Source organism: Coffea arabica, chromosome 5c (assembly GCF_036785885.1).
Source record: "Coffea arabica cultivar ET-39 chromosome 5c, Coffea Arabica ET-39 HiFi, whole genome shotgun sequence".
NCBI classification, from domain to species: Eukaryota; Viridiplantae; Streptophyta; class Magnoliopsida; order Gentianales; family Rubiaceae; genus Coffea; species Coffea arabica.
The window spans coordinates 43,240,212-43,353,088 of record NC_092319.1 but is presented as its reverse complement, the minus strand read 5'-3'; the positions used below and the strand labels follow the sequence as shown (position 1 = coordinate 43,353,088).

At 36.1% G+C, this 112,877-nt stretch overlaps 10 protein-coding genes, 1 non-coding gene and 2 pseudogenes across 14 annotated transcripts; 12 read left to right on the top strand and 1 right to left on the bottom strand.

Moving 5' to 3' along the window:
• The first annotated feature begins 4,604 nt into the window (after window positions 1–4,604).
• Window positions 4,605–17,714, top strand: LOC140007773 (uncharacterized). 2 transcript variants are annotated; one of them, XM_072051028.1, is made up of 19 exons: window positions 4,605–5,074; window positions 6,651–6,725; window positions 7,027–7,177; window positions 8,364–8,432; window positions 8,567–8,739; window positions 9,822–9,959; window positions 10,451–10,576; window positions 10,909–11,007; window positions 12,918–13,038; window positions 13,221–13,284; window positions 14,162–14,216; window positions 14,295–14,419; window positions 14,922–14,995; window positions 15,724–15,773; window positions 15,900–15,986; window positions 16,454–16,504; window positions 16,588–16,671; window positions 17,100–17,150; window positions 17,376–17,714. In XM_072051028.1, the coding sequence occupies exons 1-19, from the start codon at window positions 4,709–4,711 to the stop codon at window positions 17,457–17,459; spliced, it is 2,043 nt and encodes a 680-aa protein (XP_071907129.1). In that variant the 5' UTR covers window positions 4,605–4,708; the 3' UTR covers window positions 17,460–17,714. The 2 variants fall into 2 exon arrangements, with proteins under 2 accessions (XP_071907129.1, XP_071907130.1); XM_072051029.1 differs by lacking the exon at window positions 4,605–5,074 and adding an exon at window positions 5,664–5,732.
• Window positions 5,653–5,751, top strand: LOC140007915 (small nucleolar RNA snoR113). The gene has a single exon (XR_011815360.1). It is a non-coding gene; the product is annotated as a small nucleolar RNA snoR113 (small nucleolar RNA).
• A 1,656-nt stretch (window positions 17,715–19,370) lies between the features above and the next one.
• LOC113689020 (ras-related protein RABA1f) lies at window positions 19,371–22,138 on the top strand. The gene is made up of 2 exons (XM_027206852.2): window positions 19,371–19,811; window positions 21,343–22,138. Exons 1-2 carry the CDS (start codon window positions 19,591–19,593, stop codon window positions 21,773–21,775), a joined length of 654 nt encoding a protein of 217 aa, XP_027062653.1. The 5' UTR covers window positions 19,371–19,590; the 3' UTR covers window positions 21,776–22,138.
• A 13,960-nt stretch (window positions 22,139–36,098) lies between these two features.
• Window positions 36,099–41,853, top strand: LOC113689939 (acyl-coenzyme A oxidase 3, peroxisomal-like). Its single transcript, XM_027207759.2, has 13 exons — window positions 36,099–36,742; window positions 37,554–37,671; window positions 37,766–37,873; window positions 37,998–38,170; window positions 38,283–38,382; window positions 38,690–38,764; window positions 38,887–39,017; window positions 39,771–39,906; window positions 39,985–40,104; window positions 40,533–40,679; window positions 40,763–40,867; window positions 40,954–41,055; window positions 41,467–41,853. Exons 1-13 carry the CDS (start codon window positions 36,243–36,245, stop codon window positions 41,713–41,715), a joined length of 2,064 nt encoding a protein of 687 aa, XP_027063560.1. The 5' UTR covers window positions 36,099–36,242; the 3' UTR covers window positions 41,716–41,853.
• A 143-nt stretch (window positions 41,854–41,996) lies between these two features.
• On the top strand, window positions 41,997–46,576 carry LOC113689524 (putative disease resistance protein RGA3). The gene has a single exon (XM_027207289.2). It carries the CDS (start codon window positions 42,265–42,267, stop codon window positions 45,727–45,729), a length of 3,465 nt encoding a protein of 1,154 aa, XP_027063090.1. The 5' UTR covers window positions 41,997–42,264; the 3' UTR covers window positions 45,730–46,576.
• Window positions 46,577–48,316: 1,740 nt separating this feature from the next.
• On the bottom strand, window positions 48,317–79,276 carry LOC113689940 (uncharacterized). Of its 2 annotated transcripts, none has more exons than XM_072051027.1 (4): window positions 78,853–79,276; window positions 77,868–78,002; window positions 50,322–50,408; window positions 48,317–48,553 (listed from the first exon to the last, which is right to left on the bottom strand). In XM_072051027.1, the coding sequence occupies exons 1-4, from the start codon at window positions 78,979–78,981 to the stop codon at window positions 48,404–48,406; spliced, it is 501 nt and encodes a 166-aa protein (XP_071907128.1). In that variant the 5' UTR covers window positions 78,982–79,276; the 3' UTR covers window positions 48,317–48,403. The 2 variants fall into 2 exon arrangements, with proteins under 2 accessions (XP_071907128.1, XP_027063561.1); XM_027207760.2 differs by lacking the exons at window positions 48,317–48,553; window positions 50,322–50,408 and adding exons at window positions 74,217–74,567; window positions 76,315–76,401 and having other exon boundaries at window positions 78,853–79,257.
• Window positions 65,819–68,382, top strand: LOC113689941 (putative acyl-coenzyme A oxidase At3g06690; annotated as a pseudogene).
• Window positions 69,449–73,452, top strand: LOC113689523 (putative disease resistance protein RGA3). Its single transcript, XM_072051026.1, has one exon. The coding sequence runs from the start codon at window positions 69,619–69,621 to the stop codon at window positions 72,397–72,399; it is 2,781 nt and encodes a 926-aa protein (XP_071907127.1). The 5' UTR covers window positions 69,449–69,618; the 3' UTR covers window positions 72,400–73,452.
• A 5,914-nt stretch (window positions 79,277–85,190) lies between the features above and the next one.
• Window positions 85,191–87,106, top strand: LOC113690048 (trans-resveratrol di-O-methyltransferase-like). 2 transcript variants are annotated; one of them, XM_027207867.2, is made up of 3 exons: window positions 85,191–86,021; window positions 86,314–86,349; window positions 86,629–87,106. In XM_027207867.2, exons 1-3 carry the CDS (start codon window positions 85,248–85,250, stop codon window positions 86,941–86,943), a joined length of 1,125 nt encoding a protein of 374 aa, XP_027063668.1. In that variant the 5' UTR covers window positions 85,191–85,247; the 3' UTR covers window positions 86,944–87,106. The 2 variants fall into 2 exon arrangements, with proteins under 2 accessions (XP_027063668.1, XP_027063669.1); XM_027207868.2 differs by lacking the exon at window positions 86,314–86,349 and having other exon boundaries at window positions 85,194–86,021.
• Window positions 87,107–96,938: 9,832 nt separating this feature from the next.
• LOC113689971 (trans-resveratrol di-O-methyltransferase) lies at window positions 96,939–98,895 on the top strand. Its single transcript, XM_027207794.2, has 2 exons — window positions 96,939–97,766; window positions 98,363–98,895. The coding sequence occupies exons 1-2, from the start codon at window positions 96,993–96,995 to the stop codon at window positions 98,675–98,677; spliced, it is 1,089 nt and encodes a 362-aa protein (XP_027063595.1). The 5' UTR covers window positions 96,939–96,992; the 3' UTR covers window positions 98,678–98,895.
• A 2,921-nt stretch (window positions 98,896–101,816) lies between these two features.
• On the top strand, window positions 101,817–103,172 carry LOC140007369 (uncharacterized). The gene has a single exon (XM_072050119.1). It carries the CDS (start codon window positions 101,817–101,819, stop codon window positions 103,170–103,172), a length of 1,356 nt encoding a protein of 451 aa, XP_071906220.1.
• Window positions 103,173–107,589: 4,417 nt separating this feature from the next.
• On the top strand, window positions 107,590–109,281 carry LOC113690079 (trans-resveratrol di-O-methyltransferase-like). The gene is made up of 2 exons (XM_027207894.2): window positions 107,590–108,427; window positions 108,780–109,281. The coding sequence occupies exons 1-2, from the start codon at window positions 107,645–107,647 to the stop codon at window positions 109,092–109,094; spliced, it is 1,098 nt and encodes a 365-aa protein (XP_027063695.2). The 5' UTR covers window positions 107,590–107,644; the 3' UTR covers window positions 109,095–109,281.
• A 305-nt stretch (window positions 109,282–109,586) lies between these two features.
• On the top strand, window positions 109,587–111,107 carry LOC113689522 (trans-resveratrol di-O-methyltransferase-like; annotated as a pseudogene).
• The last annotated feature ends 1,770 nt before the right edge of the window (window positions 111,108–112,877 follow it).

The window sequence follows — 112,877 nt, the reverse complement described above, 5'->3', positions numbered from 1 at the left end:
TGTAGCATAAAATAACAGTTTGGCTAGTTTCTACCTTGGGGGCAATCGTGCCCATGATTCCTTAATCTAAACAATTCAAGATCCCAAGAATCAATCATCTACCTAGTGATATACACTGTGTATACTTTGCCATGAGCACCAATAAATCTGGTCAAAATAACAAAAATAATAAAAGGGCTTCTAGCAAAGGGATGACAGATAGATGTCAGCAACTGTGACTATGAGTTCCCATGCCACGGTGAACTTTCTGCTGTCTTGCCATTTACATCAGTTGAGGAATTGTATTGACCTGTAATATTGAAGAGACCAATAATAATTCAGATACATTTCTTGATACAAAATGAATGAATCTTGAAGTTGTTTTGATAAAATAGAGGTTAGTCATGTCTAGAACTTTATCTAGACATAGCTTATTATCACTTACAGATCGAATCAATGAACATAATTTAGATTTTAGATAAGGATCATGAATGATCTAGTGTTAACTTGTATCCCCTTAACATTGATGCAACGAACATAATCCAGAAAACTTTAGTGTTTGACCTGTAAATTTTCTGCAACTCGTAGAAGATCAAAAATTTGGTCAGCATACTTGCCCATGGCCCTTCAGCTCCTTTAACTCTTTGGTATTCCCAACTTGAATAATATACAATGAAAACACATCTAAGACTACACGAATAATTGATCAAAATAATTAAATAAATTTAAACTACTTTACCTGTGGGAATATAGTATTGCTGGTTGAAACCAGAAATTGTGTGATGCTGCTGGGGCAGCATAACAGCTGCAGTACCATTTTGATGCTCGAAACCTTGCAATACACCGTTACTGTTACCATTAGGATGCTGCTGGGAAAGAATAACAGCTGCAGAACCATTTTGATGCTCCATAGTTTGGACTACCAGATGATTACTATTAGCACCATAAGCAAACGGATTAGGTGAATGATCAATAATCGAATTTCCATTAGGATGATCATGAGCACCACCCAAACCACCACCATTGCTACTTAGCCCACCACGAATATTATTCATCATGGTACTAATCCCACCGTTAATATTAGCATTATTATTGCAAGCATTATTCCATGCTCCATTAACCAAAACTGGTGATGCCACGGCCGCGATAACTGCCGGTTTGTACCCCATACTTGTTGTGACCTGTGATGTTGGGGGCAATTGAGAAGCAATCTTTTGGTATTGAGTTTTGTAAAACTTGAGTTCTTCAACAACCCTTCTGAATTCTCCAGATGGCCCTTGGATTGGATCCCTTTGCCAAGCAAAAGCTTCCCAAATCAGTGAATCCGCAGCCCTTTTTCTTTCTTCTTCACTGTTGTGACTCCTGAGTATCTTCGCAACATTGCTGACTCCAAAGATTTTGTGAACAGCTTGAAATTCTCTGTTCTTTTCGACTGGAAAAAATGGTGCTAATATGCATTTGTCCGTGCACTTCTTGCGTTGATGTTTGCACGATGCACATGCAGGCAGCCCATTAGACCTTTGCATCGTCTTTGAATTCAAGGACTAAAACAATCAAGATTCATGAAAATTTCTCAAGAAAAAGAATCAAGAAAAGAAAACCCTTTTAAATTCAAGAAAATCAACACTGGTGCATATATCCTGGGCATGCAAATTATGTACGAATCTTGTGATAACAATTGACGAGGAAGAAGTAGCAATTATTAGAGGGAACATACCTATATATAATTGCTTTAAGTTGTCTCTTGAAAAGGGGTGATAAAGAGAGCCTAAATAAAGAATAGAAAGGTAGAAGAAATAGAAGATTGATGAAGAAAACTGCACTGAAGAACATGTAAAGATTGCAGGCAACTGTAAAATAATGGAGGTTTGCAATTGGTAGATTAAATTGTAGGTAGCTCATAGGAAGAGTCGGCTCTTGATAGATGATGGGTTGAAGTTAATTGCCATACACGTAGTCTTTTAATGTGCAGGAAATTAGAAATTTTATAGTATTTTGTCCACTATATAAGACTTTTCCATCAATATTAAGAAGACTTGCATGGTAATTACCTTACAGTTGTGCACAAAGTTTTGTGTGCAATTTTCAGAAATTATTTTCTTCCATAACTAAATCACCAGTCCTTAAGTAGAACCTAGTTATTGGATTGTAAAACACATTTTTCTTAATAAAGAAATTTATTCAGCAGATAACACAGGAAAACTCCCACGTATTATTACACAGAGCCTAAAACTTATTCTTGTCACAACCAAAAATCCAAAACATTAGCCAAACCATCAAGTAAAAAGTATATAGTCATACTCAGTGCTATATTTTGTTCTATTTTTAAAAACTTATAATACTGAAAGTATCGAAATGTAATTATTATTAAATAATGGCTGAACAAATACCTTTTAGATGAAAACATAAGAATGACTACATTATCAACATGTTTTTGATAAGGAAAAAAAACCAAGGAGAAAAATATTTATATTCATAACTGTTTGGATTATCACTTTTTGTGGAATTTTTTTTTTTTTTTGGAGCTTTTGAGAAATAAGCTCTTGTACATTTTGTATCTACCTTTTCACCTCACATAGATCACTTTTTTTAAAAACTTTATAATATATTATTTTACAAAAACTCCAAACCTTTTCACCCCACAACATATATCACGTTTTAAAAAAAAAAATTATAAGATATTTTTCTTCAAAAACTTTATAAAAAATCCAAATGAACCTATCAAAACTTGCAAAATAATCATTGGTTTTCAAATTAATTATAATGAAAGAATGAAAAGAAATTTAATTTCAAAATTTTCTATTTTTGGTGATGTAAAGTTGCCGAGCGAATAATGGACATCTCATAATTCTTGAAATTGAGGCTACAACAGACTTTTCTCAACTAATTTTTAGGACCTAACTTTAGATTTTGATTTTGATTTTGAAGAAGGTATTTTGTTGTGTTCTCAACTGATTTTTATATTCGGATTTTAGATTTTTTGAAATTGAAATAAGTTGAAAATCAACGGTATCTATTTTCATATTTTTTTAATTTTGATTTTCTAAAATTAATTTTCACACAATCAAAAGCAGTTGAGAACAAATACCAATATGAATTCACTCTCTAGAAACTACCAAGGATCCATGAGTTCTAACAACAAATCTCTTTTTAACCATGAGTTCCTTTTTAACAAGTAGTTCAGCACCTATATGCTGACATCCAACTTAATTTGTTACAATCATCACCTTCAAGTTTTAGTAAAAAACCATCATGTTTGAGTCACAACAAAAAAGGAGTTAGATATTCTTGATGGATTCTGTCATAAAAAAAAAACACATCTGAAAAGAATGAAATCTTTCCTTTTGTTCCTTTTCACAAAAGTTAATCAAATCCTATGATAGAAAAAAAAAAAAAAAAAAGGTTCAATGTGAGAACATATGGTTAAAACACATTATATCATTCATCAACCACATTTCTACATACAAAGAATTAAAGTTAAAACGACTTTTCTCTTACTTGAAGGTGGCTGTGCAGTTGAGGATCTTAACTTGATGATGATGGTCCTGCTTTGGACTGAAAAAATAAATGGATGTAGAGGTAAGCAAAATGACTTTATATGGTAGAAGGTTCTTTAACATTTCTGCTAGTGCTATTACACATTGTATCCAACCAGCAGTATTTTTTTTTTCCCAACTAAACAATTTTTTTTTTAAAAAAAAAAACGTATAATGCTATTTTGGGTGTGATTTTTGGGTAGTCAAGCACAATATAACATATTTAGAAGGTATTAAACTTTTTTCTTTATATGTAACCATTTCAAATTAGTATTCATAGCACATATTATTGAATGTGTCAGAGATGAGTTAAATAATAATGCAATTCATGGTATAATATCTAACTTTTAATCTACTTCAAATATCAGTAAGTATAGATGGACAGTGTTAAATAAATTATTGTCAAAACGTCTTCAAATTCAATGATTCTTACTCACATTTATATGATTCAAACGAGTGCACAAGATATTGCATTTAAAGATAATTAAAGATTTTTTCGACATCATTAGATTGGTGGATGTGCAAAGAAAAATCTAAACATTGATGCAATTCATGGGGTTAATGTTTAGATGTTAAATTGTTAATCGATTTTGGACTATAATAATTACAATTTGGTCAAGTACCAAACAAGTGTGTTGTTATTATTTGCTTCATATTTGATGGTCTAAACTCTAGTAGATTGACACACACATATTTTCCAACAAACATAATGTGAAATTTTTTTAATTTTTGTTTGCTCGAAAAATTTCTTACTCCTCTTTTTGCATGACAAAATTGCAAAAACAATAGCATGAGATTTGAGCAAGTTTATTGTACACTAGGATGTTCATATCATACAATTTAAATATAGAATTCAAATTATACTTTTATTTTAGAATTCATCAAGAAAATATTTGTTTCTTTTCATAAATAAATAAATAAACACTAGCAAAAGAGGGTATCTTAGAATCTATGTGGTAGATCCTTTTTCTTTTTGTTTTCCCTCTTAATCACTCCAATAAATACCTTCATTTTCCAATGGGCACATAATGATTATTCCTTTTTTTTTTTGGAGTAAAATAATAATAAAAATGCTCATTTTCGATATAGTGCTTAAACCCTAAACCGTATCACATGTTAAAGTAATTGTTCCTTTCATTTCTAAAACCCCCAAAACCTCTCCATCGCTCCTCCGGCGCCGGAGGTTACCGGAAATGGCTGGTCCACTGCTCCGTTCTCTATTATCTGCTGCCACTAAAAAATCCCTTTCCTCCTCAACTTCATATTTCCAACATAACCATCTCTCTATTAAAACCCACTTATTCACGCGCCACGCCGGCATTTCACGCGCCTTCTCGGCGGCAGCCACAGCTACGAGTGCAGCATCCGCAGCTTCGGCTCCAAGCGGCGCAATTGACCCCAGCAGGCTTAGGAATGTTGCCGTGATAGCTCACGTCGACCATGGCAAAACTACACTTATGGATCGGCTCCTCCGCCAGTGCGGCGCCGATATTCCCCATGAACGTGCAATGGATTCCATTAGCCTGGAGCGTGAGCGCGGTATCACTATTGCTTCCAAGGTTTACACTTCATTTTCTTTAGTTTAGCAACCTTTTTTAGTATTATCTCAGCTTTTTTTTTTTACTACTGTTTTTTATTTTTTGTACTGTCGTGTTATAATATACTAAGGGTATAAAGTTTCGATTTTGAGTTGGAAATTTTGGTTCTTGGCTTAGAATCTTCCCAGAAGTAAGATTTTTTTTTCCAGTTGAAATGAATTAGAGTGATAGAATAATGATGGGACACTTATCACGCATTGGAATTGGTCTTGTGGAGCGTAAAATTTATGTGTATAACAGATAAATGCACAGCTGAATCATGCATATCCAGTTGTTGATTGGGTGAAGTTGTTTCATTCGAATTGTTTTTCATTTTGCTTTAGAAATGCAACTGGGTGAAAGTTTGACAGTAGATAGTCAAAAGCAAAGGAATAGAAGAGGATTGTATACACTAGACACTAACAAAAGAAAATTAAGTCTATTTTCCAGGATAATATGAGGGTTGATTTTGACTTTCTGGTACCACTTTGCCAGTGAAGTTGCTTTAGTGAGATTTGAGTTATTTTCTGGTGTATTTTTTTGTCCTTCTTTCCAGTGACTGGCAATGATGAAAAAAAGGCCGGACTTACGGCTGCTACCTAGTCTGTTGTTGGTAGTAGATTGATGAATTTCAAGCAAGGTATTTTTCACTGAGCCAGTATGGAACTTAACAATTATTAGGATTCTTGGTAGTTGTTCCTTTATTTCTAGATAACAATATTTCCTAGACATGCATAGAAGATTACTTTAACTAGTGTCTGTGTCATTTTACCTAGACATGCATTCTTCTATGGAAAGTTACTTTTATCATAAAAGTGAATCATTTAAGTATAAATGAGCTTTGTATGATCTTTTTGGCTGTTAGTTACACCATTATTCATTTTTCTCTGCTGGGTGAATTAGGATGACATTGGGGTGGGATTTAACTCATAACCTTTGGGGTACTGAACTGTCAAATAGGCAAATGATTTTAACGTTCTAGTGACGGATTATCTATTAGATTTTGGTGTTCATTCTTTGATTTTTGAAAATAATGAACTATGTAATCCTTTTTGGTAATAATTTTATATTCTGTAATATTATATTGTGATGATCAGTACACTAGCTTGCTAGAATGGCACTAGAAATGTGAAAGAGAAATTATGAAAATACCTAAAGTAAAATGAAGATGTGACCTTCCAGAGTTATTCTGAGATGGAAAGAAGAGTATAGTTTGTTTGGTTAGCATGATGTTTATTTCACAGCATGTTTAGTTAGCCTTTCATGTATTGCTATGGTGTCATAGGAGGGGGATTACTTCATAAGACATTTCTGTTGTCCTTGCACCCTTATTTTTTCCGATGAAGCAGGACGCAATCAGGTATCCATAGGTGATCCAGAACACTTTATCTTTGGGTCCTATTGGTTGAATTACTGCAGTAAATGAACCAAATAAATCAACAATACTTTTAGGTCGTCATCTTTGGATATAGGGATCTTCAACTATCTTATATTCTTGGCAATGCGCTGCTTTAATTTAGTGGTTGTATATGTTTCATAATCTGCTCATCATTTGCAGGTCACTTCAATTTCGTGGAAGGAAAATGAGCTAAACATGGTTGACACTCCTGGACATGCAGATTTTGGTGGTGAAGTATGCACTTATGAGGGTTGTTTACATATTTAAACAGTTTTTACTTAAATGTGGTGTGAATGATGTAAATATTTATGAAACTGAGGCTGATGTTGTTGATAAGCCTCTGGTGACCATTTGTCAGACAAAACTCCTTTAACTTGGGGCTCAAGATAGTTGAAAAAAGAAAAGATTGAAGAATACTAGAAGGAAAGAAAAAGCTTCAGAGGAATATAGGCAATGCTTGAAGATTAATACCTGTTACTGATGTTATGTTTTCCATATGTGGTTATAATTTTCTTTCCTTTGTCTAATTTCATAGGTTGAGCGAGTAGTTGGCATGGTTGAGGGTGCAATTTTAGTTGTAGATGCTGGTGAGGGTCCACTTGCACAGACAAAATTTGTACTTGCTAAGGCCTTAAAATATGGGCTGAGACCTATTCTTCTTCTGAACAAAGTAGATCGACCGGCAGGTATAAGTTCTATGGGTATTCTTGTTTCCTCTCAGGAACTTGTGATACATGTTTTTGTTTTTCCTTTTTATGTTGTTTCTTATGATCTATTCTTCTAAAAAGAATTGGTTAACCTGCATTTATGAGTTCCATCACTCTTTCTGTATTTGAAGTGGTTATTGGTCAGATTTGCCTGTGCACTGGTACTAATGTTGGATATTTTGTTGCATAGTTCCTTTTTACCTTTTCCCTTTACAATCACTTATGTTTGCAAAATCTGTTGCACTTTCTTACACAAGTTCATTCTCCTAGTACTTTCTATATATTGGGCAGGGATATGTAGAATTGCATGTATCCTACCCTATCCTTGCTAAGCGAATTGAATTCAGTTTCATTTGGTAGCTGCTCACTAATACAATTGCTGGTATTCCTTACCTTATCCTTGTAAAGTGAATTGAATCCAGTTTCATTTGGTAGCTGCTCACTAATAGTGCAGTATCCAACTTTCCGCCTCGTGATTTTGTTCATAAAGAAACCATAATTAATAGTTTGTCTTCACAAGCAATTTTTTTTAAAGCCCCTACTTTCTCCAAATTACCGTGATGTTACTGAATGTATACCTGCACAAGTATTCTGTTGTGACGAGCTTCTTCCTAATCCTGTGTTTTTAGTTTGTCCTCCTGCTGATCAACATGATGAAACTTCTGGTGGTGAAACCTAGGATGATGGTTCATCATATTTGAGAAACATGCCAAAAATCAGAAGACTGAGACGTTGAAGTCTTGAAGACTGTGTAACTAATCACCCAGTCTTGTATTGCTTTGACAAGTAATTGCTAACAATATCTAGACAATCAAAGATCTCTTATGTGTGCATGTGTATACTGAACTAAAGTCTTTCATGGCCAAGATTTTCAAGAATGTTTGGTGCATTACCATTTAAATATTGAGGGGATTACCGCCCATAAGTAGATGACCGTCATGACTGTCTTGGCTTAGTGTGTCACATGGTCATTGTGTTTGACATTTGGTTTGTGAGAGGTGAAATATGAAATATCAAGATCACTGCCCTTTTTCTTTTTCTAATTTGCTCTTATTTCATCATATGAAGCAAGTGATGTCTACTTCAAATTGGCTCATCTTTTGTGGTGTAAATTGTTTATTTCATCTGGTAGATGGACCTCATTTATCTGATTGTGCATGTCCAGTTACTGAGGAAAGATGCAATGAAGTTGAGAGCCTCGTTTTTGACCTCTTTGCAAATCTTGGTGCTTCAGGTGCTGGAATTTGGTTCCGCAAATGATTGATTTCTTGTGTTTAATTTTTTTCATATTTCTTTTGTTTTTAAGCCTTGTGATATTATAGAAACAGAAATTGTTTCTGATTCTTGTTTCTTTTGGTTCTGTTGCAGAGGAACAACTTGATTTTCCTGTTCTTTATGCTTCAGCAAAAGAAGGATGGGCTTCATCCAACTATACAAAATGTCCTCCAGATGATGCTAAAAATATGTCTCAGCTGCTTGATGCGATCATAAGACATGTTCCTCCACCCACTGCTAGCCTTGATGCCCCTTTCCAAATGCTGGTTGGTTTTCAAATGTTTATTCCCTTTCTCGGAATTAATGCCCAAACAGTTCATAGAGCTTTGCCCCCTTTGTGCGTATACACTCAATAGAGTAATAGATGCAGCTTATGTTCACTAGTTCGAACAATGCTCATACTGTGCAAGGATTTTAATGGCTCTTTATCTGATTTTACTAAGCATTAGTGAGAGGTTGACATTAATCACCCATGGTGGTGGCAGGAGTGTATTCTACTATCATTTCTTGTCAAATTCTTAATTGATATGTTGAATCGCAAAATTGTCTAACTTCTAAACTAATGCAATTTGATTCTGGGAGCAGGGCAGGATAAGGTGCAAAAGTCTGTATTTTAGTTTGAATAAGTGAATTACTTCATCCATTAGAAGATTTGAAACCAATGTGAGAGGAAGCTTGTTAGTTTGGGGACAAAATCTGGTGACTCCATCACCGATAGTGAGTGAATGGGTTGCTATTGTTCTATAAGAGCAGGAGTTGGTGGTATGAGCTTTGGCCAGGCATTAGGCTTAAGTTGAATACATGAGTTATCAACCTGATTAAATGCGTCCAAAATGGGTCCATGCCCCATTTTGTTTTGGTTTTTTCTGTTAGATTGATGAAATGGTATACCTACAGCTGAATAAGTATTGTAAAATTTGATAGTGGGTTTATATGTACTAGCATTGCTTGATTTGAGATGAAATTACATGTAAGCATATATAACATAGCCTCACAAGACTGTAATGCCAGTGGATACCATCTCTCTAGTTTTCTATGCGTGAAATTTGTATGAAGGTTTTCTTCCATGTGAACTGGTGATTGGTGAGGAAATTGGACTAGTGCATTTTGAGAATAGTATTCTTGCAACTTGTGGGCATGATGCTTTTCTTTTGTATTTCTCCTAATTGTCCTGTTAGTAATACTTGGATCAGCCCATTAGCATATGCTTATGATTTTTTTGTTTGTCGGATTTCCTTTTTTCCCCTTTTGTTATTTCATCTATGTTTTTCTAAATTTTCTTGTTCCTTTTGATGCCTTCATTCTTTGCATGGAAACATTGAAAAAGATCCTTAACAGTTCTTTTCAGGTTTCCATGATGGAACGAGATTCATATCTTGGGAGAATTTTGACGGGGCGAATATATTCTGGAATTGTGCACATTGGTGATAAAATCCATGGACTTCGTGAATCAGATTCTGGAACTGTCAAAATTGAAGAAGGCAAGGTTTGTCATTGTCAATGGCTGTTGGAAGTTCTCATTAATCGTAGGTTCATTATTCAAACAAAAAATTTCTATATAAAAAGAACATTTTAATGTTAATCAACAGCCGAACACCTTCCACCCAACCCCCATTTCCCCAAAAAAAGGTGGAAAGTTATATCCGTGCCCACACATTGTATATGTTTCATAGATCCATGGGAGAATCTACTTTGCCCGAAGATTTAACTAGTTTCTCATGTCCTGTTGATGCATATGTGTAGGGCTCTGCAGGTTACACCATCTTAGTGTAGCTACTGATGGTTGTCCCTTGTTACTTCCTTTGTCCCTGAAATTAGAATAGGAATATAAAATTCCTGAGTTCAGATCGGGATCGATGTTTTCTGCAAGGAGAGGCCTCAATTCATGTTCCATTTGTAGTTATATGCTTAAAGTAATCTGTGCATTGTTTATCATAGTTTTGAACTTGATTAGCCTAATAAATTCATGCCATATAGATTGTGAAGCTGATGAAGAAGAAGGGTACTAGCATGGTGTTAGTTGATAGTGCTGGTGCTGGTGACATAGTGTCAATGGCTGGGTTGACAAGTCCAGCAATAGGTCACACAGTTGCAAATGTTGAGGTTTGTCGTTAATCAAATGCTTCAGCACTGTTTTTTCTTTTCTTATAGTAATGATTAGGCATTATGTGTTAAGATGATTATAGTCTCAGTATTCTGTATGCTTTTCTGTGTTCAACATTCATCTCTCAGGAAACTTGTTTACTTTCTTGGACCTGTCTTTGAAGTTAAATCTGTTATACTTGCTTTGACTTGTCTTAAGGTTGTCCAATTGCTTAGCAGCATGTTAAAATATATACTTCATCATCCGTATGACTACATTTTTCAGGAACATCTTTGAATATGTTTTTGATCATCCGTATGACTGATTATTTTTTAACCCTGATATATGGTAGGTTATGACTACATTGCCCACAGTTCAGCTTGATCCCCCAACCATTTCAATGACCTTCAGTGTGAATGACTCTCCTTTGGCTGGACGTGATGGTACCCATGTGAGTGGCCTGTGTGGGTTAGTTTTTTATTATTTTCTTTTCTACCCTCCCAATTGACACGTTCTCCTTGAACCAGCTTGTAGTTAACTATCGGCTATGACAAGTTGGAAATGCTTTGTGGAGAAATGCTTAGTTGTATATAATATAGGACAGCATCTGACTTTCCATTTTAGAAGCCATGAAAGTCCTAAGAGGTAGGAGCAGTGAACTGCAGGATAGAAAGCTGTGTTGATATATGCAGCATTGCCCTTTTATTTTATTTTTATCTTTTATGGTATTTTGTTTTTCTAATTTTATGTTTTGGGAAGAAGGTTAGGAAATGCTCAAGGGTAGCGTGAAGCAAAAGCCATGAATATATTCTATTTACTTTGTTTTCTTTCTAGACCACCTCCATGATGTCTTCCTGGCAATTGAACACAGACACTATAAACATGCACATACAGATGAAAAGATATGTTTAAACATTTATAATTTGAGAGAGCCACTCTCACTTTACGACCTTGCTAGGATTTCTTTTTTGGTTTTTCATCACTAATTTTCTGTTACTCTATTTTTGGTCGGATGGTCTATCCTCCCTGTTTATTCTGTCTAGTTTGCCTACATTGGGAAATGAGGGTGGAGAATTGGGGATTCCTTATGTTGTTTCTGTTTTAGGGGTATAAATGAACTAAGTGGAGCTCAAAAAATATGCAAGCTGGTCTTCTTTATGTTTGAAGGTGTTCTCAATCAATCAAGCTGAACTCATGTAGCTTGAGTTTGTTGTTTTTGTTGTTTTTCTATGTGTTCAAACCTATCATGTCACTTTAACCAAGTAAACATGTGCTTAGGGTTGAATTGATTGGCTGACACTCCAGTTGATCTCTGAGTAGCTCAATTCATTCTCAAACATATTTTAGTTCACAAAATAGGAGCATGGATTTTTGGAGGACAGTGCTGTAATAAGTTTCTTTGTTTTCGTATATTGAACGGGGTAAAAAACAAAAAAATCCCTTGTGGTAAACCTAATATACAGAAAAGCCCCCTGTGGTTTCAAAACGATACCTCATGCTTTGAACTAAATTGTAAAGGTGATGGAATCCGTTAAAATTAACGGAAATGACTTATTGAACCCTAAAAACAAATTTTTGTAAACCTAATTTTTAACAAATATACGTGTTCTACCCCTTAGCCCCCAATTCTCTCTCTCTAGAGAATGAAACAAATAATTTTGTTGAGCTGCCTTTTGCTTAGTTATATCAGGGCATTTTTGTCATTTCGTCCGTTCCTGTTAATTTTAACAGATTCTGTCACCTTTACAATTTAGTTCAAAGCATGAGGTGTCGTGTTGTACGTTTTGAAATCGCAGGGGGCTTTTCTGTATATTAGGTTTACCAAAGGGAGTTTTTTTGTTTTTTACCTAATTGGAAAAGATGAGGTTTATATTGTACTTCGTTAGTTGCAGGACTGATAAATAGGTCATTAGGGGCAATGAGAGGGCTCAAGTATGTTTACACTAAAGTATCTATGCCAATCATAAAGTCAACATTTTGAACAACACCAACCTTATAACTTTTTCCCAGTATCAAGTATCTGATCATGTGATGGGTTAATTCTTCATATCCACCACTTACAGCAAATACTCAAGTATATTCTACTATTTTAGCTCTAGTTTAAAGTCCTATCTTCCAGCTTCCTCTTGTCCTGTCTTCCACCCTGGACTATCCTTGATTTATTTTCATTTTTTTCTGTGTTTGAAAGACCAAAAGTAATTGATCATTGACTGATAAGCGACAAATGTTCACCCAGATTGAATCATGTCAATTGGATGTCTTAATGCTTCATATTTGGATCAGATATTTTAACCTCCTAATGGCAAAGTAAACTCTTCCCCATTGTATGAACAGCACAACATTTGGTGTTTATGTTTTCAGTTGACTGGCGGAAAAATTGGGGATCGGCTTATAGCCGAAGCAGAAACAAATCTTGCCATAAACGTTATACCAGGCCTGTCAGATTCATATGAAGTTCAAGGGAGGGGAGAACTTCAATTGGGCAAGTTTTATTTATTTATTTTTAATGAGATTAGTCTATCCAACTTATTCTTTGTTCTTCTTTCTCCAAGACGAAAGATTATGTTTGTCTTGTAGTTTCAGTAGAATGTGTTTTGAGTCCAGCCTTTTTGGACATGTCATGTTTAGTTAGTTAAGTGTACCGTCCTTCATTTGTTGATATAGGTATCTTGATTGAGAATATGAGGCGTGAAGGATTTGAATTATCCGTCTCACCACCTAAAGTCATGTAAGCTTTTTGTTCCGTTGCCCTGGTGCGTTGTCTCCCACTTTATGTTCCTTGCATAGCATAATAGCATACAGTAAATTATTTGCTAGCGATGCTATTGTAGTCTTTGCAGTTTGTTTTGTGGTCATTATGGTTACGATGGCACATAGTGATATATTTCCAGATTTAAGGCTGTGTAGAAAATACGAGAAAATGTATATGCTATTTAATCTCATTGGTTTCATTGTTCTCATAAATAGGGAAGAGAAATGATCACTATATATAAAGTCACTCACCCTTAAACAAGACACTTCCATTTTCTTTTCAAAAGTTTTTTAGCAGTTCCTCTTTACTTATCACATATCTCCTATTTCTTTTTTTTGTTTTTTGGCTTCTCTTGTACAAATATATGCTCAGTATACTGCCCTTCCTATTCATGTCTTATTGCTATCTACTTGAAGCGCAAAAGAAATCTGCTTATGCAGCCTAAAAGATCAAATCTAGAAATGAATGTTGACCTCTCGTTTCACTAGTTTTTACCTACAAATAAATCTTGATGTTCACGTGAACAATGTTATCAAATACTCTGCATTTTGACTACTACCTGCTTCTTGTTGCTGTCTGCAAGCTGTAATTGAATAAATTTTCTATTTCTGTTTCCTTCTGAGTTCCTGATAAATATCTTTGCAAAGTAAAGGGGATGATCATTTTTACTGCTATAAATAGTCATTAATGCTTCTTTGGTTTTGAACTTCCAACAGAACAGTTACTCACTACTTCTCTCTCTCTCTCCCCCCCCTCCCCTTCCATCCCTCTCTGTTCGCCCGCTCGCCCCCAAAAAAAAAACGCAAAATACAAATACATTCCCTTGGATCGAGCAAATTTTTTTCTGTTTCAGGTACAAAACAGAGATTGGTGAGAAGCTTGAACCAATTGAAGAAGTGACTATTGAGGTGAGGGAAATCGAATGTTGCATTGCTCCTCTTTGACTTGTGAAATCTGAACTTGAGAATTAAGGTTGCTTTCTGTAGGTCAATGAACAGCATGTTGGTTTAGTATTGGATGCACTTTCTCACAGAAAAGCTGAGGTTACAGACATGGGTCCTGTTCCAGGCCACGATGATCGGACTAAAATCTGTCTGACTTGTCCTTCAAGGTTTTTCTTATTTCTTAATCTGTTGTCTTTCTTGCTGCTCATGGCATTCTTACCTGAGATTTCTATATGTGGCATGACAATTCTTTGCTCGTGTGTGTATTTACAAATTAAATATGTTGAACTGGTTGATTGGTTTTGACTGTTGAATCTGAGGTTCCACTTTCACATGGATAACAGATCGGTGAACCTTGAACAAGTTTATTGTGGTCTGTGGTAATAGCAATGTGGTCGAGTTAAATATCATTAGAGTTATTTGTTTCCAAGCTATATGATAAATCTCCTTTAATGCAAATAATTTCTTCCTCCAATCAATGTGACATTTAAGACATTTACGTGTAACAAACGTACCAACTGACATTCTTATTGTGATTGGGTGTTCTAGGCTGGAAATTTCATTTGTAATGTCTAGTCGTTTTTTTCTTTTGTTGTTCTGAACTGTAAGTTGGGGTCAACTTAGGAAACTTGTGAGGAGTATCGATTCTCTTGTTTCCCATCATTACAGGGGCCTTGTCGGATACAGAAGTGTATTCAGCAGTGACACACGAGGAACTGGATTTATGCACCGTGCTTTCCTGAGTATGGTTTTCTGCTTTCTTCTGTAGTTCTTCACATTGCCTTCATGCTTTTCATTTGAGGTTATGTAATTTGGGACCTCTTTGTAGACATTTATGCTGCTCCATATGGTATTTAACGCTCTTTTCTCTTTCATTTATTTGCACTTTAATCTTATGAGTTCTTTTCAGAGTAATTTAAGTCATCTTCATTCATGTAGCAAACTGTATTTTAATCTTGCATACCTGTTGTTGAGCAATATGTGGTCTGCTCTCGACCCTGTAGCTCTGAAAAGCTCAATCTTTTTATTTGGTTGGGTTATTGGACTTTTGTTTAATACCATATTTCAGAAGGATTTGGATTAATAGGGTTGACATAAATAGATACAGAATGTCATGTTACTTTTCTCCTGATCCAAATTGGGACAACAAACCGGAGCCTTTGCTTTAAGTTGTACCATTACTGATATGTGATGTGACATGATAGAAGTAATCCCTTGGGATAGATGTTTTGATATGTAATTATGCACATGCATTTTATGTTCCAGTGCTTTTTGCTGATAATGTAATTGTATCTGTCTGGTAGTATTATACTCGTGGATGCTTGTTACCATCTGGCTAGAAATCATACTTATGATTGCTTGTTTCTTTTCATTTCCGTTTGTTAATAATTATAACCACTTGTTCCTTGCATTGCTGGTACTTTTCATTCATGAGTTTTCTCATTTATGGCCATCTCTCTTTCTTCTGCAGCTTATGCTAAATATAGAGGTCCTCTTGGAAATGTCAGAAAAGGAGTATTGGTACATCTGTGCTTCTTTTTCAATTTCAACTCTAAAAAATTTGATGTGTATCTAACGACCTTTGAGAGCTGTATTGGTCCATATATGTCCAGTCATGCATCTAATTGCTTGAACTTGGTTCAACAGGTTTCCATGGGCTATGGAACAACTACAGCTTATGCGCTAATAAGTCTAGAACCTCGTGGGATTCTCTTCGTCACACCTGGGATGGAGGTTGCCTAAATTAGCCGATCTTTTCTTATTTGTCTGTCTCGCTGCTAAATTAGTTTGCCTTCACATAATCTCCCTCTCTTTTCTTTTCTGTCTTTCCTGCTATTCTAATTTATACAATAACTTCATGCTTCATGTACCTATAGGTTATTCATCCGCACACACATAAATTTAGTTTTGGGCTTTACTGTATCTGGAACAGGTTCTTTTTTGAGTCATCATACGTGAATATATACTGCCAGTATGTATCTGATCTTCTGTAGAGTTTCTTGGTGGGTTGTGGGGCTGGTGTTTGATGCAAGTTCCCCTATATTTTTACTTGTGACATTTTATGTATTTCTCTGTGGTGCCTCCTCTCTTGTCAATGACATAAATTTAGAAAATAATTAAAATGCACCTTACCTAGATGTGCAACTCTAGGATAGGAGTTTTCTTAGGTTATATTTGTGATTATTTGTGCAATTGTACAGACATATGATGGCATGATTGTCGGTGAGCATTCTCGAGACACAGATCTTGATGTAAGGAAATACATCTCTTTAAACTGTTTGTTGGTCTCTATCCCCTTGACTGTGATGCAAATGATCGTTGTTGCTTATCACAGGTTAATCCAGTAAGGATGAAGGAACTAACAAATGTGCGGGCTGCTAGCAAGGATGAGAATGTTAAACTATCTCCACCTCGTCTTGTACGTATTTCTTTCAACACTTTTTAACTTGGTTCTACTTCTGAGGGGTATAAGCCATTGGTAGTGGAATTTTAAGTGGGACAATTGTTGATAAGATTGAATTACTGGTGTCCTTGCATATTGCTGTTGGTGATTTTCCCTTTTTAGAAGTGGACTATCCTTGGCCCTGATTTTAGATCCATGATTGCACCTAGAGTCAACAAGTCTTTCCTCAGATTATTATTTCTAGAATTTTACGCTGATTTTTGGTTTCAAGTGCATAGTTAATCACTTCCTTGTCAATGAAGCAACCTAATCATAAGATGCTGTGAATTAATTGCTCTCACCCGGATTAAACTTCAAAATATTCTCGACAAGTGTGCTTGTGCGTTGGTGATGCAGTTGTTATAAAGTATTCCTCATTTTTGGTCCGACTTTTTGGGTGGCAGATGACGCTAGAAGAAGCAATTGGGTATGTAGCCTCTGATGAGCTAATTGAGGTATGTCAATGTACTTCCCGTAAATTGAGAATGCATGAAAAAATGAGACAGGAAACAGAGGGTTGAATTGGTGAGTAGGTAATTGAAGTTGCTTTCAAAGATTTTGTCAGGGTCCCTTTTCTCTGTATTGAGAATGCTGTTTGTCACACTTCTTCAGCACTTATCTATCAGTTTTGTACTGCAGCCTAGCCTTCTATTGAACCTGCAACTCTTTGGATCATGCAGGTTACTCCAAAAGCAATCAGGTTAAGGAAAAGGTACCTTGATGTAAATAAGCGAAAAGCAATGAGAAACAGAACCAAGGAATAGACTCTGTCCTTGGACATTTTCTCTCCGGTTGCATTACTGTTCTGCTCCAGCAGTTATCCTGTAGCCCCTATTCAAATCTCACCTGTTATATAGGTTATAGATACCACATAGTTTAAAGTGCATTCTTTCAGCAACTTTGGGGAGTGATAATCAAATTTTTGTCCCAGCTTAGAAGATGTATTACAATTCAAAAGTAATATTTTGAGATACCAATGGCTATGATCCATCAATAATATAGCAATTGCTTTTCTCAAATACTCACAAGTCCAGCCAGAAGTCTACTTCAATTGGTTTTGGATGACAAGCAGCATTTTCTGAGTTCGTCCACATTTTCTTTTAAAAATGCATTCAATCTTGATTTGCAGCGAAAGAACTCTTTATTAGCAATAAGAGACATTTTTCGTGAGCCAATTATCGTTAGAGTATCAAATTGTTCATTAGTTCGACATAAATGAAAAGATAAATATGTTCAATAAATGTAATATATATAATACTTTAATAAAATTTTACGGTCATTTTAGAGAACCGTTTCTTCAATTTCTGCGTAATGATAGAAGATCAAATTATAATTTTACCATACAAAAATTTTATCTGAAGGTATAATATTCAAAAGGGACGGTAGAATCTTTCTAATACTTATTAATGACATTGTAGATTTTATTTTTGCCTTATTTTGTTCAGACAATCTCAGGAGGATTTTTGGGCTGTTGCAGAGCTAGTAGTAATTATTAGTTTCACGAAGAAGAAGAGGTTGGAAAGAAATCTTTGGTCTTTGGGCCGATCATTACCAGTCCACCTGTTCACGTGCCACATCAAGTTGAAGTAAATGCTGTTATTAGTAGTGCTAATTATCAATCATGCGCTTTCTTAAAGCCTTAACGATTAAGTAATTATCCTCTAAAAAACTGCTTAAAAATGGAAAAAGAACAAAGGAGAAAGTTTGAATGAAACTGTGAGATAGGCTGTAGAAAATTCAAAGAATTCACATTTGGTCGTGGTCAAAAGGTAATTTCCTTGTTTCCACCTCCTTCCCACTACCAACACACAGCCCACGTACATTCAACCATCATTATTGTTGTTACTTTTCAAAATTCAACATTGTACCACTCTTGGATAAATTGTAAATTATAATCAGCCTTTTTGCCTAATGAAAAATTTGAAATCTAAGCACAAAAGTAAACAAGAAAATTAAAAAAAAATGGTTTTTTGGATAAAAAATCTAACACCAAGTCAAGTAATTAAAAAAAAAAAAAGCTCCTTAATGCACTATTGATCGGGTTAAAAATTTTGGACAAAGTGACTTCATTTGGTTTGGAAAAAAAAAAGAAATCAAGTTTCAACATAAATTTCAAATATTTTAACATCATATCTATCAAGTTTAAAAATTGTAAATGTATTATAATTTACACCTTCTTAATGCTACTATTGCTTGGGTGAAAATTTTGAACAAAATGACTAAACACACTTGACTTGAGTTTGATTTGGGAAAAAAAAATTAGCTACATTAACTAATTAAATTGAACTTAAATGAGATTCAAAACATACTGAAATATTTCAATCTCGAACCAAGTTTAAAACCAGTAAATATATAATTACATACACAATATTAAGTAAAACACAAGTTTGAATATAAAAGTCAAGAACCATGAAAAAAAACTATTATATTTATGTTCATTTACAATTTAAAAAATAATAATTATTTATAAAGAGTGAAAATTTATAAAGGTCAATAATAGCAGTAGTATTTTGCGTTTGAATTGTTATTTTTTAAAATTTTTATAAAAAGATATAATATAAATACATGAATATAAGATAAAAATAATAATTAAAAAATGTGATCGGTCACAGACGTGAAAAGTTTCTCTCTGAAAACTTCAATCCATACCGTTTGCGGAAAGGAAAAGAAAAGAAAACAAGAGGAATATAGACCACTTGGGCGAAGTTTACTTATAAAAATTAAAATAAAATGCACTGAAGAGATCTCCCTCTTGCCTCCTTCAAAATCCCCCCCTTTTTCCATTTCCATTTTTCTGCTTTCCCATTCCTTTCTCTCTCTATATCTCCAAACAATCTACGCTAATAAAATAATAAAGTATTTAGTTAGAGATAGAGGATTAATTTTCTGGTGATAATGGGGGCGTATAGAGCGGACGACGATTACGATTACTTGTTCAAGGTGGTTCTGATCGGCGATTCCGGCGTCGGAAAATCCAATTTGCTGTCGAGATTTACTCGCAATGAGTTCAGTCTCGAGTCCAAATCCACCATCGGCGTCGAATTCGCCACCCGCAGCATCCGCGTCGATGATAAAGTCGTTAAGGCTCAGATTTGGGACACTGCTGGCCAAGAGAGGTATCCGATTTTTTTCCACCATTTTCCCTTATTTTTGCGCATAATGTCTTGTTTTCGCTTTGTTTATTAGCCTTAGTGATTTACTGGTGCGATTTTCCGGATTCTGCTCTGGGATGAGTACATTGTGCCTGTGAAGTTTTACGTTTGGTTCTTGGGTTTAGTTTTTTGGGGACTTTTGGGAAAAAGGTGGAGATCTGTGATGATGAATCTGGGATTTTGATGGATTGGAATTTGTGTTGATTTTTTTGTGATTTTTGAGATGGATTTAGGCTAGATCTGATGTATTTCTTTAGAATTGGCTAATTGAGGGTAAAAATCAATGGGAGAAACTTGGGTTTAAGCGAGAGTTCTGTGCAATCAGTTCATTACTGATAATAGTATGGTGGGTGGGTTTTTGGGGTTTTGGGACGGAGGCAGGCGGAGGAGGTCAAACCGTAAAATATTTTCTGCGAAAAATTCATTTCCATTCATAATTTGTCAGTAGTGGATAATTTACATCTGGCGATAAGAAAATTACTTTTCTGAAAGAAATTGAGGGCTAAAAGGATTGTTCCTTAGCTAGGGTGAGCTGATGAATAAGGGTTAAGGCTGGCCTTCTCCATTCAAATAATGAGGCCTTCTGGTTTAGAATCAAGCTAGTGTGAGGAAAGCCTATTTGAGACTTGGAATTCCTAAAAGGGGAGATCTATATGCTTGGGGAATTTGAATTGGTCTGAAGATAAATGTGCTAGAACCCAGTTAAGATACATGAAAGTTGCAACCTCTAATTGCAAGGTTATCGTGATTTATGAAGATCACTGTGACCGAGCGAGTATAGTAGAACAAGAGGATTGACAAGGGGTGGTAACCTCGGCAAGCAAACTGTAAAGCAAGAAATATTTGCATTTCTTAGAATTGTTTGCTGAACCTAGAGTATGGTGTTAGAATTTCTGGAGTGTTTGTTATTTCATGCTACAATTCTGTGAGTTTATGCTGGTGTATGTGGGAGGGTAGATCTTTATAGTTAATTCCTTTTGGTAGACTTTGTGATGCTTAGAAGATCTAGTTAGTTGTATTGCAATTCGATTAGAATTCAGCACCCTACTTTTTGACGTTTGAATGCTTGAATTGACATATACATCGTTTATGGATATTTTTAGATGAAGATACCTAAAACATGGTTTTCGTGCACAAGCTGATACGTTACACTATGGAAATGGTTAAGATCTTTGCAATTATAATAATTGTGTGAGGCATTTGCATTGTTTGTATGAAGTTGTTATGCAATGATCTGATGTTTTAAATTACTATCTAAGTTTTCTAAGCAGATATTGATTCCTTTAAAAAGTTGTTGAGTTTTCTGCATGTTAATCTTTTTTGTAAGACTAAGATACCCTTCCTATCTACTGGCCTTTTCTCCGTTTCAATTTGGATACAGTCATGATGAGATCTGGATAAGTTCTTTCTTTTGTATAATATATTTTTCCGCTCTCTTTTTTGTTGGTAAAATCATTCACTGACTTCTCTGTTTCAATATTTTCTTCTGTTAAAGGTATCGTGCAATCACAAGTGCCTACTATCGTGGTGCTGTTGGAGCATTGTTAGTCTACGATGTCACTCGTCATGTTACATTTGAAAATGTTGAGAGATGGTTAAAGGAGCTTCGGGATCACACAGATTCGAACATTGTCATTATGCTTGTGGGAAACAAGGCAGATTTGCGCCACCTAAGGGCTGTTTCCACGGAGGATGCGAAGGCATTTGCTGAAAGGGAAAACACGTTTTTTATGGAAACCTCTGCTCTGGAATCTATGAATGTGGAAAATGCCTTCACAGAGGTGCTAACTCAGATATATCGAGTTGTCAGCAGGAAAGCTCTTGAGGTTGGAGAGGATCCAGCAGCACTGCCTAAAGGACAGACAATTAATGTTGGCACTAAGGATGATGTTTCAGCTGTAAAAAAGGTTGGATGCTGCTCTGCTTAGATAGATAAATCTAGTGGAGGAAAATGGCGACATTTTTTAAGTTCTGATACCCATATGGCTAAGTAATATTTCCTCGACAAGTGTTGAATCACATAGATCTTTCATGGCAAAGATATTTTCTTCGGTACCATATGTTTTCTACTTAGCCTTTGTTAGCATATTATGTAAGAGAGTCTTCAGCTATCCCATGTTTGGCAGTACCACCAAGAGCTAGGGTCTCAGCGATTTCCTCGTTTTGTCGGCATTCCTCTCATTTATTGCTTTTCCACAATGTATCACTAATTAGCTTGAATATTTTAGGATTCCTTAGGTTGGAGTGTACTTTGATTGCTCAAGATTTGAATTAAGGTGCGGATTAAGACATGATTGTCTCTGCTTGTATCTTATTGTTTCATTATTTGTTCATTTTGGATGGATCAAAAGGAGTAATTATTTCCACAATGTTGATGAGAAATATATTGCAATAGTCGGATTTCATTATAGCATCTTTTCTAAATTTGTAGGTCTTGTAGCAACTCTTTTAAGTTCTTGGCATAATTTGTATGGGGAAACTCCGTTGGTTGTCGAAACCGTGCATAATTTGTCAGTTTGCTTAGGATCATCCAATTCAGGCAAATGGTTAAAGCTAAAGTCATAACGGCCCATTCATATGTTTTGAAATTGCTGTTGCAACATTGAATTCTATTTTTATCTTTCTTTCCAAGCTAAATATCTGAGTCTAAAATTAGAAAATTTAGTGTCTACCCAATTCTCGTACTGCAGTCAAAATTTGGAAGTGCCGTGCGCTTGCAGATTGGGCAAACGTTTCGCTTGATCAACCATCCCTTGATGCAGTTGGAATGGTACTCATGGCCGCATGCAAGAGTCGCCAATATCTCTTCGTTTTCGTACTCACTCTGGTACGCCACACAAATTTCAGCCTCTTCATGCTCAGCCTGTTTTACACCAGGTGTTGTATGATATCTTCTAGTCTTCGGATGCTGGGAGATGGTTTCTTCCAGCCAATCATCTCCAGGACCATCCGATTCTTCAACATCAGCATTCGAATCTTCATGCAGATCAAACACCATAGGCTCCCGCCCATGACTCAGTTCAACCAATGCAGTCTCTTCTTCTGGCTCAATCCTAATCCGCATGAAGATATTTGAAAACTGGTCATCAGATTCTTGAAACTAGCCACCAGTATTATTAGTGTTGTTCTCCTCGGACTCCCCAGTCGGAGGAGGAAGTACGAGGTTTGCTGGTTGACTGATGTGTTGATGATTATCAATGCCAGTTGCTGCTTGCACATAATTCCCTTGCATCAGCATTGCGGTGTTGTATGGCAGAGGGCTAGGAGTGAAACTGGAGGCAAGTGGCATTGGATAATGGAGGTAAGGAGGATATTCCAGGTTGCTGAAACCATAAATGGGCAGCGGAGAATGAGGGTACATCATACTCTGGTTGGGAAAGCAATTTGGGTAATACTGGTGGTTTTGCTGTTGTTGTTGGCCGCGGCGGCGGTGCTGTTGAATGTGGCTGTGGTGGTTTTCTGGCGGGCTGTTATCGTTTTTCTGCTGCATAATTCTGGTATTTTGATCGTTTGAAAGAATTCTGAAGTATAATGATATTGACTGAATAGGACTATAGGTGGATTATATATTGAGCGGTAATCGATTCTTAACTCCTAAGAAGGTTAGGATTCGGAATGCCAACGTCCGATTTTTGGCAATTCCTCTGTATAGCATACATTAGCCTAAATTTAGGAAACTCGTGATCCTAAAGCTGTTTGTTTTTCATCAATGAGTTTTCTTCTAATTTTATCTAATTTCTTCTTATGGATAAGAGAGAGGAAAAACGTAAGTTTACCGAGAAGATTAGTAAAAATAAGACGAGCAATTGAAGAGTAACTAGAGAAATTAATCATTACTATATAAAAAGTATGAATCTTGGTAGGAGGGAGTGTAAGTATAAGCACTTTTTTATCTTAGTTTTTGTTATCCCTAAATTACCCTCATATCTTTTAATTAGAATTATTTCATTTTAATGTGGCACTAATTAAAAAAAATAAAACACTCCAATTGATTACATCTTAATAGTATTGGTAATTATAATTAAAACTATTTACCTACCCTTAGACTCTATCTCCAATTATTATACATATCAAAATTTCTTAATTGAAGTATGAAAAATTTCTCATTAGTCATTAGTTGAGATTGTAAAAGAAAAATCAATGTCAAAAAATAGACATTCTCTAGAAAATGGAGAAACAAATAAGGAGGAGAATCATTATCCATCTGTACATCTTCATACAAACATCACGAGCAAATTTTACAATTATGCACTTTTTACCAAGATTCATTTTCTATAGTAATGATGAAGAAATTTTCATCTTGCACCAAAAAATGATGACACCTTTATAACTAACATAGTAGTATTAAACTAGAAAAAAGAAATATAACATAGCACCAGACAAACCACTATTATCATTAATAGCAACCGATCAAAATAAGAAGAACTGAAAAAAAATTGAAAAATATTTATAAATTGACATAAAGTAAATAGCAAATGAATTAAAAAGCTAGAATACGGTTCAAATAATACCAAAGATAACATCCAAATCATTGATATCCAAGGAAAGACAAACATTGTTATTGACAATAATATTGTAATGCTTCATTTGTATTGGTTTGAGCAAACCAAGTCCATCCATCAAGTCAAAAGCCATCTCTAATAATAAAATAGGAATTATAATAAGAGTAAACTTAAAATGAGGAATGATAAAATGAAAATGATATCCAAATTGTTATTGGTTATGCTCAAAATACCCTTTTTTTTTTCTAATGATTACATGTATTTATTGCATTGCAATATTAGTGAATAATGGAAGAGGTTATGAAATGCAAAACTTTAAAATTAAGTAAATTTCATTTATGGTGACAATTGTAATTAGATAGATTTAGTGCATTCCAATAATTTATAATAATGATAGCGGTTATGGATTAAAAGCTGGCAATTAAAAAATAAAACATTGCAATATACAAAAAATTAATATTAAAATTGTTAATTAGCCATAATTCTCATTCCAATTGCATGATTATCAGAAAAATGATTACTAAACCAAAAATACTGTACTCATATGAAAAAAGTAGACTTGTTGCTTTTGCTCCGCATTGGATTGTGCTAAAAATATGCATAAAATAAAAGGAAAATAGACAAACTCCAACTATCTCTCTATAAAATTTTAATTGTCAGAATGTATAAGCCAAAAAAACTTTACGTGGTGGATCATTTATACTCCATTATTGATAAAAATAGAATTAACATAATACAAAGAATTCAAATCACATGTATGTTTATTTTTCTAACTTAATTTTTTTTTTTTAACAAACCGGTAACATATCATTTACTCGTACTAAGTACAAACTTCGAGCAACTGCTCAACTGAATCTGCATGGACTAAGTCCAGCAGCCACACTGGGAAGTCCCGCTTCCATTCAGCTATATCAATCAAACTAACAGCAAATTTTGCAACCTGGTGACTAACAGAGTTGTTTCTCCTCCTGGTGAAGGAAAAACAACATTCGTAAAATTCCTTTGCTAAGTTTCGAATATCCAACAGAATAGTAGCCATGTTAGCCTCTTCCATTTTTGTATTTAATCTGTCCACGACTTGTTTGCAGTCGGACTCAAACACTACCCTCCTCCATCCCATTTGCCTCGCGATCACCATTGCCCTCCTGATTGCCAAAGCTTCCTCCTGTGAAGCATTTGAACAGCTCCTGGTTGGGATTGCCCAGGAACCAACCAGCTCCCCCTTCCAATTCCTAGCCACTACACCCCAACCTGCCTTGTTGTTATTACTGTTAAGGGCTGCGTCTGTGTTCACCTTGATCCAGCTTGGTTGTGGTTTGGTCCATCCCCTCTCCTCCTCAAGTCCCTGCTGGTTCCTCATCCCTTGACCCCTCCCTTCCTCACTGGCTAGCTGGAACTCGTGCCATTCTCCAACTGCCTTATTGACTGTCTCCCACGGACCTCTACTCTTGTTGTTAAATTGCTGTTCATTTCTATTTTTCCATATCTGCCATAATAAATTCACGGTAAGCACAATCTGATCCTTCCCATTCTCCCTACTCCTTGCCTCCTTCAGCTCTCCCCACCAATGCCAGAAGTTATGCCTGAATCCCTCGAGGCCATCCCATTGCACAGGAGTAGCTTTCCATATTGCTCTAGCATTACTACAAAAAAAGAACAAGTGTTCCAGAGTCTCAGTACTTTCACCACAACACTTGCACAAATGGTCACCTTTCCCACACTTATCCCTAATCACAGAGTTGACTGGTAAAATTCCTCATAGGCACTTCCACACGAAGTGTTTCAGCTTATTCTTCATGTTTAGTGACCATATGAACTGCCAACTGTGTGACTGTCCTTCTCTACTACTACTCGCTTCTAACCTCCTTCTACCCGTACGTCACCTTCTTTTACTTTCCTTAGCCACTCTATACCCAGACTTAACAGCATACTCTCCTGTGCTAGAGTTCGCCCAATAGATCCTATCTTTCACCTTTTGTACACTTAGTGGTATCCGCATGATTTTCCTTCTATCTGACTCCTCAAATTCTTGTGCCAGCAAGTCCTCATCCCACTCTCCTTGTTTGATCAGATCGCACACTTTCACCACTCTACTTCCCGGCTTCCGTTGTGATTCTACTCTGCCCTCCTCCGCATCAGGTAGCCATCTATCCTCCCAAATATTGATTGTTTCACCATCCCCCACCCGTTTCCTTAGGCCTAGTTCCAGCACCCCCCTCGCACTTAGTAGACTCTTCCAACACCATGAGTATGTGTTTTTCTGTTGTGCCTCCCAAACTGGCTGCCTTGGAAAATATCTAGCTTTCATGACTGCGCTCAGCAATAAGTTGGGCTTCATCAGAATCCTCCACAACTGTTTTGCCAGTAATGCTAAGTTGAAATCTTGCAAGTCTCTGAAGCCTAATCCCCCTTCAGATTTTGGTTCAGCCATCTTGCTCCAGCTAATCCAATGAATTCTTCTCTCATCCTCCTTCTGTCCCCACCAAAACTTAGCCATTTCAGAGCAAATATTCTTAAACAGTTGGATAGGTAACTTGCAGCTGGACATCACATAGGCAGGAAGGGCCATTACCACCGACTTCAACAAGATCTCCTTACCCGCTTGGCTCAGCAACTTCTCCTTCCAGCCCCTAAGTCTATTCACTATCCTTTGTCTGATGAAGTCAAAAATCTGCCTCTTAGATCTGCCTATAACCAGTGGTAGCCCCAAATATCTGCTCTATTGAACCTGCTTCATGCCACTGACCTCTTTAAGCACCTCTTCCTTTGTTTTTTTCGCCACATTCCTACTGAAAAAGATAGATGATTTCTCTATGTTTATAAGCTGTCCAGAAGCTCTACCATAGACTTCCAATATTCGCACAAACTGATGCACCTCATTGGCTCTAGCTTTGCAAAAAATCAAAGAATCATCTGCAAAAAAGAGGTGAGACAACCTAGGAGCTCCTTTAGCAATTTTTAGACTAGTCATTTTCCCCGTCCTGTTGGCCTGATTTAATAGAGCAGAAAGGCCTTCAGCACATATCAGAAAAAGATAAGGAGAAAGGGGATCCCCCCTGTCTTAAACCTCTAGTTGGTTTAATGTACCCTCTCTTCTCACCATTGACATTAATAGAGTAAGTAACACTAGAAACACACTCCATAATCCACTGAATCTATTTTGGACAAAAACCCATCTTCTGCATTACTTTAGCCAAAAAAACCCATTCTACTCTATCATACGCCTTAGACATGTCTAGTTTGATAGCTACAAAACCATCTTTTCCAGTTCTTTTATTTTTAAGAAAGTGAATGGCCTCATGAGCAATAAGAACATTATCCAGAATTTATCTACCAGGCACAAAAACAGACTAAGAGGGACTAATACAAAGACTAAGCACATTTTTGAATCTGTTAATCAGAACTTTGGAAATGACCTTATAGATGACGTTGCATAAGCTAATAGGTCTAAAATCAGTAATCAAATTTGGGGCATCAGTTTTAGGGATGAGACTAATCATAGTTTCATTGATAGACTTGAGAAGATGACCAGAATGAAAGAAGCTTTGGACTGCCAGAACCACATCCTCCCTAATAATATCCCAAAACTTTTGGAAAAAGACAGGGGACATACCGTTTGGTCCAGGGGACTTGTTAGGGTGCATGGAATAGACAGCCGAGCTGATCTCTTGTTCTGAGACTGGCCTTATCAGCATCCTGTTCATATCAGCAGATATAGTCGGTAAGATCCCCTCCAAGATATCATTGAATCCACAAGGATGATCTGATGTAAACAGTTGTTGGAAGTACTCCACCATTTCCCTACTGATCTCCTCCTCATTACTACACCAGTCCCCATTCCTCCCCTTCAGCCCATTGATCTTATTCTGCCTTCTTCGACTTATCACACTAGCATGGAAAAAGCTAGTGTTCTTATCACCCTCCTTGAGCCACTGAACTCTAGCCTTTTGACTCCAATAAATCTCCTCCCTTTTATAAGCGTCTGCTAATTTCCTTTTAAGTCCAGCCACCTTGATTTTCCACCCACTCGAACTACTCTCCCTTACTGCTTTAATTTCCTTTTTAATCTGGTCAATGCATCTCTTCGAATTCATATTTAATTTTTTACTCCAACTTAGAAGATTCATTCTAACTTGTTTTATTTTATATGCTACCTTATATAAACGTGATCCCTGTTGACTGGTCTTCCACGCATCCTTTATTACCTCTCCAATGTCTTCCTGCAACAGCCACCTTCTATCAAACATAAACCTCCTCTTCCTTATCCTTCTAGCAGGTGTAGTGTCTAAGATTAGTGCACAATGATCTGAGGCTTCAGTCTCAATATGACTACACTTAGCCCATTCGAAATTAGCACACCATTGTTTAGTCCCCAAAATCCTATCGATTCGCTCCTTGACCTCCCCCTCTTTTCCCCAGTTATTACACCAAATCCAAGGTACCCCCTCAAACCCAATATCAAGCAGCTCGTTACTATTAATAAAATTGTTGAAAGTTACAAAACTGCTCTCAGGCCTGACCCTACCCCCCATTTTTCCCCATTAGATTTTATATCATTTAAATCTCCCATGATTGCCCAACAATTACCCCAAATGCTTTTCCTCCTCTCAATAACATTCCACTGCTGCTCCCTGACTCTATCATCAGTACTAGCATAAGTGCATATACACCACCAATCCCTTTGCCCTTCACAACCAGTAATAAGTAATTCAATAGTAAAACTAGTAAATAGGATAGTTTTCACCTGGATTTCCTTCTTCCAAATAACTGCCAAGCCCCCCGCTATGCCCACTGGATCCACTACAAAAAGATGGTTAAATTTCACCCATTGCTTAACACTATTCATATAGCTCTTCTTTTTTTTTTTTGTCTCTGACAAAAACACCAACAAAGTGGAGTGGAACTTAATCATTTCCTTAAGTTGGGGAATTGTCAAAGGGCTCCCCGTACCTCGACAATTCTACACCAGAGCTCTCATTTAAGCTTGGGAGCCCCATTAAGGGAGGGCTCCACCACCTCAGTATTCATAATCAAGTCCATGGCCGTTTCAGTCATCCTAGCCTTTTTCCCCTTCCCAACCCCCTCTGGCCTTCCTCCTTTCCCCCTACACTCACTCCCTGCTTCCTTTTTCCCTTCTCTAGCTCTTCCTTAATGTTAATCATATCCCCAAGGGGCTTCTTCTTACTTACCTCTTTCACCAGTTTCCTCCATGTTTTATTTGCTCTTTGATATCCTGCACTATTCCCTCTCACATTAGCTGTACTCTTGCTTCCTTCCCTCGCAGCCAAGATGTAGTCCTGATCTTGCACAGGCACCTCTCTCAACCCACTCTCAACCTCACTTTTGTCTCCCTCATCAATCCACATCACGTCTGTATGACTACTACCCCCACCAACTTCCCGCTCCTCCACCTTTGGAGGACACTCTTCCTCTCTAACTTTCCTATCTCTCAGCATTTGCTCCCCTGCACTAGATTCCGCCTTGCTCCCTCCCTCCCCCCTTGCTTCCCCTATCCTATACTCTCTGTAAACTGTTCCTGGCCTCCCTCTTGCCGCTCCACCCTATTTCCCCCTGAATATCCAGACTGCCCCTTATCTCTATGAAAATCCTTTGTATAGGTCAGCAACAAATTCTGACAGTTCCCCTTCTCCCCCTTTGTACTTTGCTCGCCAGTTCCCTCACACTCTTGATCCCTATACTCCTCCGCATTTCTAGATTGCCTCCTAGGGCTCCTTGGGTAACTAGCACGCATCCAATTACCATATTGGCTTTCCTTGTCAATGTTAATCCCTTTCTTATTGCAATTTCTTTCATTATGGCCTATCAAACCATAACAGAAACAAAAGTCTGGACACTTTTCGTACTTGAAGTCTAGCCATCTTCGTGCCCCACTACTGCTAGCCATAATACCTCTTGGTAATGGCATTGTTAGCTCAACTTCAGCAAGTATTTTTAGATGCTTCCCATCCTTCCCTCCCCCCTGAGGGTCGATAACCTCTCTAACCCCCGCAAAAATACCTCCAATCTTCCTACCAACTTCCTTAGTAGCCCAATGCAGGGGGATGTTCCAGATCTGAACCCAAACCAGTGATCTGCTGAACGCCAATTCTTTTTCCTCTATTCCTGCTTCCCACTCCACCAAAACAAGTGGTTGACCATCATATATCCATGGTCGTCTACCTAACACCAGCTCAATGTCCTTCCTGCTACCAAACACAAATTGAAACATATTAGCTCTGATCTCAGTAATTCTAACATTTCTTAATTGAGGCCACATACTATTTGCGAAGCTCCTTATACCCATAATATTGGCTTGTTTTTCCCCCCACACTTTCCCTATTAAACTCAGCTCACATTCCTTGATTCCTCTTTCCAGTTCCCCCTCTTCCAAACAGATACCAGTCCTCTCCTCATCTGACAAGGTAAACTTCCGCAGCACTTCCTCAATATGATCCATCTCCTGCGATTCCACCGACTATACTACCTCAAATCCCAGACTGCTATAGTACCAGTCCAGCTCGAGATCAGCTCCTGTTGTTCCGAACACCGTACACCTCCTCCTAACCAGACGGGAAATCCACCAGACGCCGGAACTCAGGAAAGAACCCTGAACCTGCAAAACAAACACACACAGACCAACCTAGCAGACGATCTACGACTAAAATTTTTTTTTAAAAGTTTTTTCCTACTGCAGATCTTTAACTATTTAAAAATTGTTTTTCCTAACACAGATCTAAGGCTTTCCTAAAATAGAAAGATTTTTGGACAAGTAACTTGAAGACAGGAAGAAAACCTTTCGAGATCACATAGATCTTTGTGTTTTGAATTTGGGAAGAAGGACAAAAAAATTCCTAAAAGCGCTCACACCCACGAAGGGGGATTTCTCTCTCTATGATGGAGAGAAAAACCTCTCATAGAGAGAGACAACTATAATTTGATGATTTTTCTAACTTAATTATATTCTTCATTTATAAAAAATTGTAATGAGTGTGGTTTATGTGCAATAAAATCATGAATATACAATAATTTTGGTAAAACATGATATTATCAATATTTGATATTTTAGAGTTCAAACTATAAATCAAAAAGTGTTTGGTTCATAATTCCAAATTCAATCCTAAGGGAGTCAACTACATTGGAATGCTTTTTGTCTCTTTTCATTTAATAAAGTTTTTAAAAGTAACTAGCTTAAAAGAATAAATAACATAAAAATGCTATATTATGATGTTGATTATCAAAATTTTCATAAAAAAATTCAGTATCTAAAGAATAATATATTTTAAAACATTACAATCACGTGCAAAGCACATGAACTATTACTAGTATGTAGAAATACAAATACGTAAGAAGAGGTTCTTAACAAATGGGGCAAAATTAGTCTTAATTTGGACAATTACTTGAGGACTTAAGAAGTTTCCATGCATTCTTCGACATACATAGCATATGACAATGATAAAAAGGCCACATGTAGCATAATTAGTATTCATTTATATAGAGTTGAAAGATGAATCAAATTAATTGATACTTGAATCGAATTTGACTTGATAAAAACTCGTTGAAACTTGGTTCGCTAACTAATCAAATCAAACTTGAACAGCATTTTATACCGATATAATTTCGATGACATTCAAATTTGAATTAACAGAAAAAAAAGAAGCAAAGATTGAACAAAATTTTAAATTCATTAAAATAATCAAACAAACTTGAACACTATGATATTCGATTTGATTAAATTCGTTTACACCCCTTATCATTTGTATACGGTGAACTTATTTATTGATAATTAATAATTTATACACGAAAAAAAAGTAAGTGATTTTGCACTCCAAGAATAACTCATTTGACACCCCATTCTAGCATTTTATTACATGAAGAGAGATGGTGGAATATCACATGTATAGGAGTGTAATTACTTCTTTCTCCTCGTATCCGAAGAATGATTTATATGAGCCTCAAACTTTGTCCAAACTGCATGGGAAGCAAAATGGTTTTGCAATGTAGATGTTTTAGTTATAATTACTAAAATAGTTCATGCAAAGTACAATCATCAAAAGTACTTGTATGGTGTGATTCCCAACCTAACTTTGCTCACGAATATGACTTTTCTCTGAAATTTGGTGGTAATTGAAAATTCTGGAAATTACATTCACCAAGCAGATTAAATTGAATTCTTATGAAACTATCCAATTGCAATCGGATCCAAATAATAAAAGAAATATAGCAGTTAGAACAAAAGAAAAATATATTGTATATATAGGGATATGTAGGATAAGATATTTTAACTGTTTGTAAACTTGTAAAATCAGATAAGATTGCACGCACTTCAAGAAAATAGTAATGTGGAGGCACCAATCCAAGTTGGTGACACCAATAAGATTGCACGCACTTCAAGTTGGAAATTACATTCACCAAGCAGATTAAATTGAATTCTTATGAAACTATCCAATTGCAATCGGATCCAAATAATAAAAGAAATATAGCAGTTAGAACAAAAGAAAAATATATTGTATATATAGGGATATGTAGGATAAGATATTTTAACTGTTTGTAAACTTGTAAAATCAGATAAGATTGCACGCACTTCAAGAAAATAGTAATGTGGAGGCACCAATCCAAGTTGGTGACACCAATAAGATTGCACGCACTTCAAGTTGGTGACACCAATCCACCATTGATTTGCCCGGTTTTCTCGGTTGACCCGATCGATTTTCAAGGATGAAATTTGGAGAAAATGGTCAATTTAGTTCCTATACTTTTTTTTAATGTCAATTTAGTCCTTATATAATTTTTTTGACCAATTTAAATCCTATACTTATTTATCGGTTCCAATTGAGGATCTCCATGGCGGCGCCACCTTGTAATTGCGATTCAACGTCTAATTGAGCACTTATGCGGGGGCATTTCTGGTACTTCACTGTTGGCGCTCTTTTCAGAAGTAAAAATCAAAATCAAAAAGTTACCGGTGCAATTTTTATCACCACTGACAAAAACCCAAACCTGAGAAAGCCTTCATCATGAGAGCAAACGCCTTCTTCTTCATGATGCTGGTGGTGGTGGTGGAAAAAGCTAATTGCTGGGCTTGGGGCAAATTCATGATTACTCCCCAGAGAAACTACGTTAACAACTGCTGCTTCGACTCCTGTGCCTTGCTTCTTGGCCGCCCTGCTCAAGTCCTTCCTTTCTTCATCAAATATTTTTGCCATTGCAGAAAGTTTCTGGACAACTGAACCATTAGAGACGAGAACTCCCCTATTCTCATAGAAGAAGATAAGCTAGAATATAGCAAGAGCTAGTGAAGAAGACAATCCAACCATCAGGAAAAGCCCTTTAAAACTATTCAGTGTCAGGCTGTCGAAAGTAGCCACTGCTCCATATTGCTCCGAACAATCTGTTTCTTCCCCAAACCACTCCTTTAGAATTCTCTTCATTTTATCTCCCTCGGTCATGTTTAACACTGCCTTTGATACATCAGGTACGAGGGGAGAACCCTTCGAAAATGCCTGAAAGCATTCGAGAGCAATGGAGATTAACTAAAGCTACAAATCATCAACCATACCATATGTGATCAAGAAATAGATGATTAATAATCTCAGAACCTTTTTAGTATCAGGACTTTAGTTTTGCATGATAGGGTGCTTTAGTTTTGCATTAAGCTATTAACACAACAAATCATTAAGCTATTAACCCACACCGAACTTCATTAAACTATTAACACAACAAATCAAACAGATTTAAGTGGCTTAACTTACCCATTTTTGTTGACCCCTGTTTCTCAAGATTTCTTCTTTCACGCCTTTCATCACTTACTCCCTTTTCAGATTCCTTCGACTTCCTGCGCCACTACATTTCCTTGTTCATCACCATTTCAGTCAATTTCGGTCGTTTTTGCAAGAAAAAGTTGAGGTTTCAGGTTTGGGTTTTTGTCAGTGGTGATAAAAATTGCACCGGTAACTTTTTGATTTTGATTTTTATTTCTGAAAAGGAGCGCCAACAGTGAAGTACCAGAAATGCCCTCGCATAAGTGCTCAATTAAACGTTGAATCGCAATTACAAGGTGGCGCCGCCGTGGAAATCCTCAATTGGAACCGATAAATAAGTATAGGGTTTAAATTGATCAAAAAAATTATATAAGGACTAAATTGACATTTAAAAAAATATAGGGACTAAATTCGCCATTTTCGCATGAAATGTGTTAGCGTACGCATTTCTTAGTCAAGCAACGTTTGTACCTCGTCGAATAACTGGTGCATGAATAAGCCCACAACACTCCAAGTCGCGTGGCAAACACGATTTTTGATTTGTAGTGATAATATATATGTATCCATTTTCCATCTCCTTATCCTTAATTTTGATGAATATTGAGAAAAATAATTTTTTTATTTTTTTATTAAAGTAGTGATGATTATTTGTTTACTTTTTTTTATTTTTATTTTCCTTTCTTGCCTTTTACGATAAACTATCATATCTAAGAAAGCCAAAATAATTTCAAATAATTCATTGTTTTTGTTTTGGCAATGACAATGCTATATAGATCAAAATTAATAAACTGTCATGCTGTCATAGTTTAATAATGCTTGCTATCTATGAAAGTTCGGATTAGTCCATTTTGAGGGACAGATAGATAAGTTGCTCTGTAGAAGAAATTTTTTTCTTTTTTCTTTTCTAATGAAAGCTGAAGAAATGATAAAGAAAAAGTATTTCTTAAAATATCTAATAGGATAAAAGTTAGTATAATGAATTTTCCCTTATTATTTTTAATGAAAGAAGGTCATCCTTTTAACCAAAATAACTACAACTCTACTTACTCATAAACTAGTAGTATTACAGTGGATAAACTTTGACTATCATTAATGATTTATATAGAATGTGTCATGAATATTGTTTTACAAATATGTTATGGAATTAAAGCAAATATAAACAAATCTATAAGTTATATGATTTTTAAATATTAATACCTAAAAGACAAAAATAAACATTTGAAATTTTAACACATTATCTTTTTTTAAAATATCAAATTTGAACAAAAACTAGTCTTGATATAACTCACCAAAAACTGAAGATTGCATTATAGTAAAGTTGACATATTCTTACCACTCAAGTAACGGAGAGATATTACATAATGCTTGTTGATGGTATTATATTTCAACTTTTTTTTTTGAAACAGGAATAATGTTGAGGGCAAAATTTATCCCACTTCAAGTAGATCATATAAAATGGTATTTTAAACTCTTCACTTCTCTTTTCAAAGATTAGGGACAAATTTTTTTTTTATCTATTGTGATTACAATTAGATGGAAATCAAAATCATCTTTTTATATAGTTTATTTAAATAAAATTTAAGCCTAATTTAATTTCAAGGAACTCATATGTTAGCGGAACAGGTTAGTTGTATAGAAAGTTTAATTTGATATCCTTTTTATTTTTTATTCTGCCTTGGTGGCTAATTTTTGTTATTTATTGGAATCATTTGTTATCTATCAAATAAAAGTTTTATTTAATTTCACTTCTAATACAAAAACCAAGAGAAACCTAAACGAACAAATGAGTGTTCATGATCAATCTTTATTTGATCTTATTTTCCTTTATTTGGTAAGCGAACCTAAAGAAACAAATGAGTGCTAAAAAACATGCCTTATTCTTATCCTATTTTGCCCTAAATACAAATTCAGCCGCCCACCACATCCACGTGCTTCTCACCACGCGTCCCACCTCCTAATCTTGGCGCGTACTTTAACTAAATTAACTCACCCTTGAGTCCTCTCAGCTCCATTCCCATTTCCAAAATCCAGCGCATTTAAATAATTGGATCGTTCTATTCCTTCTCACATTTGATCTTCTTCTTATATAAATCTTCCTCCTCCATTTCTCCATTCTCCTGTAGAACCTTCCAAGAATGGCCTCTTCTTCTCCATCATCTTCATCTTCATCAATGGAAAAAATCAACTTCAGAACCAAAGTCCTAAGCAGACACCTCAATCATGATCCCACTGGCAACAAGCCTTTTCTCCAATCTTCACCATGTTTAAGTTACGCCCCACCAGAGCTCTCCGAGCCCACCTCGTTTTTTGATGTGAAATTGATGAGAAAGCTAATGGATGGTCACAATATAGAGGATAGGGACTGGTTGTATAATCTGATTGTCCAAAGTAAGCTATTTAATCCTCAAGAAAAAGGGGGAAAAATCTTCGTGTTACCTGATTATAATCAGTCAATGGAGCAGCAGAGAGAGATGACTATGAAGAGAATTGAATATCTCCTGGACAATGGGGTCTTTCAAGGTTGGCTAACAAGAAAAGGGCCTGAAGCTGAATTGAGAAAGTTTGCTTTTTTGGATGTTGTTGGGATCTTTGATCATTCTCTAGCTATCAAGATTGGGGTGCATTTTTTCTTGTGGTTAGTTGGTTTTATCAATTCCTTGTCTATTCTTTTAGTTGCTTGGTTTTTTTTTTTTTTTTTTTTTTTTTTTTATTTTTTTAATGAATTTTGCCATGCGCCTTGGATTATCTTATGCTTGGTCTAGTAGAATGGACTGTTTCATTGTACATCTGAAGGGGGTTCGGGAATAGGGGAAAAAAATTTCCTCATTTCTGCCTTGTTATTTTTTCGAGGAATTGGACTTTAATTGACAGGGAATTGAGGAGTTTAAATTTGATAATGTAGCTATCTGGCTTTGATATCATTACATACTCTTCAGTGGAGAATTATTTTCCAGAAAAATATATGTTAAGTTGAGTTTCTACTAATTCTTGGGTATAGTCTGTTTCTCAATATGAACTTTGCTTTTTATTTACCAAGAAAGTTTTGTTGATTGATGTCCTGTATTCGTATTTGAAGGCACACAGAAATATAATCTTCCTTTACTATCTCTAATTTGATGTTGCCCACGTGGTTGGTCTATTATATACCGAGGATACTCCTGAGCACGTAGCAGCTGAATTTACGTGCGATAAAGTACTTATGTTGTAGGTGGAAATAATTATTCCGTTAACTGTTTTGCTCAAATGGTGATTCTTCCCTAGCTAAAAATGATACTCCTATTTATTCTACCTGTTAGTAATTCTACCTCAGTAAAAACTGTACTTCTATTTAAAATGCATTTGGTGGTGCATCTGTGCTTGTCTACCACTTATATTCAATAAATTTGGAATGCTTAGCTAGTGATGAAGTAAAAGACTAACGTGGCATTCTGATTCATACAATATAGGGGTGGTGCCATTCAATTTTTTGGTACAAAGCGTCATCATGACAAGTGGTTGAAGGACACAGAAGATTATGCAGTTAAAGGGTGCTTTTCAATGACAGAGTTGGGCCATGGAAGTAATGTATGGGAAGTTGTTAATAATTCAGTCAGCACAATCATCCTTCTAAAGAAATTATTCCTGTAGTTTATGGAAATTTGTTAGTTATTACTTTCAGGTTCGTGGTATTGAGACTATTACAACTTATGATTCAAACACCAGAGAGTTTATCATCAACACTCCTTGTGAATCAGCTCAAAAATATTGGATTGGAGGAGCAGCTAATGTAATGGTTTTCTCTTTTCTATTTGCTAGGCCATTTGTCACTTCTGATTCTTCTATATGATTGCATTTTCTCTTCCTCCTCCTGAAACATTCAAGAACTAACACTCTTTTGAGATTTGTTGTAGCATGCAACACATACTATAGTATTTTCACAGCTCAATATTAATGGACGGAATCAAGGAGTTCATGCTTTTATTGCCCAAATTAGAGATGCAAATGGAAATATATGTCCCAATATTCGTATTGCTGATTGTGGTCATAAGATTGGTTTAAATGGTGTTGACAATGGTCGACTCTGGTGAGTAGTTGATTCTTTAGCCAATTTTCATTATGCATGCCTCAATTTGTACAGTTCAATTGTATGTCTCATTGAGGAAAAATCAAGGCTTTGCACTATTCACCTTTTGTAGGTTTGACAATGTCCGAATACCTAGAGAAAATTTGCTAAATTCAGTGGCGGATGTCTCTCCAGATGGGCAATATCTGAGTGCAATTAAGGATCCAGACCAGGTAAAGGTCTTCCTTTTTAGCTCATTTGATAACCACAACTATCCCACCATGCCTGGTATAGTAGTTCTGCAAATATCACTGAATTTTATATTTTGTTCACATAGCAAAGGGATGGGGACAATTACTGTTTGCTTTATCGATTTATACTTCTAGCCAACAAAGTAAAAAATGAGGAGGCTTATAGTAGTGACAACTATCATCATGATTGGATACATAGGCCGTCTTAAAAAATTTATGATTGCATAGTTGGATATTTTAGTTTAAGTCCATCATCTAAGTTAACACAGTATATAATAATTGTTTCCAGAGATTCGCTGCTTTCTTGGCCCCTTTGACTTCTGGACGTGTTACTATTGCAGTCAGTGCAATTTACCAATCAAAGGTAAACACAGCTGAAGTTGTTTCTGAGCTGCCTTTTCTCAAAAGTTCCTATGAGCTGATGGATAATGTGGACAGTGAAGACTCTAATCTAGTGACCTGTCTTACGGTTTCTTTCCTTACTAGATTGGCTTAGCGATCGCCATAAGATACTCTTTGACGAGGAGAGCTTTCTCTGTTACAAGCAGTGGGCCAGAAGTACTTTTGCTTGATTATCCTAGTCATCAGAGGAGGCTTCTGCCGCTTCTTGCAAAGACGTAAGCATCTCATGCTGTACCTTTTCTATAACTAAGACAAAATTGGTTTTTCTTGTAATTGCCCACAAGTTTGCTATGCAGAATAAATTGTACTATATTTCTTATGAATCAATAGTTTTCTGTACTCTTCTTTGTTGTGATGCACTATTTTTAGCTTCTTGACAGAATTGTAGGGCTGCAGAGGGGTTGGAGGTTGTTTTTTGCTTGGCTCTTACAGTGTATCTTTGGATATTTATCATTGTATAATTTCTGTTAAAAGTTCTAATCATTCTCAGGATAAAATTTGCAGATTTGAGTATTCTAATATTTTTTCATGGTGCTTGTAATTAAGCAAGTGTTCAGAAAATTTGGTACTTGATAACTTCTGTCCTAGCCTGTTGACAATTGATAGTACAGTCAAATCCCCGTCCCCCCCCCCCCCCTCTTTCAAAATCAAGGAGTTGCTTCATTGAGGAAGACAACTTGAAGTGTTTGATTTTAGTTGTTAGAACTCGGAAGTACTTTTTGCTCTTCCATTGCTGCTTTTTCTATCCAACAATGACTAACAGGTTATGCCTGCAGCCCTAGGAATAATTCAAAATTATTCTGTCTGTCAGAAGTTCAATCTTGGAACTTGGCATTTAACAACTAAGTGATTGATTGTTTTCAGCCAATGCACTTTAATCACTAATGATTCATCTGGATAACACGTTTTCTTTTTACCATTTTAGCAACTGACTGTGTTCTGATCAGTTGATGGTAATTATGCTGCAGGTATGCCATGAGCTTTGCTGCTAACTATCTGAAAACTTTATATGTTAAGAGGGCACCTGCATTGATCAAAACCATTCATATAGTGTCTAGTGGATTCAAGGCTGCTTTGACATGGCATAACATGCGAACACTTCAGGTATGAAACACAAGTTGAGAGAAAAAATAAGTTTATCACCATCCAATTACCTTTCTGACATCCTTTAACATGATTCAGGAATGCCGCGAAGCTTGTGGTGGACAAGGTATGAAGACTGAAAATCGCGTTGGTCACCTGAAGGGTGAATATGATGTGCAATCTACTTTTGAGGGTGACAACAATGTTCTTATGCAACAGGTGTGTATCATTTTGTACGCTCAGTCTTATTGGAGTTGAGTGTTCTTTATTGGAAAATCATAATTAAGAAGTCCATTGTGATTTACATTGAGGGTATCTGCCTTCAACTGTCAGATTAAACCTTGACTTGTGAATTGAAGGAACTGAATATATCCTGTGTAACAGTGAACAATTTGAACATTTAGTCATTGCAGAATAGTTTCTTTCACAAATCTTAGCTTTGGTATTAGGGCTCTTTTATGACAGCTGCCATCTGCTCTAGTAAGTTTACCATGCACCAGGCTCTCAAACTAAATTTCTAAGGGCATATGACAATGTCATCCAGTTCATGACTGTCATGTTGCTAGTAATTTGAAATGGCACTCTTTGACTGATGTGTTGATTTTGCAACTAATGCTAGCAGCTAACAATGGGATGTCTGGTGCCAGGTTAGTAAGGCACTCTTGGCAGAATATGTAGTGGCAAAAAAGCGGAATAAACCATTCGAAGGGTTGGGTTTAGAGCACATGAACAAGCCTTCCCCTGTTATACCTTCTCAGCTAACAAGTACTGTCATGAGGAGCATTGACTTTGAGGTGATGAAGCTTTTCTTTCATTCTTCGTTAAGTTGTTTCCTCTTGAAATAGGTTGTAAATTCTCTGATACATTTTTGTCACAGCATGATATGTTATGTCTAAGAGAGAGAGACCTATTGAACCGTTTTGCTTCTGAAATTTCACAACGCCAAGCACAAGGAGAGAGCAAAGAACACGCTTTTGTAATGGTTAGATTCTCTTCTTAAATATGAGTTCCATTATGAGACCTGCTCTCTCTCTCTCTCTCTCAAGGGTACTTCTTCCATCTCCCCAGAGCTATCAGCTCGCTGAAGACTTGGGCAGAGCGTTCTCCGATCGGGCAATTTTTCAAACTTTTGTGGATGCTGAGACTATTGTAACGGATGCCACTCTTAAGGTAATAGCCACCGTATAAACTATGAGCATTTTGCGGTTTCTGCATGTCCATATATTTTAAACAGATAACGTCATACCCATGAAGTGTTCTGGTGTAATGTGTCCTACACAGAAGCCTTTGGCGTCCAACTTAACCTTCCTATATGAAAAACACAAGGAACAGAAGAATTCCTCCTCTTGAGGAATGATAGCACAGATTGTTATGGCTTTGTTTAGAGAAAACGTTTAGGAAACTTCAGAGAAGTATCATTTTGTGGAGCTTATCTTGAGCTCATGTTGTGTGTGGATGGAAATTTTGATACGATTTCTGCATCTAGCTGATAATTGAATGTTGACAAATAAGAGGAACAACATCCATTGGTTAAATATCATCTTACAGCGCATGGTTAATCGATTGTGAATCTTCTTGCAGAGTATATTAGGTCTTTTGAGATCCATGTATGCCCTCGTTACCTTGGAAGAAGACTCTGCGTTTCTCCGATACGGCTTCCTGTCAGTAGACAATGCTGCAGCAGTGAGAAAAGAAGTTGCAAAGCTTTGCGGGGAACTGAGACCGCATGCACTTTCGTTAGTCAGCTCCTTTGGCATTCCTGATGCGTTCTTGAGCCCTATAGCTTTCAATTGGTTAGAGACAAACTCTTGGTCCTCTGTTCAACACTAGCTTCTTGTACGTGATAATATTTGCATGTACTGAGGAAAAATCGAAACATCTCCGGCTCATATCGTCAGCCAATAAACTCTTGGATTCAATGAATGAAGACCTTGTAGTGTATGTATTATATTCGCAATATTCGGTTGACTGTGTTGTTTAACATTTTTTAATTGTCATCTTTAGACAAAGGGTCTTTAGGTATTGAAATTGTCAAATTTGGACGTTTGCATAGATTGCATTATCTTGTCTGATAACTGGAGCCCATTATTGAGCATTATACCCAAATGCAGAAAAAAAACCAACGAACATCTGTACACTCAATTATTTCAATGGTACCCACAAGCCGTTGGATATCATCTCTAGTCTTTGCTTGGAGCACTACTTTTTTAGTTTTTCAACTTGATAGGAAATTTCGTTTTGGAAAAAACGAAATATAAGTAATGGATTCAGTGCTTTGTAACGCAAGCTTTAGAATGTTGCCCATCTCTGGCTGCCAAAAATAGTCCAACTGTTCAACCAAAGCATTTTTCCTTCATCTGTTAAGAGTTTCCCTTGAAGATGGCTGAAGCTGTACTCAGTTTTGTTAGTGTAATCTTGAATAAGATACTTCCACTTGCTGCCGACGACATCAGCCGGGCATGGGGTGTAAAGAAAGATCTTCAGAAGCTTGCCAAGAAAGTAGAGATGATGGAAGCTTTGATTTTTGATGCTAAATGCAAGCAATCAACAAGCAAAGCCGTGCAGCTCTGGCTCAAAAGACTCCAGTCCATAGCACGTGATGCTGAAATCGTGTTGGATGACTTCGGATATGAAGTTCTGCGGCAGAAGGTTAAGAATCGGAAGCGCGACAAGGTACGCAATTTCTTTTCTTCCTCAAATCCTATTTCCTTTCGTCTAGAGATGGCTAACAAGATCAAGAATGTTAGCGCATCTCTAGAGGAAGCTTACAGAGAAGCAAATCAAATAGGGCTTCATCCAGTTCAGCTAATCATGGCCTTTGCTGCTCACAAAGAGGATCGATTGACTGTTCCTTTTGTGGACGAGTCAGAAATGGTGGGAAGGGAAGTTGAGGTAACTCAAGTTGTGAGCATGTTAATTAGCTCTGATTATAAGAAGGATTTACCTGTCATCTCAATAGTTGGGATGGGTGGCCAGGGTAAAACAACCCTTGCACAGCTGGTGCTCAAAAATAAGAACGTAACAGAGCATTTTGATAAAAAAATATGGGTTTGCGTGTCTGATGATTTCAAAGTTGAGAGGCTGTTGAATGAGATGCTTCAATCCCTCGGGGAAAAGAATGTTGAGACGACAAACAGGGAAGCATTGGTGACGAGGCTTCAAGAAAATCTGAAAGGAAAAAATTACTTGCTTGTGCTTGATGATGTTTGGAATGACAATCGAGAGAAATGGGATCGCATGAGGATATGTTTGTTGGCAATAGGGGGTGCTCCAGGAAGCAAAATATTGGTTACCACGCGTAGTGATGAGGTAGCCTCAGCAATGCAAATATCTCGTTTGCATCATCTACAAATCCTCTCAACTGATCATAGCTGGATGTTGTTTGAAAAACTAGCATTTGCAGATGGTGGCGCAAGAATGACTCAAGATCTGGTGGACATTGGCAGAAGAATACTGAAAAAGTGTGGCGGCGTGCCATTAGCGATCAAAGTGATTGGGGGTTTGTTGTATTCCAAAAAAGATGCCTCGGAGTGGTCGAAGCTTGACAAGAGTGAAATATGGAACAAGTCGACCATTAATGAAGGTGGAGTCATTTCTGTCCTGAAGCTGAGTTACGAGAACTTACCTTCATTGTCAGTGAAACAGTGCTTTGCGAGTTGTTCCATTTTCCCGAAGGACGCTGTCATGGAAAAAGAAAGCTTGATACGGATTTGGATGGCCCAGGGATTGATCAATGATGCCAAGGGAGGAGGTCATTTGCAAATGGAGGATATAGGCAGTGACTATTTCAACGTATTGCTTCGGAGTTCTTTGTTGCAAGCTGCTTCCGAGAATTCCACTAACGGAATCATGTCCTGCCGGATGCACGACCTTGTGCATGATCTCTCACTGCAAGTGTCAAATAATTGTTTCTTAAATACAGAGGATGGAATGGTGGTCAGTCATGATGATGAAGTTATGCATTTGACCATCATTCGGAGTCGAGGGAAGGTGTTAAAGAATATCGAAGGGATTCCTCCAAATTTGCAAACGCTTTATTATCTTGGGGGTGATGGTATCATGCTCGAAGACATCTTGGAAAGGTCTAGATACCTTTCTGTATTAAAAGTAGACTGTTTGTTTGTTACTCATCTCCCGAATGTGGTGGGTAATATGAAACATTTAAGACATCTTGATATCAGTAAAACTCGTATCACTGCTCTGCCAGATTCGATCACAAAGCTCTACAATTTGATGACCTTAAAAGTATATTACTTGGAAGAGATACCTAAGAAGTTTAGCAATTTAATTAACTTGAGGCATTTCGAGTTTTCATTGGGTGCTGATTTGGGCCAATCATGTTTGTTCCCTGGAATCGGGCAGTTGGCTAATCTTCGGACGTTGCCCTACTTCAGGGTAAGCCAAGAGAAGGGCTGTCAACTTGAGGAGTTGGAACACTTGCACAACCTCCGAGGCGAGCTAAAAATTTTTGGACTTGAAAGTGTGAGCAGCTGTGAATTAGCAGCAAAAGCAAAGTTGTTCGAAAAATCAAGCATTCAACGATTAAGACTTTCATGGAATGGCACGAAAGAAGATTGTGACAACAACAATATCAATAGTGTCATGGAAGGTCTCCAACCTCACCCAGACTTGAAAAGTTTAGCCATTAGTGGTTTCAAAGGCTCAAGGTTTCCGTCGTGGATAGTGGCAAAGGATCACTTGACGGTACTTCGGAATTTGGTAGGCATTGAGTTGAGAGGATTGGGTAAGTGTGAACAAGTACCACCACTAGGGGACTTGCCTTGTCTCGAGTCCTTAGAGATGTTCTCCTTACACAATGTGAAGCGCATTGGGGCTGAATTCTATGGTCTCCTAACACATCTCGATATTAATGCAAGGAGCAGTACTTGTAGTAGCGGTAGCGGAGAGGTGACACCAATCACTCTGTTTCCAAAACTAACGCGTTTTGTGCTGCGGAGCATGGGAAGTCTAGAGGGGTGGTCAGATGCAATGGTTCCCTCGGATTCTTCTTCATCAATTAAGGTATTCCCTAATCTCCAGTGCTTGACAATCGAAGGTCTCCCCAGGTTGGCTGTTTTACCAGATATGGAGAACTTAACGTCTCTTGCGGAGTTAGACATATGGGAATGCGGAAGTTTGTCTTGTATAAGGAATTTGAATAGCCTTACATCTCTTGAATCCTTATCCTTAGGTGGAGGCTGCCCTGCTTTAGATGCTTCTCTGGATATGAAAAACCCCCAATCCCTACGCACTCTAAGCATCTCAGGATGTTATAAGTTGAATCCTTCATTGAGTAATAATCTTGAGAAGTTCACAACGCTCCAGCGGTTGAGGATCTTTTCTCGTGACCCTGGTTGTTGGGCAAAGGGTCTACACCATCTAGCCAACCTCCGCAGGTTGGAACTCGGTGGCTTCTCTGACGACCTTGATCATTTCCCGTGGCCAGACTCCATCACCAATGTTGCCAGTGATGATGCCAAGGATTCTACAATACGGCGTTTCGTCTCTCTGGAGCATCTTGAATTGCGTGGATGGCCAAAAATCACGTCCCTCCCAGACCAAATTCAGCATCTGTCTACCTTGAGAAGGTTAGAGATACGGGAGTTCGACGGGTTGGAAGTTGTTCCAGAGTGGATGGGTAGCCTTTGGAATCTTCGAGAATTGCGGATTAGTGATGGCTGTAACCTCAGACAATTGCCCTCTGCAGAAGCAATACGACACCTCACCAATTTAAATCAACTACATATCGTTAGGTGTCCTCTTTTAGCAGAGAGATGCACCAAAGGAAGTGGTGCAGAGTGGCCCAAGATTGCACATATTCCTGATGTTTTAATATTTCCATAATCTCTAGACAGTTAGTCTTAATATTTCCAATGTTTTATTCTACTCATTCTGTTTGTTTATTATTGTAGTAGTACCTTTTTTTTTTGTTCCTCCTTGGAAGGAACAAGGAAATAAAAAATGCCACTGCTTCCTTAAAAATGCTATTATATTACTGCCAAATCCTGACTCTTCCTTCAATTGCTCTTTTACATTTTCCTCTCCATAAAGTAGAAGCGCAGTTTTCTCAAGCTTGCTTCCTTGTTGACATCAGGTGTCTGCTGATTGTCTCATTTATTTTTGGATTTACCTGCTCTCTCCTTTAAGGTACTATTCTTGTTTCAAGTTGCTGCTATTCTTTTCGCCTCCGTGTAGCTCTTAATGTTTTTTATTTAGTCGGTAATCACCATTACCCAAATTTGGGTCTTTGATAGTGATTGTTTCATACCCTTAGAAGTGTACCAAGCACCATCTATGGGTACGAGACACTTTTAATAGCCGTTGAGGAGGGATAAACCATCCAACCGAACGCCTGGTGGTGATAGTTTTGGCCTGCGCCTTTGCGACCAACTCATAATTTAGCTGCGGTCACTTAGCTTGATTTCGTTTTGGGCATTTAATGGCTTATTAAACTAATTCTTACACGTTCTACTATTTTCCTTGTTCATGATTCAGCAAATGACTGCCTATTTGTTGAGCTCATGTTTGTTATGCTGCTGGGACAGCGACGACCTTTCCTCACCAAGAACGACCAAAGTATTACAGTTTTACACTGCTATATGTAAGCAGACAACTGAATAAGAATCAGCATCCGTCCAATTATGAGTGACTGAGTCCCTGGGAGTCGACAATGGTGCAGCAGTGAGGAAAAGAGTTGCAAAGCTTGCATGCGATCACCTGAGACCACATGCACATGTTTGGGGGATTAATGAATCCTGTTCTTCCACACTAACTCTTTTCTATTTTCATATCCACCAACTCTGATTATCTCTTAAGCATAGAGAAATGCGGAAGTTTGGCTTGTATGAGGAATTTGAGGAGCCTTGCATCTCTTCAACACTTGCCCTGAGTAACTGCTCTAATTTAGATGCTTCCCTAGATAAGGAAAACACCCACATTCTACGTTCTCTAGAATCTCTACACATCTCAGGATGTGACAAGTTAAATTCTTCATTGAGTAGTATTCAGATATTTACCACTCTCGGGTTATGGAAGATCTTTTGTGTGCGCCCTGGTTCTTGGCCAAAGGATCTATACCATCTAGCTAATCTAAGGGCGTTGGAACTCTGTGGCTTCTCTGACGAACTCGATTGTTTTCCTTGGCCATACTCCATCTCCAATGTTGCCAGCGCTGTCAAGCATGCTGGCTCAACGAAACAGCAACATCATTTTGTCTCTCTGCAGGAGCTTGCTTGGCCGGGATGTCCAAGAATCATGTCTCTACCTGAGCAAATTCAACATGTCTCTACCTTGAGAAGATTAACAAATAGAGAAGTTCGATGGATTTGAAGCTCTCCCGGGGTGGATGGGTAGCTTTCCATATCTTGAGGAGTTGTGGATGTGGGATTGCTGTCACCTCAAGCAATTGCCTTCTGCAGAAACAGAGCAACATCTCACCAATTTAACAGAACTGCATATCATCGACTCTCCTCTTCTAACACAGAGATGCACAAGAGGAAGTGGAGCAGGCTGGGATCTTGGGCACATTCCCACAATTACAATCGATTTTCTGGAAGTATAATTCTGGCCTTTCTATTCCTAAAATTCAGTTCCCATGTCCATATCCAGCAAAATATGATGATCTTGCTTCCAGATTTCTTTTGATTTTGAGCTGCATTTCTTATTTTATTTCTCATCGTGAACCAGAAAATTGTACAGAGCTGTCTAGACATTATGTACTTGTGCCAAGCATTACTGTGAAAATTTCCTTCTTCATGAATAACGTCCCAAGAACTGAGAAGAAATCTCAAATGGTTTCATCACTGTTGATTCAAGTGTAATATGCAGCATTCTCATTTGGAAATGATGCATCATTGGATAGTGACTCTTTTGTCAGTGGAAAAAAAGATGCAAACGGTAGGGAGTGCCATTCCAGTACTTAACTAGCAAATCAAGTAATCAACCTTGGTGGTAAATAAAAATCAATCACTCTCATCCATGAAAAATGAAAACTGAGTTTCCGGACGAATCAAAAGGCTACCTCAGCAAAAATTTATGGCCAAAATTGTTTTTATTTTTGTTTTGTTATTTTGTCTCAAAAAAGGTTGACTACAGCCCAACCTCTCCAAACGGGGCCAATTTAGATATTCAGATCCAAGAGTTGACTCATGCAGACCGTAATGTACCAAAAAGAAACAAAAATAATTTAAGTTCAAAGAAGATGCAACAAGGCTACCATATGCCATTTGAAGAAGTAAAAATTCACGGCATTCAGAAGAGGAATTCCAAAAGATCCTCTACGGCTCAAAGTAAATGCTACAAAATAAGGTCCAGCTGATCCAGATAAAAAGATGGTGAACATGCATCTTTCTACAACTTGTATTATCTGATTTTGCTCCCGCAAGGAGTCTAGAATTTTTGAGTCATAGCAGCTACAGATCCTCAGAAATGCCTAAAATTTGCATCTCTGGTCAACGTTCCATTCTGAGTATTTCGACTCCCATTGTACAAGTTTTTACTGCCATGAAACGACAATAAATCAAGTTTTAACTTTGTCATTCATGCTATCAGCTTGCCTCAAGCTGAAAATATTATGCCTTCGTCCTTTAACAAGGTGTTCCAGTTCCACGACTTTGTACTTAAGAATCTCAACTTCTTTGGACAAATCTTCATCTCGTTGCTTCAATGCCTAATATGAATGATGACAAATTAATTTCTCATATGAAAAAGAAAGCAGAGAGAGTCCACATTGAGAGAAATAATTGAAGTAATGTGCTCACAAATCCTCTCTACTCGGTCTCCTGTGCAGAAAAATGTTTAACTCCATGATTTCCTATGTGCTCAAAAACTAACTGAAGTAATAAGCATGTTTCATGTCAAATTAGCAGAGAAAATGCACAAAGTTAGCAAAGAGATAATTTCATGGACTTTACTCTGATACTCTACTGCCAAAAAAAGACCAAAAAACTACTGCTTGATTGCTCAACAATGTATTAAATAAAAAAGGCAAAAAGAATAATGTCAAGAAATTCTTGACAATAACTATGTCGCATAGACAGGCACTTCTCTTCCCCGTGAATGATATGATTAAGCATCTTCTAGCTATAGTGTATAGGTTTACCTAGAAGCACAGACACAAATGACCAAGCAACAGAAGATAGGAACCCATGATAATCTGCCATATTAAAATTTCACAGCAGACATGCGCAGCCTGTTTCAGTACTAGATGCACAATGTTTCTAGATGGTAATTTTGCATTCTACAGTGTAGCAATGAGTTGATGATGTAGGTGAATAAAAATGTATCATATAAACCTTTAGATGATGATAGTTTACAAGCATGTCGTACAAATAAAAGGCAACCAACTTTCTTAGCATATGCATTATATGGCCTCCAGAGTCATTTATGCTTTATCACAAATGACCATGCACCATGAAACCATGAGGAAATCAAAGTGTACAAGGTCCTCCAAGTTGCTTTTATTTTATTTTACTTTATTTTTACAGCACTCCAAGTTGCTAGATATCAGAATGATTAAATATAGGCAGTCTTTACCATATTCAACAGATAAAATGGTGAACCATGTTCAAGTCTTAACAAGTCTCTTAACAAGCGATGTGGTTGAACAACTCATGTTCACTTTTACAATTAGCAAAAGAAATGTCACACCAGATGTCCATCAAGTGTCATAGCCTTACACATGTAAGCCATAAAAATCATGGGATATTGGAAGTGTTCCTATCCCATACTTCTTAAAAAGGACTTTGATGAAACTAGTGAAAATGAAACAGGTAAATTTAAAAAATGAGGTGATTAGAAATAATACGAATGGAATTCATCACTGCAGAACACAGGACTCACCATAACAAGGAAACAATGACAATTGGCATTTATCAGTGCAGAACATTGAACTTACCATAAGAATAAGTCATTAACAGAACAAGATTCAATTCTCCTTATCCCCTTTACCTTCCTTTAAACAAACAATTTTATGATATGCGTCCCATCTTGATTTTTAAATATTCACAAGTCTTTACAGTGTGCCATTTAATTCATTATAATGTTCTTTTGGACCTAAATAAAGGCGTTCCTGATGAGATGTCAACAAAACCATTAGAATTTCACAAGTGTAGGACATTTACGGGATCTCATCGGAAGAACGTCCATATCCTACATTTTTTGGCAGTTGATCCTGTTGCTATCTTTATGTAGCCAGTTCAAAGGGAACACGTGACTTTGGAAAGTGGTGTATACCAGAATATGACAGCAGAAAAGCATTCATCACAGCAAAATGGAGAACTATTTTAATAATAGGTCATCATAAAAGTGCAGACAATCATTTTCCTTTCCCCAATTAACATACCTCCTAATTATTTTGAAAGAGAAATTTTAAAGAGAATAGAGATAGCAAGCACCAGAAAAGGAGAAAAAAGAAACTACATGAACAAAAAATACACATCTAGTTCTTGTTTACGCATTTCTTCCTTTCTAGCTTCTGATCTAGCATTTCTTTGCACTTCAAAGAGAACAGCCACTCCTACTACCTAATTAAATAAAAAGAAATGGACCATGAGATGGTGTCTTAAGCAGAAAGACAAAGAAAGAGAATCACAACCAATAACTTGAAAGAGTATGCACATCCAGTTTTAGTACTATAAAATAACACAAGTAAATAATTTCATCATACACCTCCAAACAACTGTGCTTGTTACATTTTGTTTCCTGAACAGTAATCTTACTACTAGCACCCAACAATTCACCATTTCCAATTCATCCGACAACTCAGTGAGAGTGCAAGGACAAAAGGCTCAGTGAGAGTTATGTTTTGTCGTTCGCTCTTGGAAAGGGGGATAATAAACTCCCAGATCTATAGTCCTGGTGCATCGTTTTTAAATAATTGGGGTTGAATTCTCTTTTCTTTTATTATTAGAACTTATTATCTGCTTCAGTCCATAAACAAGTATTATTGCCCGCCAAATGCAAAATATAGTATAATGGAAAGATTTTAAGTTCTTTCACTAGATTGGTACCTGAAATTCACATTTTGGTGGTCTAATAGCATGATAAAACTTTTCTTTTGCAAACAAACTCTTTCAGAGTGGGTTCATAAGAGTGGTATCAGAGTTACGGTAGATTGAAGTATGACAAATCCTAATCCCAATATTGTTTATTCTGTCCAAAAATTTTAAATAAAGGTGGAGTTCAATTTTTGGCAAAAACAGATGATAACTTATTTCAAAGCATGTAAATTACATTGACATATGGAATTTGCACTTGCTCATGATGTTAGTGAGAATGATAAGGCGAAAGATAGCTTCGCTTGGTCAGAGATTCATCAGGCAATTAACATATCAATTTTTGAAAAAATTGCTACGATTGATACGGAAAAGGAGGTTTCAGATATATTGAAAAAAAAGATATATAAAGAGATTGACAGAGTCCGACAAAATAATTTGATAATGTTGAAGAGAAAATTTGAACTGTGATGATGGAGAAGTCGGAATCCATTGAATCTTATTGAATCCATTTATCAGATATTAAAAACAAGATAAAATTCAATCAATATAACCTTCCTGACAAAATATTTATTGAGAAAGTTTTCAATACCCTACCCATAAATTTGATCATATGGTAGCTATAATTTAAAAAACAAAAGATTTGGAAGATTTAAGTATTGAACATTTGTATGAATCACTAATTCTGCATGAACAAAGAATTAATAGGAAGTTGGAAGATATCTCGGAGAAGAATACAGCAGAGAAGGCGTTGCAGACACAGTTGAATTTGAGAGACAATAATGATGTTAGGGAGCAAGATGAATCCAGGCAAAGGAGCAGAAGTGGTTACAATAACAGAAGTGGTCGTGACAATAATAATAGAGGCAAAGGAGGTACATCAAATCTTGGACGTGGTAGAGGTAATAATTATAATTTTAGACGTGATCCTGGTAAAGGCAAAGGTGGTAATTTTGATGGAGGAAATAATTTTAATCAAAATAATTTTTAGAATAATTTTGGATAGAGAGTTCAATGTTGTAATTGTGAGAAATTGGGCTATAAATAATTTGAATATAGATTTGAAGAAAATGTAGACAAAAATTTTCAGGCTAATCTTGCTGACAATCAGGTGCAGAATAATAATAAAAAATTTGAAACTTTATTAGTAGCCTGTAATGCTATTGATGTGGTTGATAAAAATAAATGGTACTTAGATACGGATTGTAGTAACCGTATATCTGACAGAAAGAATTATTTATTGAGTTTGATGATATGTCCGTTACGAAATTAAATTTGAAAATAACACTGTTTTGTCAGTGTTTGACAAGGAAAAAACTTCATTAATCTTTAAAATGGATCTACTGATTTTATTTTTGATGTTTTCTACGTTCCTGAATTACATCATAATTTATTGAGTATGGACCAGTTATTTGAGAAAAAAAAATATGATATTCATAATAGGAATGATACTTATGCTATTTTTGATAAAAACATTGGAATGATTGTCAGCATACTAATGATTTCAAATCGTTTATTTTCACTGAATTTGAGTAGTGCTAATTTTTCTTATTTGAATACAGTGATAGATGATAGTAATTGGTTGTGACATATGCGATTTGATCATTTGAATTTTTAATAATTTGAGATTTTTGATCATTAAAACGATGGTTAGCGGGCTGCTTAGTATTAGAAATCCTGATAAAATCTATGATATGTGTGTTTTGAAAAAACAACACAGGGATGCTTTTCAAACTAACAAATCATGGAGGGCCAAAAGATCATTAGAAATTATTTATTCATACTTGTGCATTGTGGAGGTTCCTTCTAATGGTGGTTGCATGTATTTTATTACCTTTACTTATGATTTTAGTAGAAAATTTTGGGTGTATTTTTTGAAACAAAATTATGATGTCTGTGACATTTTTAAAATTTTTAAAACTTTTATTAGGCAAAGTAGGTGTTAGATTAAAATTTTGAGAGCAGATAGGGATCAAGAATATTTGGTATGTGATGATTTTCTTGAAAATAATAGAATACAACATTAGTTGACTATCAGGTGCATTCCTCAACAAAATGGAGTGATAGAGATGAAAAATATGACAGTTATGAATATAATGAGCTGTATATTGAAACTAAAAAATATACCAAAATCTTTTGGGCAGAGGCAATTTCTTGTGCAATTTATCTGTTAAACAGGTGTCCTATAAAAAATGTTCCTGAAAAAACTCTTGAAGAAGTTTAGGGTGGTAGAAGAACATTTGTTGGTTGTCTCAGAGTTTTTGGATATATTGCTTATTCCCATGTTCCTGATTAATTAAGAAAGAAACTCAAAGATAAGGGGGAGAAGTGTATATTTATTGGTTATAGTGAAGTCTCCCATGCTTGCAAGTTGTATAATTCTGCGACAAAAAAAAAAAGGAGATAGTAAGTAGAGATGTGGTTTTTTACAAAAGAGGAGTTTGGGACTGGTCTACTGGAAATCCTAAAACAGCAGATATGACTCTAAATTATTAGCAAGAGGATGCTAATGATGATGATGTTTAGCCATCACCGGTTGCTTAGAATCCACAGGTTAAGTTAATTGGACATCCATAGTGTTAGTGACAGATGTCAGCGCGTTTACAGGATTATGTTATTACACCAGATGATGTTTCTTCTGATGAAAATATTGTTAATTTTGCTTTGTTTTTAAATTATGATCCAGTTGTGTATGAAGAGACAGCCAATGATGATCGTTGGGTGAATGCAATGGAGAAAGAAATTCATGCAATAGAGGATAGTGACACATGGGAGTTTACTTCTCTTCCAACTGGTAAGCAAGCCATTGGAATGAAGTGGATATATAAGACAAAATTTAAACCCAATAGAGATGTTCAAACAACGGCTATTATTCAAATCATCTATTGTCAAGGTACAATCAAAACATATGTCAAATATTAGTGGCTAATGTCTGAAAAATATCTCTCTGGTTAGCTTTAAAAATCAAAAGACTTTTTGCTTTACTTGCAAAAATTATGGTCCAATTGTGTATGAAGAGGCAACCAGTGATGATCATTGGGCGAGAACAATAGAGAAAGAAATTCATGCAATAAAGCATAATGACACATGAGAGTTTACTTCTCTTCCAACTAGTAAGCAAGCCATTGGAGTGAAGTGGATATATAAAAGAAAATTTAAATTCAATGGAGAAGTTGATAGATATAAAACGAAATTAGTGGTGAAGAGATACGAGCAGAAACCTAAAATTGACTATTTTGAAATATTTGCACCCTTTGTCAGGTTTGATAAAGTCAGTATGACAATTTTTTTAACTGTTCGAAATAATTGGAGAATTTATCAAATAAATGTTAAGTCAGTTTTCCCGAATGTAGTTCTTAATGAATAAGTGTATGTTGGAGCAACCAACTGGATTTGTCAGAAAAGATCAGGAAAATAAAGTATATAGATTGAAGAGAATTTTATATGGATTGAAACAAGCCCCGAAAGCGTGGTATACCAGAATTGATTCCTATTTGTTGACTCGTGATTTTTAGAGGTATCCATATAGTAAATTTTTTGCTCGTGGTGATATTATTATTGTGTGTTTGTAACAGGTGCCGAACCTGTGCGATAATAATTACCTACTCAAGAAAAATACAAATTTTATAGGGTTAATTACATTTACCTCCCCTGAGGTTTGACCATATTACCAATCAATCCCTGTAATTTGTCCAAATAACGGTCTCACCTTTTGAACGATCAAACATTTAACAAAAACCCCCTTAATGCCAAAAATGCCCTTATTGAGACCATGTTGCATTAAAAAAAGAACATATTTTTATTTTATTAACCCTGAAGCAATCCAAAAGATAGAAAATTTTTTTTTATTATTTTATAAAAACCATATCTTTGCTTCCATAAATAGTTTTGAATCAATAATTATTTTAAATCTTAAAAATGAATAATAAAAATTAGATAAATTGAAAGAAAAATAAAAAAAGAAGCAATTATTTTAAATCCTTAAGTTTGGTTCGAATTTATGGTTCAAGACATGTTGCGGAGAGTACAAGGCATATTTTCCTCAATTTGAACCATACTCCAGGAATTAAAATAATTTCTTCCTTTTTTATTTTTCTTTCAATTTATCTAATTTTTAATATTCATTTTTAAGATTTAAAATAATTATTGATTCAAAACTATTTATGGAAGCAAAGATATGGTTTTTATAAAATAATAAGCAAAAACTTTTTTCTATTTTTTTGGATTGCTTCAGGGTTAATAAAATAAAAATATGTTCTTTCTTTAATGCAACCTGATCTCAATAAGAGCATTTTCGGTATTAAGGGGGTTTTTATTAAATGTTTGATCATTCAAAGGGTGAGACCGTTATTTGGACAAATTACAGGGATTGATTGGTAATATGGTCAAACCTCAGGGGAGGTAAATGTAATTAATCCAATTTTATATATAGCGGTGAGCATGGTCGAATCCACAGGGACTGGAGATAAACATGTTTCCTTTCGAGTCAAGATAAATGGGGGGTTTTAGGATTAAATGCTAACGAACTAAATAAATCAAATGCAAAAAAATAATTAATTGATAGAAATAAATGGGGAGACTCTAGTCAAGGATACACTTCAGAAATAGTTCATGCACTGATCATTGATGCAAAAATAATTCCAACATTTATTAATAAATTGGTTATAGTTGTCATACACGCGATAAACAACCAACCTTTCCTTAATTTCTCGATAGTTAAGGTACGACCGTTAACTATTTCTCTAACTCGGAAACAACCCTAAGTACGACCGTAAGATTTAATTTCTGATTTGCATTAAAATTTAGAAAAATCCAATCATAACTAACAAACACGTTATGAGGGTTTGTTTAAATTAGATCATATGTTTTCTTGACATAAACCCAATTACGCCAGTTGCTACCGGGGTGAAAGTAATCGAATAATTACGGATTCAACTATCCCCATTTAGCAAAATAACTTACGTGAATAACTAAATATTGCGCATCTATTCAATCATACACGATAACTATAACAACAATTAAAAACAGAAAACATACGAATACCAATAAATGGAGGAAGCAGTTAAAATAATTTAGATCTCACAGTAATTGTTGAATCAAATCTTCAGTTGTCCCTTTGACTAGAAATATAAAATTATTTCTCCATTAATGGAGAACAAGCCATGCAAATAATTGTTCCACACTTTTCCCTTATTTTTACTCCCAAAAGTTGGCTAAAAAGAAAAAGTACCAAGACAAGAGTAACTCCGAATTGTTGCTGGCTCAAGTCTTAATCACGCGGGATCCGGCCTTTTTCCTCTCCTTTTGTTTCCTATTCAGCTTCTACTACTCACTGTTCCTTTCCAAACGTGAAAGAAGGAATAAAATAGACTAGCCTTCTTTTTTCTTTCCTAAGAAGTAGTAATCAAATGGGAGCCGGCCTTTTCTTTTCCTATTTTCTAGTTTCCCAAATACATTGAACTTCCTAATTTTCCTAAGAAGAAGATATTTCCTCAGAATCTAAGATGTTTCCCAACTGTATTTGAAAACATGCTTCATAAGCCTTCGGCTTGAATTAGGAAACTGTCATGCGTGAATCCCGTCATCTCTAGACTTGACAGTAATTCTTGAAAAATTACCCCTTTTATCACATGTTACTCATTTTCCTACAATTGGCACCATTATACCAAATATAAGTAGAATCAATGAATTAAAATAATATTTGGCTAAAATCAAGGGAAAAATAATTATAAATTTAGCAACAAATTATGACCTATCAGTTTGTATTTAAATGATTTAATTTTTACAGAAAATAATTCAGAGTTGATTGCAAAGTTCAAGGAAGCTATAATTAAACAGTTTGAGATGACAGATATAGGACTCATGTCATATTTTATGAAAATGGAAGTCTTTTAGTCTGATAGTGAAATTTTCATATCTCAAAAGAAATATACAGGTGACATTTTAAAAAAGTTCAAGATAGATAAGCAAAATCGATTATAACACTTGTTGGAAAAATATTGAGGTTGACCAAGGAGAATGCTAGCGAATATGTAAATCCTACCTACTTTAAAAGTTTGGTAAAGAGACTGAGATATTTGACATGTATGAGATAAGATATCAATTTTGCTGTTGGTTTGATTAGTAGGTTCATAAAAAATTCACGTTAGTCACATTTGCAGGTGGTAAGAGGATTTTGAAATATATTAGAGTACTTGTAGTGATGGTAGTTTTTATTTAGGAAATGATACAGTTGAATTGTTTGACTATACAAATAATGATTGGGCATGTGATACAATAGAGAGGAAGAGTGCTTTAAGGTATGGTATTTTTCTTGGTTCTACAGTGTTTTCCTAGGGTTTGAAGAAACAGCAAGTGATTGGATTATCTACAACAGAGGTAGAGTATATTGCACAGCTAACAATGCTACTAAAGTTTTGTGGTTACGTCGCGTACTTGGTGTTCTACAACACAAGCAAGTTAATCCTACGAAAATTTATTATGATAGTAACTTAGCGACTGAGTTGTTCAAGAATCCAGCACTCCATGGGTATAATAAATATATCGATATCAAGTATCACTTCATATGTGAATTTGTTTGAGAGAGGAAGATTGAACCTGATTATTGCAGAATTGAAAAGCAAGTGGCTAACATTTTCATTAAGGCATTGAAGACGAAGACTTAGATCAAGTTGAAAAAGATGTTGACTATGTCCAGATAAGGAGAATTTGGTTTAAGGGGGGCAATATAGAAATGTTAAACCAAACATCAATAATTAATGGCCACATGTCTTTATTTTATTGGTTAATTAGATAGTTGCATTGGGAGTTGGTAAAGTTGGCGGCACTGGATTAGACCCATAGTATTAGTGGGTAGAAGTCAACCAGTAAAGAGTTGTACTTTATAGCCTCTGCGTTGGTTTAGTTTTAAGAGTCAGAAGCCCTTGCATCAATTTTATCTGGTATTGTTTATTTATAGCCGCAGCCTCCGTTGAGTAATAGAAGATAATAATTGATAGGTCATAATTTGTTGTTAAATTTATAATTATTCTTCCCCTGATTTTAGCCAAATATTATTTTAATCGTCGGATTCTACTTATATTTGGTATTTTGTGCTTATTTCAGGAGAAAGAATGAAAAGTGCTTAAAATCAAATTTCAGAGAACTTCTTGATGAGTAGGTGTGCCCACGCCTAACTCCAGCCTTCTTGGCCGGACCTTCGGGATTATGTGCACGTGGAAAGCTTCCTAGAATGAGTAGAATAGCTGGCTTCAAACCAGGAAATCACAAGACTCATGGGCCGCAGAGGTGTAAAGGATAAAAACTCTAATCCTACAAAACGTCAAGGACTTGGAAGCTTACCTTTCTTTTCGGCGGCCAATAGAAACAAAGCCAGAATCACGTATGAATTAGACTAGCTTGAGTTTCCTTTTTCTAGCGGTCAGGCGTCTTCTTTTAAGAGGACAATTCCTATCTTTTTATTGGGACTCCTTAGCCGGCTTTTGGGGGAGGAAAAGAAAACGATGAAAAAGCTTCGGTCAACCTTTTCTCAATTGCTTTGCACGGCTTGTTCTCCATTAATGGAGAACTAAGTTCTTATTTCTAGTCAATGGACAACTGAAGATTTGGTTCAACAATAACTGTGAGATCTAAATTATTTTAATTGTTTCCTTCATTTATTGGTATTTGTATGTTTTCTGCTTTAAATTGTTGTTATAGCTATCGTGTATGATTGAATAGATGCGCAATATTTAATTATTCACGTAGGCTATTTGCTAGTTAGGGGTAATTGAATCCGTAATTGTTCGTTATCTCTATCTCAGTAGCAACTGGCGTAATTGGGTTTATGTCAGGGAAACATACGATCTAATTTAAACAAACCCTCGTAGCGTGTTTGTTAGTTAGGATTGGGCCTTTCTAATTATTAATGCAATCTACAAATTAAATCCTACGGTCGTACCTAGGGTTGTTTTCGGGTTAGAGAAATTGTTAACGGTCGTACCTTGACTATCGAGAAATTAAGGAAAGGTTGGTTGTTTATCGCGTGCATGACAACTATAACTAATCTATTAATAAATGTGGAATTATCTGTGAATCGATGATCAGTACATGAATCATTTCTGAAGTGTACCCTTGGCTAGAGTTTCTCCAATAATTATTTCTTTTATTTATTTTCTGCATTTAATTTATTTAGTTAGCATTTAATCCAAAAATCCCCCCATACTTTGAACTCTAGAAGAAACGAATTATCCCCAGTCCCTGTGAAATCGACCCTACTCACGGCTATATACAAAATCTATATTTTTCTCGAGTAGGTATTTATTATTGCACAGGGTCGACCCCTGTCAATTTTTAATCTTTTCCTTTGTCTCATGTATCAAATTCTTGTCGTTGTTACAGTGGGTTTACGTGTATTTATTTGTTTGGGTTCATCAATAATGTCAAGAAAATTTTGACAATAGCTATGTCTTATAGAGAGGCACTTCTCTTCCCTGTGAATAATATTTGAATTGGCATGATTTCAGATAAAATAGTTTGCTTTGCAAATTTTAATTATCTTTTTATCTTCTCAATCAACTTTTTATCTCACATATATCACATCACAAAAAGTGCTACAGTAATTATCTCAAATAAATAATCCAAATAAACTCCTATCCAACTAAATTAAGCATCTTCTAGCTATAGCTTTACCCCGCTAGCTAGCATACTGCACAGACACAAATAACCAAAGCAACAGAAGATAGGAATCCATCATAAACTGCCATATCAAAATTTCACAGCAGACATGTGTAGCATATTTCAATACTAGATGCACAATGTTTCTAGAAGGTAATTTAGCATTCTACCGTATAGTACAGGATGTGATAAGTTGAATTCTTCATTGAGTAATAGTCTTGAGAACCTTGAAGATATTGAGGTTTGACGGGTTGGAAGTTCTTTCGGAGCGGATAGGCAGCTTTCCGAATGTTCAAAAATTGTGGATTGCTAAATGCTCTAACTTCACACAATTACCCTCTGCGAAGCAATACAACTCCTCACAAATTTAAATCGACTACGCATTGTCGACTGCCCTCTTTTAGTAGAGAGATGCACCAGAGGAAGTGGGGCAGATTGCCCCAATATTGCACGCATCCCCTTCATTAGAATCGATTACGAGAATGTTCTTTTCACAAAAACTTCTCCTCAAAACTTCCCAGTATTTTGTTGTTAGGGTCAATTACTTGTAATCCCTTGTGATTTTACATAATGTCAGATGACCTCTCTAAGGTTTCAAAATTGCCTCATAATCCCCTTATAGTTTTATGTAAAGTGAAAAATAAATGAAATACACAATCAGTTACGACATTTATATCAAATGCGCTCTAAAAGCGCTTGTGATAAAATTGTAATTTCTATATAATCGCCTTATTGGTTATATAAATATCTATTTCACTCTCTGTAATTTTTGTATTTATTCGCATAATCTCCTTATACTTTTCTACAAAATAGTTAAGCCGTCAATTGAGTTAGCATTTAAGTAAGCGCACTATTGATATTTCATTTAATGATGTTATATAGGCTTTTTTTTTGTCAAATTTTTACTTTACATAAAACTATAAGAGGGTGAAGTGGATATTTTAAAATATCAGAAGGGTCATGTGGCAATAGATAAAACTATAAGGAGTTATATGTAATCCACCACCATTGTTATTATATGGTTTCCTTTGGGGGAGAAGGGGGGGGGGTGTTGGGGAGGTAATGCTATTCTACTTACCAAATCCTGATTCTTTAATTGGTCTTTACAGTTTTCTTACGATAGATTATTTGCATCTTTATTTTTTGTTTTATGCCAGGAATTCAGGCAAGCTATTCATTGCCCTTCTTCACTGAGAAAATGCTCATTCTGTCACGATCACGAGAAGAAGATTAGTTGTTGGAGGCAATTATTTCTGCTGATCGTCTCATTTTTTCTCGCATTAATTACCTGCTGTCCAGTAAGGTGCGTTTCTGATTTTGTCTCAAGCAGTAACCTATGAAGATGGTGAAATGAACCAAAAAATTGTCTGAAGCTGTGTAGTAGTAAAAAGACAGATTAAAGTAATTTAATTTTAAAAAAAATGAAAAGTTTCATTAAATTGTGTAGAAGACTTTAGTACTTAAAAGTAGTATAGACTATGAATATTCATTTTTTTTTCTTTTATGAACACTGCTATCAAATTACTCCAATAGACATGTGCTGCTGTACAAAATTTTACAAATTATTAGGAGCAAAGTGTAAATTTTCGTATCAAATACTCGCATCTAATATAGGTATTTCCCTTGAGCCAAAGGCAGCTTAGCCGCAGGTGCATATGCATCTGATCCTAAATCGCCCATTTGCATAGATGGTTCGTTGTCAATCATTGTGGATTACTGGGATTCTTTACCGGTAGCAATTGCTCAAAACTACAAGCATAGCTTTTTGCTGAATGCAGTAGAGATAGTTTTGTGCTCTGTAATGTAATCATCCTCCATGTCATTCTCGGGCCAATAAAGATCTGACAGCTCCAGCCTGCAGAGCCTTAGGAACAACTGAAAATTTTCTCTGAAATCAGTCAGGTTCGTCGAGATTTTGGCACGTAATCGCTAAAAGAATTCTTAACACCTAGTTCTGTTAAATTTTTCTTGATTCAGCAAAAGACTGCTTATCCATTTAACTGATGTCTATCAATTCATGCTGCAGGTGCATCAAGCTTGGCTTGTGAATACCATGATATCTGCAAGGGGGCACCTGAATTGATCATCGTTGTTCAAATTGTTTCTGGTGCTTTCATGGCTACTTGAGGTCCATGTGTGATTGTGTGCCCGCCCTGTTATATTATGGGTGAATAGACATAGAAAAGAAGTTGCAGAGCTTGCTATGAAATGAGACCACCTGAACTTTCCTTTGTCAGCTCTGTCGGCAGTCCTGAGACTTTCTTAAGCCCTCTAGATGACAATCAGATGAAAGCAAATTCTTGCTTCTCCGTTCTCATCTAGCTTCTTGTTTGATTCTCCATGTATGACATGCTAACAGCATTTGGAATATCTCAGGTTTGTGGTTTCTGCCAGAAAGTATTCTCATTATAAACTTCTTTGCATGTAAATGAATGAACACCTTTTTCATCATTTTCGTTTACTTTCTAATTATTCGAGTTACTCAGCATTCTCTCATGTTCTGAATATTCTTTTCTAATGCATTACCTGCTCTCGTTTAAGTTGCATTTCTGTTTTTTTTTTAATTTATTTATCAAGCTGTAACTTATGCAAACTCTAAAGAGCTCTATAGTTGTTAAAAAGACTGATTAAAGTAATTTAAAAGTTTTCTAACTGAAAAGATTCATTAATCTAGAAAACTTTAAAGCACTAGACATTTGATAATTGAAGTAGTACATTATGAAAATTCACTTTTTTTTTCCCATTTTGTGAACACTGCTATCAAATTACTACAATAGACATGTGCTTCTGTTAAAAAAAAAATTAACAAATTTGAAATGAAAATCTTCTTTTCAAATACTCCCGTCTAATATAGGTATTTTTCTTGAGCCAATGGTAGCTTTGCCAATGGTGCAACTGCATTTGATCCTAAAGAACTTATCTACTTGACCATGATACTGACCAGAAATCTTGAGAATAAAAAACTGATTATTCAGACAAAGAACGAAAGGCTGCCTGGACAGTGACACAGAAATTTAGGACCAAAATCTCTCTTTTTTTTTTTTGGCCCGCCGGGGGTGGGGGGGGGGGGGGTGGGGGTGGGTGTTGTTGTTGTTGTTGTTGTTGCTGATTCTGAAATTTTTGACTCTGACAGATCACTCCAATTGGCCCAAAATATGAATGGGTTGAATCTTGCAAACAATAACGGACCAAACAGAGAGAGAATCATAGGAGTTACACGAAGATGCAACATTGCTCCTTGATGGGTGGCATTTGAAGAAGTAAAAAGAAGCGGCATCCAGAAGAGAAAACCTGCTTATTACCTCAATTAGTTTTTGAGCACATAGGAAATCATGCACTATTGTCCAAATTGGGCAAATGAAACATTTTTACCGTGGAGGAAACTAAGTAGAGTGAGGGGTTGCCCCAAAAAAAAGGGCAGAGCTAGGGATTAATTCTCCTTGCTTTTTTTTCTATGAGATATTATTATTAATTGGTCGTCTGTGAAAATTTGCCCAAAGAAGTTGAGATTCTTAAGCACAAAGTCTTGGAACTGGAGCGCCTTGTGAAAACGACGAGGACATCATATTTCCAACTTGTGGCCAGCTGGTAGCACGGATGACAAATTCAAGACTTGATTTAGTGACTTGGCACAGACGCTAAAAACCTTTAAACTGGGAGCCAGAATACTTTAATGGAACTTTGATCAGGCGGCTCCGTTTCGATTAGCTATTTTTGAAAGTATTTTTAAAAAAATTTACTGTAACAGAGTTTTAAAAGTATATTTTAGGATATTTTTAAAAAGTATTTTGAAATATTTAAGAGTAGCAGAGTTTTTAAAATATATTTTAGAATATTTTTTAAATATTAAAAAAAATTTAGACTATTTTTTAAGAATATTTTTTAAAAATTTTTATTTGAAAAACTAGTTTTTGAAATATTGAAGGATCCAAATAGATTTGCTAAATGCGCATTTTGAGGATCTGTAGCTGCTCTTACCAAACTAATATGACTCATAAATTTTTGACCCCGTGTAGGTGCAAGTCAAAGATACAAGTTGTAATAGGGATGCAAACTAATCAAACAGAGCTAGCAAGCTACTTACGAGGTGATCGGTCAAATGATCGACTTGACTCAACATGAACAAAAGTTGAGATCATGCAAAAAAGAACTAGACCTGTTCAATCACTACTAATTTATTTTAGGGATAATTGCAGAAACCTCTCCTGAGGTTTCTGACATTTGCACTGACCTCCCCTATAGTTTAAAAAATTACACTGACCTCCCTTGAGATTACTAATACTTTGCAAATTCAGTCCAAACGATTAAAATATTGTTTTAGGGAGTGAAATTAGAATTTTTTACCAAATTTGTTCTTTGTACTACATGTCTAATGAATGACAAAATATTACAAATCAATTAACAATTAATAAACTTCAAGGAGTATAGTTTATAGGCAAATACGCATTACCTATTTAAAGTACCGACTCTTTATGGGTATTTTACTTTCAAACATTTAATTTAATACAAATATTTACGCTCAAATACATATTTGTATTTATTTTCAAATATTTAATTTTTGTTAAATACAAAAACTACCAATCTCTCTTTCGTAAAATATTAATATAACACTTTTTCAATTTTAGTTACAAACATTTATGTATTAACATAAATTAAATGATTCAGAATAAAATACCCATAAAGAGCCAATACTTTACTCATGTAATGGATGAAAATCATAAAGAATTAATACTTTATGGGCCATTTTTTTTAATTATATTAAATAAATAACCTACCGATTCCTTTTTGCAAGAATATTACTGTAACACTTTTTGAATTTTACTTACAAACATTGATATATTTATCATAAATTAAATGTTTGAAAGTAAAATATCCGTAAAAAGTCGTAGTTTTAAATGAGTAATGCGTGTTTGCCTATAAAGAGCCTGTAACTATTTAAAGTACCGGTTCTTTAAGGGTATTTTACTTTTAAATATTTAATTTAATACAAATATTTAAGCTCAAATACAGATTTGTATTTACTTTCAAATATTTAATTTTTGTTAAATACAAAACCTACCAATTTCTCTTCCGTAAAAATATTAATAAACACTTTTTCAATTTTAGTTACAAACATTTATGTATTTAACATAAATTAAATAATTCAGAATAAAATGCACATAAAGAGCGAATACTTTACTCGTGTAATGGATGAAAGCCATAAAAAATTAATACTTTATGGGCCATTTATTTATTTTTTAAAAAATATTTAATTTGTATTACATAAATAACCTATCGATTTCCTTTTTGCAAGAATATTACTATAACAATTTTTGAATTTTACTTACAAATATTGATATATTTATCATAAATTAAATATTTGAAAGTAAAATACTCATAAAGAGTCGGTACTTTAAATGAGTAATGCGTGTTTGCCTATAAATTATACTCCTTAAAGTTTATTAATTGTTAATTGATTTATAGTACTTTGTCATTCATTGGATATATAGCACAAAGGGCAAATCTAGTACAAAATTCTAATTTCACTCCTTAAAATAATATTTTAATTGTTTAGACTAAATTTGCAAAGGATTAGTAACCTCAGGGGAGGTCAGTGTAATTTTTCAAACCACAGAGGAGGTCAGTGCAAATGTCAGAAACCTCAGGGAGGTTTCTGCAATTATCCCTTTATTTTATTCTAGTGCTAAAATAACTGCAGAAATGTCAGATATCTCAATACAATACAATAAATTCGGTCATTATATAAACTTCGCTTGGATTAAATGAATGAAATCCTTGTAATGTGATTATTTGAATTATGCATCGTGTATTGTGTATATTATAATTGCAATATTCAGTCAGTAGTCTCAATCTCAGCCATGAAAAGGGTTTCACTTCACATGTGTGACTCCCGCGAGTTTTGGCTGGTTTGCAAGGCAGGACGCAAAGCGCACGTGTCTATTTTTCTTGATTCTCAGAGACGATAGACAACAAGTGGATTTTCTTTCTTAAATTTTTGAAATGGAATATATATGCTACTCTATCGCTTTGTTCAAGAATGAAACAAAGCCATCTGCTCTAGTAAGTTTACCGTGCATCAGGCTCTCAAACTAAATTTCTAAGGCCATATGACAATAATGTCATCCAGTTCATGACACTCATGTTGCTAGTAATTTGAAATGGCACTCGTTGACGGATGTGTTGATTTTGCAACTAATGCTAGCAGCTAACAATGGGATGTCTGGTGCCAGGTTAGTAAGGCACTCTTGGCAGAATATGTAGCGGCAAAAATGCGGAATAGGGTTGGGTTTAGAGCACATGAACAAGCCTTCCCCTGTTATACCTTCTCAGCTAACAAGTACTGTCATGAGGAGCATTGACTTTGAGGTGATGAAGCTTTTCTTTCATTCCTCGTTAAGTTGATTCCTCTTGAAATAGGTTGTAAATTCTCTGGTACATTTTTTGTCACAGCATGATATGTGATGTCTAAGAGAGAGAGACCTATTGAACCGTTTTGCTTCTGAAATTTCACAACGCCAAGCACAAGGAGAGAGCAAAGAACACGCTTTTGTAATGGTTAGATTCTCTTCTTAAATATAAGTTCCATTGTGAGACCTGCTTGATAGGGTGTTAATTGTTGGTTATTTTATTGTTAATTTTCTCCTTTATCCTTGCCAAATATTGTTTTAATTATTAATATTTACTTATATTTGGTATTGGACTCAATTTCAGGAAGTGAAACAGAAAACTACAAAAATGAGGGACTTTTTGGAAATAATTGGGATTTCAAACAACCGGGCCCACATGGTGCTACAAAGAGATTGCATTTCCTTTGCTGATTAGGAGATTGGAGTCCTACGGGCAATAGGAAACTAAAAGCAAGGAATTCGGTAGAGCCCCACTTTTGATTTGATTCTCAATTTCAGCAGGGGACCACAGGGATAAGAAGCTTTAGTCATTGTTGGCTTTAAAAAGGAGACAAACGTACAGAGAACTCTTATCAATCAATAGTTTTAGTTTAGGCTTTTAGCATATTTTTAGTTTTCTTTTCTTAGCTCTTTCGCATGGTTGTTCTCCATTAATGGAGGACTAACCTCTTAATTCTAGTCAAGGGAACAACTGAAGATTTAGTTCAACAATTACTGTGAGATCGAAATTATTTTAATCGCTTCCTCATTTATTGGTATTTATGTGTTTCCTGTTTTTAATTGTTTTAGTCCTTATGTATGATTGATTAGTGCACAATAATTAATTATTCATATAGGCTATTTTGCTAAATAGGGGTAATTGAATCCGTAATTGTTCGTTATCCCTATCTCAGTAGCAACTGGCGTAATTGGGTTTATGTCTGGGGAGCATACGATCTAGCTTAAACAAACCCTCGTAGCGTGTTTGTTAGTTAGGATTGGGCCTTTCTAATTATTAATGCAATCTAGAAATTAAATCCTACGGTCGTACCTAGGGTTGTTTTTGGGTTAGAGAAATAGTTAACGGTCGTACCTTAACTATCGGGAAATTAAGGAAAGGTTGGTCGTTTATCACGTGCATGACAACTATAACTAATCTATTAATAAATGTGGAATTATCTGTGAATCAATGATCAGTGCCTGAACCATTTCTGAAGTGTACCCTTGGCTAGAGTTTTCCCTTAATTATTTCTCGTAATCAATTATTTTTTGCAGTTAATTTATTTAGTTAGCATTTAATCCAAAACCCCCCATACCTTGGACTCTAGAAGAAACGAATTATCCCTAGTCCCTGTGAATTCGACCCTACTCACCGCTATATACAAAATCTGTATTTTTCTCGAGTAGGTACTTATTATTGAACAGGTTCGGCACCTATCACTGCTCTCTCTCTCTCTCTCAAGGGTACTGTGTCCATCTTCCCAGAGCTATCAGCTCGCTGAAGACTTGGGCAGAGCGTTTTCCGACCGGGCAATTTTTCAAACTTTTGTGGATGCTGAGACTACTGTAACGGATGCCACTCTTAAGGTAATAGCCACCGTATAAACTATAAGCATTTTGCGGTTTCTGTATGTCCATATGTTTTAAACAGAAGCCGTCATACCCATGAAGTGTTCTGGTGTAATGTGTCCTACACAGAAGCCTCTGGCGTCCAACTTAACCTTCGTATATGAAAAACACAAGTAACAGAAGAATTCCTCCTCTTGAGGAATGATAGCACAGATTGTTATGGCTTTGTTTAGGAAACTTCAGAGAAGTATCATTTTGTGGAGTGTATCTTGAGCTCATGTTGTGTGTGGATGGAAATTTTGATACGATTTTCTGTATCTAGTTGATAATTGAATATTGACGAATAAGATGAACAACATCCATTGGCTAACTATCATCTTACAGCGCATGGTTAATCGATTGTGAATCTTCTTGCAGAGTATATTAGGTCTTTTGAGATCCATGTATGCCCTCGTTACCTTGGAAGAAGACTCTGCGTTTCTCCGATACGGCTTCCTGTCAGTAGACAATGCTGCAGCAGTGAGAAAAGAAGTTGCAAAGCTTTGTGGGGAACTGAGACCGCATGCACTTTCGTTAGTCAGCTCCTTTGGCATTCCTGATGCGTTCTTGAGCCCTATAGCCTTCAATTGGTTAGAGACAAACTCTTGGTCCTCTGTTCAACACTAGCTTCTTGTACCTGATAATATTTGCATGTACTGAGGAAAAATCGAAACATCTCCGGCTCATAGCGTCTGCCAATAAACTTCTCTTGGATTCAATGAATGAAAGACCTTGTAGTGTATGTATTATATTCGCAATATTCGGTTAACTGTGTTGTTAATTGTCACTTTTAGTCAAAGGGTCTTTAGGTATTGAAATTGTCAAATGATACAACCAAATGCTGTTGTGATGTGTCCATGGGAATTTACATTCTTGTTTCTTTTCTTGATTCTCTCATCAAGCTGATATATTTCCATCAATTCAGTAGATGGGAATAATTTGATTCCCGGCCCTCCACATTCATGGTTGGTGGTGCCGTGAGTCAGTAGTTGCTTTATGAACATGTGCTGGTGGAGACCACGATTTGGATGTATGGTTAGGCATTTGCATATATTGTAGGATCTTGTCTGGGCACACTTAGTCATAGGTATAGACCATTATGAGCATCTAGAGGTTGAAAGTTCAATGTTGGGCAAATCTTTTCTTTAATTTTTCACACCCTTTCTCTGAGAATCTTTTACTCATGTCTTCTTTTGAGTTCCAAAATCCTGTTTGACAAATTAATTTATTTGTTACAAATTTTTTAGCAAATTTAATTATAGTAGTACATTAAAAAAATTTCTCAAAGTTTATAAATTATGCATTTAAAAATATCTAAAAGTTTTTATATCTTAAAATTTTTTTCTACAACTTTTATAGTAAATTACAGTAAAATTTTAGACAAACTATCAAAAATTCATTTGACAAACGAGACCCACATTGCATCCGACGAGACTTTTATACCATTCTAGTTATTGTTATCATAAGTACCATTTTTTGCATTAACTTGTGAAGACCCAACCAAAAGCCACGGAAAAGAAAAACAAAAAAAATAAATGGAAGATACATGCTGCTGCATTGCTCCGTTGAAGAAAGAAACAAAGCTTCTTTTTTTTTTTTTTTTTTTCTGTTTTTAACACTTCTCTCCAGCGTTAGGCAATGAATTATGAGAACATTGGGGTAATGTAGTGTAAGCATAGGCACAGATAAGTTTTGTCACATATGCAAAGTTGCATTGCTCGATTGCAAGTGTAGTAGTCACTTTACCCAAATACATGAATGCTGCCACAAGAACAAAAAGTTGGTTTGGTCTATGGATTCAATTATTTCAATGGTACCCACAAGGCCACAAGCCGTGTGGTCCTGAATTGGTCGTTGGACATCATCTCTAGTCTTTTCTTGGAGCAGTACTTTTTTTTATTTATTAGTTTTCCAACCTGGTAGGAAATTTCGTTTTGTTAAAAGTGAAATGGAAGATAAGTAATGGATTCCCTGCTTTCTAACGCTAGCTGTTTGAATGTTGACCATCTCTGCCTGCAAAAAATATAGTTCAACTGTTCAACTTCAAACAAAGCATTTTACCTTCATCTGTTAAAGAGTTTCCCTTGAAGATGGCTGACACCGTGCTTAGTTTTGTTGGTGTGATCTTGGATAAGATACTTCCACTTGCTGCCGACGAGATCAGCCGGGTATGGGGTGTAGAGAAAGACCTTCAGAAGCTTGCGAAGAAAGTAGAGATGATGGAAGCTTTGATTTTTGATGCTAAGTGCAAGCAATCAACAAGCAAAGCCGTGCAGCTCTGGCTCAAAAGGCTCCGGTCCATAGCACGTGATGCTGAGATCGTGTTGGATGACTTCGGATATGAAGTTCTGCGGCAGAAGGTTGAGAATCGGAAGCGCGACAAGGTACGCAACTTCTTTTCTTCCTCAAATCCTATTTCCTTTCGTACAGAGATGGCTAACAAGATCAAGAATGTTAGCGCATCTCTAGAGGAAGCTTACAGAGAAGCAAATCAAATCGGGCTTCATCCAGCTCAAATACGCATGACATCTGCTGATCAAAAAGAGGATCGGTCGACTGATCCTTTTGTGGACGAGTCACAAACGGTGGGAAGGGGAGTTGAGGCATCTCAAGTTGTAAGCATGTTAATTAGCTCAGACTATAAGAAGGATTTACCTGTCATCTCAATAGTTGGGATGGGTGGCCAGGGTAAAACAACCCTTGCACAGCTGGTGCTAAAAAATGAGTGTGTAGCAAAGCACTTTGATAAAACAATATGGGTGTGTGTGTCTGATGATTTCAAAGTGGAGAGGCTGTTGAACGAGATGCTACAATCCCTTGAGGGAAAAAGTGCTGAGACGACAAACACGGAAGCACTGGTGAGGAAGCTTCAAGAAAATCTGAAAGGAAAAAATTACTTGCTTGTGCTTGATGATATTTGGAATGAGAATCGAGAGAAATGGGATGGCATGAGGGGACGTTTGTTGGCAATAGGGGGTGCTCCAGGAAGCAAAATATTGGCTACCACACGTAGTGATGAGGTAGCCACAGCAATGCAAGCATCTCGTTTACATCATCTGGACATCCTCTCAGATGATCATAGCTGGATGTTGTTTGAAAAACTAGCTTTTGCAGACGGTGGTGCAAGAAAGACTCAATATCTGGCGGACATTGGCAGAAGGATACTGAAAAAGTGTGGCGGCGTGCCATTAGCAATCAAAGTGATTGGGGGTTTGTTGTATTCCAAAAAGGATGGCTCGGAATGGTTGAAGCTTGAGAAGAGTGAAATATGGAATGAGTCTACCAACACTGAAGGTGGAGTCATGTCTGTCCTGAAGCTGAGTTACGAAAACTTACCTTCATTGTCAGTGAAACAATGCTTTGCAAGTTGTTCCATTTTCCCGAAGGACGCTGACATGAGAAAAGAAAGCTTGATACAGATTTGGATGGCCCAGGGATTGATTAATGATGCCAAGGGAGGAGGTCATTTGCAAATGGAGGATATAGGCAGCGACTGCTTCAACGTATTGCTTCGGAGTTCTTTGTTGCAAGCTGGTTATAAGAATTCCATTAACGGAATTCGGAGCTGCCGGATGCACGACCTTGTGCATGATCTTTCACTGCGAGTGTCAAATAATTGTTTCTTAAATACAGAGAATGGCATGGTGGTCAGTCATAATGATGAAGTTGTGCATTTGACCGTTGTTCTGAGTCGAGGAAAGATGTTAAAGAATATCGAAGGGATTCCTCCAAATTTGCAAACGCTTTATTATATTGGGGATGATGGTATTATGCTTGAAGACATCTTGGAAAGTTCTAAATACCTTTCTGTATTAAAAGTAGACTGCAGGGCTGTTACTCATCTCCCGAATGCAGTGGGTGATATGAAACATTTAAGACATCTTGATATCAGTCGAACTGGTATCACCGCTCTGCCAGATTCGATCACAAAGCTCTACAATTTGATGACCTTGAAAGTAAGTCGCTTGGAAGAGATACCTAAGAAGTTCAGCAATTTAATTAACTTGAGGCATCTCGAGTTTTCCATGGTTTTTGGGGGTTGGCCCCGATGTTTGTTCCCTGGGATTGGGCAGCTGGCTAATCTTCGGACGCTGCCCTACTTCATGGTAAGCCAAGACAAGGGATGTCAGCTTGAGGAGCTGGAACACTTGCGCAACCTCCAAGGCGAGCTAGAAATTTTTGGACTTGAGAATGTGAGCAGCTTTGAATCGGCAGCAAAAGCAAAGTTGTCCGAAAAATCAAGCATTCAAAGTTTAACACTTGAATGGGATGATACAAATGAAGATTGCGATGACGACAATATCAATAGTGTCATGGAAGGTCTCCAACCTCACCCAGACTTGAAAAGTTTAGCCATTAATGGTTTCAAAGGTTCAAGGTTTCCGTCGTGGATGGTGGCAAAGGATCACGTGACGGTACTCCTAAGGAATCTGGTACACCTCAGGTTGGAGAAATTGGGTAAGTGTGAACAAGTACCATCACTAGGGGACTTGCCTTGTCTCGAGTCCTTAGCGATGGTCTCCTTACACAATGTGAAGCGCATTGGGGCAGAATTCTATGGTCTCCTTACACATCTCGATATTAATGCAAGGAGCAGTGCTTCTTGTAGTAGCAGCACCAGTAGCAGAGAGGCGAAACCAGTCACTCTGTTTCCGAAACTACAGCATTTTAGGCTGCGGAACATGAAAAGGCTAGAGGAGTGGTCAGATGCAATGGTTCCCTCGAATTCGTCTTCATCAATTAAGGTATTCCCTAGTCTCCGGTACTTGGAACCTATGTTTTCAGAACCGGACCGGATAGCGACTCGGCCGAGGTCAGGGGTCAGGGGTCAATGGGTTCGACCGGGGGTCGATAGGGGTCGAACCGGATGACGTCATAAATAAAAATTATTTTAAAATTAAAATGTTATATATATAATATCTAATAATATATTGATATTAATAAAGGCATATTCATATATATTTGATGTTTCAAATATATTTAACAAGAAAATACAAAGAAATTAGAACAATCAAGTAGCAATTTATATTATTTAATAAATATTAACAAGTTTAGAATTAAAATTATGAATTTAATTGAAAAATAACATCAAATTTTAGGACAATATTTATAAAGTATCAAATATTTGAGGTATATCAATAAGTTTTAACAATTTAGGGGGTCAAAACATAATATTAAAAAGTTTGAATTTTTTTTTTAAAAAAATACTGTTGAACCGGAAAAACCGGTTTTTTCCCGGTCAAACCCGGTCAAACCCGGTTTTTGACCGGCTTTGACCGGGTTTTAAATTTCCGGTTTTCTAATGTGACTCGGACCGGCTACCTGGCCGGTTCCCGGTTCAACCGGTTCGACCGGCCGGTCCGGTCCGAGTTTGAAAACAGAGCTTGGAACTCGGTGGCTTCTCTGACGACCTTGATCATTTCCCGTGGCCACACTCCACCACCAATCTCGTCTCTCTGGAGAGTCTTGGATTGTATGGATGGCCAAAAATCACGTCTCTCCCAGACCAACTTCAGCATCTCTCTACCTTGGGAACTTTACTTCTTTGCAGGTTTGAGGGGTTGGAAGTTCTTCCAGAGTGGATGGGTAGCCTTCGGAATCTTCGAAAATTGGTGACTAGTAATTGCTCTAACCTCAGACAATTGCCCTCTGCAGAAGCAATGCGACACCTCACCAATTTAAATTATCTATCTATCACCAGGTGTCCTCTTTTAGCAGAGAGATGCACCAAAGGAAGTGGCGCAGAGTGGCCCAAGATTGCACATATTCCCCGTATTCATATCTATCCGTTGAACAAAGTTTGGACAATGTTTTAAGCAGTTAATATTTCCAATGTTTTAATGTACGTATTGATATCTATCTGTTCTGTTTTTAACTGTAAGTTGTAAGTTAATATTTCCAATGTTCTGTTTTTATTCTACTTATTCGGTTTGTTTATAATTCTATTGGTGCTTTTTTTTTTTTTTTTTTTTATAATCCCCGGAAGGAACAAGGAAATTCTTTTTTTTTTTTAATAAAAAACTGCTTCCTTAAAATGTTACTATATTACTGCCAAATCCCGACTCTTCCTTCAATTGCTCTTTTACATTTGTTGCACCTCCATTGCTCCAACAAAACCATATTGTCAAATTACCACTTCAAAACAAATCCTTTTATACACAGAGTCAAATTGACATTAAATTGCCCAAAATCATATATGGTGTTAAAACCAGAAAATTGAGGGAAAAAAACACCGATTTAATTTACTAGTTTTTGCCTATAAATTGCAAGAGTTTACCACCAAGAAAAAGATTGAAATCACAATAACCAACCAAAAAAATAATAATAATAAGAGTTTCATAAAAGAAACCATAGCCACCAGATTTTTGGTCCCCGAAATTAACACTCTGGTGGTCTAATAGCATGATAAATCTTTTCATTTTGCAAATAAACTCTCTGGATATTGTGTTTAGCCATTGCTTGAAGTGGTTCTGGTTTTTGGTTGGCGATTTCAATGTGGAAGGAATGACATGAAACAGTGGCTGATGATGGTGGTTGATCAGGAAAATGCTACAAAATAGAGTACAGCTGAATGTACTCGCGCTAATAGACATGCAGAGCAAAAGAGACAGAACTCTGCTTCGGCTCCCTATTGCAAGTTTAATATCCCAATGCGCTTTATCTAGTCCAGCTGATCCACATAAAAAGATGGTGAACATACATCTTTCTACAACTTGTATTATCTGATTTTGCTCCCGCAAGGAGTCAAGAATTTTTGAGTCATATTAGTTTGGCAAGAGCAGCTACAGATCCTCAGAAATGCCTAAAATTTGCATCTCTGGTCAAAGTTCCATTCTGAGTATTTCGACTCCCATTGTACAAGTTTTTACTGCCATGACACGACAATAAATCAAGTTTTAACTTTGTCATTCATGCTATCAGCTTGCTTCAAGCTGAAAATATTATGCCTTCGTCCTTTAACAAGGTGCTCCAGTTCCACGACTTTGCACTTGAGAATCTCAACTTCTTTGGACAAATCTTCATCTCGTTGCTTCAATGCCTAATATGAATGACAACAAATTAATTTCTCATATGAAAAAAAGAAGCAGAAGGAATTCACATTGAGAGAAATAACCTCAACTCTACTCGGTTTCCTGCGCAGAAAAATGTTTAACTCCATGATTTCCTACGTGCTCAAAAACTAATTGAAGAAATAAGCATGTTTCATGTCAAATTAGTGAAGAAAATGCGCAAAGTTAGCAAAGGGATAATTTCATGGACTTTACTCTGATACTCTGCTGCAAAAAAAAGGACCAAGAAACTACTGCTTGATTGCTCAACAATGTATTAAATAAAAAAAAAAACAAAAAGAATAATGTCAAGAAATTCTTGACAATAACTATGTCGCATAGACAGGCACTTCTCTTCCCTGTGAATGATATGATTAAGCATCTTCTAGCTATAGTGTATGGCTTTACCTAGCTAGCTAGCATACTGCACAGACACAAATGACCAAAGCAACAGAAGCTAAGAACCCATGATAATCTGCCATATCAAAATTTCACAGCAGACATGTGCAGCCTATTTCAGTACTAGATGCACAATGTTTCTAGATGGTAATTTAGCAATCTACAGTATAGCAATGAGTTGTGATGTGGGTGAATAAAAATGTATCATATACACCTTTAGATGATGATTGTTTAGGAGCATGTCGTACAAATAAAGGCAACCAACTTTCTTAGCATATGCATTATATGGTCTCCACAGTCATTTATGCTTTATCACAAATGACCATGCACCATGAGACCATGAGGAAATCAAAGTGTACAGGGTCCTCCAAGTTGCTTTTATTTTCTGAGCACTCCAAGTTCCTAGATATCAGAATGATTAAATATAGGCAGTCTTTACAATATTCAACAGATAAAATGGTGAGCCATGTTCAAGTCTTAACAAGTCTCTTAACAAGCGATGTGGTTTGACCAACTCATGTTCACTTTACAATTAGCAAAAGAAATATCACACCAGATGTCCTTCAAGTGTCATAGCCTTACACATGTAAGCCATAAAAATCATGGGATATTGGAAGTGTTCCTATCCCATACTTCTTAAAAAGGACTTTGATGAAACTAGCGAAATTGAAACAGGTAAATTTAAAAAATGAGGTGATTAGAAAAAATAACGAATGGAATTCATCACTGCAGAACGCAGGACTCACCATAACAAGGAAACAATAACAACTGGCATTGATCAGTGCAGAACATTGAACTTACCATAAGAATAAGTCATTAACAGAACAAGATTCAATTCTCCTTATCCACTTTACCTTCCTTTAAACAAACAATTTTATGATATGTGTCCCATCTTGATTTTTAAATATTCACAAGTCTTTACAGTGTGCCATTTAATTCATTATAATGTTCTTTTGGACCTAACAAAGGCGTTCCAGATGAGATGTCCACAAAACCATTAGAATTTCACAAGCGTAGGACATTTACAGGATCCCATCAGGGGAATGTCCATATCCTACATTTTTTGGCAGTTGATCCGGTTGCTATCTTTATGTAGACAGTTCAAAGGGAACAAGTGACTTTGGAAAGTGATGTATACCAGAATATGACAACAGAAAAGCACTCATCACAGCAAAATGGAGAACTATTTTAATAATAGGTCATCATAAAAGTCCAGACAATCATTTTCCCCATTGAACATACCGCCTAATTATTTTGAAAGAGAAATCTTAAAGAGAATAGAGACAAAAAGCATCAGAAAAGGAGAAAAAAGAAACTACATGAACAAAAAATACAGACCTCTAGTTCTTGTTTACGCATTTCTTCCTTTCTAGCTTCTGATCTAGCATTTCTTTGCACTTCAAAGAGAACAGCCACTCCGACTACCTAATAAAAAGAAATGGACCATGAGATAGTGTCTTAAGCAGAAAGACAAAGAAAGAGAATCACAACAAATAACTTGAAAGAGTATGCACATCCAGTTTTAGCACTACAAAATAACACAAGTAAATAATTTCATCTTACACCTCCAAACAACTGTGCTTGTTACAATTTGTTTCCCGAACGGTAATCTTACTACTTGCACCCAACAATACACCATTTCCAATTTGGCCTAAAACTGTAAAATTTGTTACCTTTACTTGAAAACAAACGAGAACAAGTATAAAGCATGTCGTCCTTCAGAAGAGATCCTACTTTTCACCATATAGTCATGAAAATTAAGTGCCATCTGTTGGTTGATTCTACAAGTTGCACTCTTTCACGTGATTCATGGATATAGTTGAGTCACAACTCACAATATCCATCACCAGTGGCGGAGGCAATGGGGGAGCAGCAGCAGCAGTAGCCCCGAACTTCTGACAAACTGCATTTTTACTTCTAACATTATATAAATTTGATTTTATCTCCTAACTTTTCCCCAAAAGATTTTGTTATACTTTCTTGCCCTCCCCTCCGTTTGATTTTTTCCCTCAAAATATTATGGTCCTTTCTCCTCTTTAAATGTACCTTCAATTAATTTTCATAGTTCTTCGTGTTATTAGTTTGTCCATAGAGGGTTAATTTTTCATTTAACCATATGTAGCATTGCACTGTAGGTGCAAATCTTTTACTTCCATATATAGAATTTGTTCATAGGTGTACTCTCTTATTACTTCCTTCTTGCCTAGAAAAGTGCTCCATTTGATTCAGTCAGTTTTTGTTCTTCTTTGCAACCATCATTTGTAGTGATAAAAAATTAAACCTTTTACTTCTTAATTAACTTTCTTTAAATACAAAGAACAACAAATTTTGTTGTAGAACAACTTAAGCGTATTGTAGAACAATCATTGACAGCCTAATGACAAATATTTTCAATTTTAAAAAACACATAAAGGGGAAAAAATTCAAGAACAGTGAGATCCTTCTAAGATATATAAATCTTTCTTGTCTGACAAGCATGTTTTGTTTTGTCCTTTCAGGCATAAAATATTGGTACTTTTATATTGTTGAAAGAGTTAAATACAACAAAAGAAAGCAGAACGCACAAAATTGCTCAAATATAAAGCAAGATGGCATTTATGTCTTGAAGTGGACAGGATCACTACCCACAATGACCATCAGAGTTAGTCAAGCATGGTCAAATTCTAAATATCACTGAAAAGAAACATACCTATTGTTATTTGTTAATACAACAATTATTAACAACAATAGACCAAAAGGCAGGACATCCTCACCAGAGCAAATTGAGAGCAAGTCAAACCACGGGGTAGAAAAATCAATTACACGCTAAAAAAATTCAAGACAAAGGACTTAAGAATAATGAACTCAGAGACCCAATCTAAAATGATACACGAGAAGAAATTCAGTATTACCGTAAAAACAAAGAGTTCACCCAACAGGTCAGCAGCAGCTTGAACAGCTTTTTCTTCATTCAGAGGGCGAATTGCAACGTCTGTCGCATGTCCATAAATTTGCCTCTGTATAGTTGTTGTTAATCTGTGGTTTGCCTGATGCAAGCACAGAAAAGAATCTGTGAAGTCTATGCAGGAAAGAAAATCCCCATAAGCAGAGAAGAAAGAGCATCATTCTAATATACTACTCACAGATTCTTCCACCAACTCTGATGAAAGATTCAGCTTTTACAGATCTCCTACGCCCTTATACCCTTACAGTTCGACACAATACAGGTATGGCTTCAAATTGCAATAATGCAATATCAAGTTCCCTGAGTCATTATTTGCTTACAGCTATCACGCAAACGTGTGAGTGCACTTCTTATAACTACAATCTTTGTTTCCAAGCAAGGGCCAACATTGAATAACAAAGCAGTGACATGTTTCAGATCATTTCGTGATGTCCTTTAGGGCCTAAATACATTTGTTACAGTCGCAATGGTTTCCAAATGGCTTCTATCCAAAGCAAATAAAAAATACAATAGCCTTATTCTTTCTCGATGCTTTTTGTTTCCTCTTTAACGCTACCAATTGTTTTATTATATATTTATCTTCAAATAATGTTATAGCTTTGAAATTATTCTCCAAAACATCATTCCATCAATCCTTCATAGAATATCTGGGCTCCTTGTTATTTTCCACAAACATAATGCAGACGACTCATGACAAATCAGAAGATCAATTCTAAGAAATATCAGAAGATAATACTGAAGGGGAAAGCAAATCTAACTACACCAACTTACAAGATTCTACAGCAGCAGAATTTACTGAGCATTAACATTACAATCAAGATATCTTGCAGTATCATTCAATTTCAATTATAACCCAGAAAAACAAAAGAACTAAATAGCTAAAAAACCTGAGCTGCAAAAAGGGATGTAGTATCATCAAGTAGAAACTAGACCTGGGCAATATTGGTGATGAACAATCTAAATTGAGGGTGAAAGGTAGCCTCTTTCTTGATGCGTCTAGCAATGGGTTTGCAGATTGTCTTTAAGGCAAGTGTTCCTAGCTTTGCTACTGGTAATATCATTACTACTGCTCTACAAAATTATCAACTTGAAAAACATCAAACTACTTGGCTTTGTCTTGATGGGTAATTCTGAATTATGTGAAAAAGATTGAGGAGAAATCATGAAGACCCACCCGGTATTTGATTTTTGGACTGAAAGGAAAAAGGAGTTGGGGATTTGAGGACCCGTTGATTAAGTGGAGCTGTCTAGACTCTCGAGTGTGGACAACTAGGAGCCTTCAGTACCACGAGTGGCTACCTCTTTTCATCTTTGCATTTTATCGTGGGGTTTTCTGAGTTCTTTCACGTGGTTGATGGCACCCAAAAAAAAAAAAAAAAAAAATCCGATCCAAAAAGAAATGGACAAAACACACTCCATGGGTTTATACGTGCCATTTCATACTTTTATAGGCCATGATAGAGTACTACGTTTGGAGAATGGATTTTTCTTTAAATTTTTTGGGGTAATTTTGTCTGAATGAATCCTCCAAAATATGAAAATGTCAATCAATTTGTCACCTTTAAATTCTGCCTCTTCTAGATTATATAATTGCACCGCACCAATCCATGCCTTCATATATTTAGTGTGTTTGGATTGTAAGTTATTTGAAATATTTTTACTGTAGCATTTTTTGTGATGTGATGTATGTGAGATAAAAAGGTAATTGGGAAGATAAAAAGGTGTATTGGAAATTGTAATGGTGATGTCAGCAAATATATTTGGCCAAATAATTGGCTGTCCAAACACACTAATTATTAGCCTTTCTACTAATTTGGCCCCTTATCTATCAACAGTCGTTTCAATACTTCCCCTTATTTAAGATAGTGAAATTGACCAATTGTGTGTGTGTATGTGTATTTTTTCGGTTACAAAGGAGAGGCTTTTTATTTTTTTATTTTTTTTTATTTTTATTTTTTGAAGGACAAAGGAGAGGCCTAAGGCCCCTTAAATTGGAATTAGACGAGGGGTAGCTACCCTAATGATATTTGCTCCTAGAAGCTCTCTAAGTGCTGCTAATGAAACTAAGTAATAAGAATGGAAATAAAGGGTGTAAACTAAAGTAGTAGTACATTTGAGAGTCGAATTGATACACATCATAACTCGAGGGGCCATATAGAAAAAAGTATTTATAGAGCACTCAAGTATCACATATTCGCAATTGGAGGGCTTTATTGAAATTAATTCTTTCGAAAATCCATGATTACTGCGTTATGGATTAGTTAAAAACACTACAAAACTCTACAAGGCTAAAAGCGTTAATTAAAAATCTTTTATTTAGTGCAGCATATTATATTATTGGTTTTTCCAATTTAGTTCTCAACATTTTTTCTAGAGTCCAACTAGTATCACTTTGACTATTTGGAGCTACCTTTAGATTTGCGCTTCATATCAATTCATTTCAGCAGTATTGTAGAGTTTCCATTATCGCATTTTAGTTGTCTCTGTTTCGGAGTAGGAGACGGTCCTACACGCAGGCAACAGCAGCACAGGCGGGGGCCTCTCTAATTGATCATAGGCCCTCTGCTTTTTTCAGTTTTGTCAATTGACTTTTTGCTGAATTAAATAAACCTGATCCCAGAACTAAATAAACCTCTCTAATTGACTTTTCCTTTTGTCAAAGGCCCTCTGCTTGACTCAGGTCCTCTAGCAGTTTAGTTATCTGTGAGGTTGAATTTCCTTCTCTCCTTCACAATTGGCGGTGCAAGCTTTCCAAATCACATGGTATGGTAAATGTTTATCTATGTTGAATTTTCAAACTAAAAACCTTTTTACTTTTTTCCAGACTAATTCAGTTACTTTGGCGTCACTAACTACATCCCTATATTATGGATTGACTTGCCTTTAGTAAGTTGGCCACCGATGAGAGATTTTAAATTCCCACTGAATTGTAGATTGAGTATTCGAACTCGTGCGATTGTAGTTTAAAAAAATTCAGAGAACGTGTAGTAATACACATATTTGTTTTAAACTACAGAGAACGTGTAGTAATACACATATTTGATCTAGATGAGTCTTTTCCCTTTAGCTCCTCGCATAATAGCCAAGTTGGGCTTTTGCTCCCCTTAGAATAGGATAGAATATGTTATAGATTTTTTCACTTGAAACAAAAAAAAAAAAAAAGACAAATTACATTTCACCCCCTAGTGGTTTAGCATTTTTTATATAATTCTCTTATGGTTTCAAAAATTATACATAATCCCCTCATGGTTTGGATTAAAATGTCAAAGTGACGGAAATAGTTATTCGTAACGGAACTTCTAAAAATGTCGAAATTGCCCTTATAAATACATGACACACTAACCTGCTTATGGTTTAATGCTTTACTATATAACCCCCTTATAATTTTCAAAATATATACATAACCCCCCCTTGATTAATAAATAATTTTCAACTTTACATAAGGGTATTTTTGACATTTTAGATGACTCCGTTACGAATGATTATTCCTGTCACTTTAACACTTTAATCCAAATTATGAGGGAGCTATATATAGTTTCTGAAACTATAGGGGGTTATGTAAAAAAAGCGCTAAACCACAAGGAGGTAAAGTGGAATTTGCTCAAAAAAAAAAAAGAGAATACTCTAATTCTAAAACAGCAAATTTTGGGTGCATTGTGAGAAAATGAATAGCTCCTAAACGAAATGGGTTCCAGCTTTCTTTATGGTCTAGCAGTATTTGGCATTAATTAATATAGCCAGTACTGATAATTCAAATTCATGAAAATTTCTAAATCGCTCATAGCAGGAAGATAGAAATTGCTTAAAGTTCCATTGATATCAAGAAGGGCAAACTCCAATTTAACCCCTTGTGATTTAGTATTTTTTTACATAATCTCCCTATGCTTTTAAAAGCTATACATAACCCTCTTATGGTTTGGATTAAAGTATCAAAGTGACAGAAATGATCATTCATAACGGAGTTACCTAAAATATAAAAAATACTCTTATGTAAAGTTGAAAATTACTTATTAATCAAGGGGGGGTTATGTGTATTTTTTGAAAATCATAAGGGGGTTATATAGTAAAGTATTAAACCATAAAGAGGTTATATGGTAAAACATAAAAACTATACACGGTTAGTGTGTCATGTATTTATAAGGGTAATTTCGACATTTTCAAAAGTTCCATTACGAATGACTATTTCCGTAACTTTGACACTTCAATCTAAACTATAAGGGGGTTATTTATAGTTTTTGAAACCATAGCGGGTTATGTAAGAAAGCACTAAATCACGGGGGGTAAAATGTAATTTGCCCTATCAAAAAATTGATCCCAAACTTTAGGGAGAGAAAAAAGAAAGGAAGAAAGATTCTTAACCATTGCGATAGATCACTGTGAAATCTAAATTTTCTTGATAATGACATATCAATGTAAAGTTTTTATGCATTTCCATGCCATCTTGCCAACATTGCACAGAGTGTGAATCAATCATTGCTGACAGGTTGTCGAAGCCTGTGCAATAATAAAATTAAACCTAATTACCAGTTAAAATGACCAAAACCCAATTCCAAGTACTGGAGCAGGGACTTTAGGTGTGCAATGGGTTACTTGATTCACCCTGTTCCCGAAGAGTTTGCTTGATCCGATATACCCGAATGGAATGGTTATTTCTTTTCACAAATAATTATGAATTTGTAGATAGGGCAAGTAGGGTCGTATCCACAGAGACTGGGTATATTTGTTTCTTAAGAAATCCAAAGTAACACAGGGGGGTGATTTTGTAGGAACGACGATAATTAAATAAATTCAAATAAGAAAATAAAAATAAACAACTAACTAGAAATTAAACCACAATTCACTGAACTTAGGATAACAATAATTAAAGGCCTAAATCAATTAAAACAAGGAAACAATTAAAAATAAAATAAAGTAGGCAACTAAAAATCAAATTGCAATTTACTAAAATCAAGGTAATATTAATTAAAGATCTAGCCAAGGAATAACTTTAGCAATGGTTCACCTAGTTGATCATTGAAACAAAGGCAACTCCAATTATTCACTGATAAATAGGTTATAACTGCCAAACAAGCGATGACAGTCAACCCCTCCTTACTGTGTCGGTGATCAAGGTACGCCCGTTAATCACTTCTCTAATTGGAAAACAATCCCAGGTACGCTCGTAAGATTTAATTCCCCAATTGCCTTACGTATTAGAGGAGCCCTATTCTAACCAAATAACGCACTACCAGGGTTATTTTAGATTAACCCGCGTATTCCCCTGACACAAACCCAATCATGCCAGTTATCACTATTTTGAGACAATTAAACAATTGCGGATTTAACGTCCCAATTGACAATAGATTACCCAATCAACTAATTATCTGGATCCAAGACAATCAATTAATTAAACAATCACAAGCATTGCAAATAAGGAATATGCGAATACTAATAAATAAAAGGAAAAGAATAAATTAGATCGATCTCACAATTTTTAGGTGAACCAGAGCCTTCATTGCTCCTTGACTAGAATTGAAAAATTAGTTCATAATTGATGAATTAAACCCACAGGAAATTGAAGAGAAAGCAGCGGTCATCATCCTTTGCAAATTGAAAATTCCACTCGTCCAAATATTGGGTAAATAATAAAGCTACAAAAAGTAATTCATAGATTTCCCTTCGTCTGACACACAAGGAGGAAAAGAAACTATTGAGAAACTCCCAGGAAAGAAAAGTCAAAGTTCTAAGCTAATCTCTCGTACGGAAAACTAAGAAAAGCAAGGTAGTCCTCCTGTGCCATGCGTGAGAGAGGCTAAGGAAGAAATCATCTTCCTTTTGTTAACAAGTCAACAACTGCGGCTCCCCAAAGCTACTGCTAACCCTTTTGTTCCTAAGCTAAAGACGAAAGACTCAGCATCAAGCCAGCCGTCCATCTGATTCTCTTTTCCTTCTCTTTATTGCGGCAGCTCACCAGGAGGAAGAAGCCCTTCGTCCGTCATTTCTTTGCGGAAATTATCAAAGTGGGCGTGACATCTTCTTTTTCAAAAATGTTCCTGAGACAAGCTTTATCATCTGAACTCTTTTCCTGTTAAATTGGCATCTGCTATCATATTTTTGTTCTACTCCCTGAAATATACACAAATTAAGAAAATTAAGTAGAATCCAGCAATTAATCCACATCAAGTCAGATAATAAGAAAAATTAATAATAAAATAAATAGATAAATTGCAACCTATCAATTGCCACTGTTTTACCTACCAAATCAAGAAGCCCCATCAGCCTCGTGCATTGTGTGGTTTTGTAACGATCTAATATGCCTCGACATAAAGAACCAAATCTTGTAATTTATGAACTTTTTGTCAAAATGTCAGAGATTTACTGCTTCGGTAATCCGATCGAACATCATATAAAATGGTAGCTGTTGACGCTTGGTCTTCCTTCATCTACTCCCAACAACCTATCATTTGGCTGTACCAAGATTGACATTGATTTTTCTTTTTTCTTTTTGTCAATATCTACTATCTAACTGGTTCTTTTACTGGATATGAAATTGATTAATGGTTCATACCAAAATTGTATGTGGCAGAAATTGTTCAGTATCAACATGTGCACTTGTAGACACCTGATAGATTACTATAATGCTCAAATGCCATATTCACAATAAGTTTATAGAAGTACCTCTTCTTTGTGCTCAGGATCCTGGTAGAAGTAAAAGAGTACACATATGGGTACAGAGGATGTAGACACGAAGAAAGTGTACACTTGCTTGTTATAATTTCCCCCCTAATTTTGAGTAAGTTTAGATACGCTTTGTAGCCGCATGAAAATGGAGCCTTACAAGTTGAGTTCTATCTAGAAAAAACTGATTGATATAAATTTTATAGTAATTTTTTTATATAAATTTGTACAATTTAAATATGAATATGAATTTGTTAACTTGTATGAGTAAGTTGGTATAATATTCATGATTACACCAAAACAATACAAATTTATGTTAAATGTAAAAAGAATTACACAAATCGATTTGAATTCGGCAAAACTCAACATATGAGGCCTGGATCCTGATTGTACAAATTAGGAGATGGAGTTGCTAATTAAATACTAGCATGTGCTTTGGTAGTTAAAAGAAAAGGAAACTGGAAAACAATTAGCTTGGCTGCCCACAAGCGCTATTGGTCGTCGAGGTTGATTGTTTATTCATTGTTTTAATAGGTCGTTGTCAGTATGATAGAAAAAATTACTGCAACATGGTTCATATGAATCCCATACCCTGCCTATAAATTGCGAGCCAGATCGACTAGCAATTCACACGACCAAAAAGAAACAATCCTAGAATCTCAAAAAAAAAATGGATTTGGCTAGAAATGGTGACCATACTGGTGAGCTTTTCCAAGCTCAAGCTCACATATGGAACCATATATTCAACTTCATAAATTCCATGTCCCTCAAATGTGCAATTCAATTAGGCATTCCAGACATTATTCACAAGCATGGCCAGCCAATGGCCCTTGCTCAATTGATCGATGCTCTTCCCATCAACAATGCAAAAGCCCCTTTTGTTTATCGTCTAATGCGGATTTTAATCCACTCGGGATTCTTCATCAAAGCAAAGATTCCCGATAATGAAGGCCAAGAGGGGTATGCACTCACTTCTGCTTCGAAACTTCTACTAGCAAATGACCCTTTTAGCGTGACACCGTTTCTACTTGCCATGCTTGATCCAATCTTGACTGATCCATGGCGCAATTTTAGCCAGTGGTTTCAAAACAATGAAGAAACCCCATTTCATACCTGTCATGGGACGTCATTTTGGGAGCTTGCAGGTCGCCAACCGCAGCTAAACCTGTTTTTCAATGAAGGCATGGCTAGTGATGCCCGGTTGGTTAGTACCATGGTTATCAAGAATTGTAAGGATGTTTTTATGGGGCTGAATTCATTGATTGATGTTGGAGGTGGAACTGGAACTGTGGCTAAGGCTATTGCTGATGCTTTTCCTCATCTGAAATGCTCTGTGCTTGATCTTCCTCATGTTGTTGATGGCTTGGAAAGTAGTAAGAACTTGGCCTATGTTGGAGGTGACATGTTTGAAGCCATTCCTCCAGCAGATGCTGTTTTACTGAAGGTATAAATCAGTCAGGGATAGTTTATTGGTTTAATAAATAACTTTTAGGAGCTTGTTTAACTTTCTGTACTTTGCCTCAGTTTCCACCATTTAAACTTCACCTGTTAAAGAAACAATTGTTAACCTCAAGTAAACAAGAAAGTATGCTATGGGCACATGCTTAATTTGGAAACTGCACCATGAAGAAAAGGATAAGCAAGTTTTAACAAACACAATATCAATACCCTTTTTTTTTTGTTTTAATTTCTTAAGATGGGATCTAGTACTGCTAATCATATCTTATGATTGATAGGGCAAATTGTATTTCATGTCCTCCGGAATATTCAAGGTATGGTTTCCACGTTCAAAAACGAAATTTCATAAAATGGAGTGAAACATCTTTGCCCCTTGTGTATGGGATCAAACATTATACCACCTTATTACTCTTCATTCACTAAACTTGGTGATACTTTAACGTTTTTGGTGGATAAAATAACGACAGTCTTGCCTTTTTTTCTTTTACTTCTCTCACACTCTCTATGATTTTCTTTTAATCATTTTAGTCAACAAATTTTACATGGGATATGTGAGTTTTCTGACAAATTCTTGAATGCTTTGCTAATGGTAGTGGATATTGCATAGTTGGAGCGATGAGGAATGTGTACAAATACTCAGGAAATGTAAAGAAGCAATTCCTAGCAAGGAAAAGGGAGGCAAGGTGATAATTATTGACATGCTGCTGAAAAGCCAGCAAAATGGAGATGATGATGCAGAGGCTATTGAAACCCAATTGTTCTTCGATATGCTGATGATGGTTGTAGTCAATGGAAGAGAAAGAAATGAGAAAGATTGGGAAAAGCTTTTCTGTGAGGCAGGCTTCCATGGCTATAAGATAACTCCAGTACTAGGCTTGAGATCGATCATTGAGGTTTATTATTATTAATAAGTTTATTGCACTTTGTTTGTGCTAAAGAGTGATGGATCTACGTTCAAGGCCTTCAAAATAAGTTTCCTTAAACATGGAACATATGTATTGATGCTATGATTTGTATTACCAAAATATGTCGATTAATAGTGAAGGAAGTATAACTCTATTAATCTTCAAATGATCTGATGGTCTAGAATTATCAACCTAAACTGCAAAACACATTAGTTTCAAATATCATCCATCAGTTCTTCATACAACGTCTGGGCTGCTTTCATTTTCTACAAATATGTTGCTGACAACTTATGACAAGAAAGAAGATTATTTTAAGCAATCTCGGAAAATAAAAGGTTTAAGAGGAAAGAATTCTTTTACCGTCAACTCACAAGATATTCTACGCTAATAGAATTTACTGCACGGAAATGACCATTAATTCTGCAATCAGGATTCTTGCATTAATCATCAATGTTTACAGTAACCCAGAAGTACAGAAGAGCTAAACAGCTAAATTAACTTGGGTGGAGAAAAAATGAATTTCTTATCCTGAAGTAGACACAGACCTGAGCAATATCAGTGACGAACGGTCCAAATTGAGAGTATACAAGTCAGCATCTCTCTTGATGTGTCTAGCAATTGGTTTAGAGATTTTGACAAGATTTGTGCGGCCAAAGAAATTCCCCCTATCATTAGCATTGCAATTATCTATATATACATGTGAGTACAGAACCCTACCAGCAATTACGCTAGGTCTCCTATTAATTAGGAGAAGAATATGCTAACTACTATATATACAAGAGATATATACCAAGTTGATACATATCTTGATAGATATATATCTTGACACCCCCCCTCAAGTTGGAGCATGGAAATCACAAATGCCCAACTTGCGAAGGAAAGATCCAAATTGCGATGTCCCAACGGCCTTAGTGAGAATATCAGCTAATTGCGCATGAGTAGACACATAAGCTGGGCGAATAGTGCCATCCTGTATGGCATCACGGACAAAATGACAGTCAACCTCAATATGCTTGGTGCGCTCATGAAAGACAGGATTAGCAGCAATATGTAGAGCAGCCTGACTATCACAATATAAGAGCATCGGTTGAGAATGGGAAATCCCAAGATCACATAATAAAGCTTTTAACCATTTTAACTCGGAAGTAGTTGTAGCCATGGAGCGATATTCTGCCTCAGCGGAAGAACGAGATACAGTAGGTTGTTTCTTTGTTTTCCAGGATACTGGTGAATTTCCAAGAAACACCAGCCACCCAGTTAATGACGGGCGAGTCAAAGGACAACTAGCCCAGTCAGAATCACACCAAGCAGAGAGTTGCAAATCACAGTCAGCCCGTAGCAAAATACCTTGGCCGGGATGACTTTTTAAATACCGAACAACACGCAAAGCAGCTTCCCAATGTGCCACACGAGGTGCTTGCATAAACTGAGCTAAAATATGAACACAATAAGATAGCTCAGGACGAGTCACCGATAAATAAATAAGACGTCCAACCAAACGCCGGTAACACTCGGGAGTGTCAAAATGAGCACCGTCAGCCAAAGCTAAACGATGATTCTGCTCAAGAGGAAAGGCAGCTGGTTTGCTACCTAAAAGACCAGCCTCAGAAATAATGTCTAACGCATATTTGCGTTGACACAAGAAAATTCCTTCAGGACTGCGAGCGACCTCAATACCTAGAAAGTACTTGAAGGCACCTAAATCTTTCATATGAAAACAAGAGCTCAAGTAATTCTTGAACTGATGAATAGTCGAGCTATCATTTCCTGAAATAATAAGATCATCAACGTAAACCAAAACATGAACCTCAGTGGCATGACGACGCAGGGTAAACAATGAGTAGTCTGCATAAGATTGAATAAAGCCATATTGCTTTAAAGCAGTACTAAGTTTGGCAAACCAACACCGGGGAGCCTGTTTCAACCCGTATAAAGATTTCTGCAGACGACAAACAAGGTTAGGCTTGAGAGGAGAAAACCCTGGTGGAGGTCGCATGTACACCTCTTCCTTCAAATCACCATGAAGAAAAGCATTGTGGACATCCATTTGATGAAGTTCCCAATTGCGGGCAGCCGCTACTGCAAGAAAAGTGCGAACGGTGACCAGTTTCACAACAGGAGCAAACGTTTCATTATAATCAATGCCCTCAACTTGGCGATTGCCAAGAATGACCAATCTGGCCTTGTACCGTTCGATAGTACCATTAGAATGGTACTTGATGCGATAAACCCATTTACAACCAATGGACTTCTTGCCAGGAGGTAAATGCGTCAACTCCCAAGGGCCATTAGTCTCCAAGGCCTGCAGCTCATGTTGCATAGCCGCACGCCAACAGTCATGTACAACAGCCTCAGTATATGTAGAAGGTTCAAGTCCAGCAGTAAGAGTAGCAAGAAAGTCCCTGTGTCGCAAAGAAAATCGATCATAGTTCATAAAATGTGCTATAGGATAGGTCGTACCTGAGGACGGCGATTGGGTCGATGAACAAGCGGGGGAAGGGCTCGACGTTGTGATTGTGTTTGTCACAAAATCTCGAAGAAGTACTGATTGTTGCTTAGATCGAGGACCGCGGCCCAGAAGCTCCTCATGTTGCTCATCAGTAGGACGAGAGGATTCGCCAAGATGATCGAGCGCTGGTTCATCCCGTAGAACTACGGGCATAGGCTCAGGCTCAAGGTCAGGCTCAGGCTCGCCAATAGGTTCAAGTTCCGGCTTAGAGACAACCTCATCAACACCAGTAGGCAATGCAGAAGAAGGAGCAGTGACAGGAGAGGACACAGGAGCAAAATAAGGAAAAGTGGATTCAGAAAAAATCACATCACGCGATACAAGGTATTCATGAGTGTCTAAATCATAAACATGCCACCCTTTTTTTCCGTACGGATAACCGACAAAAACACAGCGCCTACTCCGACTCGCAAATTTGTCCCTTTTGCGATCTTGATTATGAACAAAACAGAAACAGCCAGAAGTTCGGAGATGATCATAAGAAGGAGGTTTTCCATATAAAATCTCATAAGGAGTTTTCCCATGTAAAAGAACAGAAGGTGTGCGATTAATTAAGTATCCGGCAGTCAAAATACATTCGCCCCAAAATTGAATAGGCAAATGGCCCTGAAACATTAACGCCCGACCAACATTTAGAATGTGTTGGTGTTTGCGTTCAACACGTCCATTTTGTTGAGGCGTGCCCTTGCAAGAAGTTTCAAATATCACACCATGCTCAGCAAAATAAGGCTTCAAAGAATTGAACTCAGTGCCGTTATCACTACGCACCACTTTAACTTGTTTGTTGAATTGTCTATGCACGTAGGAAAAGAAATTGCGTATGGTTTGAGGAACAGCAGTCTTATCATTGAGAAGAAAAATCCAAACAGCACGAGAACAATCATCAACAAGTGTTAAAAAATAAATAGCACCAGTAGAGGATGGGGTACGATAGGGTCCCCATAAATCACAATGTATGAGTTCAAAAATATTTAAAGAATGATGATCACTAAGCAGAAAACATGAACGAGTCTGTTTTGCACGAAGGCAAACTTCACAGACTCTATTAGTCAAGCTACTAGACCCTCGAGAGCCAACATGAGGAAGCATCTCAATTATTTTAGTGGAGGGGTGACCCAACCGGTTATGCCAGAGATCAAACGTGCTTGAGTCACCAGTCTTAATTGCATTTACGGTAGAAGAGCCACAAAGATAATAGAGCCCTTCCCGCTGTTCACCCATTCCAATCAGCATCCTCGAAGTGCGGCCCTGTATTGCACATAAAATGTCAGTGAATAACAGGAAGCAATTATTCTGACGAATTAATTGAGACACAGAGATCAAATTGCAAGTCAGATTTGGTACATAAAGCACATCATGCAAGGTTAAGTGTTTGTTTAACACATCCACCCCTGCCTTAGTTGCCATAACAGATTCACCATTAGGAAGTCCCACCGGACACCCCATCAAATCCTGGAGATCAATTAAGAGTTCTAGATTGCCTGTCATGTGATTAGAGGCTCCGGTGTCGATAATCCATGTCACATTTGTTTTCTTACCAGTCATCTTTAGTGTAGGTTTTGTTTGTGCATTAAGGAAAGTCCGCAACATTTGCCATTGGTCCTCAGTTATTCCTGTGAGACCATTTTGATTCAAACCTCCTTCAAGAGCTCCATTAGTAGATGACCCAGAAGCCATAGCTGCATGCGCCTGGCCTCCACGTCCTCCCCCATGGCCTCGTCCAGTTCCTTTGCCTCGGCCAGTGCCTCTCCCGACACCACGAGTACGATCTCCCCACCAGTCAGGATAACCAATCAATTGGAAACAATTGTCTGCTTCATGACCAGTGCGTTTGCAGTGAGTGCAGAATCTGGTTGGATCTTTCACCATCTCACGCCCACGCCCCGGATTGATTTGTGCAACAAAACTCATCACTTCACCTTTCATCTCTTTAGACGAGCTAGCAGTGTGAACCTGCTCTTCTCGAATCATAGAAGCATAGACTTTGTTCATATTGGGCAATGGATCACTACCCAATATGGTGGAACGTATCGTGCCATATATATCAGAATTAAGTCCCATAAGAAATCGATGTACCTTCTCATCTTCAGCTCTCTTATCAAATGCTTTCGTTAAGTTGCATGTACACCGTCCACAATGACACATCGGAATCGCATCGTGGTCTGCCAATTCTTCCCAAAGCTTTTTCATCCGGCCATAATAATCACTAATGGTTGAGTTTCCTTGCTTACATTCGACAACGGCAACCTTAAGTTGTTGAATGCGAGGCCCATTTGTCACACGAAATCTTTCCCTGATATCTTGCCAGAGATCGAAGGCACTATCCTTGTAAGAGATGGTGGATCTGAGTGTCGACTCAATAGTATTGAAAATCCATGAGACCAACATCGAGTTCACTGTATACCAATCTTCAAGATCATCAGAGTCATCATCGGGACGTTGGATTGTGCCATCCAGGAATCCCAATTTCTTCTTCGAACGCATAGACATACAAATAGCTTTGGCCCATTCATCATAATTATCACCCTTCAGTTGAACATGGGTAACCAGATTTCCAGGATTGTCATTAGGATTTAGATCATATGGAGAGGTTACTCTCTTTTTGGATGAGTCACCATCCTTCTTATTATCGGAAGTGGCCATGCACAAGAAGAAAAGAGATCAATGAATGAAGTCTATTGAAGAATCAGAGCACAAGGCTCTGATACCATGACAAGATTTGTGCGGCCAAAGAAATTCCCCCTATCATTAGCATAGCAATTATCTATATATACATGTGAGTACAGAACCCTACCAGCAATTACGCTAGGTCTCCTATTAATTAGGAGAAGAATATGCTAACTACTATATATACAAGAGATATATACCAAGTTGATACATATCTTGACAGATTTGCTTTCCAAGGCAAATATTTCTAGCTTTGCTGCTGGGAATATCATTACTTCTACTCTACAAAAAGTTATGAACTTGGAATAATATCCATACACTTGGGATTTGTCCTGACCAATGAAGCTGAATTATGTGACAAGGATTGAGGAGAGAGCATTAAGCCCCACCTGGAATTTTGGACTGAATGAAAACAGTGGTTTTGAGGACTGGTGGTTTAGTGTGTGTTTGAAAGCTGAAGAAGTAATAAAATAAGTGGTTAAACACTAGAACAGTTAATGTGTTTGACGGACAAACTTGTAATCAAGCCAGCCTCGCTCTTGATGCGTCTAGCAATGTGAGAGATTCATTTGGATTCCTATTATTTGGATATTATATAGAAAAAAAAGGAGAAATCGTTTAAAATGCCCTTTACATTTGTTAAATGAATTTTTTTGTCACTCATTTTTAAAATGTTAAATTTTCCTCCTTCATAGATTCAAACGAATAAAATTTGGTGCCAACCCAAGTTTTTGACCACTTTTTAGTCTGAAATCACCATGTAGTTGACATTCAGTTATTTTTTATATACAAAAAGGTTAGATTCCATTTTTTCAATGGCAAAAGTGAATATAGATTAGATCAAATCTCATTTTTTTAGGAGAAAAATAAATATGATTTAGATCAAATTCTATTTTAAAGGACAAAAATGAATATGGATTCGATCATTTATTTAATTATAAATGGGATATAATCTTTTTGTCCCTAAAAAATGGCCATGCATTTGTCACAAGATGGATTCATGATAAACGTGATAAAAAATCTAAATTGCAACCAAATTTTATCGACTTGATTTTGTAAGGGACATAAATTTGGTATTTCAAAAGCGAAAGGTGGAAAATATTATTTGATCAAATGTGAGTGACATTTTGATCAATTTTCTCTTAGAAAAATATTTTATATAATTCTTGATTCATCTTTTCATTTTACATATATCGCATCACAAAAGTTGTTATAGTAAAGAAAATTCCTAAAAAATGCAATCCTTCTAATCTACAAAACTATTGATTTGAGAATTATCTAAGTGCTTGGATTTGTATGGATTGGTGATTCTTAATTATGTGATAAAGATTGAATAGAAATCATGAAGACCCACCAGGCCTTTGATTGATGTTTGGTTCTTGACTAAAAGAAGAAAAAAAAAAATTGGAGACTTGCCTGTGGAGGACTGATTGGTGAATATGACTTAGGAGTAGCCTAGGATATGTACGAGTGGTGGACCTTTGGAGTTTGGATTCTATTCTTGTTTGGTATAGTAGGCTTTTACTCCTCGTTAACGTTGTTGATGCCTTCCACAAGCCAACCCCATTATCCACCATTCTACTGGTGGTGTTTTATTTGTCTCTTGTTCTGGTTTGGTTTATTTGACGGTCTGGCAATGGTGATGCTGGTTGTGGTCCTGCTGCTGGTTGAGTGGTACTAATCTCTTCTTCAATCTTTGGACAAGTTGTCTAGCCAATTTTGGATGAGTTGCAACTCATTGAAATGGAGTTGAGGTAGGTTGTAGATGGTTGTGACAAAGGTTAATTGAAATTTGTCAAATTTAATGCGTTTTTAGTTGATCTCATTGTGTCAAATATATATATTTTTCTCAATAAGCTCATTTTGTTAGGACGTTGTTTGTTGACTTTGTTTAGTTTATTCACAGAAATTATTGCTACGTTATTTATTTTAGCCTCGTGACCTGCGTTATAAATTCCAATTTCTACTAAACTTGCATTTGAAACCATTCAAGAGTGAAAAAAAAAACTAAAAAAAATTTGCTAATGAAATCATGTATTCTTATACTCATAAAATTAACTTATACTAGACACTAATAATTGAGTCTGGCTCTTGAGAATATCTGTTCTAATTATATTAGAGTTTCACTCTTGATGTATCTGCTCAAAGATTCACTTAATAATAGAGTTCATTTATTTCCTATCTTTCTCCCAAACTGTGCTGCACTCCAATGAACTATTATTTATAATAGTAAGGTGCTGGACATGCAACACCAATTTTCCTCATTAATCAAATGCTAGAATCCTGAAAATCCAATAAAATCTCATCCATGACAGCTCTAGATTCAGGCGTGGCTTAAGCAGTAAAACATTTGTCACATTCAAATCACAAAAATTGACCTTTGCTAATTCTTGTGACAAACTACTACTATGGTGAGAAAAGAAACAAACTCCTAGAAATGAATGTGGGCTCACATGTTGCCAAAGTCAGTGATGACTTTAATAAAGACTTCCAGATCAAAGAGTTATTCATTTACTTTGGCATCATGCCATGCTCAATTACACCCATACTTTATAGGTCGAAGACTCTAAATCTATGAGCTGCAAATTTTGGCTATATACATAATAATAAAACGAATAGCTCAAAATGACATGAACTTAGGCATGGCCGCGGTTCCAAAACCGATGGTTTTGGTTCCAGAACCGTCGGTTTTGGTTCTTCAAAGAGGTAGAACCAGAACCGCACCATATAAGATGGTTCTGGTTCTAGTTCTAGAACCGCCGGTTCTGGTTCTTCAAAGAGGTAGAACCAGAACTGCATAGTTCTGATTTCGATTCCTTATGGTTCTCGTTCTGGTTCCGTATGGTACCCTACAATTTTATTTAATTTTTTATCCGTACCAATTTTAATACGAATATAACAATATATTTAAAATTTCAAATAGAATGTACAAAAATAAATACAAAATAAAGATCATATTTTAATTTTATTATTATTCTACAAAGTAAGAAGTAATAAATAGACAATACAAATTTTATGAAAAGTACACGTCAAATTAAAAAGTACATTACACTATCAAATGGTTGTTATGTATTGACTTTCTTGAGTTGGACAATCATCAATGTTGAAGATTTCATTTGAAGAAATATTGCAAAAAATATTTTTTTGCTTGCTTGATTTTGAAGATGAGCTACTACCATCAAAACTTGCCATTTTTGATAGCAAATAAGCAAAAAAAAAAAGTAATAATTTAATACTTACAAATTATAATGATAGATATTAGACGAATAAAAATAATTAAATAATTAGTAAAATATATAGAAAGTCCATAAAATTTAAACTTTCTTAAAACCTATTAAACACAACTAATTTTTTTGAATTATCTCACTACTTATATTAATTATTTTTAATTAATTTGGAGCCGACGGTTCTGAAACCGACGGTTCTGGTTCTGGTTCTATTTTTAAGAGAACCAGAACTGGAACCTTTATTCAAGGTTCTGCCACGGTTCTGGTTCCGGTTCCAAACGGTCTAGTTCCCGGTTCCAAATGGAACCATGGCCATGCCTACATGAACTCTACCTTTCATCAAATTCTAGTATTTGGTATTGATTAACAAGAGCTAGTATTAATTTCAAATTCAACAGAGTTGTAAATCTCTTATAAAAGGAAGGAAAAAAATGAAGAAAGATTCTTAACCATTGCGATAGATCAGACTCCTGTGAAATCTAAATTTTCTTAAGAATGGCATATCAATGTAAGTTTTTGTGCACTTCCATGCCATCTTGCCAACTCTGCACAGTGTGAATCAACCATTGGCACAGTTTTACCTACCAAATCAAGAAGCCCCATCAGCCTTGTGCATTGTGTGGTTTTGTAACCATCTAATATGCCTCGACATAAAGAACCAAATCTTGTAATTTATGAACTTTCTATCAAAATGTCAGAGATTTACTGCTTAGGTAATCCGATCCAACATCATATAAAATGGTAGCTCTTGACGCTTGGTCTTCCATCATCTAATCCCAACAATCTGTCATTTGGCAGTACTAAGATTGACATTGATTTTTTTTTTTGGTCAATATCTACTATCTAACGGGTTCTTTTACTGGATATGAAATTGATGAATGGTTCACACCAAAAATTGTATGTTGCAGAAATTGTTCGGTATCAACACGTGCACTTGTAAACACCTGATAGATTACTATAGTGCTCAAATGCCATATTCACAATCAGTTTACAGAAGTACCTCTTCTTTGTGCCCAGGATCCTGGTAGAAGTAAAAGAGTACACATATGGATACAGAGGACGTAGACACGAAGAAAGTGTACACTTGCTTGTTATATTTTGCCCCTAATTTTGAGTAAGTTTAGATGCACTTTGTAGCCGCATGAAAATGAAGCTTACAAGTTGAGTTCTATCTAGAACAAACTGATTGATATAAATTTTATAATTTTATATATAAATTTGTACAATTTAGACGTGAATTTAAATTTGTTAAATTATACGAGTAAGTTGGTATAATATTCATGATCACATCAAAACAACACAAATTTATGTTAAATGTAAAAAGAATTACACAAATCGATTTGAATTCGGCAAAACTCAACTTATGAGGCCTGATCCTGATTGTACAAATTAGGAGATTGGAGTTGCTAATTAAATACTAGCATGTGCTTTGGTAGTTAAAGAAAAGGAAACTGGAAAACAATTAGCTTGGCTGCCCGCAAGCTATTGGTCGTCGAGGCTGATTCTTATTCCGTCGTTGTCAGAATGATAGAAAAAATTATTGCAACATGGTTCATATGAATCCCATAGCCTGCCTATAAATTGCTAGCTAGATCTACTAGCAATTCACACGACCAAAAAGAAACAATCCTAGAATCTCCAAAAAAAAAATGGATTTGGCTAGAAATGGTGACCATACTGGTGAGCTTTTTCGAGCTCAAGCTCACATATGGAACCATATATTCAACTTCATAAATTCCATGTCCCTCAAATGTGCAATTCAATTAGGCATTCCAGACATTATTCACAAGCATGGCCAGCCAATGGCCCTTGCTCAATTGATCGATGCTCTTCCCATCAATAATGCAAAAGCCCCTTTTGTTTATCGTCTTATGCGGATTTTAATCCACTCGGGATTCTTCATCAAAGCAAAGATTCCCGGTAATGAAGGCCAAGAGGGGTATGCACTCACTTCTGCTTCGAAACTTCTACTAGCAAATGACCCTTTTAGCGTGACACCGTTTCTACTTGCCATGCTTGATCCAATCTTGACTGATCCATGGCACCATTTTAGCCAGTGGTTTCAAAACAATGAAGAAACCTCATTTCATACCTGTCATGGGACATCACTTTGGGAGCTTGCAGGTCGCCAACCGCAGCTAAACCAGTTTTTCAATGAAGGCATGGCTAGTGATGCCCGGTTGGTTAGTACCATGGTTATCAAGAATTGTAAGGATGTTTTTATGGGGCTGAATTCGTTGATTGATGTTGGGGGTGGAACTGGAACTGTGGCTAAGGCTATTGCTGATGCTTTTCCTCATCTGGAATGCTCCGTGCTTGATCTTCCTCATGTCGTTGATGGCTGGGAAAGTAGTAAGAACTTGGCCTATGTGGGAGGTGACATGTTTGAAGCCATTCCTCCAGCAGATGCTGTTTTATTGAAGGTATAAATCAATCAGAAATAGTTTATTGGTTTAATAACTAACTTTGTGTACTTTGCTTCAGTTTCCACTATTAAACTTCACCTGTTAAAGAGACCAGTGTCAACTTCAAGTAAACAAGAAAGTATGCTTTGGGCACATGCTTAATTTGGAAACTGCACCATGAAGAAAAGGATAAACATGTTTTAACAAATACAATTTCAATACCCTTCTATTGTTTTTAATTTCTTAAGATAGGATCTAGTACTGCTAGTCGTATCTTATGATTAATAGAACAAATTGTGTTTCATGTCCTCCGGAATAGTCAAGGTATGGTTTCCACGTTCAAAAATGAAATTTTATACAATGGAGTGATACATCTTTGCCCCTTGCGTATGTGATCAAACATTATATCACCTTATTACTCTTCATTCACTAAACTTGGTGATACTTTAACGTTTTTGGTTGATAAAAATAACGATAGTCTTGCTTTTTTTTTTTTTTTTTTACTTCTCCCACACTCTCTATCATTTTCTTTTAATCATTTTAGTCAACAAATTTTACATGGGATATATGAGTTTTCTGACAAATTCTTCAATACTTTATGTTGCTAATGGCAGTGGATATTGCATGATTGGAGCGATGAGGAATGTGTACAAATACTCAGGAAATGTAAAGAAGCAATTCCTAGCAAGGAAAAGGGAGGCAAGGTGATAATTATTGACATGCTGCTGAAAAGCCAGCAAAATGGAGATGATGATGCAGAGGCTATTGAAACCCAATTGTTCTTCGATATGCTGATGATGGTTCATGTCAAAGGAAGAGAAAGAAATGAGAAAGACTGGGAAAAGCTTTTCCTTGAGGCGGGCTTCAATGGCTATAAGATAACTCCAGTACTGGGCTTGAGATCGATCATTGAGGTTTATTATTATTAATAAGTTTATTGCACTTTGTTTGTGCTAAAGAGTGATGGATCTACGTTCAAGGCCTTCAAAATAAGTTTCCTTAAACATGGAACACATGTATTGATGCTATGATTTGTATTACCAAAATATGTCGATTAATAGAGAATGAAGTATAACTCTATTAATCTTCAAATGATCTGATGGTACAGAATTATCAACCTAAACTGCAAAACACATTTATTTTCAAATATCATGCATCAGTTCTTCATACAACATCTGGGCTGCTTTTATTTTCCACAAATATGTTGCTGACAACTTATGACAGGAAAGGAGATTATTTTAAGCAATCTCGGAAAATAAAAGGTTTAAGTGGAAAGAATTCTTTTACCATCAACTCACAAGATATTCTACGCTAATAGAATTTACTGCACAGAAATGACCATTAATTCTGCAATCAGGATTCTTGCATTAATCATCAATGTGTACAGTAACCCAGAAGTACAGAGAGCTAAACAGCTAAATAACTTGAGGTGGAGAACAAAATGAATTTCATATCCTGAAGTAGAAACAGACCCGAGCAATTTCGGTGACGAACGGTCCAAACTGAGAGTATACAAGTCAGCATCTCTCTTGATGTGTCTAGCAATTGGTTTAGAGATTCTTTTTCCAAGGCATGACCAATGAAGCTGAATTATGTGAAAAGGATTGAGGAGAAAGCATTAAGCCCCACGAAATGTTCGAATTTTGGACTGAATGAAAACAGTGGTTTTGAGGACTGGTGGTTTAGTGTGTGTTTAAAAGCTGAAGAAGTATTAAAATAAGTGGTTTAACACTAGAACACTTAATGCGTTGCCTCGTTCTTGATGCGTCTAGGAATGTGTGAGATTCATTTGGATTCCTATTATTTGGACATATATAGGGAAAAAAAAGGAGAAATAGTGCAAAATGCCTCTCACATTTGGTTAAATAAATTTTTTTACCACTCACTTTTAAAATGTTAATTTTTCCTCCTTCATAGATTCAAATGAATAAAATTTGATGCTAACCCAAGTTTTTGACCACTTTTTAGTCTGAAATCACCATGTAGTTGACATTCAGTTATTTTTTATATACAAAAAGGTTAGATTCCATTTTTTCAATGGCAAAAGTGAATATAGATTAGGTCAAATCTCATTTTTTTAGGAGAAAAAATAAATATGATTTAGATCAAATTCTATTTTAAAGGACAAAAATGAATATGGGTTCGGTCATATATTTAATTATAAATGGGATATAACCTTTTTGTGCCTAAAAAATGGCCATGCATTGGCCACGTGATGGATTCATGGTAAAATGTGATAAAAAATCTAAATTGCAACCAAATTTTATCAACTTGATTTTGTAAAGAATATAAATTTGGTATTTCAAAAGCGAAATGTAGAAAATATTATTTGATGAGATGTGAGGGACATTTTGAATGATTTTCTCTTAGAAAAATCTTTTGAAATATTTGTTGTACATAATTTTTGAATCATTTTTTCATTTTACATACATCACATCATAAAAGTTGTTATAGTAAAGAAAATTCCTAAAAAATGCAATCTGTCTAATCTACAAAACTTTTAAAAAAATTTGGAGACTTGCCTGTTGAGGACTGATTGGTGAATATGACTTATGAGTAGCCTAGAATATGTAAGAGTGGTGGACTTTTGTCTCTTGTTCTGGTTTGGTTTATTTGACGGTCTGGCAATGGTGATGCTGATTGTGGTCCTGCTGCTGGTTGAGTGGTACTAATCTCTCATTCAAGTGAGTTGATACAGATATCAAGTCAAATTTGGATCAGTAACAAGTTAAATTTGCTCAAGTCGATGTTAAATTAAAGTAGCATCACATTGATTTACTTGCGTAATTTGATGAATTTTGACTAATTGAGAGGAACAAGATATTAGGCCATTATTGCATTAAGTTTTGTTTATGCTACTTTTAATTCTTAATCTCTAATAAGATGTTGAATTTACGGTAAACAATCAATCTTTGGACAAGTTGTCTAGCCAATTTTGGATGAGTTGCAACTCATTGAAATGGAGTTGAGGTAGGTTGTAGATGGTTGTGACAAAGGTTAATTGAAATTTGTCAAATTTAATGCGTTTTTAGTTGATCTCATTGTGTTATATATTTTTTTCATTTATATATATATATATATATATATATATATTTTTTCTCAATAAGCTCATTTTGTTAGGACGTTGTTTGTTGACTTTGTTTAGTTTATTCACAGAAATTATTGCTACGTTATTTATTTTAGCCTCGTCGTGACCTGCGTTATAAATTCCAATTTCTACTAAACTTGCATTTGAAACCATTCAAGAGTGAAAAAAAAAACTAAAAAAAATTGCTAATGAAATCATGTATTCTTATACTCATAAAATTACCTTATACTAGACACTAATAATTGAGTCTGGCTCTTGAGAATATCTGTTCTAATTTTATTAGAGTTTCACTCTTGACGTATCTGCTCAAAGATTCGCTTAATAATTGAGTTCATTTATTTCCTATCTTTCTCCCAAACTGTGCTGCACTCCAATGATCTGTTATTTATAATAGTAAGGTGCTCGAGATGCAGCACCAATTTTCTTCATTAATCAAATGCTAGAATCCTGAAAATCTAATAAAATCTCATCCATGACAGCTCTAGATTCAGGCGTGGCTTAAGCAGTAAAACATTTGTCACATTCAAATCACAAAAATTGACCTTTGCTAATTCTTGTGACAAACTACTATGTAGGAATTAAATCAAGATTATTATTTGTTAGTTGGAGTTGGTTGGAATTAGTATAGTTCAGGGCTACGTCTAGCTAATTGAGTTCAAGTCTAACTAGGATGCTTGATTTCCAATTCTAATGTGGTCTCTGATTATGGAGACTTGGTGCCTATATATACATATGTGTAGTACTAGTCTGAAGTGAGTGTTATATGTAAAGTAGCCGAGAATTGGAAACAATTTGAGAAGCTTGCCTCCTGAAGCTTTTGTCACCTTTTGTTTCTTTCTTTAGCTGTTCCGTTTGTTATAAACATTCCGCTGCCAAGCTATTCCTTTGAGTGTGTGATTCGCTTATATTATTTTATCCTGTGGGTTTGTTTCCTACAAAGTGGCATCAGAGCTTTGTTTGAGATCCTGAGAAATTAAAATATGGATCCAAATTATTTGCACAATTGTCACGTTTTTATCTTCGATGGTAAAAACGATTTTGAGGTTTGGAGGTCGATGATGAAGAATTTTTTCCAAAATATTGGAGTTTGGAATATTGTCGAAACAGGATATACGGAGCCGATAGAAGGTATAGAATTATCAAGCGATGCAGTTAAAGAATTAGAGAGAAATAGACAGTTGGATTGCAAGGCAATGTACTATCTCAACACTCAAGTCCAGTTGCATGTTGCCAAAAAATTTATACATGCAAAGTCGGCAAAAGAGGCTTGGACAATTTTGGTGAACTTAAATCGAGGTGCTGCTAACGTGAGAAAAATCAGATTGCAGGAACTTAGGAGACAATTTGAGTTGTCCCAGATGAAATCCACGGAGTCAGTTAAAGATTTTATTGGCACAATTAAAGAAATTGTCAATGATATGGAGTCCAATGGTGAGAATTTGGAAGAGGTTAGAGTTGTTGAAAATGTTCTAAGATCTCTAGCTACCAAATTTCACACCAAGAAGACGGTCCTTGAAGCCACAAAGGACCTTGACAATTTGTCACTTGCTGAATTGGAAGGTGAATTGCTAACGTATGAGATGTCCCTGAATCAGCAGCTATCGGATACAGTAGAGGAGGTGTTACAAGCCAAGGTAGATCACCCAAAAGGAAAAGAGGGGGTGAATCGTATGGACACAAATCAAAGGCGCCAGAATTTCAGAGGTAGAGAACGTGGAGGCAGAGGTAACTTTCGTGGTCGTGGAAGAGGTAATTATTCTTACCAACCTAGAAATAATTTTAATGGGGATCAGGAAAATAGTCAACAACAAAGTCAAAGAAATAATTTTCAAAGGCGTGATAGATCTAATGTCCAATGTTATAATTGTGGTAAAATTGATCATTATCAGAATGAATGTTGGTCCAATGAAGAGGTGTATGCTAAAGTGGCTGAAAATAGTAGTGATAGAGAGGAGACCTTGTTGTTTTCTAGTTCTACATCTGAAGAGTCTATGAAGAATGATTGGTTTATTGATTCTGGTTGTAGTAATCATATGTGTGGTAAAAAGGAGATGTTTTCTGACTTGGATGAATCTTTTCATGCATCTGTGAGATTTGGAAACAATGAAAAAGTGCCTGTTCTTGGCAAAGGAAAAATCAGAATTATCTTGCAAGATGGGTCTTCAAATTATATTTCTGATGTTTTTTATGTGCCAAGTTTATATCATAACTTGTTGAGTTTGGGACAACTATCTGAGAAAGGTTATGATCTGCATTTTAAATATGGTGATGGCACCATAAGTGATGAGAAATTGGGATTAATTGCCAAGGTAAAAATGAACCGTAGTCGTTTGTAGCCTCTTTCTCTTAACTGTGGTGATTTATCTTGCTTTAATTCTGTGACTTGTGATGATTCTTGGTTATGGCATATGCGTTTTGGGCATTTGAATTTTGGGAGTTTGAAATTTCTTGCAAGGAAAAAATTAGTTGTTGGGTTGCCTTCTGTTGAGTTTCCTGACAAGAAGTGTGAGTCTTGTATTTTGGGAAAGAAACACAGGGATCCTTTTCCAAAAGGCAAGGCTTGGAGGGCTAATCGACCGCTTGAACTGATTCATTCAGATTTATGCTCAGTTGAAGTTCCTTCCAATGGTGGTAGTAAGTATTTTATTACCTTCATTGACGATTTCAGTAGGAAGACATGGGTGTATTTTTTAAAAAATAAATCTGATGCATGTGATGTGTTTAAAAAGTTCAAATATTATGTAGAAAAGCAGAGTGATTACTTTATTAAAATTTTGAGAACTGACAGAGGCACTGAGTATCTTGTTTGTGATGACTATTTAGTGGAAAGTGGTATAATACATCAAATGACAGCTAGATATACACCTCAGCAAAATGGTGTAGCAGAAAGAAAGAATAGGACTGTGATGGACATGGTGAAATCTATGATGCACTCCAAAGGTATTCCTAAATCCCTTTGGGCAGAAGCAGTATCTTGCGCTATTTATGTTTTGAACAGGTGTCCTACTAGATGCAATTCTGCGAAGACCCCACAAGAGGTTTGGACTGGCATGAAACCGGATATTTCTCACTTCAAGGTATTTGGCTGTCTTGCGTATGCGCATGTTCCAGATCAGTTGTGAAAGAAATTGGATGACAAAGCAGAGAAGTGTATTTTTATTGGATATAGTCATGAGACAAAGGGGTATAAGTTATTCAATCCAAACACAGGAAAGGTGATTGTTAGCAAAGATGTAACTTTTGATGAACATGGAGTTTGGGATTGGTCTAGAAAGGTCTCGAGACATCACCAAAATATCCATCCATTTCTCCCATTATGGGACCGAGTGCTAGTAAGCAAGTAGTGGAGCAAGTTGTGCACTCTTATGGTGATCCCTCACCTTCGACTATTCAGGTTGAGACATCCAGTCGACCACAGAGAGAACGCCGCATGCCAGCCCGATTTGATGATTATGTTGTTGGCACAGATGATGATTTAACTGATGAAGCAATTGTAAATTTTGCTCTTTTTGCAGATTGTGACCCTGTCTCATTTAAAGAAGCTGTCAAAGATGATCGTTGGGTTCGTGCAATGGATGAAGAAATTCATGCCATTGAGAAAAATGATACATGGGAGTTGACCACTATCTCACCTGAAAAGAAGTCAATTGGAGTGAAATGGGTATATAAGACCAAGTATAAGCCAACAGGAGAGGTGGATTGCTTCAAAGCGAGATTGGTTGTCAAAGGCTATAAGCAGAAGGCAGGTATTGATTATTTTGAAATTTTTGCACCAGTTGCCAAACTTGATACTGTTCGTATGATTGTGTCACTTGCTGCAAATAATTGCTGGAAAATTCATCAAATGGATGTGAAATTCGCATTTTTAAATGATTTTCTTGAAGAAGAGGTATATGTTGAGCAGCCTGCAGGTTATGTTAGAAAGGGTCAAGAAGACAAAGTATATAGATTGAAAAAGACATTATATGGTTTGAAACAAGCTCCTAGAGCTTGGTACACTCGTATTGATACTTATTTTGTTGAGCATGGTTTTTTGAGATGTCCATATGAGCACACTTTGTACATCAAATTCAACCCTGAAGGAGATGTCCTTATTGTATGCTTGTATGTGGATGACTTGATATTCACAGGCAACAATCCCAAACTAATTTCTGAATTCAGGGAGGTCATGATTAGTCAATTTGAGATGACAGATTTGGGATTGATGTCTTATTTTCTTGGTATTGAGGTTCATCAGTTGGATGATGGAATTTTTATCTCACAAAGGAAGTATGCAAGTGATATTCTGAAGAAGTTTAAGATGGATGTGGCTAAACCAATGATGACACCGGTTGAAGAAAAATTGAAATTAACCAAAGATGGTACTGGTGATTTTGTTGATGCTACTTATTTTAGGAGGTTGGTGGGGAGTCTCAGATATTTAACTTCTACGAGACCTGACATCACTTATGGAGTTGGTTTGATTAGTAGATTCATGGAGTCTCCACGCCAGTCTCACTTGCAAGTTGCTAAGAGAATTTTGAGATACATTCAAGGTACACAATCTGACGGTATATTTTATTCATCTTCACATGATAACAACCTTGTTGGATACACTGATAGTGATTGGGCTGGCGACACAATACAAAGGAGAAGCACTTCTGGTTATGCATTTTACTTGGGATCTGGTATATTTTCTTGGTCCTCAAAGAAACAACAGGTGGTTGCTTTGTCCACAGCAGAAGCGGAGTACATGGCGGCTACAAGTAGTGCTACTCAAGCACTTTGGTTGCGGAGAATGCTTGGATTCTTACAACACAAGCAAGATGGTCCTACCATAATACTTTGTGATAGTTTGTCTGCTATTGAGTTGACAAAAAATCCAGTTTTTCATGGACGCAGCAAGCATATTGACATCAAGTATCATTTTATTCGTGAGTTAGTTCAAGAGCAAGAAATTGCCATTGATTATTGTAGAAGTGAAGATCAAGTAGCTGATATTTTGACAAAGCCGCTCAAATTGGAGATGTTCATGAAATTGAAGAAGATGCTCGGCATGATGAAATTTGAAGATCTTGATTTAAGGGAGGCAATGTAGGAATTAAATCAAGATTATTATTTGTTAGTTGGAGTTGGTTGGAATTAGTATAGTTCAGGGCTACGTCTAGCTAATTGAGTTCAAGTCTAACTAGGATGCTTGATTTCCAATTCTAATGTGGTCTCTGATTATGGAGACTTGGTGCCTATATATACATATGTGTAGTACTAGTCTGAAGTGAGTGTTATATGTAAAGTAGCCGAGAATTGGAAACAATTTGAGAAGCTTGCCTCCTGAAGCTTTTGTCACCTTTTGTTTCTTTCTTTAGCTGTTCCGTTTGTTATAAACATTCCGTTGCCAAGCTATTTCTTTGAGTGTGTGATTCGCTTATATTATTTTATCCTGTGGGTTTGTTTCCTACATACTACTATGGTGAGAAAAGAAACAAACTCCTAGAAATGAATGCGGGCTCACATGTTGCCAAAGTCAGTGATGACTTTAATAAAGACTTCCAGATCAAAGAGTTATTCATTTACTTTGGCATCATGCCATGCTCAATTACACCCATACTTTATAGGTCGAAGACTCTAAATCTATGAGCTGCAAATTTTGGCTATATACATAATAATAAAACGAATAGCCCAAAATGACATGAACTCTACCTTTCATCAAATTCTAGTATTTGGTATTGATTAACAATAGCTAGTATTAATTTCAAATTCATCAGAGTTGTAAATCTATCACAAAAGGAAGAAAACATGGCTCAAAGTTCCAATTAAGAAACTGATCCCTGATTTAAGGATGAGAAGAAATGCAATTTTAGTCTTCAATGTTTAGTATTTGTGCACTTTTAATTCATTCAATTTTGACAACGGCTAACTTTGAACAATCAGAATAACTCACGGGATGATATGTGAGTAGTGAATTAACCGAGAAACAGTAAAAAGAAAATTTAATTTAACAAACACGTGACTAATTCCATCAATAATTTAAAAAATTCATCAATTATCTTGAATCTATTTCAAATTGAAAATATTGGAGACCATGTATGTTTTTATTGAAATTTTTTTAGGAACTAAGTTGCCTCAAGTGTCAAATATTGGAGACCGGATTTATTTGTGTCGAAACATTAGGAGCTAAAATTAGACAGGTGCCCAACATTACCAACTAAAACTGTATTTCTTTCTTTGAGGACAAGAAGCAAAGATTCTTAAGCATTGCAATACGTCAGATTGTTGTGAATAGCAATTATGCCCAAGAATGATGACACACCCATGTAAGCTTCCACTCAACCATGACTCAAAAGTTGTCACTGTTTAAACTTCTTTTTCTTCGATCGTCTTCCAAACAAGAAAGCACCAGCAGTAGCGTGAATTGTACAATTTTCACAAGTGATAATACACGTCGACACAAACAACAATTAATTAACTTGTACTGATTATACACTTGAATTTAAGCAAGTCTCTAGAAACACTGAATTATTGCACCAAGTAGGAGACTAGAGTAACCCAGATACTCGTCTATGAATTGGTCAAGAAAATGAAACTGATATAATTGCCCACAAGCTATGCCTTGTTGACAACAATCAGCTGCCTTTGGATCCTTGTTTCTGAGTTGATTTCATTGTTTATTCATTTTTCTAACAGGTTGTTGTCAGATTATTAGAAGAAATCATTGCAACGTTATTCATGTGACTCCCATTCCCCGCCTATAAAATGCCAGTTCTACCTGTAATTCCCACAACCAAAAAAAAAAAAAAATTCCTAGAATTTAATTTTTTTTTTTTTAAAAATGGATTTGGCTAGAAATCTTGGTGATCATGGTGGTGAGTTTTTTCAAGCTCAAGCTCACATTTGGAACCATATATTCAACTTCATAAATTCCATGTCCCTCAAATGCGCAATTCAATTAGGCATTCCAGACATTATTCACAAACATGGTCAGCCGATGACCCTTGATCAATTGATCGATGCTCTTCCCATCAAGAATGCAAAAGCCCCTTTCATTTATCGTCTCATGCGGATTTTGATCCACTCAGGCTTCTTCATTGAAGCAAAGATTCCTGGAACTGAGAATGATAATCAAAAGGGCTATCTGCTTACTTCTGCTTCTGAGCTTCTTTTAAAGACTAACCCTTTCAGCGTGACGCCGTTTTTACTGGCCATGCTCGATCCCATCTTCACTGATCCATGGCACCATTTCAGCCAGTGGTTTCAGAACAGTGATGAATCCCCATTTTATACTTGCCATGGGAGGCCACTTTGGGAGCTTGCAGGCCATGAGCCGCGGCTTAATCAATTCTTTAACGAAGCAATGGCTAGCGATGCCCGGCTGGTTAGTAGCATGGTGATCAAAGATTCTAAGCATGTTTTTGAGGGTTTGAATTCCTTGGTGGATGTTGGAGGTGGAACTGGAACTTTTACTGAGGCCATTGCCGATGCTTTCCCTCGCCTGAAATGCACTGTGCTTGATCTTCCTCATGTTGTTGATGGCCTGGAAAGTAGTAAGAACCTAGCCTATGTCGGAGGAGACATGTTTGAAGCAATTCCTCCTGCAGACACAGTTTTATTGAAGGTATGAAATCGATGTTGCTTGTTTTTTAGTAGACAAATTTTTTTAGGAGTTTTATTTAGATTTTAATACTTATTGCCTGAGTTCATAAACTTAAAATTCACCAATTATAAGAAGTGTCAACTTCAAAAGTAGGATTGAGTGGTGCAAATTGAGTCCATGCTTAATTTAAGAACCGAATCATGAAGATGGGGAAAAAAAAATACGAACAAGTTTTAAACGTCAAATTGATGGCATGTATTTGGTACCATAAGAAAATAGTTTTGTTTTTGCTTCTGACGCAAAAGCTTTAGATGGGGTGTGATGTTTCTGACAAAATTTTTCTTTCATTGTGATACAATTTGCAATCAAGCAGTGGATATTGCATGATTGGAGCGACGAGGAGTGTGTACAAATACTTAGGAAATGTAAAGAAGCAATTCCTAGCAAGGAAAAAGGAGGCAAGGTGATAATTATTGACATCTTACTCAAAAGCCAGCAGAAAGGGGATGATGATCATGAGGCGATTGAAACCCAACTGCTCTTTGATATGCTGATGATGGTTCTACTCAAAGGAAGAGAAAGAAATGAGAAAGATTGGGCAAAACTTTTCTTTGAGGCAGGCTTCAATGACTATAAGATAACTGCAGCATTGGGCTTGAGATCTATCATTGAGGTTTATTATTATTAATTAACAAAGTTTCTTGTTAACATTGTTTGTGCTAAAGATCTAGTGATGAATCTTTAGTCAGGGTATTCGGAATAAGTTTTATTAAACATGTTATATAAGTTTGCTGCCAGGAAGGTTGTTGAATTTTAGCGACCAAATATATCCAATTAATGTTCATGGGAATCCGTATATATCTGTGATTTTCGAAGTTATGTGACTTACTTTCGGCTCCACATTATCAAAATTTGCCTTGTTGAGAAAATCTTTCCCATACATCATTTGGGACGGTGGCACCTGACAACCGTCCCAGCCCATTCTCCATAAATACACCTTTCTGGATCTTGCAAATATATTAGTCAACAAAAAGAGTGCGCAGAAGAACTAAATTGAATTGTTATAACCACTCATGGCCCCAGTTACTAATCATCATGCCTATCCATTCTTATGGGCCTTATATGCTCTTTAACTATAAGATTGGATGCCTACCTGTTATAGCCAAGAAGGAAAACAAAATCGACAGCTAATTAAAAAGATGGATTTGAGTAGAAATGGTGATGCTAATGAGCTACTTCAAGCTCAAACTCACATATGGAATCGCATATTCAACTTCATAAACTCCATGTCCCTCAAATGTGCAATTCAACTCGGCATACCAGACATTATACACAAGCATTGTAAGCCAATGACCCTGGATGAACTCACCAATGCTCTTCCAATTGGCAATGCAAAAGCCCCCTTTGTCTATCGTCTGATGAGGATTCTAATCCACTCAGGCTTCTTCATCGAGGCAAAAATTAGTCAGCATGATGAAGAGGAAGGTTATATGCTCACTTCTTCTTCTAAACTTCTATTAAAAGATGAGCCTCTTAGCTTGACAGCATTTTTATTATCCATGCTTGATCCTACCTTGATGGATCCGTGGTACCACCTTAGCCAGTGGTTCCAAAATTACAGTGATGTGAATCCCTTCAAGACTTGTCACGGCAAGGTAGCGTGGGAGCTTGCAGGCCAGGATCAGAAGCTTAATAATTTTTTTAATGAAGGAATGGCTAGCGATTCTAGGCTAGTTGGCAGTATTCTGATCAGGGATTGCAAGGATGTTTTTTCAGGGTTGAATTCTTTGGTGGATGTTGGAGGTGGAACCGGAACTTTGGCTAAGGAAATTGCTAATGCTTTTCCTGACTTGAACTGTATTGTTCTCGATCTTACTCATGTGGTTGATGGCTAGGTAGCGAACAACAAGAATTTAGCCTTTGTTGGAGGAGATATGTTTGTAGCTATTCCTCCTGCAGATGCTGTTATAATGAAGGTAAGTCCACCTTTCCAAGAAGATGCAACAGATCCATATTCACCTTTTTGTTGTTGTTAGAGGCATTCTTAGTACTGACTCTAAACACATCTATATATGCTGCTGATTCATTACAACCATGTCTATATTACAGTAAAGCATTGGATCAGTCATGGAAGTTTATTCACAAATAGGGCACTAGCAAATCTTTGTCTTGGGGGGGGGGGGGAGGCTTCTGTACCTGTTTTCAATTTCAATTCTCTTTAATAACTTTAACATGGTGTTCTTGACTAATTTGAATTCTTTGTGATATGAATGCTAATTTAAACAGTGGATATTGCACGATTGGAATGATGAGGAATGTATACAAATACTTAAGAAGTGTAAAGAAGTAATTCCTAGCAAGCAAAATGGAGGGAGGGCGATAATCATAGACATGGTACTGAATGACCAGCAAAAGGGAGCTGATGATGATGAGGCAATTGAAACTCAACTTTTCTTTAATATGCTGATGATGGTCCTTGTCACAGGGAAACAAAGAAATGAAAAAGAACGGGCAAAACTCTTTTCTGAGGTAGGATTCAATGACTATAAGATAACTTCAGTACTGGGCTTGAGATCCCTTATTGAGGTTTATTATTAGGAGTTGTGGATAGTTTCTTTGGACTGTTTTTGTTAGACGTGCATGAAGTCAACATGTTTATCTTTTCTTCTTTTACGTACAAATATCAAAAAAGAATTGTAATCTTTTGTGGCATTTTCTTTTCATTTTCAATAAATCAAAAAAAAAAATTTTTGGACGTGGAAATAGCTATGCAAGAGTGTTCTGTAGAGCAATTCTGTAGGGCGGACAAGGGGCACAAACGGTTGCAGGTGCAACCGTTTGTGGCGGTTTGTGCATTTTTCAACAACGCGTAACATTTTTTACACATCGCATAACTTTCTTTACACATGGAGTAACTTTAGAACAAATTTTTGTGGGCCCCACACATGACGTGAAAATCGAGTTACATGCTGTAATTTGAGCCGCACAAATTTTTGAGACCACATCGTAGCCGTGACCTTTCAGGAACGGTTGTCAGCCCCATTTCCCTGTAGGGCGGGCCTGTAAGTTTCATGCTCAGCAGCTCCTAGGACGATCTTGACTATTTATTTCTTTTCATGGCCCGTCCAAGGGAAAGTATTTGAGGAATCATTCGTATAACCCCAGGAGACAGACTAGGGGGCAGAAAACTTAGACCCAACAATTAGCCCATTGTTCGTAGGGATGTAAATGAGTTTAACGAAGATGAACACTCTAGTGTTTAAACTAGTTTAATTATTTTAACAAATTTAAAATTTTATTTTAATTTGATTTGTTTATTTGTTCAATCAAACTTGAACGAGTTTTTATCGAATTTGAATGTTATCGAATATCAAATGCTATTCAAGTTTGGAATGACTAGTTGGCGAATCAAACCGAAACGAACTCTTAAATTCAGTTCAAGTATCGAATAGATTAGTTCATCTATCAACTCTAATCGTACGGTTTCAATTTCTGAATTTTCCTCATCAAAACCTTATTCTTTTTTCTTTTTTGATGGTTTTATACAACTTATCAAAATATAACTATGCAGTAATTTCTTTTCACCTTCACACGATGAGGCAAGAATTTCAAGAGTAAGGTATTATAAATTCTATATGTATGTTCAATTGTCAAAATGAAAAAGCTTTTACACAACTCAATAATGAAATTACGCCATATTTGACCTTTTTGTTACTTTTTCCTTTCACTTTTTTTTTTTTTCAAATAAGCAAAGAAATAGCACATAAAAAAAACTTTTTACACAACCCAATCAATTCAGTAATTGGAAGGGGGAAAAAATCAATAGAGTAGCTGGACAAATACCCAAAGTTGTAGGTGAAACCAAATATGTTGATGTTCAAGATTGTACTGATTGAAAATGTAGGACGGTGATAAAAAAATATAACAGTAATTTTAAAATTGCCACCGTTGATGTTCAAAATTGCGTTTTATTTCATGAAAATTACATCCAAAAAGTATAACAGTAATTCCTTTCCTAAAATCTCTTCCTCAAAATGCAATTCAAACAACCTCTTAATTTTCTTCAAAGGAAAGCTTTTAGAGCTCAAGCTAACATCACTCGCACTAGTATCACCTAACCTGTTTTGCAGCTTCCCTTCATCCAATATGAAAACATCAAGTGTAGGAGCTCATGTCAACTCTTAATTAACATATATTCAAGGTAAATATTTACTTTAAAAAGAGATGGACAATCGTTTCTAGTTGGATTACTCTCACTATATTTATATATTTTGCTTTTAACACCTGGAGACTTGATGATGTATGAGTAGTTTTCTAAGTTCACGGGCCAAAGTTGAAGATTTCCAAATTCAGTTTTTTATTTCATAGATAGATATACATAACCAGGATTCAAACTCATGGTTTGCTCGTAATCTTTATTCCTTGTTGCTAACCGTCAAATGTGCTTACATGTCGGTTGTACTCCGTTCCA

Coding starts and splice junctions, on each gene's coding strand:
- LOC140007773 (XM_072051028.1), top strand. CDS start 4,709: ATGGCTGGTCCACTGCTCCGTTCTCTATTATCTGCTGCCACTAAAAAA. Junction 10,577..10,908: donor ACACAGTTGCAAATGTTGAG/GTTTGTCGTTAA, acceptor GATATATGGTAG/GTTATGACTACATTGCCCAC. Junction 15,774..15,899: donor ATGTCAGAAAAGGAGTATTG/GTACATCTGTGC, acceptor TTGGTTCAACAG/GTTTCCATGGGCTATGGAAC.
- LOC113689020 (XM_027206852.2), top strand. CDS start 19,591: ATGGGGGCGTATAGAGCGGACGACGATTACGATTACTTGTTCAAGGTG. Junction 19,812..21,342: donor GACACTGCTGGCCAAGAGAG/GTATCCGATTTT, acceptor CTTCTGTTAAAG/GTATCGTGCAATCACAAGTG.
- LOC113689939 (XM_027207759.2), top strand. CDS start 36,243: ATGGCCTCTTCTTCTCCATCATCTTCATCTTCATCAATGGAAAAAATC. Junction 36,743..37,553: donor GGGGTGCATTTTTTCTTGTG/GTTAGTTGGTTT, acceptor CATACAATATAG/GGGTGGTGCCATTCAATTTT. Junction 38,383..38,689: donor CAATTAAGGATCCAGACCAG/GTAAAGGTCTTC, acceptor AATTGTTTCCAG/AGATTCGCTGCTTTCTTGGC.
- LOC113689524 (XM_027207289.2), top strand. CDS start 42,265: ATGGCTGAAGCTGTACTCAGTTTTGTTAGTGTAATCTTGAATAAGATA.
- LOC113689523 (XM_072051026.1), top strand. CDS start 69,619: ATGGCTGACACCGTGCTTAGTTTTGTTGGTGTGATCTTGGATAAGATA.
- LOC113689940 (XM_072051027.1), bottom strand. CDS start 78,981: ATGATATTACCAGTAGCAAAGCTAGGAACACTTGCCTTAAAGACAATC. Junction 50,409..77,867: donor GTGAACTCTTTGTTTTTACG/GTAATACTGAAT, acceptor TTATTTAATTAG/GTAGTAGGAGTGGCTGTTCT. Junction 48,554..50,321: donor TGCGTAAACAAGAACTAGAT/GTGTATTTTTTG, acceptor CATTCATATTAG/GCATTGAAGCAACGAGATGA.
- LOC113690048 (XM_027207867.2), top strand. CDS start 85,248: ATGGATTTGGCTAGAAATGGTGACCATACTGGTGAGCTTTTCCAAGCT. Junction 86,022..86,313: donor CAGATGCTGTTTTACTGAAG/GTATAAATCAGT, acceptor TATGATTGATAG/GGCAAATTGTATTTCATGTC. Junction 86,350..86,628: donor TGTCCTCCGGAATATTCAAG/GTATGGTTTCCA, acceptor TGCTAATGGTAG/TGGATATTGCATAGTTGGAG.
- LOC113689971 (XM_027207794.2), top strand. CDS start 96,993: ATGGATTTGGCTAGAAATGGTGACCATACTGGTGAGCTTTTTCGAGCT. Junction 97,767..98,362: donor CAGATGCTGTTTTATTGAAG/GTATAAATCAAT, acceptor TGCTAATGGCAG/TGGATATTGCATGATTGGAG.
- LOC140007369 (XM_072050119.1), top strand. CDS start 101,817: ATGGATCCAAATTATTTGCACAATTGTCACGTTTTTATCTTCGATGGT.
- LOC113690079 (XM_027207894.2), top strand. CDS start 107,645: ATGGATTTGGCTAGAAATCTTGGTGATCATGGTGGTGAGTTTTTTCAA. Junction 108,428..108,779: donor CAGACACAGTTTTATTGAAG/GTATGAAATCGA, acceptor GCAATCAAGCAG/TGGATATTGCATGATTGGAG.